Raw genomic sequence first — 144,179 nt, forward strand, 5'->3', positions numbered from 1 at the left:
TTGGCAGAAGAAACAGATGCTGGCAGAAGAAATGGATGAAGAAGCAGAGTGTGGTTTATCACACCTGAACACAGGAAGAATTAGGCTGAGGCTCATCTGTTTCTCTTTGGTTTGGACACTGTGCTATTGTCAGTTCTTTCTCCAGTATGTTGTTTATCTACGCTGAAAGAGAATGGTGAGATTTAGGTACAGCACTAAAATGTCATGAAATTTTGCATGAATATTCTGCATAAAGTGTGAATTGCTAGGTGACCATGATGCAGAAGGATAATTTGAATCAGCTGTGCTATAAGCTGGGCGTTGCCTCACTTCACATCCCAGTTCAGACGGTTGGATTGAGAACATCAGAAGGAGGTGCTGCTTCCTGTCACTGAGGTACAGCCTGGATCACGAGCTATGACAATCAGATTTTTCATCTAAATTACCTGATTGCAGCAGGTGCATTATGTGACAGGGAATATACCAAAGCCACATGGACTTGCTCATATGCATCAGATTTCATGACTGCCATGGAAGTACTTCTTTTATCCACACCATATGGCAGTTCAAGACACATTAAATAGCCTTTTTCTTCTGCCAGGATTGGCAAAAACCCTAATCCAACAGCAAATTTCTATACAAAATCAGCAGGCTCTAACAAAATGACACAGTCACAATTCGGCATGGTATCAAGTGATGGCATTATAGCCATCCATCTGCTGTACAGCAGGAAAAAAAAATGTCTTAAAGCAATAGCCACCATTCAAAATGACTTCCATTTTATTTTCTGTTAAACATGGATAAGTGGATAAATGTTTTTATCACAAATGAACTGCAATATATATATATATATATATATATACATATGCATTTGTGTGTGTTCAGTAAGTGAGGCAGAGTTTAAATGCCAGTGCAAGTAAGTCCAGATTCAGAAGAGTTGTGGAGAACATAATCCATGAACAGCTGACTGCCAAAATGCTAACCACATGGTAGCATCACGGTAGTAGCATCATAGGGTGCTAACAAGCACCAAGACATTTGTGTCAAAGTGACTGTTGATGTCTTCAGTTAAGGTTCAGAAATTCACAAGTTATATAAAATAAATTGATTTAAAGGTAATATTTTACCAAGGGATGTTGCACAGTTTTAATTGACCAAATCACTTATTCTGCTGAACTGGCTATATTTAATCACACATTTTTATTATTTTTATCATTTCAACAATAAAAGACTCTAAAATGTATTGTCTGTACTACGTTGGATGATTAGGCTGCCCATAACCCCTTTAGATTGGTGATGTTAGGAAAATACTACTACAGATTCATTTGGCAATGCTGAAACTTTTAAAGGTGGCTGCTTCCAAAGTCCTAAACTCCACTTTAGCTCCTGCCCTGGTTTCAGTGGTCTGGAGATTTTGATAGAAGTAAGCACAGCAGTTAAGGTTTCAGTAATCTCTGAAATAGCAAAATAGCACTGGTCATCAGCAGAGACTTATTTAGTGTGCCACTTTTTTTTTTTTTTATCAGATAATTTAAACAAAATCTTTTTGTGTCCATTTCTCTTTCTTTACAAAGGAGCAATGTGATACTGAAAGTTAAGTATTACAGGTTTCTGCAAAAATGGATTTATATGACACTTGATAAATGCCCGTATGTGTTCTAGATGTATTTTGTGTTTGCATCATGTTTTTTGCATTTTTATAATGCCATAGGGCCCTAAATAACTTGATATGTGCTCTTCTAAGAGTTTTCTAGGCCCAAGATGCATAACAGAAAACAAAATTTCATGTTATGTTGTCCCATAAATATTTCTATATAAAACAGAAAAAAGGCATTCAGAGTGTTTTCATGCCATTTGGCTTCCTGTCATATGTATATACTAAATTTAATAAGAATTTATGAAAAGTGGGCATGAGCTTAAATGTGCTATTTTCTCAAGAAATATGGGAAGGCCCCTGACATTTATAATCTGAAGTCTTGATTCATCAAAGAAAAATTTAACAAAAAGGGAGGCTAAGTATTGCTTGCTCTATGCATTTTTTTCCTTGGGAAGGAGATTTCTTACTGTAGCAAACTCCTTTTTGTTGCACTCAGTAGCATATAATGATCCAAAATACAAAAGATCACAACAGAAAAATATACTTAAAACAACTCTAAAAATGATTTAAGCATTGATTTTTTTATTCTCTTAACATAATGAAGTTTATTGGTTGAAGTCATTACTGTAGAACTCTTTTAAAATGATATGGAATTGTGGTAGAAGTCATTTAATGTAATAATATGACCCATCTTTTTCTGGGAGATCAGGCAAGATGAGCATCATGCTTACTTCTGACTTTAAAGACTCTCAGTGAATTGTTCTTACACAAAAAAGAGTTCTTTTGTAGATTATGGGTGCGGGAGTAATGTTAAACTCAGGATTAATGCTACTGAATGATAGCTGAATAATTGGAACAGTACTGAGTAGTGGACCATCCTTTGCATGGACCAAAAAGCAGTTACTTACCTAAACAATTGTGTAGCCAAATTCTCTCATTCCTCAGGAAGCTGCTCCCTTGTTCATCCACACACACGCAGCAATTTAAAAAATCCATACCGAGAAATGTAGTGTACACTCTGACAATGTAAAGCTATGGCTTCATGCCTGAATGCATCTGGAATAACAAGAAATTATTTTAGAAACTATCTACTTATTAATAACAATTACACTCATTCCAATAGCAGCAAATGCAAGTAACAATTGCCTATAATATTTCATTTTCAAAACATTCTTCTTACGCCAAGCCTTCAGTCTGATGTAAAAATCATTTCCCCAGCTTTGCATAATTTTAAACCTTGGTCTAACATCCCACCCATGTAAAAATGTTGTGAGTAATATAATACATTAAAAGTAATTTTGAAATGCTGTGTAAATCTATTAATTCAGTCATTTTTGTCTATTTTGTGGCACTAGAAAAATAAGAATGTTTTTACTGGATCCAGAGAATTCATGAAGATTGAACGATAGCTACAAAGAAATTTCTGTATTTTTCTTAATGGCGTTACACAATTCTGGAGGCTATCTTCAAATACGTTAAAATAACTACCCTCCTCAAAGCACCTTCTAGATTTCTAGTCACTGCAAGTGCTCACCATATAGTGGTAGAGATTATGCACCTCTATAATGCTTCTCACCCTGGGACACACGATAAGGTTCAGTTGGACTGGTATCAAGGGTTCATATTATCTGGCATGCCTTCAGTGATGTGAATTTAGTGAAAACCTGGAACTGGTTTGGATCTAAGATAGTAAAAGCTTCTCATAGATTTTATATTTAATAAGAATTCAAAGTACTGTTTTGGAGTTCCCATTCTGAAACATTTTTCAGGTTCATGTGAATCTGGCATGGAGTACTGCTACAGCTCAGTACAGGGGCCAGTCCTCTTTAATATCTTTATTGATGATCTGGATGAGGGGATCGAGTGCACCCTCAGTAAGTTTGCAGATGACACCAAATTAGGTGTGTGTGTCGATCTGCTCGAGGGTAGGAAAGCTCTGCAGGAGGATCTGGATAGGCTGCACCGATGGGCTGAGGCCAACTGCATGAAGTTCAACAAGGCCAAGTGCCGGGTCCTGCACCTGGGGCACAACAACCCCAAGCAGAGCTACAGGCTGGGAGAGGAGTGGCTGGAGAGCTGCCTGGCAGAGAAGGACCTGATAGTATTGGTGGATAGTCGGCTGAATATGAGCCAGCAGTGTGCTCAGGTGGCCAAGAAGGCCAACGGCATCCTGGCTTGTATCAGGAACAGTGTGACCAGCAGGGCTAGGGAGGTGATCGTCCCCCTGTACTCGGCTCTGGTGAGGCCGCACCTCGAGTACTGTGTTCAGTTTTGGGCCCCTCGCTACAAGAAGGACATGGAGGTGCTTGAGCGGGTGCAGAGAAGGGCGACGAAGCTGGTGAGGGGCCTGGAGAACAAGTCCTACGAGGAGCGGCTGAGGGAGCTGGGCTTGTTCAGCCTGGAGAAGAGGAGGCTCAGGGGCGACCTTATTGCTCTCTATAGGTACCTTAAAGGAGGCTGTAGCGAGGTGGGGGGTGGTCTGTTCTCCCACGTGCCTGGTGACAGGACGAGGGGGAATGGGCTAAAGTTTTGCCAGGGGAGGTTTAGGTTGGATATTAGGAGGAACTTCTCTACTGAAAGGGTTGTTAGGCACTGGAACAGGCTGCCCAGGGAAGTGGTGGAGTCACCATCCCTGGAAGTCTTTAAAAGATGTTTAGATGTAGAGCTTAGGGATATGGTTTAGTGGAGGACTGGGTAGTGTTAGGTCAGAGGTTGGACTAGGTGATCTTGGAGGTCTCTTCCAACCTAGACAATTCTGTGATTCTATGTGATAAACAAGTAGCCTGTTTTCTCTTTATAGTAGCAAACACATTCAATTATGAAATAATGAAGAGAACTATTGATACATTTTATATCAGCTTTGTCTTTGCATGCTTTCAGAGACTCCTTCCAGCCAACTGGACGTATGTGATCAGGTCAGATAGAACCAAACCCAGAAATGCTGTGTGCGCTCTCTCTCAAAATTTGTCCTTTAATGTTAACCCCAGACATGTGATGACCCAGAGGAAAATATTTGTCAGTTCCTAAGGATGATATGTAACTGCAGAGTTCTGCAGTTGAAGCTCTGCACAGGATTTGCAGCATGTTGCATTGCCAAAAACACACGATTGTTGCTGATGCCTTATTGCCCCTTCCGTTCTTGCTACACCTTCATTAGCTCTTACCTGCAGTGTCTGCTTTGCATAATCACAATGATTATCTAAATAACTGTGAGCATGCAAATCCCAGCACGGCGACTGGCTGCCCTCATTGCTAGTCGTTCAGAGTGCAAGGATTTGCACAGTAACTCTGGGCTTCTTTCTCAGTGACAGTATTGTAAATATTCCAGTTACCTCCTCTGGATACTAGAGGAATGCTTTTTCTTGTTGACATCTGAATTCAGGTTTGTCAAACTACTTTACACTGACATAAACAACTCATCAGGCAAGGCAAGGCAAGGCAAGGCAAAAAAAAAAAAAAAATTCATTATGCCCCTCCCCCCTAAAAAAGGAAAATCCGAAAAGTAAAAAGAGTTAGGGTTGGAGGGAGGTTATTGTGTCTTGAGTTTTTCTGCTTGCTTTCTTTTAAATAATGCGTGACTAATTTCTTTGTTTTCCAGTCCCTAATAGTGAAGAAGTCATTGATGCTCTTCTTTCAGGATTTGCTACCACATGTATGTTTTCATTTGTAATGTTTGGTGACTAGAGTGACTTGTGGAAAACAGACTCCACAATCAGTAAGATTGTAAAGTAGGTATGTTTATTCAGCGCTGGGCAGCACAGGGGGGTGGTCCCGCCAAAGTCGTGCGCACCTGACACAGCAACTTGCCTTAGTTATATGCAGTAAAGAGTTACATATGCATGGTTTCCCAATAGCCTATACATATTCATAACCTGTCCCCGCTTTGTATTAAAACTAATTCCAAGAAGTCATTTCCATAAACTCCTCCCATCTGCGCTTGCACAGTGTATTTTGGTGGTGGTCATCAGGGGTTGTGGGGATGAAGATTGATGACTCTTTCTCGTCACCAGTAGTTGACCTCTTCTCTTTGTGCAGACTCAGTTGCTCCTTGGCAGGACCAGTTTCTACAATTTTTTTAAGACAGGCTCACACTCTTATTAGGAAACTGACCTTGGTAAGGGGCCCGAGGCTTCTTGCTTTAGTTAATTTGCACAGTGCACCATAGTTAGCAAAGACACTAAGTAGCATCCCAATTTAATACTGTCAGCACTGTATCACTACTTGATAAGATTCTCCTAACTCCCTCTCTCAAGAGCACCTGTCTCTGTGTTCAGCACTGAAGTGCTAAAGATACAAAAACAGAGTTACCATTTAGAGAAGAGACTTGATCTATCAGGGAGAGAGGTGAAAGTCTGGGAGAAGGATCTTTGTTGGCATTTTCATTTAAAGTATGGTTTAGTTTCCAGTGTCATGATGATGACTGCAAGCTTTTTCCTTTGCTGTAATAACTAAGTTGTAGGCTAGCAAGGGTGGAACAGCATCCAGTAAGTTTTTTTACTGTGGACCAGATCTAGAAAGACGCTTAGTTTTCACATTAACTCTTTTAAATCAGGTTGCCTTCTCATCAAAAAATCAATTGCCTTCTCATTGTTTCCTGCTCTAAATCTAGCTGATAGCTATGGAACATGACCTACAGAGGTAGAGCTAGTCTCAACTCTAATGTTGCAGATGCTCAGGTTTGCCTCTAGGCTGAGTCCTGCATGTAGTTAGCAACTCTTTTATGTTCTCTATCTAAACGTTTCAATGGTTTATTCCTTTATGCCCATGTACTAAAAGATAAAAGGCAGACTTTTTAGCCATTCGGGGGTGTCTCTAAAAGAATTCAGGACATTTCTAATGTTCTGGAAGTTGCAAATTTCTGTTGAAGACTACAACATGAGGAAAATTCTGCTGAAATACTGGAAATGGCCTGTCTCTTCCTTTCAGTGCCAGGTTCCTTCCATGGCAGTTACAATCCGTGTTTTCCTTGCTGCCATTCAAAAGGCAAGAAAGGATGGCTCTGTGTCCTCAGAGGAGGGAGTGTAGGCTGAGGACGGGGTAGAGTTGTTTTCTAGGGGCAGCTTTTGTTTGCTGGTTGTGGCCTTTATTCCCCTTTACTTCGTATTTACTCTGTCATTTCCCTTTGCAGAATCTCTGAAGATTTTATCTGGAAAGCAAACAAATAGGCACCCAAACCTAATTTGCTTTGCAGGAGGCTGAACAGATGCAGTTGGGTTGGTAATAAAGGCCTGCCTCGGTTATGGGATGGCAGCACATTTGCAAACAAAGCCTACAGGGTTTTGAGGCTGGCTCACGCTCTGTAGATCTAGCCTCAAATCATAAGCCTGACAGCTCATCCTTAGTGAGTGTCTACGTGAGCTTGCTGCCCACAGTCCTGTGCATTATTCAGGTGCCAAAGCAACTCTAAGCCTCCCTGTCCTTCATAGAGGAGAAAATTCAGTCTACTAAACTGCATCCCAGGCTAGCGTCTCAGGTTGGTATCAGTGAGTAGGCCCTGACTTTACAGAGACAAAGTGTTAGGTTTCCATGACAAATAGAAAACAACCGGTCTCTCTTTGTTTAGTATTTTATTTTATTTTAATTTTGTTTCATTTCATTTTTCAGGAAGGCAGTATTATTCTAAAATGCCTTTTTAGCCTGTAGTTGAGGTTAGCCAAAGAGAACTCAATACGACTTCCATAATGCATGGGGCAGTGGCCTCCTGAGGGCATTGTTTCAAGCGCATCATTTTTCAAGAACTCCAGAACGCAAGTTATTGATATTTTAGAGATGCACAAAAGCTTGAAACTCTAACTATTTCATAGCTAATTTATTCCCTTGCTGCACGCTAGCCTAGCAACCACGCTGACTGAACTGGTGATATTTTTCACCATGGGTGAAGCTCAGCTTTAGGGAAGGGCCTGCTCTGAATGGCCTGCACTGAAGTGCACAGTGAGAGAAATCAAGCTGCAGTTTGTGGGAGCAAGACTTCTTTCCTGAAGCCTGCATTGGGCTTATGCTTTAACAGATGAAATAACAAATGCACTTTTTTTTGGAAACTAGGGAGAGTACAATAGGTTGAGAGGTATTTGGACTTGCTGAACTGTTTCTTTAAAAGAAAATCCTTCCCTCTCAGACCCCCTTCCATGTAGAACCTAAAGGCGTTTTTCTCCTTTTGAGCCAAAATACACAGTAATGCATTATTCAAACACTGAGGCTTGGGTAGAAAACAGAGAAACCTCATGAACACCTTTGGTTGGGTTTTTAGCTAGAATATAGGTGGTCTTATTTTTACATGACTTAAGTTACCATTTGTCTCCTTGTTCTGACTAATGTCTTCAACATTATAGGTGCTGTTAAGATCAGCATTATTCATGCTCATTATTTTCTGAATTATTTCCTTAACGGTCTCCACCTTTTCATAAATCCTGCACTCAATCTGTATAAAGTTCAGTCCAGTGGCCATTTCGCCATTCAGCATAGCCGAACAAATCTTTCTGGTGTTTTAGGTTAACCCTGTGGGATTATAGAGGGGACAAACCTAGAAAAACAATCTTGTATTTTGAGGGTTTGCTCTTTTTCTGGGCATCTTTTACCTTGATAATTTCTTTCTGCAACTCTACCACCCAAGGGGAGAAATAGAGCTGAAGTTTCTACATGAATTTGCAGTGTCAGCCATTAAATAACAGCTAGTTTGCAGGGTACTGCTCATCTTGTGTTCTTTTCCTGAGTGATGGCGTCTCCATACAGGTGTACAATGCTGTTCTTTGGACTGCTTTTAGACAGCTTTTAATTCACTGATCTCTGTGAATGTTAGAAAGTGTGTATTGTTATATTTTTAATAGAGTGTGGGAAGATGAGGCAGTGAAAAGCCTGTGTAAGAAAATAGGAATATAATTAAGAGTCAGTTTATGTAGTCCACCATATTTCTGCTGTCAATCCAGTAGTGCATTTATGGGACACATTGGCAGCAGCAGAGAATTATGGCATTATTCTTACTCTGGCCAGTTCTCTTACCACTTGTTTCAGTCACTTACAGAGACACGGATGGGATTCAGGTTTTGAATTTAATGATCCTTGACGGACAAATTCTCCCAAGATTTGTCTAAATATTGATTTTTACTTCACAATATCCCGTGATTCAGAATTCCACCACTTAATTGTTGGTTTTGTGAAAAACAAACAAACAAAGAAACACACACAACTTTTTAAAAATATGTTTTATTAAGTTCTTGGCTGAAAAGTTTAAAGGCCACTACACGATTCTTTTATGTGCAGAAATTGTGAGTAATCACTCACTATTTATACGGTTCTCATTATATAGTTGTGGGTGAATTTTTTTCCCCTCTCATTGGGTCTTTTCCAGAGTGATTCCTATTAATTTAATCTTTTTATGTGTGAAATATATTCAGTTTTCCAGTCATTCCCATGAATTTTCTCTGTTCCTTTCTCGAAAGAGTTTTGCTGTATCATTTTGAAATAGGTGAACAGAGGTTCTCATCAGCTGAGGGATTTTTCAGCACACTGAAATTATTTCTTCCATGTGAAATATTCTTATATAGGGAAGACTTTTTCATAAAATTTACATTTAGAAATACAATGGCTGTAAATTGAGGCCTGGTATAACTGGATGTACATTCAGCATTACCCCCTTTTGAGGGGTAATTTTATTATTTATCTTGGAAACCTAGCCATTAGGACCAAAAGTTTATATGCAGTTTCCTTGACCAGAACAAGACTGTTTACAGTGTGCAAAATTCACCATAAAAGTAGCTGGACAAGAAGGCTTTCAAAAAAAGGAACCTAAGGGAGCAGCATAACTAACACAAATTTTAAGGAAAAATATGAATTGTAGGTTACATTTTCATGCCACAGGAATGGTATCTTGTCTGTGGTGCGAGCACCTTTGTTCTCATACTCCCGTTCCAATCAGAATTAACTGCAGCTGCGACCAAAGGCACAACTGTCACTGTTCTTGGCCAATTTCTTACACTTCCTCCTGACATTTTATCAGTGATTTTTTTTGCTTTACTTGAAAAGATATTCTAATGAAGAAAAAGAAATTTTGAAAGCAGAATAAAAGAAATTTCTATTACAGATATACCAGACTTAATGATTTTCTAACAGTTGAATTTATTCATTGCTTGTATTCCACAGCTCTGTGCCTCTGGAAGTTGAAATGTAAAGATGTTGCTGATATGGGAACACTATTGCTGTTTCTTACTATCACTATGTATTACATTTATTTTAGAGCTTTTGACCACTTCTGTGATTTTATTTTTATCATGCCAGAAGTGTTGCTTGATTAGCTAGGTCTGTAACACAAATGAAACAGAGACAGGAGCAGCCTCAGCACCTCTCCCTGTTCTCTCCTCCACCATCCCAGCAGCTGGGCTGATCCAGTAGTCCTCTAACCCTGCTGAAGTGCCCTTCTCTAGTGTACTTCTGCTAACAAAACCCAAGAGCCTTAAGGAATCTTGATAATAATAAGCTGTCCTGCATGATTTTGTTATTAGAAGCTCGTTGAGCTAGATCACTCCAATAAAGCAGAAAAAGGTTTTGAGACACAAAGGGTAGATAAATGGCAATGAAGTCTGATAGCAGTTAGGCTTAGTTTCATTTGTATTCCTAAAGAACTATCCTCTGCAGTACACTTTTTGAGGGTCCGTTCTATGTCTCTGCACAGTCAAGTCTGTATGTTCTCACATCTATTGCAGCTTTATGGGGTGAAAGACTTGAGACTCTCTCAAGCTTCACATTATTACATACCATCCTGGTTCATTTCTGGGCATACTTATTGTTTCCCATTGCAAGCTGGATCCTTGCTAATCATCACACTCAGACTCTAGATACAGTGTCTTCCTCTGATAAAACAATGTCATTTGGGGGAAGATGAAATGGTAATTACAATCAGAGTTCAAGCTGGCAGGAGATGGAGTAAAAATTAAAAGTGCTAAATCTGTAGCATTTTGATTATCTGAGAAGTTCCCAAATTTTGCAGCAGAGCTGCATTTAAATATGTAGCAAAGTGGCTCCTTGTAAATCAAGTCATAATTGTTCAGCTCTAGGTTGCAGGAGCCGATTCCAATTTTCTACTTCTCTGCAGATGCTCGGCTTTGATTAAGAGCAGAGATATGAATAATGGGCTTCCCCCATTAAATACACAGTTAAGAGAAAAAAGAAACAACAAAGCCTTCAAGATGCATTGTACAAAGCTATGAGAGATGTAACATTTCTTTAAAATTGAGATTAAATTGCAGCCCTATATGATTTCACTTAAAAGTGTACAATAAGCCTAATGACTTTCTGTAATATTGATATCTACCTCAGGTAGTGTCTGGAGTATTCAGACATTACAATGGTCACTATAGAGTATTGGAGAATAATTTAGATTAAGCTACTTCAGAAGATATCGATGGAAGGTTTGTCAGTGAAAAGGGCAGATAAAAAGCATTTTACCAAGAAAATTGCCCATTAAATGGCATGTAAAATGTGTGATTTGTTAGAATCCAGGCTAGTGAACTTTGCCAGGATCTTTAATTTTTTACAAATGGAAATTAGCCACTTCTTATCACCGGCAAGTGTATTTTCTGTGCAGACCTGGCTATTGAGGAACTCCGGTGACAACACGGACCTGATTGTTGTGCTGGTTCGTGGTAAGTATGACTTACTTTCATTGATACCAAATGCATAGCTTCTAGTGGTTTTATAGTTTTGGTCTTCACTACTTGAAATTGCAGAGGTTTTGCCATGAATGATTGTGTCTACTTCAGAGAAATCTCAGAAGCATATTGTCTTTTGTTTCAGATGGGACAGCGTTGTGATAATGGTTAGAGAACTAGGAAGAGGCCTAGTTTGCTTAGATAGTGTAAGTTAAACATGTTTACAGACCTTTGAATACGCTTGCTTCTCGGATGCTTGTTCAACAAACTGTGATTAGTGTTAAAGTAAAAAAAAAAAAAAAAAAAAAAGTTAAGTGATGTGGAGAGGATAGCGGTGTGGTGAGTTTGCTGTGCTCTACAACCTGTCAGTGTAAATCCCACGCTGTGATCCTTAGTTTGCAAGTATTCTATTTATCAGAAAAATAAGCAATGTAGCAGCTGAATTGCCTGGAGGACTTTCTTTGCAGCAATTGGCCATGTGAGTTCCTTGGTAGACTGTATGTCTTCACTGAATACCAAACAGGATTCTTCTACAAGACACTATTTTAAGTCTTTTCTTTTCAAACAATAAATGGGAATTGGGTTGCATACAGTGTTGATCCAATCAGGTTTAGGTAATAATGCCTGAAATCAGATGACAACTCTCCCAGTGTATGCAGAGGTTTCATCTCTTCTGCATCTAAAACTACTGGCCAGCACAGTGCAAGTTTGTGTGAAATGTGCTGTCGGCACAGCCATGCCCTCTAGTCTGTGCCAGCCCTGCCCAGAGATGTGGCAGAGCTGTATGTAGTGGAAGACTCCAGAAAGGAGGAAAGAAGGTCTCAAGGGGGTTGAGTTTTGCAAGTTTTCCAAATGTTGATGTGTGGGTACTAATGCAGAAGAACAGCCCATCAGGAATCATTACTAGAAATGCAGCTTAATTTTAGTGACAGTTTTAATAGTGCAGGAGCAATGTGAATTAAAAAAAAAAATTAAAAAAAATTGCTTGTTCTAATCTCATGTATCAGCGTGAAAACTGATCACCTGGAGGACTCGCGGAGGGGGGATTGCCCAGTACGTACAGCATGACAGGTAGCCACGGATAATATAAGAAGCTTTTGCCTGCAGACAGAACACACTTGAGTAGGTGGAACAATGGTATGGCAAATCCTATGATCCTATGAAATGTTTGAAATAATTGATTTCTTTTCTTCTCTGTCCTTTTATTAAAACCAAGTGAAGAGTAGGGAATTCAGCTGCTTGATTCCCATTAAAGCCAACCAAGAATGTTTCACTACTCATAACATTACAGCGATTTGTAATTGATTTGATTGAGTTTAATTGATTTACCTCTTCTATGGGTAGACTTTAAAAGAAGTACCAGAATATGGCTGGGAAGCAAAAAAAAAAATAACAAGGAGCTTTGTGTAAATTGCCGGGTATTTTGCTGTAATGCTAGATATGTTTTTCTTTAAGGAAAAAGGATTATCTCTAATAATAAAATTTTACTTAAAAAGATGTCATAATTAAAAAATAGTAAGAGATTTTTCTATTTTTTTTTATATGGTCTTAACTGACATAGGAATTCTTAAAGATATGCTGTAAAAATTAGGGATTTCTTCAACATTGGAGCTGTGGAAACAAAACCTTAGATCTTACAGCCATGTTTTAAAAACAGGTTTATATGTTCAAGCAACATTGAATTGTTTATTACCTTTTAAATATTTTCCCTTGTGCCTTAGGTTTCAGCAAGTGTCATTAATAAAATCTTTTTTAAAATTTTTTTTAAAGTCTCTTTAAGCTCATTTAAATGACATGTTGTAGAAAGAGAGTCCAAAATATGTAGAATGAGATGTTCTTTGAAAAAGAAGGACACTACTAAAGAAAGCAAAGCAGGTAGCCCTTTACACAATTTTGGTTTTGGAGCTCTCTGAGTACAGTATGGAAAGCTACTAGAGTTGCAGAAGAAAACATTTAGTTTATGTCGTTGTACTCACCCATGAAATTTATATTCTCTATCTGATTTTTAATCTTTGCCAGTTTAGTTCAGGAAGCAATTTTTGAAGGAAATTTAAGCGTACAAATTTTTCACTTTTAATTCTTCCACCTACTAAAGTAGGTTGTGGTATGACTGCAAACAAAGATCCTCACTGGAAAGCCTTCCCACCAAAGAGAAGCTCTCCTGGTGCTGGTGGCCAGAACATCTTTCACTGCTGTCACAGCCAACCTTTCTCTGCCCTTTGGGGCAGTGAAGTTGTTACCACTCTGCAGCTTTCAGCTACGCCAAAGTCCAGCAGAGGAGGAACAAAGCAGCACCCACCTTGCTGCCTGAATTCTGTGCTGGTCCACTAGTGCCCATCCTCATCTAAGATAAACATGAACCTCAGCAAGGTCATGTCTTTAGAAAGTGTTCATGCAGTTCAGATTGGTAATTAACTAAATGCACGGTGAGTATTGAGGTTAATAGCATCAGATTTGAGAGCAAGACATTTTTAGTAGAGACCACGTCAGTTGTTTCTTCCCTTCACACTGGGTTTGCCCTGAGCATGCTAACCAACCTTATGGTATATTTCCCTGTGAAGAGTACCAATATACAGAACAGAGTTGTATTTTTCTTTGTAGGGTTTAGATCCTTGTGAAATGGAAGTCTCTGCTACTTACAAGTAGTATAGCAGGCAGCGGACTGCTCTGTATCTCATGTGAATAGGCACTTCTTTTGACATAATTGCACAATTCTTGTTAATTTACATTCTAATCAATCTAAGTTGGCCAAAACTGCAATTATAATCAATGTTCGTATCGACAGAGCAGAGTGATAATAAAGAACAGCAGATCTGCAAGAAGCATGTTTTGTTGTTCCTTTTTAACAGCTTGCAATAAGGAGGACTAGTCCCGTAGACTATCAGCTAGAGCCCAAATCTGGGAGTATCCCAACGGAAACACAAAGGAACAGACCTTGTTTTGTCACCTCTGAAAGAATATTCAAGCTGGCTTGGTTAAGCAGACCATCTTTGAAACATTCTGCCACTGTAGGCAACTTGCCCTTATCCTGACAGTTTTTGCAGTATCAGGTGTGGTCAGTTTTAACCGGAGTTACATTAAACGTTTGTTTCTCAGCGTTGCTGACAGTGGAGAGAACAGTTCCCTTTCAGGGTACAGGGAGTAGAAACCTCCCATACTCAGTATCCAGGATTTTTGGATTGGTATTGGTAGTATTAGCCTCTCTGTATTTGATGGCACATGGACTGTGGTGTGCTGCACCCTTCAGAATAAAGATACCTTTAGGGAACTGTGGCAGCTAACCTGGGGACACCATTTGGCCGCTTAGAGCTTGATCCTTGGTGTTAGAGGTTTGGAGGGGTGCAACAAAGTAGAAGAGAAGCACTCCTGTTCCCCTGAAATAGGGAAGCACCTCCGCCATCGGGTGCCTTGAACGAAGGATGTGGGAAGCATCAATAGCATAACAGTCCCCTTTCTGAGAATCGCCCTGAGAGCCTGGAAGTACTGATCTCTTTGTCTAAATAAATTTCAGTTTAAACATTATCCTTGTTAAATCTAGAGGCATTCTGCTCAGGAATTCTTTAAAATGCCATGTATCTGGTGCAATATAGCTGATGTATTGGGTGATATTTTTGATTCAGTAGGAGACATTTGAATCAGATGGTGAGTTTGATTTACTGTAGGAGATACCTATTTTGATAGATGATGCATCTTATTCAGTGTTCAGTAAGCAGTGATTCAACAGGGATGTGTCTGATTTGGTGAATGAAATATTGTATCTGATATTGATCAGTTTTTCCTGTAATATACACATTTATTTTAATAGTTGATGCATTTATATCAGTGTGAAGTGTATCAAATTCTTCATGTAACATTCTTCCGTCTGTTGGTGTGATTTATGGTTTTTGCAAGCAATAGATATATATTTCAATTAAAAGTAAAACATTCATTACTGTCTGCCGTGCCTTCACGGTATTCTAGAATGTCTCGGATGTGGCTCATGGAGGTGTTTGGAGTGGTTAGGTACTAAAGGAAGGTGCCTGCAGTGTGTGAACAAAAGCTTTTCTTTGATAAAACTAGTAGTAGTGCATTATTATTTGAGGGTAAAATGCCCTTCTGAAGAGCAATAGTTTCAGTTTATGCCTTCCCTAACACAAAGAAATTCTGTATGTGCCACAGATACTTAGAAGTATTAATAGTATGTGAATACTTCAGAAGCAGCAGCAGCCAGGGTTGCGTCCTACACACACAAATCCAATAAGATTTTTCTATCTACGTAAATAGGTGCAGGACTTAGGGTCAAAGATTTTCACTGTTAGGGCATTGCTACTCTGATTCTAGGAGTAACTTTGTTCCTTTCTGATCCAGGAACAAGGTGATTTATAGAGCTTGTGATGACCTCTAATCTCTACCTGATCAAGTAGCCACACAATGCAATTTGGTGCATCTTTTCAATAAAGGGCAAAGTAAAATAGGTTTTGGCTGGCACCAAATTACCCTTATTTTAAGTGTTTAAATTTTACAGGACTAAAGGTCATTTCCCTGGATGTGTTTTGTAACATTTATTACCATGCTATGAAAACAATCATACTAGGTTCAGTCCTGCTGGACCTTTTATATGTTGCTACTTTTATTTAATATAAAACAATTGCTACAAGAAGAAAACTGAGATAAAAGGATGAAATGTATTAACCCACGTTCAGGCTGATATTGGATTTATGTACAAGCATAATAAACAGAAATTGAAAGCCGGAATTCTGTGAAAGAAATCATGTGAAAGTATAAGAAATATTAAAAGCTGGTACCTGCCCAGTGCAGGTGACTGGGGCTGGTGTGCAGGCCTGCCTGTCTATTTCACTGCCCGGTCCTCTCTGTGGGGTGAGCATTGCTTTGGAGCTCTGGAGATTGGAGCTGTTCTGCTTATGCTTCTCACACGGTGCTGCAGGAGGGCTCCTGGACATGTGCTTCGGGCCTTAGGTCCCCGACCTGTAAAACGTGGCAGGTAAAGCTCGGCTATTTTGTAAAAGTGCTTCTGGAACTCCTGATGGAGGGTTTACTGCTTTAACGTTCAAAAAATGCCCTAAGCTGGGAGAAAAAGGATGAAGAGATCAGATGTATTATTTTATGTTACCTAATTCTGATACATATCTATGTATTTGACTTCACTTTTTAATGTGACTAACACTATACCAGTTAAACCTACAGTGTGAGGTAGTCTCTACTGGCTCAGAGGAGGTGAGATCAGCCAGCTGCCCTCACCTCAGGGGTGCCTGCAGGAAATGTGGGGCAGTGGCAAAACAGCCCATCTCCTGCCTCCTGCGGGTGTAGCTTCAGGCTGGGCCAGCTCTCCCTCCAGGAACCACATCTGGTTTTCCCCCGGAGTACTCTGCATCCAACCCCTGCTCTCTCCTGAGAAAGCTGCCTGCTTTGGAAAAGGGAAGAACTAAGACGTGTAGGGCAGGCGGTCTCACTTGAGTTTGGGAAACAGGATTCTTCTTCACGGTGCATTTCTCTCTATATGTGCTAAAGAGGCATAAAACAATAGAATAGCTGCTGGGAGTCATTCCTGATGCAAATAAGCACTGCTCTGAGGTATTACAGCAAGAAGGCAGTCTGAAACCTCAGCAAGGTTTCTCCACAGTTGGATTTGCTCCTTACAATACTTCTTCTTCTCCTCGGGAAAAGTCCTGGGCCAGATTCTCCTCCAGACTCTGGGTGGGCCTTGGACAAGTACATCCGTACAACACAGAAAGCATCATGTAATATTAAATAGTAATAGCTATCTAATTGACTTTTCATCAGAAACATAACTGACTTGTTACTTTTTTTTTTTTTCCTCCTCTTAAAAAGGAGCAGGACATTGTGTAATTTTTCAGTGTTTGTGTGCCCACAGAAAAGTTTTATTTCCAGCTCTTATAAAACTGTCACAGCTTCAACAGTTGTGAGTGTGAATATTTAATTGTATTGAACCTCATAAGATTTTATGTTAAATGATACTGAAAGGCAATAAAATTAAAAAAAAAAAAATAAAAAAAGAGCATTAGTTTCCACAAAAGGCAAACAAAAAACAAACAAAAAGCTTTCAGAAATGTTTATGTACAGGGAGACATCCACAGATAAACACCAGTACCACAAGTACCCAAACCTGTAAAAAGTTGTCATTTCACTTTCTTATTTAGCAGCCAGACTATTAAATTGCCTGGGTTGTTTAATGGACATTGCACAGTTGGGCTGTTGGGAATTAAGTATAATAACAAACATGTGGCCTTTTAAATTTTTTCTGACTTGTTACACCGTGGAACACTGCATTATGCCATATCACATTGGTGTGATAGGCAAGTGAAACAAGACAGTTCATGCTAATGAACAGGAAAACACAGCAGTTTGCTTGTTACCAAATTCACTTAGAGTATTTCAGGGCATTTGGAAGTATTATGGGAGAGACAGTTATTGCTGAGAAGAGCTATAATGAAATTAGGAAAGTGAAAACTGTATGTTTGCTTCTGTTTCTACCTAAGCACGAAATGTGCAGATCTCTTACTGGAGATATGTATCTTCTGCCTGCCTTAAAACAAATAGTGTGCCATGAGATCACTCAACTAGGGTACAGGAAGCAGATCCAAATATTAATTGGATGTACATTTACATTTATTCTCAGCATAGTTTGTTTCAGAGAAGCATTTGACTCTATAGCCTTTATATCCAAGGCATGCTTGTGTATTGTATGTGAATATAAAGAGAGAAAACTAACTGCAAATTTATCCCAACTGTATCACAAAACGAGTACTTTGGAAACCACAAAGGAAAACAGGTTTTCGATATTGTAAAAATTTCCCTGCTGTCTGTTGCCAGTGAACTTCAGTTCATCTAACTGCCCAAGCATGCCCTGTGCAATTTGAATGTCTGCTGGATATTGCTGTACACGTGATTTTTTTGTGATTTCTAGATTGTTTGTTCTTCCTTTTCAGGCACACCCAAATTATGTAGGCCAGGGAGCCTTCGTTGGTTTTCATAAAATCGATCTCTGTTGTCTCAAAGTAGAAGCTGTTTTCAAAACTTTTAATATAGCAGGGACAGCTGGAAGTGCCCTGAGGTCATACCTGTCTTTGCTGTGATCTGCCCCTTGCCCATCAGTTCCTTGAAGTGGAACAGTTTTCACTATGCAGTAGTTGAGCTGGTCAATTCAGGAGAGTGAAGGCAGTCAGCACCATACAGAAACCAATTTTTACCTCCTATTAAACTCTGAACACAAAAGGCAAGAAGTGCAGACAATCTTGTCATCTTCCTTGTCTTGCTCGGTGCTGCCCACCTAGCTACCTACAGTGGAGTTCAGGACTCTATTCAAACTATTTATTACCCTGCTGTGCTTTCTTATTGTTGAACTTTATGAGGGCTGGGAACACTGCAGAGTATGGGTGAGGAAATTTAAGCCAGAGACTTGCAAGTTGCCAGCATCTGAAAGGGAGCAGGATGGAGAGTCTTCCCCTCCAAAGGTGGTGGGCATGGCAGGGGTTCCTAAGAGCTCTGTAAAAATGACACCACTAAAATGTTTTGTTGGTAGATGAGGACCCAGAAATATTGTCCAAGAATAATAGAGATAGAAGTCCCATCTATTATCTGGGCGAAAATGAAATTTCCAAATGCCTATTCAAAGTCCTGTTAGACACTTGAGATGCACACAGTATTTTCTACAGAGTTCTGAATTGCTTTTAAAACGAAAAGGTTTGGATTGACCTCATACGTAGGCGATAAAACATGAACAGTGTCATTTTCACTTTGTGAAAATTATTCTGTAGGAATGTGGTAAGAGTTTTTGCTTATGCAGTGAATTAAGAAGACTACCCCAGTTCTGTTATTAAAAATGTCGCTCTTTATAAGGTCATTTGGCATTTCTGAAACTGTTTCAAGTATGCTCCTGAGCAATATAATGAATAACTATCAGACAGCATTTGGGCAGTATAACATATTAGAAAGACTAGGTAAGGCTCCTTAAGATAATTATTGCCTTGATAATATGACAGACTTGTAAGAAACTTTACAAAAATTCCTTTTCTTCACATTATAATACTTTTTTTCCTTTAAAATATTGAAAATTGTCTACGTCATTGAAAGCATCTTTCTTCATGATTGGGCATAAAGATATTATTTACTTCAAGGCTGCCATGATCTTTCTGGTTATTTTTACATTTTAAAAAGATATCTTCTCCGCTTTCAGGGAACAGTGTGTTTCAATCACGGTTTCTTCTTCTTGCTTACTGCTTAATACTTCAGACTGGCAGCATTTGAACTTCTCTCTTCATTGACCTCTGACAACTTCGTTTAGACCTTTAAATATGTTTGTATTAGTTAGAAACAATTTGTAGCTCTTAATACTGCAGATAGAATCACATGGATCCAACATGTCAGCTCAGAGTCTCACAGAAGCCCCCTCTGTCCTTCTCCACTCCAAGGCACAGTTGTCTGCTTTGAAACCTGCAAGCTTCACCTGGACTTCACCTTCCTGAGGTCGATGTTTACCCATGCCAGAAAGTGTTGTCGATATGTTATATAAAGGTCTGTCCCTGTAGTTTTATTGTTCTCATAAGATACACGTGTTACATGTATTAAGTCCATTTTCTAACCGAAGAAAATAAGGCAAGAGAGGTTGAATTTGAAAACTGTATTCTTAAAAACACACCAATGTCATTGTACAACCATTGTAGCTGCACACATACTGTATTTTCTAGAAACCAATTATATGTATTAGATTCTGTTTCCATGTACATTTGAACATTTGATGTAGGCATTTGTATACTGCAAAAGCAGTTGTGCACAGCTGAGCAGAAATCATCCCCAGTGAGTTCTGCAAGGTCATACAGCAAATGAATATCAAAACTGAACCTGGATACCCTGTCTCTCCGCTGCTGTATATCTTTTATTAAGTAGAAAATATACTGTTATAAGAAAGTTTCTCTGAGGTGATATTGCCTGTTGAGTTTAAACAGGTTTTCCAATCTTTTAGTGACACTTTTTCTATTGTTCTGATATGAAAAAGATCACTATGAACTGCGCAGCAGTGTCATTTCTAAAAGATGGGTATATACAGCAGCAGCACACATACTTTAATAATAAAAACCTTATTACTACAGCAAAAATGTTGTTTCAGCTCTTTTTCTGTGTAGCAGAACAGTGGCACCCAGTGGCCACTCATGCTAAAATCCTAGCCAATAATACTTTACAAATCTGAACGGCAGTGCAAAGAAAAATGAAATGAAAAAGAAATTTGCGCTTTTAAGTTGTTCTTACATGCCTCTAAATATTAAACAAACAAACGAAAACCATAAATGTCCTGACAAGTTTCAAGGAACTTTGATGTTCTTTAATGCATAAATCTATGTTAACGCCAGAATACATACCTAGGCTTATAGGTATGCACATAAGAATTCCATTGTTAAGTTACTAAAAGTAAGCTAACTTTTTTTGTATGTTAAAAACAAATGTTTTTGCCATTGGTTTTCAGTTGTGAAGAGAAATGATATCCCTATAATGATGATTTCACTGTAGTATCTTTCATTTTTTTATATGTATTTCTACAGTATGCAGTTATTACAGAGATTGAGGAAAATCTGAAGAACTCTTCCCAAAAGAAACTGGACCATATTTTTTCCCTGCATTTCATATGCATGTTAGATTTTAACACGAATAAGGACTTTTTGCATCTATACAATTTATCTCCAATAATGCCATTTGAAAAAAACTTTGCATGTTAAGTACACATAATCAAAATGTGAACAAGAGGATAATTCAGAAATACTTGCTTCCTAGACTAGTAGCAAGAGGAAGCTTTGACTTCGGACAATTGTTGAAAACCCTTTAAAATTTCAGACAGTCCAGTTTTGTGTGAAGCATCTGATGCCCCTTCATCAAGGTGGGTACTTTCCCCACCACAACTCAATTACATTTTTATTCATGAGGCTATGATGCACTAGTTGTATTTCTGAAATGTAGATAGGATTGTTTGGTTTCTATGTTCCCTTCTGCATCAGCGCTGCAGGTTTGGACTGAAGCAGCAGTAGGTTAATCTGAAGGGTCTCCTTCATCCTCTTCTCTCATGTCTCGAATGTAGTATTTAACAGGCTGCTAAATGAATGTCCTGATCTTTAGCCTGTTTGGTGAATTTCTGAGCTACCTTACTGCATTGTGTATTTTTCTGAAGTAATACATTGCATCATTAAGAGGAGCGCTAAATAAGCTAGTGTTGCCATACTCACCTCTTTCCTGTGAAAATGAAAGTCACTGCCACAGATGCTGACAACTTCCAAAAACTTGTGTGCAAGTATGTCTAGGAAACGCTTGATTGCAAAAATAGTAGGAGGAAGGATAAACTTAAATCATTTGCAAGTCATAGATCTTTTTGGCTAAACTGTCTCAAATGTTTTATTCACATTCCCTTCTCTCTCCGTTATAGCCATCAATGTTACGGATATAGAATCTGTACCAAAAGATATGGTTTTGTAGTTCCTATGATGAATGGATCTTCAAGTGAAATTCTGTATAAATACATGTAGATGGCATAGACCTACCTATCAGCTCTTCAGTGTTGTATTGAAATGAGCCCAGTACTTGGCATATTGCACTGGGCAGGAGGACAGGTAGGGTTTAAGATTAAAGGACTAGATTACTGTACGATTAGACTCTCTTATTGTGGCATGAGTTCTCATTCCTCTTCTCTCTCTGTGTGCAGTTCCATTTAAGACCAAGGAAGTGGTTTCTGTGAGAAGTGTTTACATTATTCTATGAACAAACTAGGTTTTAACATTGAACATGCTCCACCAACATCCCTGGTATTTTTTTGTATTTTTTTTTTAAGATATCCATCTATCTCAACATAAAATCTCTTCCAGTTTATGAGTGTTACTTGCAGTCAATATGAGTAAAAAGTGTAAGTAACTTTCATGTCTACCTAAAGATATCACGCAGTCAGGGTATTCCAGATAATGCACAGACATGCATTTGGGCCATATTTATGGCCAGAAAATCCAGCATCTACCTGTTCTATGATCTGAACCTGAAAGACGTTGTAAATAAAACATCTAAGTTTTACATCAGTAAAAGGATATCATGTATTAAAGACAGAGCTATTCTTTCTAGCTTTTAAAATATTTCTAATTTAAAGCAAGTTTAACAAGCTAAGTTCACTTTCTTTTGTGTTGGAAGCAAAGCCAATTTGATGTTTGAATTGATAATGGCTTCTTGGCTGGCAAACTCATATCTTATGTTGAATTATTCTACATCAGACAATAAAAATGATTTGAAGGAGAACTCAGAAATAAAAATATAAAGGCTTTAAATATGGCATGTTTAACGTCCCATGAGTCAACAAAATTACTTTGTGGTTTAGGCTGATTTTATATTATTAATAGGACTGTACGACAAGCTCCTATAAATCCCTTATTCCATTGGTAATACCTTTTTCTTAGTGCAAACATAGAAAATGTGCATATAGTAGAGGATGATAATAATTGTGAAATTAAGATCTAAAAACGTGTAAAACCTCCAAGTATTCCAGGTCTGATAGGAACATCCAGCTCCTGTGTGAGTAATTGCAGGGTGGTGTGCTTTCTGCATGCATCCCGTTCTTGGCTTGGAATCCTTCTACTTCTCTTACAGCTGAAAAGAGTTAAATGTCTGAGGGGTAAAGAAAGGGGAATTGTAATGAACGGCTCATAAAGAACAGAGTCACAAGATGGATTAAAAAGAAATGCCACTAATAATCCTTTTCCAGGTTGGGAGGAAGCAAATTTAGACTTTACCCCCTTTGTTGAAAGGAGCTCTTTTAGTGCAAAGGTCTGAAGTGTTATTAGGGCGATGTAAGTGAACGATGTTGCCTTTCAGTCACCTTCTCAGGAGTTTTTTTCTGGAGCAGTCACTTTCTTGTAGATGTTGCGTGCTCTCAGTTTGTTCGACATAGAAGGCATACAAACTCATAGAATCACAGAACGGTTTGGGTGGGAGGGGACCTTAAAGATCATCAAGTTCCACCCATTGCCATAAGCAGGGATGCCACCCATTAGAGGTGATTTCAAGGCTTTGGATGGCCAGGCATAGGAAATCAAGAAGTGAGGAGAGAGGTTGGTGTGTTGTGGTATGCACAGCAGTGTTTGTGTAAGGGGAAAATGGGAGAAGATTGTGCTTGTCCTTTCAAAATGAGTTGCGGGTGCCAGAAGGCTTGTTTGTTCCTGCAGCAGCCGAGACCCCAGCCAGAGGCAGTGAGTGGTGCAGAGGAAGGGAAGAGACGTGCTGCACCTCCTTGCCCAGAGTAAGGAAGAATGAAGCTGCCCCCGCTGCTGAGCATGTGGCAGCTCCTCGAGGACAAGTGCCTGTTGGATGTCCCCAGGGAAATGAGTCTCCATAGCCTAGGGCTGAGGACTTTGGGCATAACACTTGTAAGAACATGTTCAGGCAGTTGTGACACGAAGCAAATCCAAGCTCAGGAAGGAAAATTTGAGGTTATATAAAGAATATATTACAGCGTAGCATAGACATCCTAGAGCATGGGCAGGAGTTTGAGTGGAACAGAGAGTTAAATGAAAGGGGAATAGTTGAAAGATACAGATGAGATGTTTAACACATTGACAGAAAAGGGAAAGTATGAAGCCCCTCAAGACTGGAGGATTCACCTCAGAAGGAGAAGATTGACAGACCTTTGAGAAACAACCTCAAAGAAGGGCTTGAACTTGTACTTTGTTTTCTTGGAGGCTGGCTACCTGGGAAGAGGATGGAGTTTTCAATGTGTCTGGGGAACTGAGCTAATTAATGAGGTGAGGCAAAGGTTCAAACATCCTGAATATAGCGAGGAAAAGAGAAAGGCATGAACTCCAGAGAAAACACGGTCATGCCATCTGTAAGGCATAAACTCTCTTTAGATTATTACATGACTCTGGGATGTGTTATGATTTTTTTACAAATACAACTCAATTTGCAAGCCTACAAATGAAAGGCATTAGGAACAATAAAAAGAAGGTGCAGAAAACTTCCTTTCAGTATATATACTGAAGTAAACACTGCTTGCACTGTCAGAAGCCTCTGAGAAGGAGATGTGTATTTCTAAATACTCTGTCGCAGAGGTCATAACCCACCTTTTCATTAGCAGCTCACAGATCACATTGCACACCCATGTGGGAACCCTTGTAGATGATTTAGTAGATTAAGCACTGTTGATCTTTTGTTCTCATTTTTGTAAGCTGTAAGCCTTTATTCTCCTCATCCTTCTCAAAAAAACTGAAACATTAAGTGAATTCATCTATGAATCCTTTAGGCCTTTCCCTCCCATGAAGTGTAAGAACTAAGCAGTTAACGTTTGTAAAGCATACAATAGAAATTTTAAGAGCCTTCGGATGCACATGCAGCTCTGCAGAAGCTGCGTGCACGGAGTTGAACTTCACTGGAAATGTTTTTTGTTTGCTGCATTTTCAAGTCGGCAGCAATACGGTGATCTGGCTTAGGCTGCGGGCTCCTCTCCTGTGGCAGCACAAGATAGTGAAGACTGGAGAGGGCAGCAGCAGGAGGTGAGCTCTGGAAAGTTTATCATTAGACTTAAAACCTGTGCTTAAAAATACTGGCTTGTGTGGCCAAGGTCAACAAAATGAATTGCTCTTTCATTTTGTCTTCTTAAGGCTTTTTCTTTGTTAAGAAGAGGACAGGAGAAAGAACCTTGTGAACAGAGGTCCCCTGATACATCCGCTGGTTGCCGTGAGGGATGATGGATCTGGCTGTGGCTGACCACAAGAACTGTGCTCAGACTCGCTCCACAGCTCCCTCTCTGCACCCTGCAGGACCACTGCAGTGCCCTGCCTACACTTACTCCCCCTTACACTGTCAGCAGGATAGCTCAGTGCCCAGTCAACCCCGTGGGGAGGCAGGAGAACAAGCTGCCCCTGCCCTCCACACACGGCCGGGCCACCAGCATCCTCCCAGCTGCACCCAGGAGAACTGGAGCAGCCCTGCACTGGAGCTAGCTCCTATCCTCCTGATAGGCTGAACTTCTCTGGGTTCTTGGGGAGAATCAATAGATGTCGATACAGGTTGTTTTTTTTAAATCCTAAAGGTCAGCCCTGGGCATGTTATCTTATGGAAATAACTAGTGAAAAAATTGCAGCTGGTGTTGATTTACTGACTACAGCTATCCACAAGGTGTGGTGCTTGTGTTTTCTTTTGTGATTGAATGCTGAGAAAGACTCTTGTTTACATTTCTGCAAATTAAGAGGATGGTGCCTTTGCAAGGAGGTGGTTTTCTCCCAGATGACTCAGACGATGCAATATCTGCAGCAACTAAATCTCACTGCTAAGCCTCTCTTATTATTCATGGCATGTCCATTGAAAATGATTTCTTGCCTGGCTGCAAGTCAAGGCACTGGATCATTATCATCATGTTTTTCCCTACATCAACCTTTTCTCATCTTATGCAAGTCCAAGCTAATTTAGATAAGGTCAAGATCTGGGCCACTCCTTAAAAGTTTTTAACATGGCTTTTGCTTCAGGTTGTTCCATCTCATTCTTGAAACATCTTTTGTAGTATCCCCAAGGCAGAGCTGGAAGAGAAGGTTAGTGGATAATTCAGTAGTTAAGCTATCCTCCAATATTTGATATGCCTCCAAGGCATTAAATTTTCACTTGTATCTGTTAAATTGCTGGGAGCTTTCTTCAGTGGTTAATTATCTTTATGAAATATGTGGGGTTTGCAGCCATGCAGAACTCTGAAAAATCCTCATAACTTTGAAATTGTATAGGTGGACAAATAAATGGTAGAGATCTTTGCAAAGTGTGTATGTATATACATATGCGTGTGTGTACAGATAAATATATGTGTACATACAAGTGTGTTTCCCCAGAGAGTGAAAATGAAAACAAATGGAAAGGTTATTTAACCCTTCTTATGGATGTGACTTGAACTCCAGTCATTCCTCCCCCCATGTAGCTGTGAATGCAGGAGTCCTCTCAGAATATTTCTTCTCATGTTTAGTGTGAAGAGCAAAGCAGGAACAAGATTTTTAAAGGATTTTTTTTTTTTTTTCTGAGACATTTTCTGAAAAAAGATAATCCATCTTAAAACATGTTGACTTGCAAACTCTCCATGCCTCTGGCAGATCTGAAGAATGCTGCAGCAACTAAAGAGCCACCAGATGAAGTTCCTTCCCCCAGCAATATCCCGGGGAATTTTATACCATTGGTAGTGGGCTTTGTGGACTGTTTTCAGTGACCAACTAAGTGCAAAGGATAGTGCAAACACAGTACAAGGGACAGAAGCAGCCGTCCTTGCTTTATGGCATGAGGGAGGGAGCAATTACCACGTATATTTTTTCCTTTAAATCACAGCTTGCAAGCAGCATGAGTGTTCTCTGTGCCTATTCCTCTCCCGAGTGCACTGAGACATCCCAGCTTTTTTCGGTAGCTCAGCAGACGATTACTTCTGGGTATTTACCAGGTTAAATTCTTTTTAAATATATTAGTCAAAGTCTCTTAAAAAACACATATATTTCAGCAGACTGATTGAAATCTTTTTTGTTGCACTTTCTGATTGTATCTTAGAGGAAAATGAAAGTATCTTATTCACGTAGCCACTTAGCATTTTCCATTCCATTATAACAGTGCTAGCATTATTCATACCACCACTGTGATACAGAATAAAATCAATATGATTTTAATTACTAGTGGCCTGTGCCTCTGTTATCTAAGACTGCCACTGCACATCTGGTGGACCTCAGGCAAATTTAGGTGTCACTGAATTAAGTTTGGCTTTTATTTGTAATAAAGGTTTTCACATCCTAGGAAGGCAAGCTGTGCTGCGTTTTGTAGAGCTGTTTATGTGCTGCTGTATCGATAAGTGATGTGATTGTTTGAGATTTCTTTGAAAGGAATCTGTACTGAAAGGCTACATTGTGATGCATATGAAGAGGGGCCAAAAAAAGCGATGGTGTGCACTCATAATTCTCAAACACGCTGAGTCAAGCCTGGTGGAAGTAACAACCAGCAGGCAGAGCCAGCATCTGAAACACTTGGGACCAGCGTGCTGTTTCTCAGGGAGCAGGTTGCATTTTGTTTGTCTGCAATCAGCTTTAATGATGCACTTCTTTCTCTTCTCTGACTCCTTAATTACTGCAGCAGGGCTGGGCTGGGCCACCAAGGCCAGCGGAGTGAGTAGAGGGGAACTGAGAGAGTCAGTACTTCTGACCAAACACTTTCCAGCTTAAGGCAAAGACAGGCACTAATAAAGGGACAATGTACTAGGCTTCCTGCCACTGTACCTCCAGTCCTATACATTGCAAAGCTGAGCAATGGCTGAGCAAGCAAGATTATCCATACTTCAGTGTGTTGGGTGATGATTGTGTGGATATTCTATTCAGCACATCTGAGAATTGCTGAATTTCTGCTTTTTTCCATTTTGTAAATCAGAAAAGTCTTACCCTAAATCCAGTCTTTGCCAAATGCTTTTCTTTTTAGTTCAAAGAACTACATGGAGTTAATTTGCTCTCCTCGTGCCCCTCCTGTTCATGATCATTCGCATGGTTCTGTTCTGCTAGTAAGTTCCTCGGGGGAGAAAAGGGAAAGGCATGCACTTCAAAGTTTTATGAGGGTGCACTCTCAGAAGCTTAATTTTAAATTTAGACTTGAAGGTGTGCATGTAACAATTGCTGTCCTTCATTTCTGTTCAGAGGAAAGGAGAAATACTATGCAGCCATCTAACTTGGGAGTATTAAGCATGCTAAGAAACTTCAGAATCTGGCTAAACTTGGGGGGCAAACAGCTTTAAAAGGGAATATGCCTGAGGCCACAACAAACTGCTTCAGGTTATTCTATGAGAAAAAAAAAAAAAAAAAAAAAAAAGAGAGAATCGTATGAATTAGTTGCAAATTGTTTGTGTTTGGCTGCTTAATTCTGAACATTTTTCTTCAATTTCACTATTTGTCTTATAAGCTGCTACATGTTTTAGTGAGGAAATCTGTGGATTCAGCTTCCAAATATATGACCTCAACAGTGAAAATTATTGCAGATTTACATTACAAGGCTATTAATTGAAAGGATTGACCATTGTTACTTTCATCCTGAGGCTGCAAGTGTCTCTCTAGCAATTGGAAATAGCGAGAGTTAAGCTTGCCAAGAGTTCCTTGTGAAGCAGATGGAGAGGCAACTGGCAGTCTTGCTGAAATCTTGTTGGCTAATCCTTCTGAGTATCCATAAAGCTCCCAGAGTTACCTCTCAAATTAACTTGATCACTGCACTATATGAAAATATTCTTCCATCCTGTCAATGGCTGTTGCAGTTTTGTGCCCTTCCTGTTCCCCAAATAGACAGCTAAACTCTCAATTATCTCTTCATGTGCTTAAGAATGATTACAGTCCTGGAGAACTTAAGATGGGAATTCAGTAGATGTGTACATCTTCTTTTCTTATAGGCTTTTAATTTAATTTTATTTTTTTAACTGACATTCAAAAGATAACCAAAATGTGAAAATGATGTGTGTGCAAACTTGTAACTACTGCGTAAAATAGAATTTATATATGGCTCCGTGCACTGAAGGATGGAAAAGGCAAATGTTAGCTTGTGAACAAGGCTTGTTTGCAGAATGCAGAGAAGGAAGCAGCCACGGACTCTGCTGGCATTCTCAGATGTGCAACATGATCCTAAAGCTGATTGTAAGATTCTGCTATCAGTCTTTCTTTTCTTACTGCCTGTGGGTTCAGAATATCAATCACAAGCTGCGTATGCTTCAGCTGGTCCTGTTTGTTCCCACTGTGACCTTACAGTAAATGCATCGTTTTTTCATTTATTTTTAAGAACAGATGAAAGTATGCTGGGACTTACTTCCCTATCCACACAAACTAAATCAATATTTCAGACACATTTGGTGGTACCAATTAACTGTTCCCCATCAGAAGTAATGATGTTTGTTTTCAAAGTTACCACAGCATCCGTTCTGTTCGTTTCGTATTCTCTCCAGTATGTAACCCAAACCAGGAGAACCAAAAGTTTATTTAATTGACACTTCTTCCTTTGGAGTTGCAAGAGAAGTGTGTATGTACAGGAAGCACACTGTGAACTGAGTTGATAAGGGAGTGTAAAGTCATTGATGTTCTTCCTCCTGCTGCCACTATGTGGTACTAAGTATTCAGACCCGTGTCTGTGTGTCACCTCAATTATTAAAAGCTTCTCAGTCCAGAAAGCCGGTGTGTGGCCTTGGTATGCATGGAGCCCCCTCAGAACCAAGACAAGCCACAGCTAGTCGAACAGTGCGGCCTTTGGGGACTGTGGCACTCACAAAAGGCTCAGAGGGAAGGCAGCTTCCTTCTTCAGGGTGAGCAGGCGCTGGAAACACTAAACGAGGTGTTACAGCCAGAGGTAAGCAGGAAATTTCAGACCTGCCTGGAGAACAGCAGTGGCCAAGGCCTGCAGGCAGCATTGAAAGGACAGCCTCAAGCTCTGCATATTGTGGGATTCACCGCTGCCTTCTTCACTGCAAACTGCGGGCCAGGTCATTGCACGTTGCAGGAAGGACAGATAGTGCAAGGAACCCCTTTTCTCCAGCTGTATATACAAAAGAATAAGCCAGGAATTATTGGCATCAGAGAGAAAATGCAGCTGGCATCTTTTGCAGATCTATTCTTTTGGTGTGGAATTGTATTCCTCAGTGTTAAGGTTTTATAGATAAGACTTGGTGAAAAAAACAAGGTGATAAATTCTCAGAGAAGAGCATGTGCTAGATACAAGAGTATGGGCAGTCTATATAGATGTATAGGTAGTAGTCAAAATTATAAAGTAGTATTCTACAGTGATATTCTCCTCCAGACATTTTTGTAACGAAAGAACTATTTTGGACTAAATCAAAATTTGTTGAAAAATCATTAATTTATTGAAAACATTTTAGAACAGGAAATTTATTCATTAAAAAGCTATTTTTGACCTGAGGCCATTTGGCAGGGGAATAGTGGACAGAAAGATTTCGCTTCTATACAGAAAATAAAAAATACTCATGGAAAGAAATACCATTCATTCTGTGAAAGTAGGTGAGAGATTTCTTGTCAACCTAAGATAAAAAGAGAACTGAGCAAACGTGGCTTAATAAAGAAGCTATTTTCTTAAAAATGTGTTCAAGATGAAAATATTGATAAATGCAAGTACTTTCAAATTACTTTCAAGTTAGTTAAAAAATGTAAGTTTTGAATGAATATGATGAAATTTTTATGGATATCAGATAATACCCTTTACAGGTCCCCTTTTAAAATAAATTACATGAAAATTCTTGGCATTTCCTGAAAATTTGTCCCCCAAACTGATTTTATCTTGACTAAAAGCAGGGCTTTTTTAGTTATGTTATTATATAACAAATGAATTCCTATATAGGAAACCATATATAAAAGAAGGCCTTTTTCCCCTCCATACTGCTAAGAGAAACCAGGAACAGCTGTGTAGTTGGTTGCACTGGTGCACTCCCATCCTTTCCCCACTGTATTTCTTTGTCTGTTATCTCTATACCTTCACATTTGCTCAAGTCTTCTCTGGCTTGAAGCTACTGAGCTCCAAATTTCAGCGTGAGCAGTGCTCTGAGTCCTTCTGCTGGGATTTTTCTTTGAGGGACTCTTGAATAACAGAGGGAGAGTAGGGCAAATCAATTCTGACAGCGTCAACACTAATTTATTGCAAAAGAGCTGCGGACAAGTACAGGGACAACACGATGCTATGTGGAACTGCCTCATCAGAGTCCTGCAGCCTCTGTCATTCTGAAGAGGTGCTCTGGGATGGCACTGCCTGCCCAGGACATGCTGTATTTCTGTGCCCCACGCCCTGCAACAGTACTACGTTTCGATCCTGGCTAGCCCACGCCAAGTGCCTAAGGTGTGTGCATGTCATGACTTTTGTTTGTAGGCTGCGTTCTGTCTAAATTCATTGGCAAAATGGAAACCTTTCTCATCTGATATTTATTCCTGCAACTGTGACCACAGAGAAGCATCGTGCTATATGCGGGCAAATTGATCGCTTAGAATGGAGGCAATTTCCTGTTTTCAAGAACATAGAATGAGATTAGGAGAGAAAAAAAAAAAAAACAAACACACAAATTCAGTAAATTCACTAAAGAGATTATTGAACTGGAGTCTGACGAGCTTGAAAATGTATTTCCTGATTGTCCCACTTTATAACTTTCCAATATTAATTAGCTAGGGCTGACCTGGTGGAAGTTTTTCTGTACGATGTACTTGGCACTTTCCTTCTTTAGACAGAAGATACAAATATTGACAAATGGAAATTCATATGCAAATATGCATACAGGTCAAATATTTTTCTTGTGAAGAAAATAAAACTATATACTCAAGATATACCAGGTCCATTAAGTGTTGTAAGTTTTTCTGAATTTGAGCAAGTCTGTGTATTTATGCTGCTAAACCACAACTGTGGCTTTGTCTCTGGCATGTAGACATATGCATTTTCTATTAAAGGCCTGAAGCATCTTGAGAATTTGGGCTCCCCGTAAGAGAGGCATCTGTGTGGTTTGAATGTGAATTCTCAAAGCCTTTACATTTGTGATAGAAGTAACTTTGTACACCACCACCACATGGAATCTAGTTCCTTTGTAGGCTCTGTTGTCAAACAGTGGCGTCTTGAAATCCTAGAATGGTTTGGATTTCATCACATAATTCCAACCCCCTGCCACAGGCAGAGACAACTCTCACTAGACCAGGCAGATATTTCAAGACAGTTTGCAAATCAAGCATTTCTTTGTGTTTAATAATGTCAAGCGAAATACATCACATCCATTTTTCACAAAGTAAAACAGAAAAATATACTGCATATTGCATGCAAATTCTCTCCTACATAATATATCCAATATATCATGAAGCATAGTTAAAACTGCATTATTCTTTTCTCCATGCTTTGATCAACCCCAGATCAGCCTGCACCAATTCATGTTCGAGAGGCAGGAGACCTTTTCTCCTTTTCTCCATTAACACCAGTGACAGGACCTGCGGGAACGGGGTTAAGCTGAGGCAGGGGAAATTTAGGCTTGACATCAGGAGGGGCTTCTTCACAGAGAGGGTGGTTGCACACTGGAACAGGCTCCCCAGGGAAGTGGTCACTGCACCGAGCCTGTCTGAATTTAAGAAGAGATTGGACTGTGCACTTAGTCACATGGTCTGAACTTTTGGGTAGACCTGTGCGATGTCAAGAGTTGGACTTGATGATCCTTAAGGGTCCCTTCCAACTCAGGATATTCTATGATTCTATGATTCTATGTACAGTGAATCTGTTCTGCTATTGAAGCTTGGCTAAAATAGACCAGGTAATTTGTTACCTGACTTGTCATGGAGTTCCCATGGCCATTAGCCTTATCTTCTCATTTACTGGGTTCCAGTTTCCCAAGACCATTGGGAGCATTGCTTCAGATGGCAACAGTTGAGAAGGCTCGAGCCTTTCTACCTGAGATGACCCTGTAGTAGCTGTGGTCTACAGAGATTCCCTTGAGATCAAAGCAGGCTGCTCAAAAAAGTGTCTCTCACACAGCTTGTACTTGGCTTCAGCTTTCCTTCCTAGGTATCTGTGGGGCTTTTTGCAGCTGCAGAAGCTTTGTGCTGTCTTGCCTGCAGCAATCTCAGAACAGCAGGTGCTTCTGGTGTGGGCTTTTCAGCTGGTGCTGACCTCTGCTGCTATGGTCCTGAGTTAGCTAGCTTAAACCCAGTTTACAGCTAAATATAAACTACAGCAGTAGATTTTAAATACATTATACACTTTCCAGCAGTTTCTGATGATTACAGCATGCTGCAAATGGGATGAGCCCTGAGCCTAAGTGGGCTGGGAAGCTTTCTATCTTTCTGGCTAGCTGTTTTCTCTCCTGCGGTATGTGAGGGTTCTCCTGTGGTGCCGGATTGCTCTTAGATTTATAGCAAATGGTAACTCTCTCAAAAAATTACCTCAGAATGCTTTTTTTTTTTTTTTAAATTTACTTTGGAATATGGGAAGCATTGTATCTCTTCTGCAGATGTGGACTTCTGTGTTATCCTGTACCTTTCATTTTCAACCTTCAGTTTGCAACAGTGAAGTGATGGAGATTTAACCTGTGTCTTGAGAAGGTCTGAAACTATTCATTGAATAATTAATACATTTCCTTATATACCTAAAATGCTAAAAGTCCTTTGGTGCTAGGGTCTATTCCCTGTGTTTCCTTAAAAATTGCTGAGTAATTCAGTGTTAAGCTTTGACTGCTGAAACATCACTGCCATACTCTACCCAGTTACTCTCTCACAGATACTCAGGAACCTGTGACAGATCAGAGTAAGTGTTTAACACCATCTTCAGGTTTCACTGACTGGTGGGTAGTTGAGTCTAAGGGAAATGTGTTTAGTGAACAACCTGAGAACAGAGGACTACTATTTCAATTATGTTTACTTAGTTAGTCCCACAAAAAGTCAAAGTACTGTCAAGCCCCCACATAGACATAGCTTGTGAGCTTGCCTGGTAGGATTTCTGTCTGTCACACAGCTGTCAGTGTGTTTGTTAGGCTTGTTTCAAAGAAAGAGCTCTAAATGCAGGAAGAAAACCACACCACTGGATTTGTTCGGTTTAAGAGGCTGGTTGCCTTCTTATTAGCTACCAGTTTCACTGCTGAAATACCATCACTTCAATCTCAAGATTTTTTTTTTCCTAGTGGCAATTTTTTGTTACCATTAGTGCTGCAGTTGTCCTCGCTGGGAGTGTTTAACAGTGAAAAAATGCACATCTAAAATTGTTGGAATTTAAATGAAAGGTATGACCATCAGAAAATAATGTAATCAGGAAGATCTTTCACATTCAAGTCCTTTCATGGACAAACAGTGCTGAGTGCCAAATAGTATTTCAGTGTTTGGGTTAAATTCACAGAGTCATAGAATCAGTCAGGTTGGAAAAGACCTCGAAGATCATCTAGTCTAAGCCTGAAGTCCAACCTTCGGCTCATGATGGCTGAATAATGCAGTACCTCAGTGAATTTCAGCGCAAATGGTTAATTTGCCAGATGAATAGTAAACATCTTGAAAGTTGCTTATAAATTTATTTTAGGTATTTATAGCTATCATGCATCATTAAGGAAACATCTGGATGGATACACGTCTGTCTTTATATACTGTGTTACAGGACCTTCCTATACGTTATAAAGGATATAACACTGGTAGGCATTCATGGCTGCTGTGTACATGGGAAGCATGGGAAACTGTCCCACCTGGAGAGATGGATGACCCCCCAAAATGTAAATGTGGTACAATGCTGTTTTTTTCAGTTATTAGCAAAGGCACGCAGAGTCACTCCATTCAATTCACTTGTCTCAAATGGGGAGTCACTTCCAAGAGGCGACCCAAAGCAGTGATATAAAACCATACAGAAGCTGCTCAGTCACAACAGAGCATGGCCAGGGGCAGCCTCCCCCTTTTACGAAGAACAGTCCTGCCAGACTCCAGTCTGTGTTGGCCTCCACACCCGCTGAGGGAAGGGCATTTTGAACTCTGAGTTACTCAGCTCTGCGCAGGATTAAAGACTCCAGCTTCCGCTTATTTAAATACATGCTCAAACTTTCTTCTGTACCTTAAATTAGATTATCAAAATGGAATTAACTTTGAGAACACCAAAATTTAATGTGAAATAGAACTCATTTTCTTGCCTGCCTTAGTTATGAGAAAAAGACCCCACTGCTTTTTATACTTTTATGCCAAGTGCCCAATGCAAAGAAAAAAAAATATAGCAAAAATTAAGAGCTTCCCTTTGCTGGACTCCCTAGTAGTGTTCTAACTTTGAACAGATTGGTATCCACAGCTCCAACGTCAAACCCCAAAAGAAAGTAGCTTTGTGTGATAGTTTTATTATATGTTTTTAAACTACATGCAATGAGAGAAGTGATGATTTAGTGGTTCTGCAGTACTTTACTGACTCTAGTTCAGATTATAACACACTGCTAACCCCTATTTCTCACCTGTAACTCCAACCTATAAATTATAAACATGCTGGCACAATCGTTACATTTTTATTTTTTTATAGTTCTCAATTTACAACTCTGGCCGTCCTTGAGCTAGTTCTTTGTATTTGTTACAGTCTCCTGAGGGAGGATTCATTGACTAGTGACTCCACATTTTAGCTCAGAGAAAATTCAGTCTCATTTTGGTGTCTTCAATTTTTCACAAGGCCTTACTGTTCCTCATTGATTATGGACTGAGGATTAATTATGCTGTCATTTAATGTATTTACATGCTTGGACAATGTATTGACTCACTTATTTTAGTATGATCAGCATTTTTGCTTGGTATGGGGCATGTTTGTTTTATTAATGGCTGCAGAGCAACATGTTGCCATTAGAATGAATGGAAGTGATCAGATAAGTAAAGATGTATTTATTCTCTCAATAAATCTATGAAGATAATTTTCTCTTACTATACTGAGAACTGAAATGCCTACATCTTTTGCCTTGAAAGCATCAGAAGAATTAGTATTTCAACCTATTCTATCATAGGTTGCTTTACACAGGTCAGTGCATTGGCCAGTCAAATGTGATATTATCTGGATCTGCTTTTTCAATACATGACAATAGAAGTGTGATGAAATATGGGAAATGCGTGGTATGGATTCTTATTTTAAGTAGTTGGATATTTCTGTGCATTCATGTTGCAGAACTTTAGTGATAGAACAATAGGTGGATGTTAAATATATAATTCAAAATACTTCTCAAATAAATACAAAAAGGGAAAGTAAGTTTTAAAATATCTAAGATTTAGACATTTTGGTATAATGAAACTACTGTTAGTCCTGAGCCTAACCACCCACTTCTCTAGGAAACCCACATAAAATGTAAAGGAGAGGACATCCCAGGAGGTTCTCTCTTTATCATTTTTTCAGGTAGTACCTTCAGACAGGACAGCATCATTATTGTGGGTTCCTCCACTTGCTTCACCAAAGGATGGTGTAAAGTATTAGCCCCAGGTCATTAGGAGAAGGCTTGAAAGCCAATGCCCCTTGCAGGAAAGACCTGTGCTGTACTACCAGGCCAGTTCCCCAGCTCTATACTCAAATGCATGTACATTTAGACAGTGTACTCCTGTGGAAAAACAGCTGGTGTCCATGATGAAATGTCACTGAGGTATCACCTGACCCTGCGATATATTGCTACTTAAAATTACACAGAGGCTACTGGGAGCTATCTGGCCTCCAAGCTGAGTTGGTGATGTAGAGTCTGAACTTTTGTCCCTCTCTGTCCTTCCCAGCACTCCCCCTTTTGGACCTCTGGACTTTTGAGATCCCACAGAAGGGGAATTCAGCTACAGGAAAAGTATGAACGTATGAGCAAGGTCTTCTTATTGGTAATGAGCAGTGTATGGAGGGTGAAGTTATGTTAGAGGTCAGGAGGAGGCACAACTTATTGCAGAAAGCCTGCAATGCACCACAAACATTTTTTCCTGAATTGGGTATTTCATTGTTCCTTCTTGGGCACTGTGGCAGATGTTCCTGAGTGTTTAAATCCATTGTAGCCATAAATCCCAGACTAAAAGAAACCCTAATCCCTCTTGGTTTACCTAGTAAAGGATGAGGTTATTACAGTGATAGGAGGAAGCATCCCAGATGAACAAAGCAATCCGAAACATTTCCAGGTCTGTGACATACATGTATAGAAACAGAAAGGCTTTGAAGATTATTCTTCCACTCTTTTGCACAGGAGCAAGGCAGTGTTTTCAGCTGAATGTATGGTTTATTTTCTCAGAATGTTGTGTCAGATGCCAGTTGTGTAAGATCTGTGAATGTTACACATGTAATGTTTTACACAGAACCCCAGCCACTTAGTAAGAGAAACTACAGAAGACTCCATTAAGCATATGCAAAGTCGGGTTATTTTCAATCTGTTCCACTTCTGAAAATAGTGTACTTTATGCTGGGTGTGTTCTGAATTACCTGGTGTAGTTGTTTCTACACATAATCTCACTTTCATAGTATTTGATACAGGTACTCCAAATTAAATCTCTATTCTCATACAAGTTTTCTTAAATATTTTGCTTACTCTAGGACTGCATTTTACAATTAGAAATTACATGTGATTATAAATGATATATATCAGCTGATTGTCTCCCACAGATAAACAGATACCTGGTGAGAGGCTTTGGACTGCATGGTTGTGCATGAATCATGGTACACACGCTGGCTGTTACCTCACCCGTGGAGGAATTAGACAAGTGTAGATCTTTTGATCTCGTGAACTTCTTACTCTTTGCTCTGAATAAGCCTCTGTGTCTCTCCCTGTCTGTGAACGAGGGAGTTTTTCTAGGATGTAAGGCTGATGTCAAGGCACATACTGCCATGTCAGAGCGGTAGTTAATATTAGTGTTAGTTTGGTGTTCTTAGGGGTTACATGTCTGTTAACAACTCAGTAGTTCGTATCTGAAGATGTCACATCTGAGACCTTTGTATTGTGTTTGGTACCACACTTTCTGTGTGTAGAGTAGCTCCTTAGCTTTAGCACAGTGGGTGGACTTGAAGCAGTGTGACTGTGAGCTGTATGGCGCGGCACTCCAGCTGTACTTACCTTTCTACGAAGTCTGAGATTCTTCTGTAGTCACTGATCTCATGCCTAGGCCACAACATCTGGTGATGCTACTGATGGAACATCTCTTGCTTGCTAGTCTTATGCCAGTAGATGCATCTCAGGTCAGTTTTCAGAAAAATTAAATTGCTGTCCTTTCTGTCAAAGCAGGAGTTTGTGTGATGCTTTTGACTGTACTTGATAGGTTTAGTTTGTTGTGCTGACATTAGGGTACAGGCTTTTTACATGACAAAATTAGGAATTACAGTGTTCTGTGTTTATGCACGCCACTGACCTTTATGAGATTACCGTCTCTCTACTTTGTTGCATGACTTTTCTGAGAGCTACGGGGCTTTTGACGTCTCTGTCTTATCAGTTCTTTCATAGTAATTAGGTATCAAGGTTCAAGTTCCTTTTTAATGTCATTTCCTTAGTGACTTTAGGATACTGGGATATAATATCCAAGCAATAGGTTCAGTGTGAATTACTGCCCTGTCCCACCTGTTGCTGCATGTATACGAAAGCAGAAAACCAAGATGTCATTAATACGATGGGCTGATGTGAGGGTGAGTGCTGCGTGAGTCTGAATGCTCAGTGCCTCCTGCCTGACTTACATGAATGCACAACTGTGTGTGAGGTCAGTGTTACAGTAAACATGAAATATTGGGTGGTGCTAGTTTTATGTAGTTTCTGGGTTAGACCTAATCTGTGATCACACCAGTCATTGAAAGGAGAAATTACTGAAAGGAGGTTGTCGGATGAACTGCAAGAACAATTCTTCAAATTTCTAGTGACAGCGCTGTCATTGAATAGGGAGGAATTCTGTGTGTGTACGTAACCTTAAGGAAACGTTATTGTCTTACCAAGAATGATAATATCTAGATAAAATAGTTCAGAGCAATATGATACCTTAAGTAATTCATGACAAAAATTTGAAAACATGTTTGACCCAAAAGAAGAAATGCGTATTCCAAGGCGAGACCTGAGAAAGGAGGAGGTGCAATCACTGTGAGTAACAAGAGGGAAACCCAGCTACAATGGGTGCCTTAGAAGGCTGGGAGCAAGGTGAGAACGGGAAAAGGATACAGATCTTTGTGTAGGAAAAGCAAAGGAGAACCACAGGAAGACAACTGTAGCATTCTGAAAGCTTTTTCCACACAGTAGGATTAGCTCCATGCCGCTCGCTGAACAAGAGCCATGCATTGACTGCATGACAAAAGCAGTCTGTGGTTATTCACTGTCTCATGTTTTTCAGTCATTCATTCTTTTTAAAAATTTTTTAGCACTTTTGCCCCTTTACCGGCTCACATTATTTTACTTATCATGTGTGTCCTAAGGGATTTTTAAGGAGGATTGAGAACTGCATTTGTGTCAGATGGAGCCTGAATGCTAATTACCAGCCTGACAGAGTATAATAACAATAGAAGAGCATCAGTGAAGGAAAAAAGGAGCAGAATATACAATTATTTTATAAAAGAGTTTCTTTCCTTGAGGGAAAAATCAGCACATTTACCATCTGTGACAAAGGAGATGTTGAACTGTATAAGTGAATTACCCATAGCTCTGTGTCCATGTGCGTATGGAAGAAGATGAACTTGAAATGACATTAAGCAATTTTGTTATTGCAAGAAAAGACTAGAAAAGGTACTGAAGTGCAAAGCTGCATTTCCCTCTCTTTCAAAAGCCTAATTCAGGTTGATAAATGAAACATGATGTAAAACAGAAATACTATATAGAATTCTATGGAAATGTTTATTATACTGCACAAAGCTTTCATTTTTCTTCGTGCCATGTTCTAGAAGGAAGCTTACAGTATGTTGAAAGGAAAAGTTGTGTCAGTATTAATGATATGTTTAGAAGGCATTTATTCACGTACAACAAAGGATATTCTAGCAATAATAAAGGATGGCTCCCAGCAGCAAAACATTCTTACTGTAAAACAAGCGTATTTTTTAAAATTTTTCTCTCAGCTAACTTGATAATATGTACTGATATCTGGTTTTCAGTTTTCACTGAAGTTGCATTAGAAAATTAGGTGATGTGACATTCCACAAATTGAATTCTAGATATCCTCAGCTAACTGGTTTCAAGCACAAGGGAAGGCTTCTTACCTTTGTGCTCTTTGTGTAAGTTGATAAGAAATGGTCTTTCACAAACTTCTGTCTTAAGTCCTGTATAATCATGTGTTATCAAATGACAGCTGAATCTGGACCTTTCACCTATGATATTCCTCAGCTTGCCAGAGAAAATAATATGATCCATTGGATATCTGAATTGGATGCCAGGAATCGGAGCACAGAAATATCTGGCACAGGCTGTGGAAAGCTGTTACGGTTAGGCTCTACAGCGGATGAAAAAAGAACTTTTCTCAGGAGGCTTCCAATGGGGAACGTCACTGACAGTGCATTTCTGTGATCCTGCATCCTGTTGATGTTCTCAGGCCATAGATAACAGCTGCACCATGATTGTTGTACTAAGTACACATTTGTAATCCCAGTAAATAAAGCAGACAAAAAGGAGTCTAATTTAGAAGAAACATGGAACACAGAGAAATTAATGTTTGAAGTTGAAGATGGTGTCTGATGTAGAAGAACATGTAGCCAGATGGTCTAACTACCAGTCCTGTGAGCAAACCATGTTAAAACAAAGTGGGAGAGTTGGAGACAACCATATATATAAGAAGTAACAGATGGAATTTCTGTCTATCAAAGGAGGAATATACTCTAGTACATTAATACTGACTCTGGATAGGCTGCACCGATGGGCTGAGGTCAACTGCATGAAGTTTAACAAGGCCAAGTGCCGGGTCCTGCACCTGGGGCGCAATAACCCCAAGCAGAGCTACAGGCTGGGAGAGGAGTGGTTGGAGAGCTGCCAGGCAGAGAAGGACCTGGGAGTGATGGTTGACAGTCGGCTGAATATGAGCCAGCAGTGTGCTCAGGTGGCCAAGAAGGCCAACGGCATCCTGGCTTGTATTAGGAACAGCGTGACCAGCAGGGCTAGGGAGGTGATCGTCCCCCTGTACTCAGCTCTGGTGAGGCCGCACCTCGAGTACTGTGTTCAGTTTTGGGCCTCTCGCTACAAGAAGGACATGGAGGTGCTTGAGCGGGTGCAGAGAAGGGCGACGAAGCTGGTGAGGGGCCTGGAGAACAAGTCCTCCGAGGAGCGGCTGAGGGAGCTGGGCTTGTTCAGCCTGGAGAAGAGGAGGCTCAGGGGTGACCTTATCGCTCTTTTTAGGTACCTCAAGGGAGGCTGTAGCGAGGTGGGGGTTGGCCTGTTCTCCCACGTGCCTGGTGACAGGACGAGGGGGAATGGGCTTAAGTTGAGCCAGGGGAGTTTTAGGTTAGATGTTAGGAAGAACTTCTTCACTGAAAGGGTTGTGAGGCACTGGAACAGGCTGCCCAGGGAAGTGGTGGAGTCACCATCCCTGGAAGTCTTCAAAAGACGTTTAGATGTAGAACTTAGGGATATGGTTTAGTGGAGGGCTGTTAGCGTTAGGTTGGAGGTTGGACTCGATGACCTTGAGGTCTCTTCCAACCTAGGAAATTCTGTGATTCTGTGATTTTTCATATACCATGTAGAAATAGAATTACATAAAATAGCATATATGCATTCACTTGAGTTACTGTGCTATTTTCTGTTCTTCAAGAAGGACATCAGCAGAATTTTCCTGTATTCCTTGCAATAATTTCAGTAGGTGGCAGACCTTAACCTTTAACAAGAGCTTTGATTTTAGGAATAGGAAAATGCTGTAATCACCAGTTCACCACATAGTGGTGTCCATGCAAAAATATGTTGATTCTGACTACAGGGATCATGCTGTCACATTGAACGTGGTGGTCGGTTGTCAAGTGCTTAGCGTTATAAAGCTTTCATTTGGCTGATGGTTACTTATCCTCTTCTCACATAGGTGTTTATAAGGAAATTTTCTATGCATGTTACTAAACTATTGAGAATTTTAACCTAGTTAAAGACTAACAACTAGGAAAGGCCAATCTTTTGAACACAGCAGAAATACAGAGAGTGTATATGATGTTGTCATGATACTAAATTACTGTACATTGCAGCATTGAAGGACCATTATATAATAACACTAGAGAGAGACCAGTTGATAAAAACCATGCAAGTCAGCAGTCACTCATCATTAACTGTTTTAATACTGAGTCAAGTGGTTTAATTATGTATCAAATATTTTAATGATGTAGTTTATTTTTTAGTGCGTATTTTCTTGCAGTTTGTTGTCAGGGAGAATGAAGGTATATTATTTGTCTCCCTGCACTTCATTCTGCAGTCAAAGTTTGACAGTAACAGTACTTGCACAATTTCAATGACAAAAATGTAAATAATATATGTACTTGCTACATCTGTGGCAGATATGTGACAGGCTGGCATACCAGGAATGAAGTACTTAAAATATTTTTGCTTAGAAAGGACAAGCATTACATAGGCTGAAGTTACCAGCATAGCCAGAGACAACTGGTGAGACCTTGACTGTAAGTTGATGGAAAAACTCTCATTGGCTACACAAAATGCAGAATTTTATCAATTTATGTTAGAAATACACATAACCAGATTCCTTCTTTATCATGGAACAAACAAAACTATGCATTGTAGCATCAAGCCTCAGTGGTCAAATCTGTCTTGTGTTAGAACTTTTCCCTCCTCTTTCATTTTGTCAAAAAATGTCCCTTCTAAACTGTAACTTCAGTTTAGTGCTTTCTTTCGCTTTCTAGGAGAAATAAAGAACTATGTCGAGCATTGTTCAAATAGATAAGTCTTCAGTCAGATGTCATATAATAAGAAAGCTATTTTGCTTTAGCTATATTAGTCAATTTTACGAGTTCTAAGAACATGTGCCTTTATTGCAGATTTTGACAAAAACTATATACGAGTATAGCAGTTTGCAGGGATTTCAGATAGTTGTATTGACCAAATTACAGCACTGTGTAGGAAACCCCATGCCCAAAGTCATTTGCAGCTAAATGTAACAAACCACTAATGCCATGAGCCACACCATGTATTGGTAACAAGTACAAACAGACTACAGACTGTAGTCAGAAAGACAGAATTGTGCCGTGCTTCATAAGGCTCTCCAGTAGTTGAAAAGCAGGCAGTATAATACAAGTTGGGCTAAAGTTGGACAATTAATCCAAATGAGTAGCTTAAACTCCAGACCTACGTCACTTTGAAATACATGTGGCTTCTCAAAGTTGCTGTCCCTCTGTGTCCTTCAGAAATGATAATTCCTTTATGCATTGCAGCATAGCACCATATGTTACAGCAGGGAAGGCTAGTATGCTACTGAAAATACAAGTTGCTTTTCTATTAGGCAATGATCCTATTGAAATTAGCATTCATTTCAGAAATTAAAGAGCAGATTGTGAATTCTGCCAGATTTCTTCAATATAAAGGTATTCATCAATATAGTGCCCTGACAAACACCACACATCCTTAGGATGAAATTGCAAAATGGCTCTGCCTAGGCAGAGGCAGCTGGTTTCTGTGTGAGCTTCCAAAATGAAATGCCCATTTTTCCAAGCGCTCATGTATGGCTTGTAGGATCTAGGCTATCAAAACAGGTACCTTATCTTGAACATACATGGTTGACAGTTGGCTGTACCTTTTACAAGCAAGTGCTTGTGCTGCAGCTTTCAAGTTTTTCTGTTATTTTTCCATCACAGATTATCATTAATTTCTATTACAGCTTACCTTGTTATTTCCTGCCAAGCGCCTGATGGCAAAAAGCTCTTACATAAAGATGCTGCTTTTGATTAAAAAAAAATTAATAATAATAATATATGTAACGGTGTGCTCTGAAGATGTGACCATCAGTGAGCACATAAATGCTTCTGGTAGATGTTGTGAGGCTCCTTAATTTGGGGATTGGCTCTTATTAAAAATGATAGGTGTGCCAAATTCACTGTTCTCCACTAACTGGAAATGGTGATTGGTGTAACATCTACTACACTTGTTACAAAACTGCACTGAGAAACTCAGCAGACAGTTATTCTCTTCATCTTCTTTTCACCAACTTTCATAAGTCACCTCTAAACCAAAGGGGGGGAGAGTTTTTGTGAAAGTTTGTACTGTTGTTTTTTTTTTTTTTTCTTTTGTTCTAGCTTGCCAGTGTTTTATGAATTTTATGAATCCACATATTTTCTTGATGGAGAGAAAAAAAACACAACACCAAAGTACAAGTAATAATATTAGCAATGGAACTAGTACTAAAAAGTAAAGCCAGTATTCCAGTATTCCAGTAGCAAATTAAATGAAAAAAAAGCTTTCCGTAATTAAAAGACAAAATATCCTTTCATCCTTAGCACATTAAGCTCTCATACTTTCTTGCTGCATTACATTTTATATGCACATAAATAACTTTTAAAGAAAATTATTTGGTTTACAAAATCATGCAGTATAAGTTAGAAAAATAGATGTTACTCATGCAAGTGAGGTTCATCTGTCATGTTCTTCAATATTTATACAACCTTTAATTGCATAACAAATAGGATTATCGTGTATTATTAATATATCAAAATTACATAACACCATCTGATTCCCACATGCCATGGCCTTTTTCCATACAGTCTCATGGTGTGCTTGAGAATAGAGAGGCAAAATTAATAATTATATAGAGTATTGTAGATCTTAAATTAAAGCTGTTTAATTTTTGGTATTTAAAATACGGTAACTGACTTCAAGCTTAAGGTAATATTTTGAGAAACACACTGCCTACCTCTCCCTCCTCAAGTTTGCAACCCATCTCAGTCACTTCATATGGTGCAAGCGAGCCCCAGACTTACACCAGCTTCATACTAAGGGTTTACCCTTGTCATATGTCAGGAGGTCTCTTGAATTTCTTAAAACCAAACAGTGACACCTAGCAGTATGCCAGATTTCCTGTCCCCATTGCCTTGTGTCTGAACAAGGCCACAGTGGTTCGTGTCCTTGTGCAGCAGGGCTCACACTCTCCAGTAACTGAAGTGCTTGGGGTTAGCATGTGGCAGGAGCTGTGGGTGTGAGCAGTTCGACTCATTCTCAAATAATCTGTCTAGTCTGTCGATGAAAGATCCTGCGACATGTTTTTAAGAGTAGCAGTTAGCTCTGCTTCATCCTGGCTGGCATGTTCACAAGCTCCTCGGGGTGCTGTTACAGTCTAATATTGTTAAAAGCTTTGAAACCTCTCAAGCAGAACCCCCACTGGAGCCATGGGGAATTCTTCATGGCCAGCACTTGCAGGATCATGCCCATGAATGTAAAGCATTTTAGGATTCCCCGGGAAGAAACCATAACCCTCAGAAGGGTTTCACATTAATATTCAAAAACCATACGTATGGTTGCAGTTTACAAAATATTTCAGGTGAAATATAAATGGAAAAAAGTTGTTTTTCCTTTTTTTTTTTTTTTTTTTTTGATTGGATGTACAGTTAATAAGCAAAATCCTTTCTGATCCTGGACAGATCCTGTTAGCCTTGTGCAGCAGTGGGCAGAATGCCTGAGGCAGTGATGGAAGTGCTGGGTGCAGGCTGGGTGCGCTGTAGCCAACTCCTCGCACTCCTCCCTTCCCAGAAGAGCAGAAGAGCAGCAGATACTTGGCAGCCCCGAACTTCCCTGTCCAGATTCTGGTTAGTGGCCAAAGAGTAACAACACACCTAAGTCAGGCAGGCACAGATACTCTAAGACTGCTTAGCCTCTTCTTGATCGTAAGCAGTCTGAGTACAAAGCATACCCCGTAGCAGAGCATCTTAGTCAAAGGCCTGTGGGCAGTGCAAAGACTAATAAAAGAAGTAAGGGTACCCTGAGTGAGCACACTTGTCATTTGTGATACACCTAACTGCAGGGAAGTGGAATAAGTTTCTTTATCCCATTAAAAAATGTTTTAATGATTATTTCTAACCTTCATGTCTCTAGTTGCCTTCAACTGTCTGAGTGAATTCCAGCTGACTCAAATATTTCTGCAACTTCAGAAAGCTGGAGCTGATGTAGAAACCATTGCATTTTCCTCAGAGTAGCTGCAAGATCTTCAATTCCCATGCTATGTAGGATCCAGTGGCTTTGAAACAAATACATCACCTTGAGAACCTCTCCCTGCCATGGCCAAAGATAAGTAACATACCTGCTTCAGTGACACCACCTGAATGTTTTCAGTAAAGTCTTTGTTTTCCTAGTTAAGAATGAAAAATGTACCTGAAGAGTCATAAACTCTCTTCTTGTATTATCAAGCATCACTTTGTGCTAGTGGAGGCAGGTTTGCCTTTTAGTACACCAGCAGCCTCATCTGTAAAGTGTTGTGATAATATTTACTCTCTTTTCAAGGGCATTTTGAGAGTTAGTTGGTACTTTGAGGAAGCAGTTTGAGAGTTTGCATTTACTGCCAGCAGTATCTATAATGCACAAAACAATATAGAAATGGAAACATTTGGATTTTTTTTCCTCATTTGCGGGGAACTATTTCTGCTTTTCAGCTGATAAATGACTTATAAGCTAACTAACATAAATCCCTGCAAATACATGCCATTTATGGTCTTAAATACATGCAGAGTTTTGTCATCCTAAAGATAAATACACCACTTGAAAAGGGAGCATCCCAATCACATCTGACCTGTTATATAGATAAAGTCAATGGTGTCTGCAATTACTGTGAGATCTATCAATTCAAACCAATCTGTTCTTAAAGACAAATCATGCATAAACTCAAGCTAAGTAGTGGTCTCCTATGATTCTGGTTCATGCTGTGCTGACAAACCCTCATAAAAGCAGATAAACTGTATCAAGAACTAATTAAGAACAGGGTTTTATGCCTCCTTTGCATGAAATTAAGTAACAGTATTCTGGGAAGAACTAAAGGAACAAAATCCAGTGTATTTTTTCTTATTCATACACAAGACTTGAAATAATGTCTCAGATTTTTCGGAGGCTTCAGTTATTGTATGTAACTCTGGGGTGTGAATCCCAAAAGTGAGCCATACGCAGCAGGAAATGAAGATTTCTTATTTCACCAAGTTATTTTGGCTGATTAATTCAGGGTGGGACTGTTTAGAAAAATAAGCCTATATTATTCTTTATGGAATTAAGAATAAAATCATTGGCTTCCCTTATTAACATGTTTATTTCATTTTGTTTATTTTTCAGTAGACACACCTTGTTCATGCTTTAGGTAACAATATAGTACCTGATCATTTACTTGAGTAACCGTCATAGCAAAACAACAAACACAGATTGGAAAATACCTGTGTATTAATCTACTACTTGATGCCTCTAATGGATTAGACTTTGTTCCAGGTATATAGGGTTCTGTCATTCCTCCAAGTCATTTGTAGGTAAAGTACTTTATAAACACAGAATGATACCTGGATTTAAAATTTGCATAGTTCCAGTAATTATATTGATTTAAACCAGTTGAATGTGTCTCAATATTTGAGGACTTTCTCCTCTACACTTGCCTAACAACAAAAGAATTATCTTAAATATGAATTTGTAGGAATATTGCCATATTCACTGAAAGTAGTTGTCAGAAGATGTTCAAAGAGTGTATGAAAGGCTGTGGTTAAAATTAGCTTTGATCAGAATCAAATCTCCATCTAATTAATGTAATGATGTATATTACATGATAGTGAATGTTAATCTTTTGTGAAGACAAGGTAAAACAATAACAGTGTTTTTTTCCATTTCTAGAACTCGCACTCTGAAGATCAAAACTTAGGCATAACAATATCCTCATGTACTAATGCCATGCCTATTTACAGAACTGAAAGAAGAGTCACATGAACTATTATTGCTAGGGTGGCTTTGCATTCACAGTGAGGCTTCAAGAAAGTAGCTAAATCACCTTCCATAGAAACGTTTTTATTTTTTCCACTGGTTTCTATTGTAATGCATTTCTCAAAAGATTCAATATGTTTTTCTTCTTTATGCTGAGCTTTAAAAAATATTTTCCAACTTATTTTCACTTGAAATAAATATTTGTCTTCTGTCATGGAATATTGTTTCCTGCAAAGAAAAGCCGCTGTCTTCTTTCTGCTTTTACGCCCTCTGTCTCTTTTTGACATTTATCTAAAATGACTCCAGTGTGTCCTACAGATTTAAGACTGACAGTATGTGGGAAAGACAGTGGTCTCAGAGTAGTTTGGCTTTACTCCCAGTGGAGAAATAGAAAGTGGTAGCAGTTCTGAAACAGCACATTTTTACTGCAGACACCCGTAACCTCAGCCTGCTGAGAACAAGGGAACAGGGGAACTACCTTGAAAAGGATAATTCTGTATGAAACTCTTTGTTGAAAAGGGTTAGTTGTCAACTACAAGATTTCAGTGAGATTCATTAGACTAGGAATTCAAAGCCTCTGAATCATTCCAGCCTGAAGAACATGTGTGGAAGATGTCTTTCCAGTGGTTCCCATTTTTAATTTTCATTCAAACAAATTTTCATTCATTAATGTTTGAATCTCTACTTTTTATAGAAAAGTCATCGAAGACTGAAGTATTGAGTTGTCACTAGAGCTTCAATAAAATTGAGGACAGGTTTCTTTCTAGATAGGTTTTAAATATGTTTTTCAGAAATATTTTTTTTTTAATAATTTGTTTTGAGAAATTCATCTGAAGATTGGTGTCTCTTTTACCATTACCAAAGTTCTCATGAACATGTAGCACTTTTCTTGAATGTTCCTTATAGCTCAGAAGCATTTTTTTCAGATTGGCATCTGAAATTCAAATATATATCTATGCACAACTTTAAAATGATTAGTCATATAATTTGACTGGTGTTTTTCTTGTTCCCTGACTGGTATGACTGTTCACAGAAGGCTAAATTTAAACGATCTCTTCCTGAGATGAAAATATATTTTCTCTGAACATCTGTGCCTGTAAACGAAATGCTCATGAGAAGTGACTATAAATGCCCTATTCAGATATGCATTTCAAATGTGGCTAAGTCTAGTTCAGTTGAAGATCTGAACCAGAATTTGGGTCTTTCCTCTTTTGGCTGTATTTATTCAATTTCAATAGATCCTAGTAATAACTTCTGTACCGAGCTGCCTCAGTTTCTGGTGCATACGTAAAGCCAGTGAGAAGGTTTCACAGCAGCTGGAGAAGGCTGGTGGTAAGACACTCCTATAGGCAGAAATAGACACCGATAACAAAAAATAGTTGAAGGAACAGGTGATGATTTCCTATTTAATGATCTTCACACAAAAAAATTTGGATTACCTGTGACTGGGTCAATGTATCATTTGTTAAATGATACATTTAACAAATCTATCATTTAACAATGAAGGCTTTAACAAAGGCTCCTAAACCTGCAGAATATGTGACATAGTGATGCCGTATGAATTTCTGTGCACAGGGACCCAGGGATCATTTTCCATTGCAGGGGAGAAAAATGTAGAGGAGAAAATGCTGATTACCTTATTTGGCAAATTCAGAGGAGTTGCCAGTCTTCTGAAATTCAAAATGACTGTTTCAGTACTCAGAGGCTGATATCTTTAGGTATACAAAGGGAAATAAGGTAGAATGCTTTTTATAAATGTCAATAGCCCAAAGTTGTTCAGGTAGAAACCACCTGAAATATTCCTGAAATAGTTTTGCAGTGTAAGCAGCTCTCTAGTCTAGCTACAATTGCTTTGCGATCTTTCTAGAGGCAATCACCAAATAAAATAGGAATACGTTGATAATGAAAAAGGTGGTATCATATATGTTTCTTTCTCACAAAGAATTTAGTAGTAATAGAAATGTATTAGAGTTTTCCACAATAGTATTGTAATTTTTTTCAATAGGGAAATTAGTGGTGCCATTTTTCATGTTACGTATTTATTACCTTTTTATTAACTATTCTGGAAACTGTGCAGTCTTTCACAAACACACATGCACACACACATCCTTCTAACATTTGTAGTCTGATGTGAAAATGCACAGGGCATTTAGCGTAACTGGTGGGATGAAGCTCCGTTTTAAGGGTGTGTTCATTGTTTTCTGAAAATCCAGGGCACAACAGTGTCTTACATTGAACAAGGAGAACCAGAGGCATCCTGAATCACTGCTAAGGAAAAAGACGGCACAGCTCCAATTTTCCAGCAGATGTAACAGCAGCTTGGAGTTGTAAAAATGTCTTGCAAGATTTTACACACTTTATTGATACACAGAATATGTTTGTACTGCAAACTTACAGGCAGTAATAAAAGATGCTGAATGTTCTTTATTTGTTTATTTTAATGTGTTCATGAAGTTGACCTTTGTTATCTTTCATAACTAGGGGCCTGGGACGGTTGTTATTAAATACAGCTGGACTTTTAAATATTGGTATACTTTCATGTTTTCAAAAGTACCATTTAAAAGGCCTTCTACGAGATGATTTACCTGGTCTGCAGTAGTTGTGTTTAAGTTTAGATTTCAGTTAGGTGCAAATTTATTGAATGGTTTCATCTTTTCCAACGTCTAGTTAATGTTTTGATCCCTTGTGAAGCTGATTTTCTTGGATTAGAGCATTTCCTAAAATCCCTCAAATGTCTTTTATCTTTCCACCTTTTTGGTGACAGCTCTAATGTTAATGCAGCAATGGAAGATTAAGTTATTTATAGATATATACATATGTTTATATTTTTTTCTTTATGCATTGCAAAGGAGTTCTACTCTGCTGATCAAAACTATTTTACAAGGGTTTTTCGAATGCATCGAACCACCTATCTTTTTAATAGGACTCAAGATATTGACCTGGGTTTAACCAGCTGCAGAATACTCCTTCTATTGCAAAGGGCACATATAAGAAGGTTCCATGTTTGTTACCAGCCAGATGTGAAGTTCAGTATGATCTCTCTTATAATGATAAGATAGCAGGCATAATTTACTTTTTGAAGTCCTTAAGTATTCCTGAAAATGTTCCCTCTACTTGCCTGTTGGATAAAATACTTGGTGCATTCTAGCTTTTTAGGCAGACAGGCATTTTAACCACCACCAAGTTGTGATAGTCATGGTTGCTTGACAAAACGGAAAAGTAGTGCCATGTTTCAGCTCCATCTCTAAAGATACATTTTTTCCCTTTATTTTTTTTTCTTTTGCTTTCATCTGAATTTTTCTTTCATTTTGGATGGACTTCAGAATCTTCCAAAAGGTGTATATTCTGGAAATATTCACCAATATTACATACATTGCCAAACAACTGGATTAAAGAAAACTACTGAGATGGTAGTTCATCAATTTGAAAGTAATGGTTTTCTGCTCAGTAAGTGCTACTTACGGCATATATGTCAACTTTGTACGCATATTTGTTTTATGTTCGTCTACTAAATACCATCTACCACTACCTGTAGCAATGATATATTTGTTAGTGAAAATTAAAAGCTGCAAAGTGTATGCACATATCTGACACATTGCTGGATGCAGAAGGAGATGCTGGTCCTCAAAAATAATGAATTCTCTTTAAAAAGTTAGGCACAATAAAAGTAAGTGGTGTACAAAAATTAAATAAATAAGTCTCTTCCCAGTTTTGTGCTGCCTTTCACATTCTTCTTAATCCTTGACATCATCCCCTTGACATCATCCATAACTCGCTTCTTTAGCTACTTTAACTGTGCTTTAACTGTGTGTGTGTGAGATAATTAATATGTAAGTGAATGTAAATTTGAATAAATGTGGAAGTGAATACATTTATGTGTATAAACATGCAAAAATACAGTCCTGTTGCTTACATTGTTCTTAAAATCCAAATCTGAAGCACTGAGCTTTGAGCACAGATGCTGTTTTCAGTAAGATAGTACTTGTCTATTTGAATGTCATGGCAGATGTTTTACCTCGAGGTTAATATCTGACTTGCTTTAAATTCATGTGGGAAATCTGAAAGTTCCATTTCCTATCTCAAAAATCAATAGAAACTTAATCAGAGCTGCTAAAAACAAGTCCCAGTTCTTCTGTAACAGAGAAAGTAAACAAGATACAAAATTAAAAGTGACAGAATATTTTACATGAAGGACATGAAGTATACCACCAACTAAGCTTCAGCTGTACACAGTGTGTGTCTTTCAAGTTGAGGTTTGACTAAAGAAAGCTCCATCTGTTTTGTGTGGGTTTTTTTCTTTTTTTTTCCTATACCAAGGCACTATAGTGTATTTATGATATTCTTCACATTTTAGTGTAATCTAAACACTTTTTTTTCTACAGACTTGAGCTTTACATCAGACAGCTTGTATGGTTATCTGTAAGGGGTTTTTTTTGGTCGGAGTTTGTGCATTTCATAAAGAATTCTCATATATGGTTGTTATTCACATGCGTATCTTGAATGCTTTACTTGGTCTTCCTGCTCCTTTTTTTCCTGGGCTTCATATAGGTGATGTCATGTCTTGTTTTCTAGTCTAAGCTGATTATTTCTGTGTTGTTTTTTTTTTTTTTTCCATCTTCTTTCATCTGGAAACTCTAATGCTAGAAGCAAGTGTTGTTTGATATTATTTGTGCTGAATCTGAGAGGATGCTGGAGGTATAATTTAATCTCAAGCACTATGGAAAATTAAGACCACTGTGTTCAGTTTTTATTATCTACTCAAACAGCTGATCATTAAGACATTTTGATCACTACATTCTGCAGCTGGATTCAGTTGGGGTACAAGGAGTTAAAATCATATTCCAGAAGCAAACTTGACTATTACATCAAGTAAGATTTCACAGGTAAATAATTGAAGTAAAGGAAATAGTGTAAACCGTTGAAGAAACGAAAGTAAAAACAAAATAAGGATTCTTGTTAACACCATCCTTTGTCCTTGTTTTTAGAATTTCAGCAAGTGCAGATAAATTTTGATAGTCACTGTAGTATTTTCTAAAGTAGCCAAACAATTGTAGAACTGCTAACGCGTATTTCTGTGTAGTTGAGCCTACTGAAGTTTAATGTTTATTTATTAACCTACATGGTCTCTACCACTGGAGGGTAATACCGTATTTGTCAGCCAACAGAGAGAAAATAAGGTTGGGCAGGGCATAGCTAAGCAGCAAGTAGGAAGAAAATCATGAAAAGATGCTCAATGCAGATAGCTACAAAATGTATATGGTGATAAGGTCTGGAATACTCACAGGGCAAGACATTACTTTAGCACAGTGGACTTCTCCATTTTCTCTGAGGTCTCAAAGCCTTATTTATTTTTCTATCACATTTCTTCAGCAGACCAATGTATTTCCAGTTTGTGGATTGTGCAAGCAAAGTGAAACAAAAAAGGGGAGCAAAGGGAGAAGCACAACAACTGCATCAGGCTTTCTGTATTTGATTCACTGATCATTAGTGAATGATCTGATGACTTGAGAAGTCTTTCAACAGCTGCACTTGTTTCTTCTATTTTAGAGAAGTCTTGATAGTCTTGGTAGAAAGTGATACTCTTAAAATTGTTGTGGATTTGAATGTTCAGTTCAAGCAAAGGAAGCCAGTCATCATACTGGCAGGAAAAACATCACCACAAGCCTCCTATTCCTAAGTGTGTACATTCATCACTGAGAGAGCTTTCCTTGCTTCAGCCTCATTGACTGGAGGTGTACTAGATGGAATTAGGGATCTGTTTGAACAGCTTACCAGTGAAACTTTCTTCATGTAAATCTACCCTTAAATAGCTCTACATGTAGTCAATAAATCTGGAGTTCATATCAACATCTGAAATCACCATGACTGTACAAATGATTATCTTTGTTCTACTGGTGGAGTTTTTCTGTGGACACTACACACACATGGCGGCACATAGTGGTAGAAATATTGTTCTGATCCCAGTCTTTTATTCTGTTGCTTGCATCACAAGGAAAAGTTTTTTTGTTTTGTGTTGCTTTGTTTTGTTTTTCCACTTTGACCTTCTGAAATTCCTCTTCTCCTTTTGGCTTGATTTTTGAAGAGAAATATAGCACCTAGGGTGAGCCTATACTAAATCTTGTGTTGCTGCCTCATCTCAGAAAGACATCTTAGTTTTCCTTGGCCAGTGGAAGCAAGGAAAAGGGCAAGTTTATCACAAACATCACAGGGGAAAGAAAGAAAAAAGGCTTATGTGGGCTTGGGAAAAGTGATGTGCAAGCTGGGGCTAACAGGCAGGAGCAGAAGTTCTGTGTGGTAGAGTTGGATCATGGCTGTCTTCTAAAAAAACAATGTTGCAAGCAGAGATAGATTTGCTGTCTACTTGCATGTAAAAGAAATTGCATGTTGAATGAATAACCTGGAACAGAGCTCAGAGAGAGCCCAGCTAGAGGAAGAAACTCCAGTTCCATGCTAACATAAAGCAGAATTGTGTTTCTGAGGATATTTCTGCTCCACAGAGGCACTAATTCTTTAAGAAGAAGCTAAATCAGGTGTATACAAGAAGAAAAAGTCAAAGGAGGGAGTGGTACTCAGATGGGTGTGAGAGTGAACACTTGTTTCTGTTTTGTGGAACCTGCAGTTCAGGTACTCCAGGTACCTCCTCACTGGGTGGTAGCTGAACAAAGTCATGATTAACAGAGGAACTGCCTTTTGACAAATCTGTTATATTTTAACAACTTCTTCAGTATAGAATTTTATTAAAGTACTCGTTGCATTTTAGCAACATTAATTGACCATTACTGATGAAAAGAAAGAATAACAAACACACCTATAAAGCCTTCCCAAATTCATATTTTTTTTGTGATAGACAAAGGGAATAACAGAAAATATGTTTGTCCATTGTGATGGCAGAGAGCCAGGAAAGGCTTGAAGTCACTTTGGCCAACCAGCAACTGGTAGCATGGCCTTTGGAGGCCTGCAGATCCCCTGGTGCCAAATTTGGGGAAGTAGCTACATCCTATCTTCACAACGTGTGTTGTTTATTTTTGGTTGTTCTCTGTGTTTATCACAAATCCAGTGAATTTGCTTCCGTAGTCTATCCCCCAAGCTGTAAGGCTTAAAAATGCTTCTGTTTTAGGAACAGCCAAGTGTGTTTGACTTGTTTTTTGAGATTTGTGAGGAAAAATGTCCTCATTGCTCTGCAACAACCAAAATGTTGGCATTATTGCCACTGTTTTCATCAACAGTCCAAAGCAGAGCATCATACAAGCCTCTATGAAGAAAACTAACTCCGTGCCAATCAAAACCATGACAACAACTCATCTCAACCTAGAATAAGCAGGTAAAATAAATCAGATGGTAAAATATATCATCCCTTTATGCTCCCTGCCCATTCATCAGAAGAGAAGCTATGGTCACTCAGCTTATCAGTAGATGTCTACACAGACTGCATCTGCTTCAAATGATGAGGGCTGGTAGGCTTTAATTTGTAGAGGCAAAATTGTTGATGGTGGGAACCTGATATCCAACCTGTATGTATTTCTGAGTTGGCTGGTTGATTTTCAGTTTGGACTACCTTTACTCTAGTGTCATATATTGAAATCCCAGCTGCAGCTGGAGTCCATCCTCCCATTGGTGCTCTGCGATCAGGCTGAAGCACAGCCAGAGCTCAGTCAGTGGGAGGCCTGGAATACCGGCTTCAAAAGACTATTTCAGATCCAAACTAAAGTACTAGCATTGGTGCTCCCATTGTCGATTGTGTTCCTGGAGGAATGTCCAGAGACTTATTTCAAACAAGCCTCCTTAAATAGTCAAACATGCATATCTCAAGGTTGTGAGGGGAGAGAGAGGCATGGAAAGAAGAAATGGAGCACCTCATGCAGGGGACTGGTGACACAGCTGAATTCCAGCGGGCACCTTCAGGATCAGTGCTGCTGCTTCAAAAAAAAACCCGCGTAGGTGGATTCAGAACCATGAAGATTTACTTGTTTGAATGTATGCTTTAAACCATTTGTATGATTAAAACAAAGAGTTTGACTTAATTTGTGTCAGATTAAAAAATCCAAAGAAGCCAGGAAAGAGCTTAGTTTGTCAAGTGGGTTTTGTTTTAAAAATAGAAACATTGTCATTGCTATCTTTCTTCTTAAAAACCTCAGAAATTTTAATGAGTATACGAATTAGTAGAGTGAAAAAAGCTGTTAGCATTCTTGTCTCATGACTTAATTTAAAAAGTTCTTTTGCTTTCTTTAAAGTTAAATTTAAGAAAACAGAGCATTAATATGTTAATTAATAAGAAATTCAATAGAGATCTAGAAAGTAAGTAGTTAGACTACTTTTTTCTTTAGTAACTTCGAAGCTCATTAAATGTTCCTAGGAACACATATGCATAGGAAAGAAGTACAGAGAAATCTTCTTAAGATGAGCTTGTGAAGAAACCTGTCTTAAGAGACATTGGTATTCTCAAATGTATTGAGTCTCCTCTTCTTAGAAAATCACATTAATTAAAGAAGTGATTTTGTTTAGTCCTTTGAGTTAATACTTGAGACAGTTCTCTTTGGGTCCTAGAGCTGAGGGGAATATTGACTTTTAGATCAGTGGCTGAGCTAAAAACTTCTTTTAAATAAACACATATTAGTCCGAGATATTTTGCCTTTTTTTTTTTTTCCTTTCACATCAAAATAAATTGCTCAAAAGTGGGCTTGAAATTTCTTGTATAGAGATAATTTTATTGACTGAGTAAAGCTTTCATTTTCTTCTCTTTGTTTTTAAAAAATAAATACATTTAATATTGTAAAAAGTTTCATAGCCAGTCTTTGAAACATTATTTTTTTTTGAAACGTATTTCCAAAAGCACCACTTTCATTTCCTGTACCCTCCCCAAAAGGGAAATATATCTGGATTTCAGCACAGACTTTAGAGTCTGCATTGAGATGAAGCTCTGTTTTTTATGTGTGACAAACTCTTGACCAAAAAATCAGCTTCATTGATTCTGTGCCAAAGAAGAGCTGTGTTCTTGTTCAGTGTCACAACTGTGTGTCTTCCTGCCTTCCCAGGGACTCCTATAAATACCTGGATCAGTGGTAGGCCATAATATGGCTTTGAAACCACAACAATGCTATCATTTTTGTGCATCTCTTTTCTGCCTTTCTACTTTTTTTGCGATCACATCTGACTGTACACATTCAGTCTCTGAAAAGAAGTACCCTTCCTGGGTCCCAGGCTCAGCACGTAACAACACCTGGATTCTGGTGGGGTCCTGGAGGTCAGGGTGACCCCAATCTTCTTCATCCTCTCTGGTAATTGTTCCCTCTGGTAATATCGGATGCTGAAGTCAGTCCACAGTCACAACTGTGGTCACATCTCGGGTTGCTATGCTATTTCCAGTCCATCTCCATGTCGCACGAGCTGGAGCAGCTGTTCTCTCTATTACTAGCTCTGTTGCCCATGGCATTTGCTAGAAAATCCTGTCTTCTGAAAACATGATTTTCTTGCAGAAGTAAGTACAAGGCCGGCCCTTGACACCAATCATGACAGTGGAGGCTTTCAGAGAGGGCTTATGCATTGTTCAGACCTCTTTTGCTAGCAATTACTGGTAATGTGAATTATTTTACTGTGGTTATGAATGTGTAACTTTTGGAAGAATGGGATGTTAAAAGCTCCTTTAGGTCACTGCAGTCACTTCGGGCACATTGAACTCCCCGTTATGTAAGGACACACAAAAGCAGAACAGGCTCCCTACAGCGATCTGTCGTCCTTGTCTTCTCCTGTGAAGTATGTGAAAGGTTTGTCTATTTTATGACGAGAGCGTGAGCAAGCTGTCCTTTTCTAAGAACACGAAGCTACTGTGCGCAAAGTGGGAAAATACATTGGAAATGTTAACACTGTGTTAGCTGCCTCTTCTCTATCCACTCAGAACCTAGATGAAGTTTGCTGTATTTATATAATCCCTTACAGATATTTATCGACGCTACAAAGTGTTTCAAGGAAATGTTTCCACGCAGGCTGACAAGGTTTCAATTTATAAAGAGCACAAGAAGATAGACTGCTCTCTGGTGTTTACCCAAACCTACTATTTTGGTATAAAAACTCTGTCTTAAGGGGATGAATAGGGCTGAGGACAAGTTTGAATCTTGTTTGGCTCACTAGTGGTAACTGAGAAAAATGGAACAATTTGGGAGAAAGCTGCCTGCTACTGCACGAGAGTCCAAAATTAGACTGTGCAGAGAACAGGAGGAAAAGAGGTAAAAAATAGGGATTCAGGGGAGAAATGAACCATCTCTTCACCCCCACTGGGTGATATACCAGTCAAATACCGGGATCAGGGTCAGCAATTGGAAGCGATTCTGTCAGTGAACAGGAGAAAATAGCAGAACAGAGAGTGCTATTTCTGAACCTTCATCTGTTGTTCCCATCCATAGCTCCTTAAGTAACTGTTTTTACTTTCAAGGAAGTTTTGTTTTTGTTTTTCTTTTTTTTTTTAAAGTGTAAATAAAATAAGATTTGGATGTACTAAGTAATATTCAGGTCTATTAAACTGAGTTCTGATTACTCAGCTTAGTTAAGATCTTAAAGCTAGGAATTGATGTTTTATTTTAAATGGAACAAAGTTCCTTTTAAAATTCCTGCCCCCCAACCAAAAAAAAACCAACAAAACCCAAAACCACAAAACAAAGAAACAAAACCAACCACAAGCAAACAACAAAAAACTCTGTTTATTTTGGAGCCTTTCTCTTCAATAGTTTCAATCCACTTGCTAGTTACAAAGCTGTTTTAAGTTAATAGGCTGTTTGCCAAGTGTGTATTCATACTCTTCAGTATTGGCTTCTCTTACACTGATCTTTTCTGTTTTACTTCTAGTCATCTTTTCATTGAGTTTTTACCTTTCTCTCCTGTACCATGCAGCTGCTGTTCCCTTGTTATTATAATAATGATAGTCAAGTTTATTTAAGATTGAATTTTTCCTGCTGGAATAGAAATGATCAGAACTGTGCAGAGTATTTCAAATGAGATCATGCGTATCTTGCTTTATCCCTACTGTAAGTACCTTTTGAAAGCACATTTCTTGCCACAGCTACCTTGTTCACAGTTACCTTTTGATTAACTAAGACACCTGTATCTTATGTCCCTGACCTTTTTCTTTTTTAATGAAAAATCTACGTGGATAGATTTTTAAAATGAATATTTAGAAAATGTCTATTACCTTTGTTAGTTCCTCCACACAGGAACAGAGATCTTATTGTCTGAATAAGATTGTCTGTTAGCGCATTTTGCTTAAAATACTTGGTATTCATCTCCGTTTGCTTCCTGTTCCGAACGTTTGCAATTCTGTCAAGCACTGTGTCATACTCAGTCAAACTTCCTTGACTCTCAACATTGATGATTTCTGTAGCCATGTACAATTCACACAAACTGCTCATTACTGAGACTGTAATTAGCCACCTCAATCACATGGGACACTGGGTGACACACAGACAATTAACAAATAGTGAATGATGAATAGTTGAAGCAAAACTTGAAAGTAGTATGGCAGGAGAAATGAATGCTTCATTGGCTGTGACCTATGCTGAGTACCTGTCTTTCTAGGACAGTCGTAAGAGAAATAATGTTGTGTTTTCTGAGCTCAGATGAATTACTTCAGGAAGTGAGGCTGTTTCAACTTCTCAGTAAATGCTTAAAATTTGATTTATGTCACACTTCCATCAATCATATTTTGCTGTAACCTTACGGGTTTCAGAAAAGCTATTTTAGGCTTATTCTACTGTAAATGATACCAGTGTTGTGTCTGAAATACGGAATTCTTATGAACTTCACAGATTAGTGTTTCTGGCCTGGGACAGAACTGTGATGTAGCTTGTAAATACCAGTGTCTGACAAATCAAGATCTCAAAAAGGAATGAGTTTTGCTGGCAGAGTTTCTGTCTTTTCTTCTCCCAAAGGGTGATTAGTGTAACATGCAAAATGTTTCCAATTAAACTTGCAAAAAGAAATAAAAAAAAAAAAAAAGAAAAAAAAAAAAAAAAGGACAAATACCAGCTTTTCATAGAAACTTGCTCCTAAAGATTCAGATGGTAATGTTTAGAAATATTGCAGGTGTATCTGGCTGCTTGATAAGATGACAGTAAAACCACCTGTGAGCACAGACCTTGGATCTCTTGGATCTAAAGTCTAAAAGCTACAGAAAAACACAGGCTCATTTAAGCTTGGATATATCCTGATCTGCACCTGCCTTGGTCTGACATGATGATTTTTGTCTCTGTCAGTTGAACACCTATGGTACAAGGCAGAGCAAAAATCTGAACCCCTCTATGTGCAACTGCTGGGTTTCCTTTTGCAGAGTGGAGGAGAATGAAAGGAAACTGGTCGTCATCCTTTGTGTGTTAGGATCTCCGGTAAGACCTTTGCTCATGTATAAAGCAAACCCAAATGACATTTTGCTGTTCTTGTTGTCCTCTATTTTGAGACAGTAGTTTCATTCGAATCAACATCATCTGTTGAAGGGGATATACTATTTGTGTAAAATTAGTAAAGCCCAGGAAGATGTTCACATGAAATTCCTGTGAACTAAATCTGTTCTGTGCTGACATCATCTAACTGTTAGCTGACAGTTGTATTTTTAGTATTTTTTTCTTCCTTTTTTTTTTTTTTCTTTACCAAATACCCAAACTGGTAATGAATAAATAAAATAATATGAAGATCATGGGCAACATTAAACCCATTTAATTACAACATGCCTAAGTGACCTACCTATAAATTTGTTTTCTATAAAAGGGACATAACATAAATAAAAATCCTTTCAGATTTACCTTTCATCAGAAAGCTGAGCTATATAGATTAAGTCTTTGTTTTGTAAACCTATACTTATTTGATAAAAAAATAAATAAAACAGAATTATTAGGTAATGATAATATAGTGTACCAGCTATACTTAAGTATTTGATTTTGACAACAGGTGGAGAAAAACTAACACAAACGAGAGTTTTTAAAAACATTGCAAAGACGGCACCAAGGCAGATTTTCAGAAATATGTAATAGTAAAAATCTCTTCTTTTGGACTCATTTTTACATGGTGCTGCATTGTGTTGTGTAAAGATTAGACTGTTACTGTTGCTGACCTAAAGCCTTTTAAAGAATTTAAAGAACTCTGTATCTTGTGGAACAGTTTCCAATATTTAGCTGCACTTTTTCCACCTGTAAATATATTACAGTAAATATATCTGACTACATTTCAAACTGCATGTAGATATACAAGAACACAAACACATACATAGGAACACAAACCAGGGCTTTATACTCCTCTTGTCTTACCTTTGCACTGTGTTGTCATAGTTAAAAGATGGAAAAGTTGAAGAAAAAGTCTGTACTAAATTCTCTGGTCTGTTTGTAATATGCTTGGCTTTAACCATTTCCCTCTGGGACTGAAGACATGCAGAAGTAACAGCTAGCCTTAGTTTTCAGAAGACTGACTTTTGTTGTGTTTACAAACAACTGACTGTAAGCAAATTGGGTGGGGTGTGAGAGGAAAATAGGCTACACCACAGCAACTTCAGGCTCTTTGCATTTGAAAATTCAGTTTCTGAAAGAGAGAGGGTCTGCTTTCTGAGAAATGTTCCAGGCACTGCCTTGTTTAAACAGAAGTTACCGGGAGTGTGCAGTGTTACCCTTCCACTCAAAATGGGTGCTCAGTGCTGTCTGGGACGGTTCTAGGGGTGCATTCTGTGATTCCCAGTTCCCCAAGTGGTTCTCTCAATAGGCAGAAACAAATCAGGAAAAAAATCTAACATGAAGAACAAAAGCAAACAGAAAATAATCACATAGCTGAGGGCAGCTCTTTCATGGGCCCAGCAAGAGCTCTCTCTGTCCGTGTAACTCCAGGTAACTTGCCATAGCTCCAGACTGCATTATAAATTCAAAATTTTTAAGATAGCAATTTTAACTGCCTGGTGTCACCTTTGTTTTCATTCCAACTTTGTTTGATGTGGACATGTGGACATGTGGGCATGTCCACATGTTTGATGTGGACATGTGGACTCTGCACAAAGTGCAGAGTGTCGTTGGGGTTATTGACTTCAGCTATGAGACTTGAGTTATGCTCGTGGTCATGTACCTCGCCAGTCTGTGGCCAGAAAGGCTGAACCTCCTGGAGTTCAGTCCTTGGTTAGTAATACTTACTTGCCGATTATTATTTTTTTTGGTTTGTTTTAATATGTTCTGTAATCTCCTTAAGACCAAAAGAGATCGTTCTTGTTAATCAATACTTAAAATGAGCTTTTGATACTGAATATCATTGGTAGGTGCAACTCTAATACAATTATAACTGGTAGAGCTAGCTTAAATATAGACATTTTACTCTCTCTCTCTTTCTCTCTCTTTTTTTTTTTTTTTAATCAACACAGGACAAAATTTTACCCCAAAATGTTGATTCTTATTTGGTTTCCTATTTGAACACTGGACATTTGGACAGCTAGTCTAAATAAAGCTTGGATTTTCAAAAAGGACATGGTTGTTTTTTTGTTTTTTTTTTTTTTTTCAGTCTCTAAATTGATGTTGCTGTTCTAAAGAAAGACTGTCCAAATCTAATGAAATAACAGCCCTCGGGGGGAAGCAAAATCTTTGTCTTCTTCAATGGAGATTATAAAGTGTTGAAGTTACTTTGTTCCTAGATAACATTGCTGAGGACAATGAGGTACCTTGTCCCTTCCTAGGGCTTTCAAGGAACTGTGATGGTACAAATAATAACAAATCAAAATCGCAGCTTATATTAAAACACAAACCAAAAATGAACAGTCTCACAATAGGTGCCTATCAGATTGCTGTACCTTTGCTACAGAACTAACTCTGACAGGATATGGAGGAGGAGGGTAAAAATGAAAAGAAGGTGAGCTCTTTCCTGCAGAAAGTGGGCGATCACAGGGAACAGACCTGAAATCAGAGAGACAGGCGGATAATGTTCATTTCTCCCACATGGCCATATTTTTTTTTTTGGAACAAAACGCAAGAAGTAAAAACAAAAAACACTACAGAAAAGCCATATCGCATTTGGAAGGAAACACTTCATGGTAGTACCACAGGACTGTATTCTTAAAGGTTCTTCATTTTCAAATGTTGAAGCTGAAAGATGAACCTTTACAAGAGTTTTCATGACATCGAGCAAGACCTTTGCATCCATTTTGAAATCATGTAAGCTTTTTGTGGCAGTTAAACGGAGTCAAATACTGCTAAATGCATTAACCAACCCTATACTGAATGCTGAATATTCATTTTTCTGATCACTGGTATTTGCCAAACAATTCTTGTTGAAAATGGATGCTAAAGGTTTTACTTCATTTGCAGTACAACCAACTGCAAAAGAGACAGCATAGACTGTATTTCCTAACTTTCTAGCAAGGTTACTTTCTTTTGTAGCTTCAGTTCTGCTTGTTTACAGCCTTTTCAAGAACATGAGAGTCCTGTTCCAGGTGTAGCAGGAAACATAATTGTAAGAAAATGCAACTGTGATGCAATACAACTGTGTAAAAATGCAAGGAGTCTTCCCAGATACACCCACTGATCTGTGCAGTGTCCACACTTAGCCCATCTGAGTACTTCTGGTGACATCCAGCCTGGCTGATATTCTCCTGATAGCCTACTGACAGCTAAACTTGGCCCTTCTTGGGCAAGACTTCATCTGTTGGGGAGGAGGGTCTCTTTGTGATGTACTGTATATAACTGTATATAAAAGGTGGACAATTTAAATGTAATTTGGCAAGTATTCTTCATGTGATATGCTTTCAAGTAGTTGGAATCTGGTTTGAGCAAGGCTGAGATTAGCCATTGGCCTGGTTATAGGGTTAGAAGGCACATGCTTGGAGCTCGGAGATAAAACATTAGCTGATACTTCTGTTACGGTGAAAATATTCCTCTGCTGCTGAGCACGAAGCCCTGATCTGGCTCTCTGAAGGAACAGAAAGCTTCATTTGGAAGTCCAAGTGCAATGCTGGTGTTAGGTGAAGGTTTTGTGGAAGAGAACACGTAGGGTACATGCAGTAAAAGACACCATTAGGTGGTTGTGTGTTTGGATATACTGTGCTTCTAATGACATCAGTCTTCAGAAGAGAAGTTGCAATAAATCTGTTACACCTTAGATCCCAGTTACAGGGGGAAATCTAAAATTTACTGGAGTATATGAAAGCACCTAGTCTAAATTAAGAGAGATCCATTCCATCCACCAATTCCACTAACAGGTTTAAGGCCTTGACTTTGCATAGTAACAAGATTATAGAAATGCCTGAAGGACAATTCTGGTGTAAAACCAAGTGTCCCCAAGTGATTTAAAGTTGAAAAAAAAAAAGATCCTTTCATCTTATTATTAATTGTATAATTAATGCATCCTGTGTACTGATAACAATAATGCCATGTAATTAATTTTTAAGAATTAAAACCTTGCCTTTATCCGGTCTCATGGTCCACTTTCATGTTTATAGCTGTGAATATAAATCCTCTTATCTAATTATAACATGGCTGGTTTCATTGTTCAAAAGGAACCGTTTTTTATTATTTATTATTTTATTATGTTATATTTTATTTTATTATATTAATTATGTGCTTTTCTATATTCTTTAAAGAGACCAAAGAACATAACATTTTATGGTTTTGATAAGGTGTGATATTTCATTTGTTTTCTGTGTCTGTTTTTGTCTTCCATGATTACCCATTCTGTTTACAAAAAGGCTCAATTAGCATTTGAATAGCAAGCCAGAGAGCAGACAGGTTGAGAATTCTTATAGAACTAATTTGGCAGGCCTTCTCATCCCCCCCACCTCTCTCTCTCTCACAGCTTTTTCTTTCTCTCTAATCAAGCTGCAGTTATTAAAGCCAGAATAAAAGAACTGATTTTCCATTACATTGATGCATGCTGAACAGTGCCTTGCTTTGCTTTTTCTTTCAGCTATGCTAATTGGACTCAAAGGAAATATTTAGTTTATAATAGCAAATGAAGAATTCATTAAATTCTAGCAAGGAAAAAAAGTCAAGCAATGGAACTGGACATTATTTTTTTAACACATCCTCCCTTTCAAGGTACTTATCTTAATACTTACTTACAAATAGCAACAATATTATTTAATTTTCAAACCTAATTACTTGGGGAAAAGAAAATTTAGAATCTGGGAAAGGAGGGGGAGATTTCTTTACAGCAGCGGATCTGCAAATTCAAAAATCAGAGTGGGCAGTTAACTTCCATACAGTAACACATGAGCTCCTAAACAAAAACAAAAACAAAAACAAAGCTGTACTGCCATGTCTCCAGTTTCTGTCTTACTGCCCCTGAGGTAAATCAGGAGTGACTGCATTGAAATCAAAAGAGTTACATTGACAAGAAAAGTCTGCAAAGCCTGAAATCGCACAAGAACAATGTTTTACACTAGATTCCCAGAATTTTTGCCTCTGGTCATAGCTGTATGTCTCAAGAATTGTCTGGCTCTGATTCCTGACACACTCAGATACAGAAAATGGGGGAAACTGATTCAGTATCTTGTGATTTTTATTGTTGATCTTGTGATTTGACAATGGAAATAAAGCTTCTCAATATGAAATACTATTTAAACTTGAGATTCTCACACAAAACAAAAAGAAAGCCTTCTTGATTATGAAAAAATTCTGTCTAAAGCAAGGGTTCCAAAGTCCCAGTCTTAAGAAATCCCATGTTTTTAGGCTAGTTCAGTAAACATTTGGAAGAATGTCTAGGTTATTGGCTGAAGTGGGGTTTTAAAGTGGCTTGTGACTTCTAGGAATTGGCAGAGAGAGGTGTGTCTGTTTTTTTTTTTTTTTCTTCCAAATGCAATTTAGACAAGATAATTTCTAGGAAACTGGGTAGCTGAGAGTCTGCATTATCAGGCAGTGGCTTTATGCTGCTGTGCTGTGACTGCTTCATTAGAGGCAGACCTAAATTATGTGGGTGTCAGAGCAGCCAGAATCATCTTCAAGATCTGAAATACCAGGTTGTTTCTGTGGCTCCACAGAACTAAGCAGACCATCCTCACTGATCTGTTGATTCATTGGTGTGTTACAGGCTATACAAATTGAAGTGCTTTTACAGACAATGTATTATCTGAATCATGCCTGGATAAACCACAGATCTTCTGTAATTCTCCCAAGAACTCCTCCCAAGACTACTTTGATTCTGTGAAAACCTGAGGTTTGCTGACAGAAGTTCCAGTCACAGCAGCTGACATTGCAGGCTGCTGGAGCACAGGCAGGCGGTGTGCATTGCTCAGAGAGCTGGATTTACTCTTAAGCAATGGAAAGCCCTATGTCTACCAATTTTCAGCAAATTTGCGCCTTTTGCTTGCGTACCCTAACAGCATAGCTACATCTCAAATCTACCTGTTCACATGGAATGTGAAAGGTCATTTGGCACAAGGCTCTGCTTTGCATGCAGAGAAGTGCCTTCCACACAGGCATTAGTCTTTGTTCTGGGAGCAGTGTGTGCAGTAAATAGTAATGAATTGCAAAACTAAATGAAGTGTGTGCAACATAACTTTGAAATGTCCACCATTATTCTCTCTCTCTCCCCCCCCCCCCCCCACCACACACACACATTTTTGTGTATTATTTAACCAGCAGGCATTCCTTCCCTTAATGCACTCATCTTGGGTTCAGTTCCTAATGCAGTCCTGCTCATGCCGAGGAAATAGGTGCTGCAGGTACTTAGCACTCATAAAACAACGTTTGCTCCATTTAGGCAGCTAAGTTGCAGACACCCAAATTGTGATCACTGCCTCCGAAAAGGATTTGTTTTTTCTTATGGAAGCACTTCTCTGAGGGGTACAGTTTGTCTGGTACCATATGAACAAGTACCTCACAGGGACTGAAGATAGGCCCACATCCCCTTGCTTAAACACGACCTTTTTTCTGTGTATTGAAATCTGAGACAGAGAGATATTTAAGCACCTTGCTGAAGGTTTGTTTGTTAGTTTGTGGTGTGGTTCAGAATCGAAGATCTCTTCAGTTCTGAGCAGAAGCTGGGTTGTTAGCATGGCAGTACCAGCACTTGACAGCTGAAATCAATAAAGGCTGAGTATTCTCGTGTCGCTGCTGTGTGCGATGTGAGCCAAGGACTGAAAGGTCTCTGTGCTTGTGATACAACGTTGCTATACATGAGGAGTCAGTCGCTCCCTCTGCTAGGCAAGCGTCTGTGTCATCTTTACAGCCATCATCAGTGGGGTTATTGCAGCAGAACTACTACAGTATGGTGGTTAAATCATTGAAAAACTAATACCTTGCTGTTCCCAGCACATCACCATGACACTATAATAACCAAAAAAAGGGGAAGGGGTTTGTGGACAACTGGCCTAAACCCCTGGTATCTGCAGAATACTAAAAACACCAATGGACGCCTGAAGTTGAGGAGTTTTTGAGCCTGGGTACTCGTTATTTGTTTTATTTTTCAAGCATCTGGCTTGAACTTACCTGCTTGTGAACTCCTTTTCAGGAGACTCAGTTATTTCAGATCCTCAGTGCCAGCCTGGCATTAGTTCAGAAACATGGATGCAAGGGGGTTGGGAGTGCATCGCAGCCTCCGTGGCATCTGGCTTAGCTCCTGCACACCTCACTGCCTGGAGTTGCTGGTAACTGGGCACACTGATGCAATCACCACGTTTCACTACCTAGAAGAGAGTGAAGGAAGTGCCTTTATCTGCCTGCCAGTTGTTTTATGTGGTGGTTTGTCCCTTGTCAGTGATGTGCCATTGCTCTTTTTCCAGCTTGAATCTTTACATTGATACCTTTCATTAATTACCCAGGAACAGATCAAAGCTTGAATTGTTGTCTAGATGAGTGCAGGCAAATCCTAGCCACGATGAGACAGTTTAGCCTGGGCAGATCTAAATGGGCTGCCAAAATCCCCTTGTCAAAAAGACTGCATTAATAAGCCTTATTGCATTAAAAGGGGGGAATGAGAGTTGCTCACTCCTGCCTGTGACCTGTGGTGCAGTGGCCGCGAGGCCAGCAGCCCCTCTGGCTGTGCTGCAGCTGTGTGGGACGGGGACGGGGGCTGCAGCACTGGGGCTCATCCTGCCACCCTCTATGAGCAAAGGGCCCTGCCTGCCTCCTGCTCCCCTCTGCTGCACTCGCTCAGTTTTCCTTTGTGCTCTTCTGCTCTGATTTCTCAGCTCACTGCGTTCTTTCACTGACCCTTTCTCCTTTTCCCCCGCGTCTCTTTTTGCTCTCCGGCTTTCCTGCGGCTCCCTGAGCTCCTGGCACCTTTCTGGTTTGGGCTGCTTTCTGTGTCCCTGCAGCAGGGGCACCAGCACATCCACATCATACCCACGGCTTATCCCCAGCCCCTCGTGTCCTCCGCATCATGCTGCTGCTGTGTGTGCTCCTCACCCTGCGCACACTGCAGGTGGTGTGCGGCAGCTGAGGCCAGAATCAGCGCCTTGCCAGAGAGGGATGCTGGACGGTAATTAAGATGAATAGGAAACTGTTAGGTGTCTCCATAAGGAAATATTCCCACTCTTCTCATTTCCTAAAATACTTGTCTGTGAGTCACCAAGAACCAATCACACCAATTAAAATGCCGTTAAGATTTACATGGATGCAACTTAAATTTATTTAAAATGAAAGTGTGGTTAGGTAAATCTTATACCACTTATTTTATTATCATATTCTGTATGATTAAACCATAATACACACATGAAATCAGAATGTAGATTATATATTTTTATATTATGTTTACAGATAAAATAATGCCTTTACAGAACTGATCCCAATCCAGCTTTAATTTAGATGATTTTCTTCTTATTTTTAATGTTAAAATGCAGATTTTTAACCTGACAACATTTTATTTTTGTCCAGTTTCAGAAGCAGGTGACAGAAAACCTGGCAGTTTAATACAAATGGGTTCATTTAGGATACATAAGTGGTGTGTTACTGCTGAACATAACAAGCTGCTTGCAAGCAGTGCTGTAGTCTGTGTGAGCTCCAGCACAAGCTATAAACCAGCTTGTTTATGGCTAAAGTATAGCTGTGTAATAAGGTCACTGGTCTACCCTTTGGGATTGGGGTTGTGAACCCTTTTAAATCAGAGCAGGAAAGGAATAAATCCACCTGCAAAACAATTTTCAGCTATTGTACTCTAGGGAGGAGCTTAATCCCACAGGACGAAATTTTAAAAAGTATTTTAGGATCCTAAAAATAGTCTATGCTATTGTGAAATGTCTCTTAGCACCACTGTAGGCACCTGAATAACCTTCAAAGACTGGTCATGAAGAAGAGACCTGTGCCCTTGTGGCACAGCAGCTGGAATCCAGCTGTCTGAAATGGCAGTTGAGCACTAAATCTTATCACAGACACCAAAATCTCCCGAGGCTACTATTTGTGACTGGTGTTTCCTGCATTATCTTACAGAGGAAGTTGTTTTAAACAGGTACATAATTTTTACTACTGCACTTTGCTGTCTCCCCCATTGCACAGCTGAATATGCAGAATATTACTCCAGTTAACAATGATGCCACCAGCCGGTCTTCCTGTGCAGGAGGTACGCTGCTTACATTTTAAGCCCAAGAATTGATTTGTATTGCTTTGAATCACTTGCAGGGTAACCATGATGATAATCAGAGCAGTCTGTATTTCTCCAAAAATGCATACAAATTTTGACTATTTTTATTTATAGTGTGAAAATGATACATTTTTTAAGCTGTTTTCTAAACAAGGGGCATATTTGCACACTCAGGATGAAAACAAAAACAAATAAACAAAATGAAGTCTTCCCAGATATATTTTTATGAATTTGTTCATAAACAACAACTAGAATAATGATTTAGGTAAATGACAAATCCGTCCCAGCATTTATCAACAACTCAGACCAAACTCTGATTGGCAGCTGAAAATATGGAAGTCCATTTTCTCATTATCAGTCATTTCTCACTGCTCTGCTTTCACCTACAAACTGCAAGATGTCTTAAAAATTCCTGCCCTTAAAAAATGTGGAATTCCTCTCTTCATTTCTTCTCTCTTGAATACTGGAAACAGCTGGAAAAATCATGGCAGGCTGTGCTCCTGTAGGAATTTTATGGTGGTTTCAGTTCATGAATTGCAGTATTATTAAAAATCACAGCAGTCAGATAGAAATACCCGTACTATAAACAACCTTTGAGGAGTGATGGAAGGCTTCCTTCCATCATTAGATAAGGGCTCTGTTTTTCATATCTAGTCACATCTAATTATCATCTTGACAACAGTAGTTCCTTAGTAGTCTGTTGTTAATTAGCTTGAACTTTTCAGGGCTGTGGTAGGACTGAGAGAGGGAGGCTTAGGCTGTAAATATGGAACCCAAATTTTGGAATCATTTTCTTATTCAAATGCAGCTGATAAACAACTAGAGTTAGATCAGTTCAAAGTCTGAACATGCAGGAAGGAGATGTTAAATTGAGAAAAAACATGGACTGTTTATCATTCTTGTTGTTATGAAATACAGAATAGAAGGGAAGGAGGAATCCTTCTGTAGCAGTTCTCAAGATACAGACTAAAATATTCAAAATTTAGGGGGGAAGGTGCAGTCAAACATATGTTGTAATGTGATCTCCAGATTAATTTTGCTGAACAATTGAAATTTGTGTTCAATAGAAAGCAGTTTTTCAAAATAAAAGATCCTCTTTCTGCAGTGGGATAAATGCAAGCAGCGCTACACAGATAGGTGAATATGCTGAATCTGACAGGAGATCTTGCACTTGTAAAGTTACTCCAATGCATTTTAGAGTGACAGCTTTCATCGTGAAACATCCATCGTGACATCTCATGCATTTGGTTAATTTTTCTGCTATTGATTTTAAGGCAGTTAATTGCAGTGGTAAAATTCAGTATGTGAAAATGGTGGCACTGCTGTGAGCTCCATAATTAAGTCCTAAAGTTCATTACTGAACTTTCCTTTCTCATACGTGAGGGATATATGGATATATAGTGCAATCCTTTGCACATACAGCTCATCTACCAACATTCAGCAAAACAAGACACCAGATATTTCAGTTATCTAACAACAAAGTGTGCTTTAGTTAAATAAGATTGCAAGTAAGTTTCATTTCCATCAAGTCTTCTGTAGCCTGGGAGGTTTTCTGATCGCTTATACAAAAATGCTGATTAATGATCATCATTTACAAATAAATGTTTTGCCTTCAGTGCCAGTGGGAAAAATGCTAATATTTATTGCTTTCCAGCAAAAGGTTTTCAGCAGGTCTGTCAGCATAACTAAAAATGCTTTACAGTGTTAAAGAAGATTAAGCCGACAGCAAGGCATTTTCTGTTGTCACATGAACAACCTTACATGAGGTTTATTTGTTGAGTCGAGTGAAAATTAATTACATATATCAAAAGAAAAAAGTGTTGATTTAATTTGAAGATTTGTTTACTTTTATTGGAACAGCCTAAAAGCTCTTTTCAAGATTAAGTATTTTAATTAAGTGAATTTATAAATTAAAGGGATTCAGGGTCATTTTCTAAGACAGAGTTGTTACAACTTTAGAATAACTATTATTAAAGTGTGTAATTAAGTGACAATTAATTATCAATCCCAAAGCTGACTGTATCGCATAAATTTCAATATTGTTTGCTGAAGAGAAACACCACTGAAATAGTACAGGCAATACTCATTATTTTAAAATTTGTGTTCTCTTGAAGACTGTGGAAAGGAAAGGAGTTATTTTCAAGTTTAATGCAAGCATAGCTTCAGCTACTCCTGCGAAACTGACAGATGGTAATTTATTAATATTCAATGGAATATAATAGAATAGATAAAAGCTAGCAAAAGTTTGTTATAGCAGTTTCTCCTCCAGCAGTGGGTAAAAAAATGATGCTGGCATTTTATCATGAGCATAGGAGGTTTATATGATATTGTTCTAAATAAATTAACTTTTCTGTCACAGAATGAGAAAACAGAATTATTTCTGGCTCTAATTCGGTGTTCTTCAGATAGAAATTCCCAGCTGCACAGACCTATATTGAATTTGTTTCAGATATCTCCTAACTCAGGCCTCTGCGTCCCAGTGTGTCTGAGCCAGCGCTGCGTTGCGGTGTCGCCTGCAGGCAGCTGAGCACCATGCAGCTGCTGGCTCACTTCCTGCACTGCAGGGACAGGGAAGAGAATCAGGGGAAAAAAGGGAAAAACTTGTGGGTTGAGATAAGGACAGTTTAATAGGACAGAAAAGGAAAGGAAAGGAAAGCAATGATAACAATTATGATAAAGGAATATACAAAGCAAGTGATGGAACACACAGTTGCTCACCACCCACTGACCAATGCCTCCCTGGGCACGCCCCCAGCCATTACTGCCAGAAAGGCACCCCGTGGTGCGGGATGTCCCTGAGGCCACCCTGGGCCAGCTGTCCTGGTCCTATCCCCTCCCTGCTCTTGGAGCACCCCGGCCTCCTCGCTGTCAGGCAGCATGAGGAGCTGCCGCAGCCTTGGCTCTGGGGAACACTGCTCTGTGACAACTGAAACATCCATGTGTTATCAGCATTATGTTTCTCCTAAATCCAAAACATGACGTCGTACCAGCTACTAGGAAGAAAATGAACTCCATCCCAGCTGAAAACAGAACACCCTACTACAGAAAAAATGTGCAGCCCAGACTTAGACTACTACAGTAAAATCCAGGTTAAGATGAGGCTGTGCTTTCACTGCCTTAGACATAAGTCACGTTCCTTCACTCTGTCCAGACCACTGACCCTGAAATTCTTTCCTCACAGCTCTTTTAAGGCTGATGAAATGCATGGTGCCTCCCCACCCCAGCCTGTGCTGTATTTTGGTGGTTGTGGCCCTTTGCTGTGAAGAGAGAAATGTGAATTTTGAATCCCTTCAGGCAGAACAAAAAACTGTACCAGAATCTCCCTATTGTGGGTAACTTACATAAAAATGAGAGGAGATGAGCCTCTAGGCTGTTCTTTAACTGTCTTAAAGAAAGAAAGATCTGTGCTCAGCTGTGAGGTAGAAGCATCTCTCTTCTACATAGGGCTTGCAGAGACAGTTTCTGAATACACAGTGGTATGGTATCATCAGCTTAAGAGAAGAAGTACAGATGTAGCCAGTTACTGTGGTCCAAGTTAGTCTCATTTTTTCAAGTTTAACTTTGGGTGACTTGCTCAGTGTTCGGATTGTCCTGAATTCCATTCTGAGGAGCTGAATGATGATCCCAGGCACTGTAAAATGTAGAGAGGGAGAAATTTAGATTTCAGTCTGGACACCAGACACCTAAAAATCTCAGTGCACTTTGAATTCTTTCTTCGTAAATTGATATCACAAAAATTGCCTGCATCTGAGGTGTTGTGAGAGTAAAGATAGGGAAAGATTATGAGATGCTGAGGTATTAGAGTAATGGAGGCCACGGAGGGACCACAGATTGATGTATATTCTGAAAGAAATACCTAAAGGAGCCTGGGGATAACCCAGCTCCATTCAATCTCAAGAAGGAAAAGAAATAAGAGCTGTAATACAAAGCTGTAAATAACAGAATTGCAATAGTCATATTCTTTTGTCCTCTAGGCCCTCCATATACTAGTACCATTGTTTGCTTATACAAGGCAGAGTTTTTTCTCATGCTGTCAAGTTTGATGGTATCTACTTCAGTAAACTTCACAGGCTACTCACTGAGTTAAGTATATGGTGAAGAGCCAGAGAAAAAGAGGTCAACATGAAGTCAGCAACCATTTTACATCATCCATCTCCCAGAAAGGGAGAAAAAATACAGGAAAAATGCAGAGCAAATCTAACATAAAATGAGATGATGCAAATCATCTACAAAATGTATAGATAGCCTGAAATAATCCTTTAGGTTATGTTATTTATTAATGGCAATGTGCTACTAAAAAAAAAAAAAAAAAGAGGAAAACATAGCCTTTTTTTGACTCAAGTGAATGGTCAGAAATACATTGTGCATTGTTGTGGTTAGGAAAAACTACCAATAGAATTGGATGTCTTGCAGTCTTTTAAATCAGAATAGGCTTATTTGGAAATTATATATACAAACCAACTGTCTGGAAAAATTTTTCGTGAGTCCAGCTGCAAGCCTTTTTCAGCTGCCAGCAGCCCCAGGTTGCCATGACCCAAACCTTCATCCTCACATGTGCTGGCTGGCTGTGCCTCCTTCCACCCTCTCCCTCCTGCTGGGTACCTTGCCCTCCTTCTATCTTCACAGGATCTCCAGCTGTCTGAAATAGGGAAGTATTTTGCATTCCCTCAGCAAGGGGAGGAGAGGGAATGAGCAGTTTCAATGTAATTTACAAACAAGAGTGCCCATTCACTATTTTTGCACCTGACTGCAACACCTCCTAGAGCCCATGAGGTGTGACGACTCTCAGTCCTGTCTCCTCTGCCACAGGAACTAGTCGTTCTGTAGCATTCTGTTATATTTGTCTCTTGGCATTAATTACACTCATTCAAATTCTTTCACATTGGAGGAGTTCTGGAGAATGAAAATCCTAATGGCTGTCATGCTACAAGACTAAAGGATGCCCTTGCATCAGCATTTAAAACTGTGATTGCTCTGTTCTTCCCAAGCCCAGTATGGTTTCTATTATCTCAGTTATGATTTAAAAATGTCCAGTAGCTAAACACTACCTATTATGCCCAGCTGCTTAGGATGAGTGATTTGGTAACACCATTCTTATTGTTCCTTCTGTCTGCAGTGTAGTTTTCTCATTTTGCTAAATCGTAAGTGCTGATGAATTTTGAATATATAAAATGAAAAAAATATATATGAAAAAACATTCCAGATTTTTCTTTATCTCTTATTTCCTTTTTTTCTGACCATAAAGATTTTCAAGATAAATGAGAGGAATTGTATTATATATGATGATATTTTAACACTCCAACTAGTAAACTGTATTTTGTAACAGATGGGAGGGGGGAAAGAACAGATTAAAGTTCAGAGGTTTCCATGGTAAACACACGTATTAATTATCTTCAAACACCACGTGTATCAAGAACACAGGGGAAGTATGGAGAGAGGAATGTTTATTACTAATTTTATTAATTGTATAGATAATCAGAAGGTTAGAGGTTGGAGTGTGGAGCAGAGTGAGAAAAAACTAAGGGATGACTGCTTCTACAAAGGTATGTTCCCAATTACAGATCAAACGAAAGAGAGTGGTTATGGTGAAATAACCAGTTGGCAGAATTTTAGAGAAAGGACGGTGATATTTTAGCATTAAATTTGTTCCTTGGGCTTCAGAATAGGGGTATGACATAGGATTCTGCAGAGGAAAGGGTGAGCAATCGTTTTTAGGTTTGCCCTTTTAAAATATACCGAGCTCCCTTTTCAATATAGATTCATAATGGGAACTTCTCTTAGCTTCTCCTATATGAAGATTTACAAAGACAAATGAGACAGGAAATTAAAGGATTGAAAAGAAAGCCAAGGTAAGTTACTTACTGAATTCATATTGGAGGGAAGAATAAGAGTCAAGTGGGAAAGATGGGTACTTCCCCAACTTCTCCATTGCTATCACAAACTTTTTAATCTGCAAAGATAATAGAGGAATCTCATTTTCCTCAGGCACATTTTCTGGCATTCAGTTTAGAATAGTACTCTTAACGAATTCCACTTCTGCTTACGGTTCATGAGAAAATGACAGAGTCATGATTTAATTAGACAGTGGTTGCAGCAAATATACATCAATATAAGTGAAGCTCTTTTCTAAACAGGTATGTTTTCTGAGCAGAGTCGGGGTAGGTTTGAGAGAAGATGCTGAGGATTTCTTTTCTTCATTCAAATTAAGAAATAATTCAGATAATAAAGGGAAGACTCAATATAAAATCTCCAGAAGAGTTTGGCTGCTTTATGCCTTTGTTGCTTATAAAATGTCTCTCAAATTCCCAAGTTCTTAACTGAAGCAGAAAGACAAATTCTGTAATACTGAGACTTCTTGTACAGTGCTAAGCCTGTGTTGCTCTCTGCATACTATACAGATCCTCCTAATGCATTTGCAGCATATTATGATGGTAGGGGCCCATCTACTTCTGCATGTTGTGTTGCTGTAGGTACATAATTTTAGGTGAACTATTTCCATACTATGATTCATGCTAGGATTTCATAGTCTCTGGATTTTTAGTGTCTGAGACAAAATGTTTATAAAACATACCTTAGTGTTGACTGAAGTACAGTAGCTCTATGCCAGAATACAGTACTGAGATTATCGTAGCATAGTTTCTAGAACAACATGATTTTATTAGGATCCCATGCATAAAAAGGATCCCATGCATTGCTTTATCCCATGATAAAGCAATGTTTTCAGCTCTTATGGTTGAATATAACATTTTGACAACATGTATCAAATGCAATTAAATATAATTGATAAAGTCTTATCAGCTTGCACAATATCTGCTTGAGCAAAGGAAAAGTTATTTGATCTCATAGTCACCCTCAGGACAGTCCAGCCTCCTGCTGCACATCAAAGGGCTCTCCATACCTCTGCTCCCATCCTCTATTGCTTGGAGGGCAGTTCTCTCTGCTTTTGCCTGGGTGGATACGGATTGTTAGTTTTCAGCACAATTCAGGGGAACACTCACTATGCCTGGATATCCTATCATTGTGGTTTTGTTTGTTCTTTAAAAAAAAGCCGTGTCACACACATCTAGTGACTTCCAGATATGCTGAAAGTAATGCACTAAAGCATATCTTTAGGCCTAACCTTTTTAATCCAGAATTTTGTTTGAGAGATATTACACTCCCTCTAATCACAGTTGGGAGTTAGAAAAGCTTTTAACTATGTAGTCCATGAAGCTAATTGCAGTCGAGAGTCCTCACTTCAGCATTTCTCCAAACTCTCTTAAATATCTTTTATGCTATCCAGCATACAATTTCAGTAAGACAAATGCAGTCTGGAAATACTGTTTAATATGTTTCCTTGATGAGGTGAGCTATTTAGCCAAACAACATCTTTCCTCATATTTAAAACCATGGTCAGCTGCTTCCTGTTAGATTGGTGCTGAATATAGTTGGAACTTGTGTATGCACTTTAGGAACTAAGCAAAATAAAATGTTATAGTCATTTTCTGAGGTTGCAGATTCCCTCATTTGTTTTGTGCTTACAGAACGAGCGTCCATAAAAGCTTTTATTACATTATTACTTATGTGTGTACTTCAGTGGAGAAGTTCTGTGTCTGATGGCTTCTGACATTAAAATTAGTGGTGTGAACTTCCTATATCCCTCCCAAGTGTTTCAGGTGATGGACCACTAGACATTTCGCCACAATCAGGCAAGCTTTAATTTCTTTAACTGATATTGCCATCCATACTGTCAATTGAGGTCGTGTGTTTTGTGATTTGAAATACTGATTCATTAGCAGCTAGACAAACAACTAATTTCATATAGGTCATTGAGCAGCTATCCAGCAGTAAATGTCAGTACATTATTATTTACATGTTATAAAACAACCTCTGTAAGTTACTGTTGCATATGTAAATTCAGAAAGAAATGATCAAGATAAAGTATTAATATTCAAGTGTTTAAGATTCTTTTTTTTTTTTTTTATGTGAGCATGGAAATAAAATATATATACAAATACATTTATTTTTATCCCTTAAAAAAACCATAAATATATATTTGTTTGCCAGATTTTTACCAGAGAATTATGTGATTTTTTCTTTTAACTGTGCTCAAGTCTGCTGAAAATCTGTTAACATTTAAAACAGTGACGATATGTGAGAATCTTCAAGAAAAAGCAAAAACAAACCAAAACAAAGAAAGACTTTACTTTCCTCAAGTAAAACAGTGGCTAGTGTATTTTTTTTTCTTTTCTTCTCCCTCTCTGGTCTTTTAAATGTCAGCACATACTCATCAAAATAGGATAAATAAAATGTTATTGTGCCTACAGTGAGAGGTGTTTTCATGTGAAAAACCACAGCTGTCACACCTTCTTCTTAAGCGTACTTTAGTAAGTGCACTCTGGGAGTCTCCAAGGTGACACCAAAAGCTTTTTAAATAGAGAATTAAAAATGTGTCATCATGTTGGATATTTCTCTCTCTGAGCACAAATGAAAAATCGTTGTAAAGTCCCTTGGAAAGTAATTCATTTTCCTTCATAGGCTATGTCCTAAAAGTTGAAATAATGTGCACAATTTCAAGCAGTGTTTTACCATTGTCCTTGCTATGCTGCAACCAGAAGTTGTCATTGTTGTCTTGAAAACAAACATAAATCATTGCCAATTTTAACAGCTTGTCTGCATGTATACAGATGTATATCATTTGTATGCATACATGTATTCATACATATGAACCTCTCAAAAGGAAAATGTTTGTGGTGGAAGTAGTGTAGTGTATGGCCATGCATAGTTTATTCTGTGTGCTGTATAGATGATGTTATCCTACATGAGCATTTTAAAGGACTTTTAATATACTAGTAGGTGTGTATAAAGCTGGTTACTAAATCAGCTGGATTCTAGGAAGTCCTAGTTTATTGTAGCTTGAATTGTTGCTTGTTGTTTATAGTAATGATTGGCTTTGCTCTTCTAACATAGAAAGAAATAGCTCAACATTCAGTTCAAAGTGATTTCCTTCAAATATTTCTGTTTAAAAATAATGAAGTGCTCACTGGCTTGGAGATGTCCCACAGTAATACCTCACTACAATGAACTATGAAAAGTAGTAACTCAATGTAAGCTGTAATCACTGTGTTCTGCAGTAAGATTAACACTCAGAGCATGATATAAAGTAGATTTATCTATACATATAGTATGTCTGTAAAGTACTTGCCAAAGTTTTTTAATGTACACTGTCCTTGTTCAGAAGTCACAGTTGGTTGAGCCAAGGTTCTTTTGTTTGATTCCTCTCTTTTTTCTTCCTTTTTTAAAAATCCTCAACGCTGTGACATATTTTAAACTATCCCCTTCTTTGGGAACTGTGAGTAGTTGAGGAGTTCTTTCTTGGGGGAGCCTGTAGCAGGGCTCTAAAAATGTGATGGTTCCAGTAAGGTACGAGCTCCTTGGCAATCCAGTTCACCAGATTCAAGTTGTCCATGTAGGAACAGTACAATTACAGTGTGAGATTAATAACTTGTAAGAATGGCTCCTCATTTTTACAGGTCCTCTAATTCATCTGATATCCATTTTAGTAGGATTCAGTCTTTTTTTTCCTCCTTTTTTGAGGGTGTGGAGTACTTTGTGTTCTTGATTCCACCATGCTTTTGTTTACAAGGAACATCTCCATGGTTAGTGCAAGTCTTAATGGATTTGGAAGCTTTCTTGAGGACCTGTCTAAATTAAAAAATTTCAGCTTCCAAAGCTGGCTTTTCCCCAACAGGCTCCTGTAGTTAAAATTCTGAGGGCATCTACCTTCAGAATTTCTTTCTATGCCTTTTTTATTTGAAAGCTAACATCTCGGTCTGTACTAGTACTTGCTGTTTGTTGAAAGACTATATGAGTTTATTCTCACTTCTTTTGTTATCCATTACCTGCAAACAACAAGAAATTGCACTCACTGCTTCCCCTTTAACTTCTGCTATTCAATTCTAATGAATATACCACCCACCCAAACCACACACTTTCAAAGAACGAGGATCATAGCAAAAGCAGAAAAATAACCTTTTATTTATTTCTCTTCCTTATCTCTGAATGAAGAGGAAATAGCAAGGTGCATCTAGTAATATGGAATAAAAAAAATCTTCAAAAATATCTGCAATGAAGAAAAAAAGATTAAACTTTCTATTTATTGTCAAAGGTACTTTAGGGAAGTTTGATAGCCCTTTTACAATTTATATTATAAAAAGCCATTGATCAAAAATTTACAAACAACTTTTACTCTAGGAGTTCTGCTCCTTTATGCTTTTTTTTTTTTACCCGTACACTTTAACAAATTCGTCTTGATTTTGTGGCAATGAACTTAAATCAAAGGTAAAAGATCAGTCGCATTTACTGTAGAACTGAAAGTTTCTGTATTAGGAGCGCTGGCTGGACTTGACTAGACCACCTCCAGAAGGGGATCTCTTCTGAAATAAGATGAAAAGTCAGACTACTTGCTCTTTCATGTGTCAAGGGGGGTAAAATTCTAGTGAACTGTACAGTAACTGTCTATTCCCTACTGTGTACTAAGATTAAAATATCATTTTGACTGTGATCGTTACCAATCTGAAACTTCAATAGTTGTTCCTTAGAACTAAAGATGCATTCATCTCTCATGCCACACAACATCCAGCTCTTTTTCTGTTACTTTTAAAAAGATCGCTTACAAAACCTGATGGGAGAAAAGTGTGTATTGGTTTGGATAAAACTGTATTTTGCATGTCTCTAATCAACATTTTGCAGGAACTCAGGTTTGTGAAGAAAGAAATATTTTAAACTGTTAATGGAGAAGTTTTTTTGCAAGACCTATACATACTTAATGTAACACAGAAGAGAAAGATGAGTAGTAAAGGAGATGGAACTGATCCACAAATTGTGCTGTTTGGGATGAATAGATTCTATTAAAAACAACAAACAAAAGATAGAATGTGTTTTCTCAAAAAGTAAGGAGTATCAGGCTGGATTTTGTGGTGTCTTGAAACAAATTCAGATATTCACACAATTGAGGTGAAAAGGGTATCACTGTTGATTGCTAGTTTATGTAACTTGATACACTCATTAGTTGGGTCAGAATAAATGCAATAAAGGTGCAAAGCAACACAGACTCTACCTCTTCTTTGTTTAAAATGAAGTGTCCCTATATTCCATTTAACATAGAGTGTAAACATTGTTTAGTACATTAGTCTAAATAGGTAAGTGAATTTTCTGAAATGCCTTCTTATATGTTAGAGAGTCATTTACATAACAAAAAAAATTTGAGACAAAATGAGGTCACTGTTGCAATAACCAACAAAGGATATCCCACTAATACCTGAGCTGAACTCATCTGATCAGGGCTGCTGGTGTTAATCAGCAGTCTTCATAAACTAATTCCATCTCGAGTGTTTGTAATTTCTATTTACAGGATAACACCATTCTCTACAAGTTGAATATGGCTTTTTGATATTCATAGATTTTTTTTTTAAATGTCACTGAAATTATCTCAGAGGAGCAGATCTGACAGGTCAATCACTGCAGATGGCAAGTGCTTTGTTAATTATACAGAAATTTAGAAACAATTGTAGAATGTCTTGCCTCAGGAGGAATTTCTTTCTTGCTCTGTTTGAGAGTAGATTTCCTCTACTGAATTAATTTTGTGTTTTGTGAAGATAACAATCTCTCTGCTGCATTGTAGGAATAACTCCTTGCTCCTTGTTCAAATATGCAACTGTAAATAAGCAGAGGATATTGCAAATAAACAATGCCATTCTTTTTAAATAATGCAATGTGTGTAATTAGGACGATGCAATTACAACAGTATACAGCTCTCAGTGTAACAATTAGTTTTTCAGTAAAATGTAATTTGTTCCAATGTAAATGTTTTCACTCAATTCAGAAGATTCCCTTGAGTTGTTACAATAATAAGCCTATTTCTACAAATCTATGCAGTTGCACTGTATGTTCCAACACACAAATCAAAGAGGACAGCTACATTATAATAAGCTACGGGAATTATAAAGTCAGAGCAAAATGATATCAGTACTATTTTCTGAGGGGAAAATATATCCGAATATCTTCTTTCCATTTCCATTTTAATCCCAGAGATGTCGAAAGCATTTTGCCAGTTTGTTTCAAATATACTTGAAAAAATATAAACATTTCCTTGTGCTACTGTTGCTGTGTTACCCTGTCCTCCAGGTGATGATATCTGACTACTTTCCAAGCTTTTCATTTTTGTTCTTAAAGATAAAGAAGTGCTATTATTGTCATCGTACAGATGAGTTGCACAGAGCAAAAGCGATCTGCTTTAGATTTCATCAGAAATTTGTTATGAAACAGGATTTCAAATCCAGCCCTATTGTCTTGCCCATCAGCATCCTATGTCAGAATTCCCCTCCCTTGTCACTCTTTCAAAGCAGGTAGGCAACATTGTGTGCTGTGGGGAAGCACAACTATTGCTCACAGTAAGCGAGCAATAATTTTGGTGACATTTATTAAAAAAAAAAAAATCCCTACTTACTCCATAGCAGTAAAAAAAGAAGTCTTTAGAGCATCTGGGCATATATCATTACCACACCTTACCACATGGGTGGAAAGCATCAGGTAGTTTGATTTTTCTTGTGGTTCTCTCACAGATTTGTATTTACTAATATCTTTCCAGGGCTAATGCTAAATAAAGGGTGACATTTTTGTGGCAATAAACAAATGCAATTTTAGTTCAGCTGAGTAAATAATACTGAAAATTTCTGAAAGGTATAACAGAAAGGATGAATGTAGTTACTCTGGATGGATGGATGGATGGATGGATGGGAGTGCTCAGCGTATTCTTGGACAAGTGAATCGTCTGGCTTTGAATTTAAAATTCATTTTTCATCTTTGTACTAAAGTTTGCAAAATTGGGGTGGTTTTCTTTGCCAAGCTGTCCCATTGTTATTACAGAGGCTGCAGGTTGATCTGATTCTGAGCCTGCAGTTATTGGTTACTTGTAAATCTTGCGGTGTATTCAATGAACAATTTTATAAGAACACCCAGCAGTAGTAATGTGCAATGATTATGGGGCTAGGTGCTGCGATGAGCATTGTCTGCTTTGGTTAAGTCATTGCTAATGAAACATCACAGCTGATTAAACTGGCAGAAAGAGCAGTACCTATGAACAGGCTCCTTCTCATTGGATCTTCACATCTTTTCATTTCTGTTTCTTAAAATGCAAAATACCAGTAGGACAAACAAAAATATTCGTTTAATTAAAAATCATGCTAGAAATCACATATTATGATTGGTGACATGTTCAAGAGAGACTGTCTTAATTGCATGTACGTCACCACATTCCTTCCTCTGAATTCCAATGAGGTAAAGAGTAGGAAGAAGGTGCAGGAAAAAAGTACTGCAGGCCCTCCAAGAGTGGGATGAAATTGAATTGATACTTACATTCATCGTGTAACCATACTTGTGCCTCTTCTTGAATAACAGTAATGGTGATCAAAGCAGAAATGATCTTTGGGCTTGGTGCTTTCAAACTGCTCACTAATCACTGTAATTCAGAAGAAAATAGGGACAAAACTACCCCAACAAACACCACAATCATTGCACTCTGAGTAAAAGGGACTCTCACCAAATAAAGCTGAAGCAAGGTAAAGATTGCTCTATTACACAGTATGTCAAAGTTAAATACAGGTCTAAAATCCATTCAAAAATTTAGGAGAGTCAGTTCCCAACCCTGTGGTGAGCAGACACAGCTGCTTTGTTAAGCAAGCATCCCTTCCCAGAGCCTACCATGGCATCGCTGCTGCTGACAGCAGTCTGCTTCCTATTAGGCCTGTTTTAACCTGGGCTCTGCCAGCTCTGGTACTGTTATAAATGAGGTCTCAACTCAAACTTAATTTTGTAATATTTATAAAACAAATATTTCTAAAAGGTATAAAAGCTATAAAAGGTATAAAAGGCAAGTAAACAGCGCCGGGTGTGCAGGGAGTCTACGCTCCACCAACATGCACACACGAACATCAAACATTCTAAACATATAGAACATGGCTTTTACATACTAAACTCGAATACACCTAAACATATGTAAAATCAGAAAAGGTAACAAACAGTCCTTTACATTCCGTGACATAACAGTCTCCATTTTCCATTCCTTTTGAACAATACGTGTATGTCTTGCTTTAAGTTGTCAAGCAACTCAGCCTTCAGGCCTTATGTATCCCATTCTTCCCAGATCACAGAAAAGCATATCCATCTCCTTTTCAAGGCCAATAGGCCTGGGTCAAAAGGCACGTTCGGGTCATCAGGGGGCATAACAGCAAAAGCCTTCGATGGCTGTAGCAGCAGAGGGGCCCACGGCGTAGCAGTCGGATCAGTAAAGGAGCCTGCAACTCCCTCACTATCTGGCAAGCCACACGTTTGTGATTGTGGCTCCACACGGCTCTTTAAGGCCTCAGAGACTGCTCGCCAGGTGACGAGCAATCCCACTGCAACCTTGTCATTTTTAGGAGCAGAGTCCCACACCTTGACCTCAGTTTGGTCCCATATTTCAGGCTCATGGATTGTCCAATTGTTAATAAGGAGAATAAGCTGTAAGGTTAGCAGGACAGTCTTTGTTCCTAAGGACGTATGATTCCCCATAATGTGCAACTGCTGACCGGCGAGAGGCAGTTGTGTGCACGGGTCCGCTTCTCTCAGCTCGAGCTTCTCTCCAGCTCCAGTGCGCCCGTTTTCAGTGACTTTCTGTAGGAGCTTCTCTGAGGAGTTTGCTGAGTTTGGCCGAACATATCTTCCTGAGGCAATCAAAGTGCCTGTTCCCATCCTGGTCTCCATTCTGCCAGCCTGTTCCTCTTCACTTCTTTTTCCTGCTTCTTTATTGATGTAACTTCATCGTGCTGCCCTTCTCTCCACAGCAGTTCTTTTCCAAACTACTTTTCATTGGTCAGACAACTTTGAATATAAAAACAACAGCAAACACCCAGAAACTTCCATGCCTTAATGTCTGGAGAACAAGAAACCCCAGACTGCATGGAGTCTCCTGAATCACCCTTCTTTGTTCCCTCTAAACTCTTTTATATTCCTGATGGCCTGGTCGTTAAAGAGTCTAATGTTATCTCAACCACGGGGTTTTCCAACCCCCATGGCCACATTCCCAAATCTCCCCCTTCTTTATTAATATCAACCATTTTCTCGGCACGAATTACCACTCCATATATAACAGTACTGAGGTAGCATTTGATGTGAGCAAATGCCACTCTAAACAAGTCCTGTGCACCTGGAGGAACTTGTGGCTCTTCTCTTCAGTACCTTTTTTTTTCTGTTTATGCATAGAAATGAACCTGCTTTCAGACATGGAGCTGAACAGTAGCCAGGTGCTTTATAACTGTGTTAGCCCAAAGCTCTCATGAGAAATATTTTTTCCTGGAAAATAAATTATAACATTGCTAAGTGGTGCCTGACAAAGCTAAACAGGAGCCATGCTGCTCTATTGCAAATTCATCTGCAGTCTCTCGGTAGAAAGACAAATAAAAGCACTTCATCAAAATCAGTCAGAGAAGCACAGGAATACTCATAGGAGACCGCTAAACTCTAAATACCAATCAATTTTGCCAACTTTTTTGTCCAACTTGCAAGTCCCCTTAAGCACTGTCGTCTCAGCCTGCCAGAAAAGGCTGCCTGATGTGCTGCAGCAGCAGAGAGCAGAGCGGCAGCCGAAGGCCCCTCTCTGACAGCCGGAACCGGCCTGTGCGCGGTGTGCCGGCCTCCAACTTGCTGAAGTCACTGGGTGGGCTCTACCGGCAGGAAGGCTTTGGAACTGGGCCTCGGGCTTGGAAACCTTCTGCTCTGCTTGAGAATTGGGCTCATGATGTCTTTCTACCGATTTAAAGATCAAAGCCGAATTTCCTTAAGTGGTATATTCTTTATTGCAGCGCTGGATGCACGGGGGATCCTTCCGCCTATCGTGCATGTTTGAAGTGACAAACTATCTCGTATTTATACAGTGAAACAATGAATATTAAATTAGCACCTATACATATTCATTACCTAACCCCGCCTACCCTCGCTTCGTATGCTAATTAGCTTATCTGTCCTTGTGCTTGAGCAAAGCCTTCCAAGAATTGTGGGCCAGGGTCTCCAGGATGTGGGCAGTGGTCTTTGGGAGGAAGGCCGTAGGTCTTCCTCGTTCCAGGCTGTAAAAATGCTGAGTTGTCTTTCGGTTTAACTGGGGGTCGGCGGATAACAGGATGTCTCAGTTAACAGGACATAACAGACAGTTGACTCAAGTTATCTCAAGTCTCAGCCTGACTGAGTGTTAACGGATAATGGGGTGTTTTCAAATAACAAAATGCTTAAACGTAACAGAAGGTCTATGGATAACAAGATGTTGTTTACTTTGTCCTTGCTAACTTTTAATCACAAGTTCCATTCTATCCTAAAGTAAGTTTATACAATATCATTTCACAAGTTTTATTCTATCCTAAAGTAAGTTTATACAATATCAATCCACAAGCTTTATTCTATCCTAAAGTGAGTTTATACTATATCACTACTGTATCGGCTATTTTTCAATGACTCGAGAACAGTGGCCAGTAGGCATTTAAGCTGCATATATTGAGAGTGCAGTGAGCAGCCTTTAGACTTTGTCCTTGAAATCAAAGTTGCTGAAATATAAAATACTGAGGGGTTGTCGTCAGCACATTTGCACTGATCCTTTCTCCTGCCCAGATACCAAAGTTGTGTTATGGCTGGTGGGACAGCAGAGGCAGTGAGGTGCTGGTTTCCCACTCCTGCTGCCCTTGTCCTGCCATTCCTCTCAGTCAAACTACAAAGCAGTTCTGAGAGAAGCAGAACTTACAGTTCAGCCTTGTCATCCATTTTTTTGAAGCTGAAGTTTTGTCTTCAGTGGTACAATATTTACATTTGCCAAGTCAGAAATGTATTTTAAAGTTTTGTTTAAACAATGTCGGGTTCTGTATACACAGCATAATGGACAGAGATAAAAACTGCTTTTCCATTGCACCTCCCTTCCCCATATGTCAGGGTGTCAGCCTGAATCATTGTTTTGCCTTTAATAAAAAGCAAAGGGAACTCATCAAATGGGCTATGAAGCAGAGCACAGTATAGTACAAGGTCTAACTCAACTCTGAATTGTTTTCCAGGGTTGTCCTCTTTTTTTTTTTTCTTTCTTTCTTTTTTTTTTCTATATCCCTTTTTTCTCCTTACTACTTTACTGATGCCATCCTTTACTCCCAAGCCTTTTCCTGCGTGCTTCTTCCCTTAACCTCCATGTTTACCTTCTTAACCAGTCTCTGTCACCTTGCTTGTGTCACCATCACACTAGATAGATTTTTCTCCTGTGCTCCCATTTTGTGGTTTCATTTTAGCTCTTATTCAGTAGATTTACTTATTTATTTATCTATTTATCTATTTATTTCCAGAACTGGGGATCAACTTGAGCTCCATATTTGTCTTCTGGGAGAAGTCTTAAATCTAGATTTCCTTGGAACAAATCTGATGTTGCTTTTGGATACAGTTTGCTTAGATCAGCAAAACGAAGTCAACAGTAGTTATGACCTGCTCTCTATTGTTTTCAGAGTTTTCAAATCTTAAGTTGTTTTTGAATATTCTGCAAAGCACATTTGTAAGAAGAGGCTTGTGATTTTGGTGTGCCAACAGAAGTGCCTAAAGATGAGGGGAGCAGGAGAGAAGTCTGAAGAATTGAAGTATTTACCTACAGAGCTCTGTAATCCACAGTTTTTGCACTTGCTTTTAAGGTGTGTGGGGAGAGATGTCTTATTCACATACAAATGTGTTTTGGTAAGAAAACCAACGCAAAAGCAGTCACTGCAAAACAACAGCGTTTCTGTTTTGTTGGGCTTATAAAAGGCAAAGTGTTGGGGTCAATGTTCTGCTGTTGCATCATCAAGAATGCATCGCAATTCTCTGTTGTTTTATATAATAAAACTTCTGTTGATATAAAGTACAGCTGTTGATTTAAATGTTGATATAAATTCTGTTGATATAAAGTACAGCTGTCTATAAAATTACAATAAAAAATGTTTAATTTTTTTGTCACCATTAAATAATAAACCGAACAGCTAATTCAATTTAGAAATAAGCTCTTAGTAGAAACAAAGCCTTGGTAGTACTCGAAGGTCTGGTTTTAAGCTGTGGTGTCTTTATTCCTTTGAGTCTTACTTCAGGTGAATCACCTGTTCCTGGATTCTCAGCAGTAGAAAAGTAGAGGAAAATGAATCAGTAGTCTTACTGCAGAACAGTGGCCTAATCACATCTGACACCAATTAGCATCCTTGCTGATTGTCCTTATCAGGACATGGTTGAAGCCTGAATTTTATGTCTCAACAGTGCAGTGGCCGCTGGGTATATGGCCAAGGACAAAAAAGGATGTTCAAAAACAGCAGCTTCAAACTTGTCCCTGAAATGGGCCTGACTGTGTTTTTTCTTTCACCGTACTTCCAGCTGAGCCACGTTCAACACCACCAATTCAGCCTCATCTGTTTTCAGTAGTGAGTAATTTCTGAGAAAGTGGTGAAGTGTGAATCCGTGTCACTCAGAACTGGGCATTAATCTTCACATCAAATATGCTTGCTAGGGTTAGTCATTGAAAATGACTAAGGAATTGCTCTTTGTAAATCACTGGATATTTCTGCCCTGCTTTTGTCTTACAAGCTATTGAAAGTATTCTTGCGGAAAAGATCTGTGATTTTCAAAATGTATTTAGTTAGCAAAAATATGTACTGTTCCTATAAGTTTCACAAATATATCAGGGCTTAGGATGAACTGTGTAAGACAGAAGAAGTTATTTTAAGTATGTCATTACTATTTAAAAATGTTTTTGTGAATTTTCATTTTCCTGCAATTCACGAGGCGGAAGCTGCTATTCTGACAGATGATCTACTGAGCTTTTTTCAAGTGCAGCTGACTTAAAACCCAACAACTTCTTGGTGTGTCCTACCTTCTGAGGTCTTAAAACATGTCATTGTACTGAAATGATGTCAAGAGATGCATATTGCTTAATTACAGAGAAACGTTTTAACAAAAGGGGAAAAAAAGAGCTGCCTTCTTCAGCTCTTAATTGTTCCTGCCAATTCTCCACTACCATCTGTCTTAAACAGCCATTTTTTTGTTCAGCTAAAATATGGGTGTAACGCTGCTTCCAAAATATCACAATAGATTCTGTGTCCCCTCTGTACTGCATTTTCATGGAGATAACTGCAGAGGTATGCAAATCCTGCTCAAGGTTGCCAGTAGCTTTGTCAGTCTTCCGTGTTAAGAAGAAAAGCTCATCTGCTAGAATGACTCATGACAACCTTATCTTTGATCACCGGGACAATTTTCAAATTAGGTATGTCCTCCATTCCATTAGGTATGTTCCTGGGGAGTTTCAGATCTCCAAAGATGTACAGTGGGATTTTGAAACTCAAATAGTTCTGTTCTTGGACCAGTCATTGGAGAATGTGGGAGAAGGTCATTCCTCTTGATTTGTCTCAATTTCCTCTTAATGATGATATTTCCTTCAGTGTTTTTTGATTGCATCATTTTTTAGATGATTAGCTGGTGCACAACAACCCTAAAATTCAGGATACCTAGTCTATATTTTAAAGAACCAGCCTGGTTCTTCGTTAAGATCTGTGAAGACACAAATTCCACATCTCAGGTTAGTTCAGTCCTTACTAGGAACATTTTTTTTTCCCATTTCTTGTTAAAGTTGACAACGATTCTATACTTTCCTTGCTCTATAGCTCAACTTGTGAGTAAGTAAGAGTTTCACCAGTACATTCTCCCTTTAGGGGAGGGACACATCAGGCACAAGTGCAGCTGGCTTGAAACCAGAGAGATCTCTTGACCTGTCTTAGCTGATCAGGGATAGCTAAATGAAAATGTCAGCTTAAAAGAAATGAGTGACACGTAGAAAACACAACCCAGGTACATCTGGGACACAATTTTGAAATGTAGCCAATCAAAAATGACTGAAGTTTGTTCCTGCTTGCTGACTACAGGCAGTCTTCAGGGAAATAAGTCACATCTAGTCTTTCAATTAGTAGGACAAACTGTGCAGATGTCACACCAAACAAATTCAGCCGCATTTCAGAAGAGGTCAGTAGAGTAAAAGAAATCAGTGTGTCTGTGGTCTAACAAAAAGCCTATGCACTTCTGTTCAAGCTGGGGTCATTACCAAACTAACAAGTTCTGCCTAAGATTGCTGAGACGGCTTTGAAAAGAAAGCTTTACTGTCCTCAGTGGAGGCTGAAGTTCTCCATCCATTCATCAAGTACAATACCTGGCAGCAACAGAACAAAAATTCCTATTTTAAGCTTTCTCATCCTTGCAGTGTCCAAATTCATGCATGTATAAATGGGCAGTTCATGCAGCATCCTTCAGCAGTCATGGGCTTCAGCAGTACAAGGATCCAGTGCCTGGACGGATATGTGCATTTGTCTGCTAGAAAGCACACCCATATTTGCCAATAACTGGCGCAAATTCTAGTTATCACTAAGATGGTTTTGAAGTCAAACTGATGCATAAAAATGAAATGATTGCCGTCATATTTTTCTGAGTGTAGCAGTTTGAACATTTGCTGTAAATTGTATTTGTTACAGACAAATCTTTTGGCAGAGACTCTAAGTTTAGATGGACTGGCTAAACAACTTGTGAAACAAATGGTTTTCAGTCTGCATTTTGCAAATTATTTTGATTATTCAATATCATTGCGTGATTAGTGAATTGCATAGTTTTATTATTTCTGTTCTCTGATTGGACTTACTTATTCAGGGGAATAGGTAACTCATACTGTTGGTTTTCAATATATGTGTATTGTACCAGTATTACCTTTTACAGATAGAACTGTAGATTTCTGCTTGCAAAGGTATTGTGTGGTATCTAACAATTCAAGCAAATTATTCTTTATAAGTACTGTTGAAAATTTAGTTACTAATCAATGCGAACAGATAAAATGCAAATTTTGGAACAAATATACATGTGCATATGTGCGCGTACACCCATTCTTATCCCTAGATGCAGAATCTGATTAGTAAATCAAGCTGCTAACATACTATTATTATAAAAAAAAAATAGCGTTTCCATATAATTAGGCAGCAGTAAGTCAGTTGTAAAACCTGGCTTTTATTTTTATCTTCTGTGAAGTTTGCAATGAAATAGCAAAGATCAAATAAATCTATAGAAGCTGATGATATATATCCTTATAATTTATCTACAAAATGCTTGAGATAAGGAAGACATCAAAGAAACAAAACAAAACAAAACAAAACAAAAATGAATAAGCTGCAGAAAAAGTGTTCTTTAAATAAAAGCAAATTTCTGGAGTTTCATTTTGGAAGAATTGAGAAAAAAAAATATATTTTTTTTCCCCAGAATTTTTCTACCTGTCAGTCTTGATCCATATCATTCTGTTTGAGCGATTATTTGAACTGCAGCAAATGACTCTGCCTGCCAAATCTTGCTTGAAATGGCAGTTGTGATGCTTTGCCTGAGCTCGCTGCCTGCATATGACGAAGGCAAAACGGGGTATGCATTTGTCCTTCAGACGGTGAGGTTCATAGACCTATGGAGTTTAGGGTTTGTATTCCAAATTACACTTTTGAGGTGCAAGCATAAGCACACATGTAGGATTTGGTAACTTCCACGGCTGCAGTGTTACCTGCAGCTGTCTCAGGAGGGTTCAGCAGCAAGGACTTCGATGATCCCGTCATGGGTCAGGTCTTCAGCTAATTGTGAAAACCAAACAGGGGCATACATGAAATGTTGCATACCTAGCAGCCTTGATAACCAGGATCACAGACTAATTAGTGGGGTTAATGAGAGAATCAAAACAAAAAGAAACTGGTATGTATAAAGGATTTTTTATTTGGATACAAACAAAATTATGCTTCTCTCTGGCATGCTTGTACTCACGGATTGTATAAGCACCATGGCAACTTGGTACCCAGGCCTTGCTGCAGATGAATGGGTCACCAGGTCTGTGTCATAAGATCTGGTGGGCCAGGCCATGACCAAATGGCTTGAGTTTGGAGTTAGCACTGCAGTCCTCATGCAGCACCTTCTAGCTCATTGTTTAATACCAAAAGGTGAATTATAAAATAGCAACAAGGGAGGGAATGGGATGGGAAGGACTCATGGCTGTTTTGTTTGTAATGGGAAATGTCAATACGTAGATTTGGCCGGTACATTAGTCCTTACTCTGATGTGTGTGTGAAGGTAGATGGGAAAAAGCTGATGGGAGGCAGAGTATGGATGCATTAAAAAAGGAAGGAACAGTGTGGATGACAGGAAAACTGAGATGGAAAAAAAAAATAAGGGAGTGGGAGACACAACCAGTTTAAACTGAGAGCATCACATTATTGGTCTGTCTTCACATTTTTTCTTTTATGATGAAGGGAAAATACTTTCTCATTCTGCAGAACAGGATCTCATTTCATAAACAAATTGATTGACGTGGTGGATGTCAAAAGCTGGGGAACTGAGGTGTTCATGGCTAATACTAAGATCCTAAAACTCAAAACTCTCTAAGCTTAAATATGTAAGCTCATTATGCTAAGAGGAATATCAGGGGGAGAAAAGGTAATTTTCCATGTAAAATTCAACATTATCATTTACTTCATTGTTCTATGTGATTTGATTTCAAAAAGGATAGACATACGAGCTTACTTGTTTAGGAAAATAGCAGAAGCCTTTCTGAAGTCTTCAAAAAATAGAGAAAGTCACTGATAATGTTATACTTTTTTCATACACATGAAGTTTATCTGCAAATACATGTATCCAATAACAGGACAAGCCACAGTTCATTCTTAACCTTAGTAAAGATTTCCTGCCATGCTAACTAAATAAAGGGGGCATCCCAAACTTGTTTCTGGAGATTTTAAATGAAGTAGAACATAGGACGGATACATCACTGAACATCACAGTCAGTGATGGATTTTTAAATCAGGAATAAAGAAAGTCCTCCTGAAAGAAGAATTTCCTCCAAGTATAAACATCAAAGAACTTTTAATAAAAGTATGACATATGACAATCTCCCTTGTGAAAGGAGAAGCCAGATTGAAAGTCTCTGTTTCCCTTACCTGATAAGCAGTCTCAATGACTTTTCAATGGGCAGGGAAGTTTCATACAGGAATGACATTTAAAAGAATTCTAACTAAACTATTAGAGGCCCCTATTTTCTGGGAAAAGAAAAAAAAGAAAAAAAAAAGTTTGATTTAGTGATTAAGTGCTTAATGTTATAAAACTGGAGAATGCAGTCCAAATACAGAATGAGGAGCAATGTCTTGCATCTTAAATGTGCTTATACATTTTTGAATTCTGAGGCTAAACTAGAACAGGCAGTGATGTAAATAACTTTTTTTGTTGTTTTGTTTGCTTTGAAAAATAGCTTGCAAATATCTTGTTTCATTGGAGATCACTTAGTAGTAACTTTATATTTAAATATGCAAATATAGTTTTAGGACATTTTTATGTCATCTTCCTTTCTTTAAACAACACAGTAAATTAAATCAAAATTCATAAGCAGTTTTGGTTCAGTCAGAATTGCCATTCGGTTCACCTGTGTTGCCATTCAGGATATAAACCACTTCAAAATAAATGAAAACATCTTTAATCCTCATCTCATTGGAAGGCTGGTTGGTCGATGGTGATCACCTATTCGCATGCGCTGCAATAGGTGCATGGGGTAGTTCACAAGTCATGCCCAGAACCCTGCTAAGGTTACTGGCACTGGTCCTGGAACTTCTTGTAGTAAAATATAGAATACAAAACAATAGTTTTCAGTTAACTTTTTGCTGTGGCCAAAGCATTGCCAAACACATTTGTCTGAAATCAGAGCAGTTTTTTTTGGTGGGCACACATTAGCCTCTGTTAGCTGCATGTGGAAAGGCATTGGTCTCAAATTTGCTTCTTGAAGAGATGTAAAAGAAACTTAAAGAGGAAAATAGAGTTTAAAAATTATTTTCTCTCAATATGATGAGCGAGTGCTATAAGAATAGTTGAACTGTTAACTTCCCAGTTGCACACAGATTTTTTTCTGTCTTCGTGCAACGCTTGACATGAGAACAAAAGAGGCCTTAACTCTTGTGAAGCCATAGAAAGGTGATTGCTTTTCTTTTAGTTGTCATGGAGAATATTTTCTGAATGGCTATAATGTTAATTCTATTTCTAGGATGAAATCAACTGTATTTAAGATTTAAGGTGAGGCAAACAGTGAGGTGACAGCTGAATGAATAATTTCCACAAATAATTTAATTTCGTTTACTTTGTTTTCTGTTTATACTTCCAAATGTGAATGGATGCAGAATCCTCACATATAATTGGTTTGAATTTTCTATGGATTTCTTCAGCAAGTAATTTTTTTTGCTTGCTGATTATTGAGAATATTGCAGTTGGTAGCTTAGTGTGATTAATTACATTACATATCCCCCCCCTTTTTTTTCCAATTCAGTGACATATACAAATAACCAAAATAGTGTAAATTAAGTATGTGGCAAACAAATATAGTTGCACTTGTAAATTAGCTTACTGCAACTAATTTAGCTTAATCTTAATTTTCTGTATGGTCCAATTGGAAAACAAAACACAACCAGCAAAACCACTGGAACTGTATACGTGGCTGTGCTCATGCAGATTGCTTTCTGGCAATATTACCCAAGTGAGATTGACTAAGAGAAAATCACAAGTGCTATGAATTCCTCGTTTCTCATTCTTATTCTAAACATAATATCAAACATATTTATTTCATAAATTTAAGGATGACAGTTTTTTTTGATAACTTATGATCAGTCACACCACACAGAATGAGTATTATAGACATATTTCCCATATTTCCAAAAACAAGGGAAAGGAGTCTTGTGATTGTACAAGAGCAGAGTTAAAACTCAACAGAGGAGAATCGGTATCTTTGAAATTAAAAAAAATATATATATCTATGATGAAATGACAAATCTAATGGGCAAGAACTGAGGCAGAGAGAGAAATAGTAGTGAAATAGGTTCATGGCCATGCTTGTCTTTCTGGGGCAGAAGCAGCAAATGATCTCATAACAGATTGTATCCTTTTCACTGATGGCAGTATGGTTACTTGTTTATTTTAGGTATCCCCCCAGGAAAGAGTAATATAAAGCATGTAGTTGCAAATTTTACATCTCAATTTGTAAACAGCATGAAATCACACTGACGGCAGTGTGTAACGCTGATCAGATTTGATACTGCCATGCTGGCTTTCCTACAGTGGTGCCAGCTATGAAAGTGGTCATCATTTCTCAGTTTTTGGTTTTTGTTTTTCTTAACCCTGATTGCTACACCTAGAGCTTCAGCATCATTCACACTTAAAATTTCTTACGCATTCCCTTCTATTGCTCCTTTTCACTTGCATACCAGTTTTTCTAATTGGAGGCAAACATTTCTTCCAAGGCTAACTTTTTTTCCTCAGTAGGGTTAGAAAAACATCTATTTGATTTTTTGAGTGCAGGAAGAACAGGGCAGTGGAACCTTTCACTCCAATTTAAAATGAAACAATCTGGAACTACAGCAGCTGAAGCAGAACTCCACCAAGAAGGCACTGCAAGCTGAGTGAAGATCTAAGAGTTCAGTTAAATATCATATTTCTGAGTTTTCTGAGCCTTGCAAATATATGTGTATGTATAGCTGGAGTCAGTATGACATTTGAAAATAACATGCACAGTTAGAGTCAGTATGGCATTTGAAAATAATGTGTTTTTCACTAATCAACCTTTGAAGAAAAACAGCAAAGTGAAAAAGAAGAGCCATGGGTCCAGTGGAGGAGAGGTTCTGGCAGGTGCATACAAAGTTGTGAAAAGACTGTTCTATATCATGAGGGTCACAGGTTGAGGAATCTGCCTATGAATCATACCCGTGTTCTTATTATGTCTTGCAACCCTCTTATTTTGTGCTGCCTTATACTAAGGAAGAGGAGACAGATACTTTCAAAGACAAATCTGTGGCTACAGTTGAGTACAGAAAAAGGTTGCTTCCCTCCACTTGTTTCTGCCCTGTAGTGAATGCTAGTGGATACTACTAGTGGATACTGTCAGATCTGATGTAATTTGTTAAACTGAGCCCGACAAAAAGACTTGTGTTTAAAAAAAAAAATAAAAATCCTCTACTATTAATTCTTCTTTAAACTGGCTTTTGTCACTTTCTTTTCATTGACTTGGAGGAGATGGAGATGATAGAGTGCCCTCTCAAGTTTCTAGGTGGCACCAAAATGGGGGGACTGGTAGATAATGCTTGAGGACAGGTTTATGATGCAGATGGACCTAAACAGGCTGGAGGAATGGGCAGCCGAGACCTCAGGGAATTTAGCAAGGACAATGCCACATGCATCACCTGGGAAGGAAGAGCCCTTTGCCATCAATCCAAGCAGGAGAACAGCTGTGCAGAACCAGCCCCAGGGCTGCCAGCAGGCAGCATGGTGAGCACCAGGCAGCCTTGTGCCCTGGCAGCAGAAGGGGCCAGTACCATCCTGGGCTGTAGGAGCAGGGGCACAGCCAGAGGTCAAGGGAAGTGATTGTGCTCCTCTGCTGAGAGCTCATTAGGCCACTCAGAATCCTGACTACCATTTTGGGTTCTCTCAGTAGAGGAAAGGTGGTGATAAACTAGGTAAGTTCATCAGAGGGCTGGAGCACTTGCCCTGCAAGGAAGGGCTGAGGGAGCTGGGAGAAAATAGAGCTTCGGGGGGGGGGACCAGGTAGCAGCCTGGTGGTACCTGTGAGGAGATCATCAGGAATATGTCATCTTCACAGTGGTGTAATGGGAGACAATGAGGATGGTCAGGCACGGGAACAGGTTAGGTTATGCTGCAGAGGTTCTGTAGTCTCTGTCCTTGGGAGGTTATTAGGAGGAGACTGAATAAACACTGAGCAACCTGGTCTGACCTCAGAGCTGCCCCAGCATTAAGCAAGAGGTTGGACTAGAAACTTCCTAAGGTCCCTTCCAGCCTGAAATATCTTGCCATCCTCTGATTTTGACCACGTAGGGGCACAAAACTCATCAGTCTAACTGACCTGAAACTAGAGCAGGGTATTTGAGTGCAAGTGAAACTATTAAGGGCTTTTTTCTTAACACCAGTGATTAGCCATAAAATCATCTAATAATCTCATTTGAAGAGTCTACTTAGAGAATTCTGGTGTTGAACAACTGAGAAAATTTCAGACACTTTAGGCAGAATATCATGTTATGTTATGCTTAACATGGTCTTAAATCAATTCAATTATTGAATTCTGGTACGACAAGTATAAGTTGATGTAATAGACAGAAATACGACCATTCAGGATGAATTCTGCATTGTAGGGGGATTTTGAGTTGTGTATGTTCCATGTAAATAACAATATATCTCATGCAGACACAAGAAGATAGGGTAAATAAAACCTGCTTACCAGTCCAAAGACAAGCTTGCTGACTAAGCAGGGTGCTCTTACAGTGCATCCATCCAGTGCTCTCTTAGAGTATTAAAATGCACATTGGAAATTAACCTAATTTGAAAACCTCCAGAAAAGCTATCTTATGAGTGGCACAACTGTTGTTTTCCTGGGACAGAGCCTAAATAGTTGAACAGCCTGTAACAGAAGTATTTAAAAAAATTGCTGAATGATATACCCAGTTGAAAAAAAAAAATAAAATGGAGGTGGTCTGTGGTGACTACTCCCTTACTAATGGTGGACACTTGACTAAACCTACAGTTTTATGTTACACTGAGTACCAAAAAGCACCACATGATTCATTGCCCTGATGCTCCTGTAATATAACAAGTGTTTCTGGTCTGCTTTTGATGGTTGCATGCACACAGATTTGAAAACAAGACATTTCACCAGTAAAAGCAACATCAGCACTTACTAGATGTGGGAAAAGTGTTTCTCCATTATTCCTCCTTCTTTTGCCCATATGTCAAAATCATATTTAATTACAGTGAGAACAACTGTTCTCCTATATCTTTCTTTGATAGGAGAATTTCTTGAGGCTACAGAGTAAAAGGTAAAACACTCTTCGAACTACATAGTGAACCTAATCATTTACACACCTTGTAGCTGTTATTAAATAAAGCAGCGGAGTACAAAGGCATGGAGAGATCCTCTGCTGAAAAAACTTGATTGGTTGCTTTATCTTGTGCCAGAATGAATATGACTTCAGCATATTTAACAGTGTTAACAAATCTTTTCTAAAAAGCAAATGCCAACCTTGAATTTACAGTTCAGTCTTTAACCTCCAATCATATCTGGGATAACAGCATACTTTACGATTTCTTCTCCGGTCCCAGATAAGTAATAATTGTTACTAGAATCGTTAAACAAGTTAATGCATTTAACTTCATTATAGTAGTTCTTGTTAGTCAGGCACGTTGTGCCATTATCAGACCTTTTACATCAGTAGAAACAATTGATAAATCTGTAATAATTCTGTGTCCCAAAGATTGGATAATGATCGCTTGTAATTCTGTGACATGACACACACAAAGTACTTCTTTTCAGTGTGTAATTTCTCATTTCAGAGAACGTTAACCAGACTCAGAAAAAAACGCTTTTGTACAATCTGTTCAGTGGAATGTAAATGAACATAGGGAACAGTTTCTTAATAAATGAGCCACCATTGTGATTATTTTCAGTAACATTTGCTGTACTTAATGGTACCATCCATCTAAGGATTTCTACATTTATCCTGTTTATAGGATGGTTAAAACCTTTATGGAGGAATCATTAATTTCCTTGCAAATGTCACTGACTTTGAATGCTTTGATCATTCCAAGATTGGCCCAGCCCCTGTCATCAGGAGTCTCTGATGGGTTCAGGCTAATTTGCTTTGTACATCAAAGGCATAAAAGGACCACTCCGAGTCTCAGTCTTTTGGGCTACACTTTTGAAGTCTCCTGAATACACATGAGCCATATTGTTACAGGAGAATGAAAAGCAGAGGACCATTGTGCATATGGCGGACAGTTTGCTTCTGAATTTATGTTGCCTTTCATCAAAGACATGGGCTGCTTCTGGAATGTCCCCATGGGCAAAGTTATTGGGCCAAAACTATAATGATACTCATCAATATTAAAAAAGGAACAAATCTCTCAGACATCCTAGTATAGGATAATTAGAATTGTATCCTGTGTTCCACAAGGTGACATGATAGATATAACTGCAAAGTTGACATTTTTTACTTGTTGAAACATCTGTGAAGAAAAGGGGCAGATCACACAGCTGAGAAGAGTCAACCACTTCATCTCAGGGTTTTGTGTACAGGTTTCCCATCTTTTTTTTTTTTCCTCTTTTCAATTTAACTATATTTGTATTTTTCAAGTATGCATGGAGCAAGAAATTACAAACAAAATCCTATTTCATAACATTTGTAATAATAGCAAACTTTATCTGAAGGATGAACTACATGTATAACCCTCTTTGAACTGTCTGCTTTTTTTTTTTTTTTTCCTGCAAACCAACCTAATAATTAGATACAGTTTTGCTTTAGATTCATGAGGTATTTATTAAAAGGTTAAAAATAATCTTAATTTTTCAAGCATTACTAGGTATATTTTTCCCATACTTGTAATCATATTCATAAAACAAGTTTATGAACTATATTCATAAAACAAGGATCTCAGTCAAGGTTTTCAAAACTGATGTTTAAAATTAGCATCTTGAATACGTATTTTAACTCCTAATGGGCATTTTGGTTCTTTTTCTAGAATTGCTGAGCATTTTTCCTTAAAGACGAATTCAATATTTACTAAATATTCCATTATTAAACAAGAACTGGAATGGAATGGAGTGGAATGGAATGGAATGGAGTGGAACAGAACAGAATAGAACAGTACAGTTGGAAGGGACCTTCAAATGTCACCTAATCCAACTGCCTGACCTCTTCAGGTCTAACCAAAAGTTACAGCATATTAACAACAGCATTGTCCAAATGCCTCCTGAACACTGACAGGCAGGGGGCATCAACCACCTCGCTAGGACAGGGATGGTTGATACACCATTATGATGTATGGTTGATATGCCATTAGGCAATAATAGTAAGATTATTCTAGGCTTCACAATAGTGATAATGATCCGTGAAGGAGAAACATAAATTGCAGCAAAGTAAACCAGAAGAGCTCCATATCCATAGAGTCTGTAGAAGGCTGAAAGCTTCTGGTGAAAATGGACAAGGATCTTATAAAGCTGCATGGCTGAGAAAGGGTGTAATGTTTGTTTAGATGCATGGAGACATCAAGTCACAGATAGGTGAGGCTTTCTTTTACATGCTACAGATTGCAATTGGGATGCTCTACAATTAGTTTAAAAATTAAATTCAGTTTAACTCCAATATTGTGCGTGGGCTATTTAGCAGTCTTTAGAGAAAGAAAGAACAAAACAAGGTAGAAGATTACTGAAAATGGTTAAAAGGAGTTAATAAGTTAACTCATTAGAGTTAATGAAATGAAAGTGAGAAACAAAGCACTCTGTGAAGGTAAAATTAAGGGAAGGGAATAATCTGCAGAGACAGACGTTGGATGCCTCACCATTTGGGACCTCTGCAGCTAGTTTCAGCTGGTCTATTCCATATGACTATTGTATTCAATGCTATTATTATAGTTCCCTGAGACCCTGTTTGATAGCTTACATTTCTAGGCATAGTACAAACAGAGACAATCATAGGTACCTGTTATCATGAGGAATTTATACTTCATATAAAATAAACAAAACTCTAGAAGGACGGGAGGGAAGGGGTGAAAGAGGGAGAGAGGGAGGGAGGGAGGGAGGGAGGGAGGAAGGAAGGAAGGAAGGAAGGAAGGAAGGAAGGGAGGAAGGAAGGAAGGAAGGAAGGAAGGAAGGAATGTAAGGCAGAAGGAGAGGATGTGATGCAGAGGGATTTGTACATGTGAAAAGTATACCTGGCAAGAGCATTTGGTCTAACTTCTTTCACTGTTGCCCCAAGCGTGTAGCTGAGAACCATCTTGTACCAGTATGGGGGTGGATGAAGTTACCTTTTTGGCTGTTGCCAGCTCTCAATACTGCATTATTTTCACGTAGTACTCTCCAAATTACAATAGAAGCCATGGAGAGAGCAATTACATGTTGTTTTTTTTCCACATTAACTAAAGTCTTCTCAACCAGAGCACAGATGGCCCTCCACCAGTCTCCTAACAGGGCTCTACATACTGCAGTCCCATGGGCCAAAACATATGCTGCTTGAAAAGACAGTTTTCAAAAGGGGCACATGCATTACAGAATCACAGAATCACAGAATCACAGAATTTCTAGGTTGGAAGAGACCTCAAGATCATCGAGTCCAACCTCTGACCTAACGCTAGCAGTCCCCACTAAACCATATCCCTAAGCTCTACATCTAAACGTCTTTTGAAGACTTCCAGGGATGGTGACTCCACCACTTCCCTGGGCAGCCTGTTCCAATGCCTCACAACCCTTTCAGTAAAGAAGTTCTTCCTAACATCTAACGTAAAACTCCCCTGGCTCAACTTAAGCCCATTCCCCCTCGTCCTGTCACCAGGCACGTGGGAGAACAGACCAACCCCCACCTCACTACAGCCTCCCTTGAGGTACCTGTAGAGAGCGATAAGGTCGCCCCTGAGCCTCCTCTTCTCCAGGCTGAACAAGCCCAGCTCCCTCAGCCGCTCCTCGTAGGACTTGTTCTCCAGGCCCCTCATCAGCTTCGTCGCCCTTCTCTCGACTCACTCAAGCACCTCGATGTCCTTCTTGTAGCGAGGGGCCCAAAACTGAACACAGTACTCGAGGTGCGGCCTCACCAGAGCTGAGTACAGGGGGACGATCACCTCCCTAGCCCTGCTGGTCACACTGTTCCTGATACAAGCCAGGATGCCGTTGGCCTTCTTGGCCACGTGAGCACACTGCTGGCTCATATTCAGCCGACTATCCACCAATACTCCCAGGTCCTTCTCTGCCTGGCAGCTCTCCAACCACTCCTCTCCCAGCCTGTAGCTCTGCTTGGGGTTATTGCGCCCCAGGTGCAGGACCCGGCACTTGGCCTTGAACTTCATGCAGTTGACCTCAGCCCATCGGTGCAGCCTATCCAGATCCTCCTGCAGAGCTTTCCTACCCTCAAGCAGATCGACACACACACCTAACTTGGTGTCATCTGCGAACTTACTGAGGGTGCACTCGATGCCCTCGTCCAGATCATCGATAAAGATATTAAAGAGGACTGGCCCCAGCACCGAGCCCTGGGGGACGCCACTAGTGACTGGCCTCCAACTGGACTTGGCTCCATTCACCACGACCCTTTGGGCCCGGCTATCCAGCCAGTTTCTAACCCAACGAAGCGTGCGCCAGTCCAAGCCAAGAGCAGCCAGTTTCTTGAGGAGAATGCTGTGGGAGACGGTGTCAAAAGCCTTGCTGAAGTCAAGGTAGACCACATCCACAGCCTTTCCCTCGTCCACCCAGTACGTCACTGTGTCATAGACGGAGATCAGGTTCATCAAGCAGGACCTGCCTTTCATAAACCCATGCTGACTGGGCCTGATCGCCTGCTTGCCCTGCAAGTGCTGCGTGATGACTCTCAGGAGGATCTGCTCCATGAGCTTCCCTGGCACTGAGGTCAAACTGACAGGCCTGTAGTTTCCCGGGTCTGCCCTCCGGCCCTTCTTGTAGATGGGCGTCACATTTGATAGCCGCCAGTCAACTGGGACCTCCCCCGATTGCCAGGACTGCTGATAAATGATGGACAGTGGCTTGGCCAGCTCCTCTGCTAGTTCTCTCAGTACCCTTGGGTGGATCCCATCCGGCCCCATCGACTTGTGCACATCTAAGTTCCGTAGTAGGTCACCAACCAGTTCCTCATGGATAGTGAGGGCCACATCCTGCTCCCCATCCCCTTCCACCAGCTCAGGGTACTGAGTATCCAGAGAACAACCGGTATTGCCGCTAAAGACTGAGGCAAAGGAAGGCATTGAGCACCTCCGCCTTTTCCTCATCTCTTGTAACTAAGTTTCCCCCCGCATCCAGTAAAGGATGGAGATTCTCCTTAGTCCTCCTTTTTGTGTTGATGTATTTATAGAAACGTTTTTTGTTATCTTTAACGGCAGTAGCCAGATTGAGCTCCAGATGAGCTTTGGCCTTCCTAATTTTGTCCCTGCACAGCCTCGCTACATCCTTAAAGTCCTCCCTAGTGGCCTGCCCACTTTTCCAAAGCTTATAAACCCTCTTTTTCCTCCTAAGATCAAGTCACAATTCTCTGTTGAGCCAGGCAGGTCTTCTTCCCCGCCAGCTCGTCTTTGGGCACGTGGGGACAGACCGTTCCTGCGCCATTAAGATTTCCCTCTTGAAGAGCGCCCAGCCTTCCTGGACCCCTCTGCCCTTCAGAACCACATCCCAAGGGACTCTGCCAACCAGTGTCCTGAGCAGCTCAAAGTCAGCCCTCCGGAAGTCCAATACAGCGGTTTTACTGGTCCCCTTCCTGGCCTCGCCAAGAATAGTGAACTCCACCATTTCGTGGTCACTTTGCCCAAGACAGCTCCCGACAATCACATCCTCCACCAGTCCTTCTCTGTGAAGAGAAGGTCTAGCGGGGCACCACCCCTGGTAGGTTCACTAACCAGCTGCATCAGGAAGCTATCTTCCACGCTCTCCAGAAACCTCCTAGACTGCTTTCTCTGGGCTGTGTTGTGCTTCCAGGATATGTCAGGGAAGTTGAAGTCCCCCACGAGTACAAGAGCTGACAATTTTGCAACTTCTGTCAGCTGCCTGTAGAGTTCCTCATCCGTCTCCTCATCCTGGTTCGGCGGTCTATAGCAGACCCCGACCAGGACACTAGCCTTGTTGTCCCTGCCGATCCTAACCCAAAGGGACTCGACCTTGTCATTCCCAGCTTAAGTTCTACAACTTCGAAAGACTCTCTAATATAGAGAGCCACACCATCACCCCTTCTGTGCTGCCTGTCCCTTCTAAAGAGCTTATAGCCAGGCATTGCAGCACTCCGGTCATGAGACTGGTCCCACCACGTCTCCGTGATGGCAACCACGTCTCCGTGATGGCAACCAAGTCGTAGCCTGCCTGCTGCACGATGGCTTCCAGCTCCTCCTGTTTGTTACCCATGCTGCGTGCATTGGTGTAGATGCACTTCAGCTGGGCCATTGCCTTATCCTCCGGCCTTGCCATCATTCCCCCTGGCTCAGCCCCAACAATCCTAGCCTCAGCCCCATCCCCCTTCCTACCTAGTTTAAAGCCCTCTCAATGAGCCCTGCCAGCTCCTGGCCCAGGATCCTTTTTCCCCTAAAAGATAGGGACCCGTCTGCGGCCATCAGGCCAGGTGCTGAGTAAAGTGCCCCATGATCAAAAAACCCATGATTTCTGTGTTGGCACCAGCCCCGGAGCCACGTGTTTAATTAGATTGTAGTAGCTCTCTGGAGTGCCAATACATGTGTTGGATGCTTCATAATAGAGAATTTTTAGGACAATTTACTTTCTTTGTCAAGATTTAAAGAGAGCTTACTGCCACTGTTCAGTGGCATAGTGCTCTAAATACTGCAGGTGTTTCGGTAATTTTAAGTGCAGTACCTGCCTCTCCCACGTAAACCTTGAACCTCTCTGAATGTCCTTTACCCTCTCACACTATAACAGCTTGAACAGTTGAATGGAGTATATTTTAACTGACTTTTTTTTTTTCTTTTTTTAATTTGTCAACAAAAGGTCATATTACCTCTGTGTAATCTCCCTCTTGTACACATCAGTTGAGGGCTGAGTCAAAGGACATGTATGCACACACATAGGTACACAAGAAGCTTTTATGCCTGATTTCTTTCAAAAATCTATGAGCATCCAGTGCTAGAAATATGGTGGGTTGCTATTATGGCAGAAAACAGATGTATGCATCCACAAAACTGCTACTAAAAAGTGAACACACTCAAAGCAAAATTATTACCCTTCCACAACCCAAAAGAGGTTTGTTCCTAAGCGTCACAGAGACATCAGAAAATCTCTCTGAAATAAGGATTGGGAACCTGCTTTTCAGTCCTTCAACCTTTCATCTGTAAATATATCTAAAGAAGGTAAGTGCAGGAAGGTGTTAATATTATGAGAGAAAATATGCCTCCAAGTGTTATATTTGGGTAGGCACCTTTTATTGTGTCATGTCACAGCTGAGGTCATACAATGATGCTTACAGAGTTCTGTCTTGTGAGAGGGAAATGGCTTCTCTTCACAGATAATTTAAATACTTGGCCTGCTTACATAGGTGATTTCCATCATTAATGGGGTGAGGGTTGGTTTTTTTTGTGTGTGATCTCTACAGGATGAAAAATGTTGTGAAGCTGTGGGAAATTTCTGGCACAGATGCATTTAGATAGTGAGAGTTGTTCTGGACTGTTTAAAGGAAGACATTTTTTGATTGTTTCCATGATGATTGGATGCATCATTAACCCCTTTATTGTTGACATCCTACAGAGACCTGATATGTAGTCTTAATTATTTTAAAAGACACTTCTTTGTTACTTAGCTGGTGATTAAAAGTAAATTAAAAGATGGCAATGGCAGACTATTGTTGTTCATTAGCAGATCTAAAATCCTAATCATCTAGTAAGGGACTAATTTTCACTTAATTTTTGAAACAATAAGTACACTGGTGTAGAAATTATTTGTGCAGCTTCTATCAGTTAATTAACCAAATCACTAGAGAGGGAGAGTGTGAGAGTGATTATTTTCTGTTAATCGAACTGAGAAATCTAAAGTAGGACTCCCAGTCAAAGCTCTTAATAATATTCCTTATATCAATAAGATGGGTTTGAACTTGAAGTGCTAAACAGTGTTGAGGATTCTAGCAGGGAAGAATGGGAAGGGCAAATGCAAGAGCAAGGAGACCAAACACTCATTCATATTTTTGCAGAGACAAAAGATAAATTATGCTGCAGGAGGCAGTGATGGAGCATACAAGAATCCAGCCATAAATTGCACAGCTACTGAAAAAAAAGAAAGAATTATTAAACCTGGTTAAAAACTTCCCTTTCACAGAAGTTTGTGGAGTTTAGCAAAAAGCAAGACCTCAAATTAATTGATTCAAATAACATTCCAGTTCTCGACACGAACTGTAGATAGTGTTTATAATCCCCTTTTTCCTTCATTTTCAGGCTTTCATCTGGCAGATTGTGGTTCATGTGCTGAACTGCAACAGCTATTGTTGAGGTCGAAGTCCTGCACCTCTCTCACATTTCCAGAGTACCTGCCAGGTGGGACTGAGCATCATAGATGGCCTTATCTCCTCCATGAAGGAGCAAGTAGTATTGCAGAAGTGATAGCATAACAACATAACCAAAATCAGGTTTTAATTTAAAGACCAACACTTTTTAAAGTTTGATTAAAGTACTTCAGCACTGATATAATATATGCAAATTTTAAGAAGAACAAAGGCAAAACACACATGTTAGGAAAAATTGTATTGGCAGACATTCTACTGGTCCACCTGAGAAAAAAATTCTATATACACACAGGTAACAAGGAAAAAAAGGGTCTCACGTCTATTCAATTTTTAAATAGGATAGCTATAAAAAAGGATGTTTAGTTGCAAAGGAGGAAGAAAATACTGGACAGTGTGAGATGTATGCTTCTGTGTCTGTCACAACGATTCTAGACCTTTAAGTGTAGCCCCCTAAGTAGATTCATTAAGTCCTTTCTCAACCCATACAAAAAGTTGTGTGACCTGGCAATTGAAACAACTTTCTATCTCAGTTTACACATGATACAAGTTTGTATTTTTAATATTTTGAAGTCAAATGCAGAAATATTTTTTGTGCACTTAGGACTAAACACAGTGCAATTGGGTGGGGTTTTACTCATGGTTAGTGAGTGAGTTAGTGAGTTAGCAATCTTATACCAAGGAGGATAAAGGCCATTTCTGAGCTCTGTATCTTCCCTCTTCCTATTTGTGACTGTTCCTTTGCTGACAATCTGTTTCTGTTTCTTCTGTGGTTCTGGCTTACTACTACTGCCTGCAGCAGATTGCTAGAAAGTTGCTAAAAAAAAAAAAAATCAATCAAAACAGGCAGAAATGCAGTTTGATAGTGTTGGCCCAGCTCTGCTGCTGTAGATGTGCTGACTGCCTTTTTTTCTTTTTTTAAATTAAAAAAAAAAAAAAAAAGTAAAAAGAAGTATAAAAGCTAAAATAAACTGAGAACTTTATCTGGAGTAATGAAAAGAAATGCCTAGTATGTTCCTCCCTTGTGCATAATTCCCTAGATCATGCTGATGTTGGTGGTTTGAGTTACAAGTACAGTATTGCGTGTTCCACATTATTGTCTAATAACTAGGTACATTCAGTTTCATGTCATTTCATCCTCATAATTCTCATGGATAATGATTTGTTGGCCTTTGTACATTGTGTAGGTTAAAGTTTGTATATGTATATTTATTTTTATTTTAATATGTCTTCTTACTGGATCGCATTTTTGCATTTTTTTCTTACATATATCAGAAATTAATGGGAAGATTTGTTAGAGAAACAAATACTGATTATATTAACTTTGGCTTCATTCTTACACTTCTGGAGGATCTTTAAATGTCGACAGATTTCCTTTCCTTTCTAGTCACAGACAGTATATTTGTTTTTATTTATAGAGGGTATTTGAGAGAATTGATTACTGCCCAGCTTTAGATGAGTTTTATGTAAAAGTAACCAGCTGAGTCAGTAAGGAAAAAAATGACCAGATGGCAACCTCAGTATGGGATAGAGATAAATGTGAATCTGAAATGAGGAATGTCCCAAATAATGAGGGTCATTTGAGAGTAAGATGGTGTGTGCACTTTGTGGCCATGAATAATGCATTCATGTACATACTTCAGTAATCATGATGCATGAGTTCTCCACAGACATTATCACAAGACCAGTTTTACATGGGCATCAAGTGCTTTAGGTTCCTTAATTATTCAGAATATGTAGCTGAGAGAGGAAAAATGTTTGAATTTTGTATTACTGCTTTTAGTCTTGGTGTCTAAGAAGGGGAAGAGTGAATTGGGGAAAAAATCTTTTATGACCTTCCCAGGCACAGCTCTCATGGCAGAGGCTGTTCTCTCAATTCCTCTTCTTCTTTCTACCTGTGTATATGGCAAACTCAACAGCTCTGCAAATGAGCAAAGTCAGATTCAAGTTGGTAAGACTATAGCATCCCACCTTGCAGAAACTGTGAAAATCAGTCTGTCCCACCTGTGATTCACTGTGTGAAAAGTTACATGTGGAATTGGCACTGGGGACTCGCTCTCTAAAAGGACAAATCACAGCAGTTTCCCTTGTGTAGTTACTGAGTTATTTTCCCCAGAAATGAAACCAAGGAAAAGATGCTACTCCCCCTCTTTTCAATTCCTAGCCCTGGTAACAGGGAAAGGTGTTGAAACACAAGGCAGCTAAATCGATGGGAAGGAAATGCTGGTTCTATCAAAGTGATTTGCCAGGGGAGATTTGCTGCAACATGAATGCTGCTTAGAGCTCAGTTTGTAAGGTTGTTGATTCTGCAGAAATTTTAGGTACAAGCCTTTACTGATTGTGCCTCTTATGCTAGCTTAAGCCAAATACGGAACATTCAGGCCCTCCTGGTAACAGAAATCAAGCAGTTGCCAACTTTGCTACTTGAAATAACTGTCTCAGAGGCACCTTTGCCCTGACAGTCCCCTGTGATGCTCTGTGCTCTTCTCTGTCTTTCCTTCTTTCTAGACAGTTGCAGAAGCAATTGTATTGCTCTCTTTTCTTAGGATGTGCTCAGTACAAGTGTAGGAGCGGTGATTGGTAGAATCCTTTGTAAACTGAGCAACTTACTTGTAACCCATCAAAAATGAATGTTCTTCTCTTGCTAGAAAGGCTCATTCCCAAAGACCTTCCCTAAATGAATGTCTCCTCCTTCTCTAAGATAGGCAGAGACTAGCACAGTAGCAGCATGCTCCAACCAGGACTGCTCATAATCATGTTTTTGTACAAATTAAAAATAAATCTTGTAGTAATAGTAACTTCTAACCTGTCATATCTCTTCCCCCAATTTTTCTCTATTTCCAGTAAGCCCAATATTTGAATCAGCTGCATTGTGGAGTTCAGCTGTGGTTATTTCCATTGTTCTCAGATCAAAAATCTTTATTTTTGCTAGTGGGCTTTACAGGTAATTATGGAAGAGCTCTATTTAACTCTTTTTTTTCTGAGGTTTGAGACCACAGTGTGGGATTTGCACCGCGTGCTTCAGCACCCACATCTAATTAAGCACATACTATCCCAGAATGTTTCTTTTGCAGAGCTGCTTGTTCATCTGGTACTTCTGCAAAAATACAGTTGGAGCACATAATGTAATGTTACCACTGCTCAAGAGGTGAGGTACAAGACTTTAAAAAGGGAGCGCAGATTACAGCCCATCTGTTAAGGCAGAGAATTTAGTTAAGAGAATAAATTCGTGAGCTGGATGACCAAAATCACAGCCATCCAAATACTAACACCACCACCTGGGTGGTCAGGGATCATGGCTTCTTCTGGTGCATTTTCTTTCTCTCCTTACTCCAAGCAAAACAAAGACTTCAGCCTGCATCCCATACTGGAAATACTTCCTGCTTAGCTGAGCCACAAGTAGGTACTTCTTTAGCTATATAAGGGCTGGTCCATTAGCCTTCTTTGCTGAATTTTCAAAATATATTAGCTAGAAATAAAGAACAATTGTCAAAGCAAGGAACCCAAACCACAGGAAAAAAAGTATTCAGACCAATTTCATATAAATTATTTGAAAACAAACAAACAAACAAAAAACATAGCAATAACTTGTAGTTATTTTTCTGCCTAAATTTCCACAACATTCCTGATCCTTGCTTGGACTGTAGATGTTGAGCACTGAGGAGTTCAAGATATTTTAGTTTCTTCACAGAACCCTGCATAAAGTTTCATTTGGAACAGAAATCTGTCAAACATGCAGTTTGCCTTTGTCCAACGTGCACATTTATTTTTTTTTCCACCCCTCAGCTGTAAGACAACTTCTGCAGGTGTCCGAGTCCTGGCTTAGTAATAACACTTTAAAGAACCACTGGTTCTTTGAAGCATCTTTGTTGGTAGTGTTACACAACTGGTTTTGAACTTCAGGATGAGAAGGGAAACAGAAGACAGACAATTCATAGATTCAAAACGAAATTCACTCTGATATAGGGTCATGTCTCCTTACCAGCTCCCACCCTTCCTCAAAATGATTTGAAGATTCAAAGCACTGAATATAGCACTAAGAAACGCTGAATATCTTTGCTAATTCTCTTTCTTCATATATATGCATTTATATGTTAGAGAAGCTTTTCTTGGCATATGTTTGGTAAGCTTGGTCCCATCCAGGTGAAACTTAGTACATTTCAGGATACTGAGGAGTTCTGCATGTGGTGCTGGACAATGAAAGTATTTGCCTTTTTTGAGGATCCAGGTCTGTGTTCCTCTTGGTGTTGCAATGTGTTCACGTTTATCACTGGACAAGCTCTAACAAGAAAAAACGCAGTCACTTGCAAGGCAAGTTTACGTAATGGAATACAGTTATGAAAGTTGAAGAAGAAATTTCAACGTTAACATTATAGTAAGTCACACCAACTGCATTAGCTGCTCTAAACCCCAGCTAAACGGCAGGACTGGCTAATTACCTTCTGCAGCCTCCCCTTTGTTTGGCTCAGCACTGAGTTACAGCTTCCCTGGTCTGACCATTAGCCTGTCCGTTAAACTGTGTGAGGGTTAAATATGGAACTGGCTCACCGAAGCTGCTGTAGGGAACTTCTTTTTTTTTCTAGCACAATAGAGTATGGTGTTTTTTTCCCCTTCTCTTATGCCTTTCAATTCCTGAGACTGAGTATTGGGACATTATATATTAAAGTGGCAGTTACAGCATTTCCTCTCATTTTCTGTATGGTCATTTTATTACCTTTTCTGTTGAGTCCTTTAACACTTTCTTGGCTTTAGAAAGACTACTTACTAGGCGAAAGACTACTTTGTCCTGTTGCAGCCTTTTGAAGACAAAATTCCGTAAAGCTTTGTATCTTAAATCAGAGGAAATATTAAATCTATGCTCTGCTTAATAGATTCCTTTTCTTTTTCTTTGAACACCATGTAGAAACAAAACAGATGGTAAAACTAGAAACAGGATGTTTCTCTTGGGTAATACTTCAATTCAAATTCACTGTTAATTTTAGGGTCCCCTGTGATGATCCCATCTTTTTTAGAGTACAAGGACAAGTTATCCTTAGAAATAATAGCAGGAAAATTACAAAGAGTCTAAGAGGAAAAATTTCTCTGTGCATTTTATTTAAAGCCTGTTGGATTTGTGCCATGGGGAATATGTTGCAACTGGAATTTTAAAAAGCCTGGATCATTTCAGGATACTAGCAGTTCTTACTAAAATAACAGTAATAAAATTTCATGGTTGAGAGCCTACACACATCACAAAAGGACTGAGGAAAACATTTCTCTCTTATCTACACAATAGAATAATTATCTTAGTGAATTGGTAGGGATGTATCTTCCTCATACAGGACAACAGGTAGCAGACTGTTGGCTGAGGTGGGACTGAAGACACCAGCGGCTGGTCTGACACAGCTGTGTTTGCACTCTTTCGCAGATGCAGCAGCATATTTCAGGGAGTCAGATTTCCAGTGCTGATACTTTACTCTTATCCCTTTTCCAGTATCAGGAGAACAACTGAATTGAAATTCCAGGCCTTTTACTTTCTTTGTGAAGCTCTCAGTAAAATTTATCCCCAGCTTTGACTGCCTCCTGAGCACCCTAATCTGAAGTCACTTGGGGTACCAGGAGCTCTAAGATCTGTCCTGCTCTACTGCTCTGGAAAACCCAGGACTTCATCCAGCTGCCAGTCAGCAGCGAGCAGGAGCACTGCAGGAACACTGAGTACAGCAAGCTGCAGGTGGGGCACTCTCCTGTGCAGGCCTGAGAGCACTGCGTAAAACGTGCTGAAGATAGAATCATCTGAGATAAGCAGTGCTTTGCAAGAAAATAGCACTTCAGAGAGAAAGCTCCCACATTGAACCTACCTGGCATCTGCCTTAAAGTATTTCTGAGCACTCACTGCCTTATCCATGGATTCTGTACAGTGGAGAAGGACATGAGGACCTCAGGCTTTCAGGAACATCAATTAATAAGAAAGTCCCATCTGACTGCTTAGGCAATACTCTTAGGTATTCCAGAGGAGAATATTTTTTTGTTATGGCTGGAGGTGTAAATAAACAAGTAAATCTGCTATATTCCCTAATTAAATTCTCTAGATAACATGCAGTTAAATCAAGGAAGCTGTATAACGGATATAACAACATTTGTATGAAAACAAAAACAAACAAACAAACAAAAAACACAAACCAACCAACCAAACAAAAACCATTTTCCTTACATACCTGAGGTTTATTTCCACCTTACATTATGTATTTTTTTCCCCTTCTTTTAATTTCTTTGATTTCATAAAATGCAGTTCACCCAGACAAAATATACCAAACCCATGTATGCACACACAGCTTTGCCACTTCGTCCTGAATATGCCACCTGGCACGTAACCCCTCGCAGTGCACTTCCCAGGGTGTGCCACAGCCTCTCGCATCTCTTTTGACTGCTGTCATTCTTCATGTTGGTTCCAGGCGTCATCCTGCCAGCTGTCCCACTGCTGGTCGCATTTGTGAGGCTAAAAAGCAATTGAGCTGTTGAACACTTTATGAATGAGTATAAACTTAGACTTGATGGCACTTGCAAGAGAATTCAAAGGACAAGGAAGACTTTGTTCGAGCACTGACATGTCTTCAAAAGGGCAGCAAAGCAATTTTCCCTCCCTGTAATCCCATCAACCCAAACCAATCAAACTAGAACTATAAAACAAAAACATGCCTGAAATAAATGTTCCAAGTCTTACATACAGATTTTTATTTGCTTTTAATTCAAAAGCATGCTTTCAGTTAAGGATGTCTTTGTTGTTGTTGTTTTACATTTTTAGGACCTATCTTTGGATAGTCTAGTGTTATTGTACAGTAATTGAGATGAATCCCAAGGGGAGGACATATTAATGATTTTAAGGTTAATGATATCTTTAGTCTATTGGGCTGTGTCAGACTGCTACAATGATTTTCCCCTGCAGCGATGGAACACATCCTTCATGCTAAGGACCAAACTCCCAGTCCTTTACTGCTTCTGTTAATACTGACAGGTAGAAAAGGGTTTGTTTGAGATCATGCTGAGCTGCTATGGGAGATGGAGATGAGTGTTTGAACCAAGATATATATCACATAAGGATGGTTCCCATAATAATATTAGAGGAAAAGGAAACTTTAAAAATTCGCATATTGACCCTCTTTTATACTGTACATTATAGAGACAAGCTTCTGTTTCAGAAGGATAATGAGAAATATAGTGTGATTAATTTTTCATCAGAATGCGTTTTTTGAAAGTGTGAACTGGCTTTTTTATATATATAAAAACTGTCATGTCTTCATTTTCCTTTTATCTTCATTCTTAACCTTCTTAACACAATACGAAAGTAATAAAAGGACTTTCTAATTTAAAATTAAAAAGAGGTGTCATACTTTAGAGGGTAAAAACCTAGTAAGTTTGGTTGACTAAGATAAATTTGTATCAGCCTATATTAAGTGCTAATGACACACATCACTAGAGGCCTTCAGGCATCTAAATCCCTTTGATATAGCTATTCATGTATCTTTCAAGTACTGGGCATGGATCTCATTAGAGTAAGTGATGCCATGCAAATAGTGGTTAATTGTTTGTTATTGAGTGCATTCTTTATTCCCAAAAGCTCAGGGTTATTCAGACAATTAGGTTTTAATACAAACTTTTCACTAGGCTCAATAACGAACCTGTCAATTTGTGATGTGGTACATTTCTTCCTCCTCTCATTCTGGCTGTTTGTTGGCTGTAAAGGAAAACTTCAGCCTTTCTAACTGCAGCTGAATTTCCTTCAATTTCCCTGAATCTCTAAAATGTTTAACATTTCCCTCACCATAAGCTCATCATGGTTTTCATTTCAGTGAATTTAAAGCAGATGTCAATAGCAATTCAAAGATTTATAATTGATCGCTGTCAACATAAATCTAAAGAGACTATAAAATCTCCTTTGTTTTGGCAATTCCTTGGTTTTGAGAGTGTTCGAACAGCTGATAGTATAATGAAGTGAGCAGTTTTACTCTGCTGTGGATCTCCTGACATCAGTCACAGATATTACGCAGAAGAGTCGAGCTGCCTATAGTGGTTTAAGCTTTGGACTGTGAGCCTTGCAGCTCTGTGACATGGTGCTTTTTCCAATCACCAGCCCTGGGTACAGATGACAAAATAGTAAAGCAGCTTGTTACAGTTGCTCCTTAAAAAAAAAAAAAAAAAAAAAAAAAAAAAAAAAAAAAAAAGCAAAAACTGTAGTCTTTCACTGTTAAGACCATATAAAAAACTTTGCTACCTCTTTATCAGCAACTTCCTGTGATTTTAATGATTTAACTAAATAGAACATTTGCCAAACTTATCCAAAATATATGGGTTATGAAATAAGCTATTTGGTTCCTTTGAAGGGCTGTACAGTTATTAGAGTGCTGAGGAGAGGGGATAAATAAACTGATAAAAGTAAAGATGGTGATTTCCCTTGGAGGCTGAAGTTGGTCAGGTTTAAATTTGCAAGCAAATGTGCAAGGTTCTCTTCACTAAACCCCTCAGGAATAGGAATCTGCAGCTTTCACATAACTATTTTGTCACGTCAGAGTAGATGTTAGGAAGACTGACTGAACACAATGCATGTGTCCTCTCAGATAATCCATCTATCTGTCATTTCAGTTAGAGTTTGGATGGCTGACTTTTGACTGTTATACAGGTCTGATGTCAACTTGTAAAGAACCACACAGAGGAATAGCCCTTGTTCTTCCACGTAGCAATTGTCAGCCACCCGTCTGGTGGGGTGCTTGAAGCCACAGTGCTTCTTTCACTCCTGAGACAGCAAAGAGTTTGTTATGAGGTTTGTAAATTATATTACAAGCTTTAACTCCCCTAGTCATGACTAATAATGCAACCTGATTGTTATTCTGACACAGCTTTCTGCTGCTGGAGTGAGCCTGGTCTCTCAGGCCCCAGGCAATGTGGGATGACATCTGAAAAGATGCAGCCAGACCAGGCTGCAGGGCGCTTCGGCTCAACTCGCTGAGTGATCTATGAGTGGGACGGCCATGGCAGCTGCACTGGGAGCTATCCATCCGTCTTTTCACCCAGTGATAGTGAGCAGATATAATGGCTATATCTGTGAAAAGAAGCAGTGAGGACATTACAGAAGACAGAGTGAGGAGGCCGTGGGCCTTTGTCTAGATGTCTTGGGATTTATTCTACTAAGGGGAAATGAATACTTTTGTGATGAGTGGTATAAAAATACAGTACATTGAAGGTTAAAAAAGCAAGCAGCTTTCTAATGATTGCTGAAAGCACCACTGAAATTCCTGAGATGCAGATAGATCCCAAAACAAAATCAAGTGAAATGTCTTGATGTCAAAGGAGTTGCAAATTTTTGCCTAAAATTTACATGTGGCTATAATAAGGAGTCTTTTATTTTTATCTAGGATCAGATAATAATTCTCACTAGCCTATCCAGCAGACTGCTAGCCAGCATGTGTTTCTACCTTCACCCCACCCTCCAGCCATTATCTTTTCCATTTAAAAATCATTTTGGCATCCTCTAGGAGGCATGCTCACTGGAAAAATTCAACATAAATAATGAATGTACAGTCTCATTGTACAGTTTACCATAATGGGGGATCTCTCTGGGTCTTATCCACAAATTATTTGACCTTTTGACTTAATAAAAATGTCTCTCTCTCTCTCTCTCTCTTTTTTTTTTTTGTCATGTATTTAGTACTAATCGAGATAGATGGGACAACAACACAGCAAACAAAGTATTAGTCTAATATTTCTCAATGACTGGGTATCTCATTTTGTTGTGCACATTATTAATTGACAAGATCAGTCTTAGTAAGACTTTGCACTGCAGTTAATAATTAATGCAATATGGTTGAATATGTTTCTGGAGAAGTAATACAATAACTTCATATATATTATTTTGAAAGCCTTGTCTATGAAAAATTTGGGCAGAATTATGGTCTTCATGGATGTAAAGACGCACTAAGTATATGCTTCAGGATTCTCACTGTTCAGAGCTCTGTCCTACAGACTGCATGAGACCAGTGTTGCAGTAAAGGGAAAAATTACAGAAGTATCACTGATTTTTCATGCATTCCTAGGGTTTACATGAATGCATTGGGTTAAATTTGGATGTAATTATTTACCAATTTAAGATCTGTATCTCCACCCTCAAATCTGTATTGTAAGATACATTCAGCAAATGGTGGTCTGATGAGTGGCCCAGGAATTTTAAACAGTCCTTTTAAAAAAGGGGCTGCAGGTGTGAAGGAAATTGCCAAAGAAAGTAGCTAAAAGGGGGTGGGGGAGAAAGTAAGTAATAGATAGTGAGGGGGTGAGAGATACATGACCCCAAACAAAGCACAGTTTCTGTTGTATTTCCACTAGGACATATGCTTACAGCTGGGCAGCTGTTCACGTTGCTTTATTACTCTGTTGTAGCAGGGCTGATAACTGCAGGAGAGCCTTCCCTTGTCCAGCCCTGCCTTTTCTTCTTGCCTATTGCACTGACATAAGCCGGTGTGTAGGTGTCTGCATAGAGATAGCACAGACAAGATGAGCCTGATGTTGGCTTGGAAGAGGCTGATGACATAACCAAAAGAAACCAAGACATAACCAGAAGTGATGACATACATGCACATGTAATCAAAATTTTGGCTAAATCCACTAAATCCATCGCCATTTTGATGAAGGTAACCTGCTTTCCAGAGGTCATGTGAGCAATAATGAACATCCTCAGTTTTGTTAACTGCTTTGCAACCATCTGAAGTTATAAACATGGAGACAGTTAACAACGTTGTTCAGATTTTCTGCAGTTTTTATAACATTAACTGAAGGATTGAGTCACATTATTTTCATTAAAATAATTCCTGAATAATAAATTGATTTTTTCAGTAAAATGCTATTTTTTGTTGAAAAGTGTTTCTGGAGGGTTTTTTACAAATAATTTAACATGGGAGACACTTGGAAGCTATATTGCTGTGGTGAGGAATTTTTTCACATACTTCCTTTTCCTATGGGAAGAAAGGTAAAAGCAGAGCTGTTTCAAAACATCCTACTTTTTCTATCCCACTTTAATAGCAGGTATTCTAAAGTTTGTTTTTAATAGAAAGCCACGAATTAGGAAGTTTTTAATATTATTGAATGAAAAATTCCAAGGTTACTTAATTGAAGGCATTTTAAATCTTGTAGTTAATATCACAGGAACCAGAAAAAACACTAACCTTTGTAGTTCATTTAACACAGTAATTTCATGCCTTCATTCTTTTCTGTGGAGTCAGCAAGGCTACTTATCCTATGGTAAATTAAGCTATACTTTCCTGTGATGCCAGCTGCAACAAAGATGGAGAGAACTTCATCATATACACTGAAGTAATCTGATCTGGGGTAAAATTTTTGTGGACTTGTTTTTATGAAAAAGCAAAAAAAAAAAAGCCTTTTAAATGCAGGCAACTGAATAACTTGAATATCTAAACAAAAATAATGCCTTTCAAATGAAGAGTAAGATTTATTTTGGCTTGTTTCATTAACTATGGCTAATGAGCTATTTCTGGTCAGTCCCCTAGTGCAGCTTTCTTGTGTGGTAATGAAAGTACCTTAATTCAAGGAAATGTAGCAAAAGAAAGTCTACACATTTTACTAGTCTGGGAAAACAAAACAAAACAAAAGCACAGCTATTTCTGTCTTATATTAATTTCCCCATGCATTCTCTCAATTTTTGAAGTTACAGTTTTAATACTACAATTTTTTATTGTTTTACTTTATACAAATTATTTTCCCATATCTGTGAACAATTGTGACTGAAAAGAGTAAGAAAGAAATTTGCTCAGCACAAGTAATTACTTTAAATTTAGTGCTATGAAACTGAATAAAAAGGAATTTTAGTATCACTGGATCTTAATAACTGCATATTTACTGTGTATTATTGTAGTAACTGTGCACTTTTGAAATGTTCTCCCATGGACCAAAATCCGTGTCCTATTACCTGAATTAAAATTAAGTTGGACAAAGTGTAAGATGATTAAAAAGGGCTTTTTGCATATGATAGTTTTGTGTTTCCAGGCACAAAATTAATATAGTCATGCACTTTTGTAGCTGAGGTCCTAAAATACATATATCAACAATTAGTCAGTGCAGAGGTTGCTATGGTAGTTGTGCAAAATTGTAATAGCAAAGGTCATGGCTGAGAGAGGGATGAGAAATCATGTGTTAGAGTTGATATTAAAGTAATGAAGCCTGGAACATATAAACAATAAAAAAAAAAGTCATTTCCATTTTTTAAAATGTATTTTTGTTTAATGTAATCAGGTTCTTTCATATGCACACTCAAATGTTCTGTTCTATTCTGGTCTGGCCTGGTCTGGTCTATTCTATTCTATTCTATTCTATTCTATTCTATTCTATTCTATTCTATTCTATTCTATTCTATTCTATTCTATTCTATTCTATTCAAGTTTTTCTTCTGGGTTTTAATCAAAAATATGATGAAGACCTGAAGGAGCATCATGAAGTAGTTCAGCATTGTACAGAGCTGCTGAGACAACTTTGTTAATAGTGAAACTTGGCAACTTTGAAGGCTTATCATTTAACTTGGAACATTCCTTACTTCAGTGTGAAGAAACAGTTACATCACTAGTTCTGCCACAGCTAGCTCCAACCCAACACTTGTCAAAGGCTTAGGCTTCAGGTGTTTCTTCCTTTGGACACTGCTGTGTTTGTTGTCAAGGAGAAGTCATTACCAGTTCAGTTGTTCCCTCATTTTACCCTGTTTAATTTTTGCAGCACTAAATAGCTGACATAGGTGCAAGCTGTAGGTCTCATTGACTTGCTTCAACATTTGCCATACTAGTTTAAAAATCACGGCATTTGAATATACATGTGTTGTGAATTAAAAGTGTGCCTCGGGTTTTTAGTGGCTTTTAGGATTTTTGAAAGTACTGCTCCCTGTTTATTGCAAATTTGAGGGACTTGCTAATACTCGTGGTCCTGGAAAGCTCGGCTGCAGCAGGGTCTTTGATTTTAAATGTTCAAGGAAAAGAGCAGAGCGGTGAGAGCCAGTCCAGACAATAGAAACAGGCATGATCAGGGAAAATGTGATCTCTCAGAAAAGATTAACAGAACTGGGCTTGTTTAGACTGAAAAATACAGCTGACATGAGAGAGGATACCAGTCTTAAAAGGAATACAGGTTATCACAAAAAGGAAGGTAATAAATTGTTCCCCATGTCCATTGCAGATCAGGTTAGGGGATAGGACAGTAAGTAATGTGATTCTTTTTCAGTGAGGGAGCTTTAGATTGGACAGCAGGAAAGAAAAGCAACCAAAACCCACTTTTCTAACTGCAATAGTAGTTAAGCACTTATATATGTCATCCTGGGAGGCTGCAGACTTTTTCTCATACTGGAGATTTGCAAGAACAGATTAAGGAAACAGCTGTCAGAAATCATTTTGATATAGCTTATCCTGCCTTGTTGAGGGAGATGGAGTTTATGACCACCCAAGGTTTTGAGGTATCTTCCTGCTCTATATAGAAACCTTGATGAATATTTTTCATTTATTTTTTCCATAGCAAAAAAATATTTCCTTCAATGAACATTGCTCTTGAATTTATGTTTTCCTGGCATATGTGGCTATAGGGGTGTATATATACATAGCCAAATGTATTGTATTGTCTCCATTGTTAAAATTATTAAATTACTATTCAAGTTATTACCTCTTTCTCTCTCTGCTTAACATTATACTAATCCCATCTTTCCTTTCTGGTATGGGCTCTGAGAACTGGGGAGCAAGAATCAAAATGGTAAATGTTAACCCTTTGTCCCTTCATCAGCTGTAACTGCTTTGCAAAATAGGGTCTTGGTTGCGTTATGCAGATAATATGCAAGAAATAAAGTAGATTTTAAATTCTAACTCAAGTAAAAAATTACAGTCAGACATAGTCTTACTATTTGCTGATGACACCAAACTTGGAGGAGTTGTGGACTCGAATGAGGGTGGAAAGGTCTTGCAGAGGGATCTGGATAGGTTGGAGAGCTGGGCAATCACCAACCGCATGAAGTTCAATAAGAGCAAGTGCCGGGTCCTGCACCTGGGACGGGGAAACCCTGGCTGCACGTACAGACTGGGCGATGAGACGCTGGAGAGCAGCCTAGAAGAGAAGGATCTGGGGGTCGTGGTAGACAGCAAGTTGAATATGAGCCAGCTGTGTGCCCTGGCAGCCAGGAGGGCCAACCGTGTCCTGGGGTGCATCAAGCACGGCATCGCTAGTAGCTCAAGGGAGGTGATTGTCCCGCTCTACTCTGCGCTGGTGCAGCCTCACCTCGAGTACTGTGTGCAGTTCTGGGCACCACAGTACAAAAAGGACATGAAACTGTTGGAGAGTGTCCAGAGGAGGGCTACAAAGATGGAGAAAGGCCTGGAGGGGAAGACGTACGAAGAACGGCTGAGGTCACTGGGCCTGTTCAGCCTGGAGAAGATGAGGCTGAGGGGAGACCTCATCACAGTCTACAACTTCCTCGTAAGGGGGTGTCGAGAGGCAGGAGACCTTTTCTCCATTAACACCAGTGACAGGACCCGTGGGAACGGGGTTAAGCTGAGGCAGGGGAAATTTAGGCTGGACATCAGGAGGGGGTTCTTCACAGAGAGGGTGGTTGCACACTGGAACAGGCTCTCCAGGGAAGTGGTCACTGCACCGAGCCTGTCTGAATTTAAGAAGAGATTGGACTGTGCACTTAGTCACATGGTCTGAACTTTTGGGTAGACCTGTGCGGTGTCAAGAGTTGGACTTGATGATCCTTAAGGGTCCCTTCCAACTCAGGATATTCTATGATTCTATGATTCTGTGATTCTATTTAGCAGATGTGTCAGCCTGTGTGTGACACAAGTTCCAATTTTCACTTTGTGTTTTGTAATCAATAATCACTGTGTGTCTTTCCCTTTGGAATTCAGTAAAAATAAGATACAAAACCTAAGTATTCTAACACTGCCCATGCTTTCTGTAGCTTAGAAATGGCAAGCCATCATCACTGGAAATTGCAGCAAACTGTCAAGTTTTATGCAGAACCTTAATGCTGTGTATTTGTATCTACAAACTGCCTAAGATTTAAAAGAACATAAAAATACATCTCCAAGTGGCTACATAGAAAATAGAGGAATGAACACCACCAGTGGTAATGCTGAAATAAATAGATCACAGCGTTATGAAAAAGCTGTCATTACACTAAAAACAGTTCTAAAATTTTCCAATTTTCTTGCAATAACTGCAAATCACTAGAGTAAGTGGCATCACAGTTCTTGGCTCTGGGTACTCAGGGAATGCCTGTACCAAGTGTACACTGTTTTATGTGTTGCACTGCTTTCTGCTTCCTCTAGTCATGGTTGGAGCAATGCAGAACTATGCTGGTGGTGTAAGTGCTTATGCTACAAGTCTGAAAAGTAACCCAGCTGGGCTACTGTTTCTGTCAAACTGACAATAAAAGAGTTTCCTGAGATCCTGTTAGAGGGATGGTAGACTACTGTTTAGACAGTCCAGACCAAGTGTCAGATCTGGTTCCTTAAGTCTGGCTCAGTAAATGACTCACTTTTGAAAATCTAGTACCGTGACTCTCATGTCAGCACAGGAAAATTTCCAGGTTTCTTTTACTGAAAATATCTTTTAAATTGTTATTTTTAAATATAACTTTAGTCCACCTGGTAGCCTTCTCTAATTTTGGTTAAGTACTTGTTTCATTCAGACAGGCAAAGGAACAGTGTTTAATCTATGTGTCAGATTTTCTGGAGTCTCTTCCTTCTCTACCGTTTCGACCTATTGATTTTCAAATATTTTCTAGGGAAGTCAGTAATAATTTTCAAGTGTTTAAATGTCTTGTTCTCTAGAATATCTTTCCCAAAACAATACAAAACATTTAAAATAATTTCCAAAATTGCAAGGTTCCAATGTTTTATTGGTGCATATTTTGTAAATGTGTAGCAGAGGAGCACAAATTATCCTTGAAATTCTTTTACAAGTAATTAGAACTTTACTTACACAGCTATGGAGAAAGTATTTCGTGTGTGGCTGGAAAAATGTCGATGAAGGAACTAGTAAAGTTAGTGATATTAATGCAGACGCGTTTCCTTTCTGGCACATGGCATTTCCAAGGGATTCAAAGTATCTTTCCAACCTAAACCCTTTTGGGTGGAAAATTTTAAAAGCAAACGATTTGCAAAATGTTTGTTTGGATTTAGTAGTTTTATAACCACATTTCTGTTTCTTTTCTCTGCATGGTATTTATATTCCAAAATATTTATTACTTTTCCTGGAATGAAAGCTTATTTTCATCTTCTATTACAGCATCACGTTTATGCAGAATTGCAATGTTAAAAATAACAGTTGGGGAAAGAAGCTTCTAGCCAAAGATGAGTCCCAGCTCAGCTCCTATATATATACTTTTTTTTTCAGTTAACTTTTTCAGATGTTAATTCGGGATTTCTTCCTCACTGCATAATAGAGACTTTATAACTGATGGGTAATTCCTACTTGCTTACTAAACAATACTAAATTTTAAATCTCCATTCGACTCATCTGTGAGAGAGACTTTGAGTACTTATCTTCTCTTAATTTCATCTTGGTGTATGGCCCAATTATGTCTTTTATGTGGTAATAGTATATAGATGCGTTGTATGTACTTGTATATTGAGTGGCATTAATAACTATTCCATCTTAATAAGAAGGAGAAAATGCTACTGAGTAGGTACTATTCGCCTACATAATACGGTGTCTTGGAGAATGAGATCATAATTATCATGATATATTCAATATGGGACCTAAGATTCTGCTTTGCACATTTGGATTTGAAGACTGAGAAACCTTTTCTTGAAACGGCAGCAGGGGACTTCTTCCATGATTACTCTATGAAATGTTATATGCTTAGAAATTGAGAATGAATATATGTGCACACACATATACACACAGAGCGGGAATAAATTGACTTAGAGAGCATGCTGGCCTTATATACTAACTTTGTTCTTTTTATACGTGATTCCAGCTCTCCTTCTTTTCACAGCTTTAATGAAATGGGAACCTAATGAAAAATGTTTGCAGTCCTGATTATAGAGCACTGAGTAGTAGCAGCGCTGAACACATGCACATATGAATCACAGCTCAAATGGATCTTTGATTGCTCATGTGGGTTTATACAGGTTATGATTTGTGATATCAGGGAGGACCAGAAATCATTTTCAATACATTACATTACAACGCAGTTCAAATCTGCTGTGGAAAAACAAGTCAAGTGTTCTGCTAGCCCGTTGCTGTCTCCATTATCATGGAATGCTTTAGGAGGTTCCTTTTATTCGTACCATTTGTGTGGTTTAATTTAAAAGTAATCTCAAGTATTTAACTTGCTCCCTTCATTTTAAAAGAATATTTCTTAAAAACAGAGAATTCAGTAACTGGCTGGAGACACAAACATAGTATAAATAAGCTCCATTATTGCAGGTCTGATGATTTCTGATTTAAATAGTTTTTTATTAAATATGAAATGTCCAAATTACCTAGGCATTGTTGGTTGCATGATAAACCATTTTACAGTTCTTATTCTTCAGTATCTTATCTCCTAGCTGCAGGATGTTTGTTGATAATGCTGCCTTCATATTAGACAAGCAGACTATAATTTGATTTTTCTGTTTGCTGTGTTGTGCAGAACAGTACTTTAAAACTCTTTCATGTTTTGTGCTCTGACAAAGTCTATTACTTTTATTTGATGGTACATTGGAAAGCCTCAACATTAATACTGTGGATTTTTGTCTGTTCCTTCCTGCCTGCCTGCCTGCCTTCCAGCCTTCCTGCCTTCCAGCCTTCCTGCCTTCCAGCCTTCCTTCCTATCTTCCTTTCTTCCTTCCTTAATTTTCTTTCCCTCTCTTTCTCTCTCTTTCTCTTCCTTTCTTTTTATTTCTTTCTGCCTTTCTGTCTCTCTTTGTCTTTTTTTGCCTTGGAACTTTTCCTTTGCAGCCAGTTTGATGTATTAACATTGTGTAAGCCTCACAGCCACACACATGCCAAATGAAGATCACGATATCTTACGCCACTTGAGCTTCAGGATGACACCAGATCAGAAAGAGTGACATAGATGGTTTCCAGTATGAGAAAGTAGGCAGAAGCAAATCAAGAGTTGTTAGTCCTCTTGTTTTCATAGGTTCTGATGGTATGAATTTGTAAGTCAAGATAAGTATAGTCTTTAATGTCTTTCAAGTTCACAAAATATTGTGAAGGATTTCTTTTTAATGTTTTCAGTGCCAGACTAAAATAATTGAGTAAATATTGAATATTGTTGTTCTCATCACAGATGATCGAAAAAAACAACCACCCAAACCCAAAACAAACATGTTTTCCAGTTAGTGGCTCCAAAGATAATGAGTTAGTGTCCAATTTAAATGGGACCGATATTTCTTAATTACTAGATGTTGCACAGCTTCATAGCCTACATGTTTATAATGATATCTCAGTTCAGAAGGTAACTATGAAACTATTTTCTGTTGCTTATGATCTTAACAGCTGTTTTTCATAGTGGGTTTCATATTTGTCAGGATATGTCAGACTGTATCTAAGTTTTTTGAGGGGATTGTCTTAGTGAGTTTGATTCCATTCCATCAAAGCAAAAGCTGTTTTCAAATCATTTTGGTAGGTGTATTCATTACAGATGCATTTTCATCAGCTTAGAATAAACTATACTGCTGGAAGACAGATGAGTGGTGTGTATTTTAACTTTCTATTATCACCATTCTTCCACTAGTGGTGCAAAACACAATTTTTAGGGTCAATATCAATACCCAAATAGCACCAGTCTTATTCTACAGCTGGGTGGATGACTCCTTGACATCCCGGCCTGTACTGAATTCTTTGTACTGAATGCCTTCAAAAATGAGAGGAAGCATGGCATCTACCTCCAGCATTGGAAACGCTCCCAGAGTGTAACCTGATGGGGCAAAAGGATGAGCTATCTGATTTTCTGAGTGTGGCGGGTTATGGTAATGGTGCTTGTCTACTACCTGTGTTATAGTATGGCAGAGATTTCAGGCCCACCTCGTTTCCTAATCTACATATGCTGTATTGGGCATATACAAGTAGCTGCCCCATCTGTAGTCATGTTTATTTGTTTTAGAGAATTCAGCTGGCATTAATTTACAAAAATGAGGAAGGGTTGCCATCTACAATTATTAATTAGCATGCACATCTGCTGAGAAGGTGTTTCCATAAGCCTGTCTGAAGTACTTTATTGTTGTTTTTTTCATTTGAGGGGGATCAATGCTAATTTTCAGTGTTTACCAGCAATCATAGATGACTTGCAGTTAAAAAGCCATCAGCTCTGTCACATTTTTCAGTGAACAGAATCCCTTTCCAGATGGCCCTTCATTTGGATAATGGACAGCCTAAGGGGATAAAAATGTCACCTGTTGTAGCTAGTCAACAATATTAATAAAAACAGAAGAATAGGCCATTCATAAAATGGGCAACAGACCAAAAATAACCTGTGAATTGCATAGTGAGTGTTTTTGGTAGCAATCTTGCTTTAAGAATTCACAGACATCTTCAAATCTGGTCATTACTGCCTTTGCACTAGCTGTTATTTTGCTGTTTAACCATGAATGAATCTAATTTTTCTTAATGCATTTCCTGACAAATGAGAAAATAAAGGAATGAGTTGTGATTATGATTATAAAAGAACCATGATTACAAATAGGTAAATAATAGATTTCTTGGCTTGTTGTCTTTTGCAGAAAATAATATTGGAAGGTGCTTCAGGTTTAATGGAACATTGAGATCTAATTAGAAATGAAATCACTGATATGATTGAAACACTACTTATAACATGAAATATGGTATTCCATTGTGAGTCTGAACAGCGTTGAAAGGTGATGTAAAATATTTTTGTGCACTGTCAAATATCACTTAAAAATACAGGTTGTGTCAAGCTAGTTTTGCCTATGTCATCCACCGTGGCAAGAAGGGATGAGGGTTTCTGAGTTCTCTGTCCATTTTCAGCACATTTTATGTAAAATAACCATTCTTTTTCTCCCACACGCTCTTATTTATGCTTTGCATGAAAGCAGGAGTTAGTTTGTTCGTAATCCATCTCTTCTTTCAAACCTGAACGCACTCACTGACAAATAGGTGATGTACACACAGGAAAATAATGAAGTGACGGCTTTGCAAAACTCTCCTCTTGAAAGAATACACTGGAAAAACGGAAGGAACTGTGTCCTTTTTAAATATATTTTTTAAATTTTTTAATCCTTATATAATACATACATATACATATATAATGTATACATACATTATATACATAAAAATGTATATAATATATAATACATTCGTATGTATTTATAGTTTCATAGAAATGTAGATGTTGGTTCCCCATGTTCCCATCCAGAGACCTCTAAGGTTACTATGTTTGGTATGAGGGTTGTATGAGTGTTGTTTTTTTCATCTGCTCAGTAATTCATTCAGATGAGGCATAACATTTTGGACTAAGTTACTCGACCAGATTACACAGAAGGAAGAAGAAGTCCCATCTTTCCACAGCAGTAACCCTGATTTCCAAGGGATAACCTTCTGAAAAACAAACAAACAAACAAACAAACAAACAACATATTTCAGTGAATTGTTGGTCTTCATTTTTAACTAACATTTTTAACAAGAAATAGATCTTGAATGCATAATGATCCTACAGAATCAGTTTCAACTCACAAGCACAGGATGTTTTTAAAATGAAAAATATTACTCATGCTGTTCAAGGTATTATTACTAATTACTCATGGCCTTCAAGGGACTCATGCTGGGTACTCGACTTCATCCCTTTTAAAGGAGCTAAATTCGATATCCTAAATATACATTTACTTTTAAAAGATCATACCAGAGACTTCAGAAAACATGTATAAGATATACATGTAAAGTGTAGAGTGATGAAACCTAGAGAGTTATGCTGTGTTGTCCTAGAGTACCTAAATGAATGTAGTGCATCTATCAGTAATAGTGCCTACAGCTGCCAATGCTTCTTGTGTAATACATTATACATTTTTAAAGAAAGTTAAAGCACAGTGATTGAAAGTCTTCTTTGCAGACTGACAAGTGCTGAACATCTTGTGTAGAGATAACCCTCCAGCCATGTGGAGAAGAAGGGATTTTTTCTTGATATTTAATGACCCCTGGTTAATGTAAGCACTGCTTATGGGCTTAAGTGAGATCAGTAATTAGCTTTTTGTAGGTAGGAGGTAGATTGAGATAATGTAAGCTCTAAGTGGTAACTGAAAAAACAGGGTGGAAATCCTCAGAGCAGTGGAAATTGTTTGAAGCAATGTTTCTGAAGAGGAGAAGAAAACCTGTGAGTTCCTGATGGACTTATTTTGGAGTCATACACAACAATAATTGTGTTGCAGCTTCCTTTTTATGGCTACATATTGATTGAGCTTTATCAAGGAACCTCCTTTTACTTTTCTCATTGTTTTTCCATTTACTGTTTAAACTTCGTGTAGATTAGGCATGGTAGAACCATTTCTTTTCTGATAGCAGATGAGCATTAAAATACAAATATATGTCAGCTTTAAAATCTGATTAAAAAACAAACAAACAAACAAAAAACACACACACACCAAAACACTACTAAAATTAACTATTTTTATTGCAACAACCTGACAAATCAATTCCCCTCTTTGCTTCTTCTGTGCTGCCTGTAGCCAGGCAAGCAGAGAGGGCCATCTCCCACAGGACTTGCAGCTTGAAAGTCCAGTCAGTTCTTCAGGTTCCTCATTGGGATTAGTTCTATTTATTCTTCATATGAAGTTCTATCCAAAAACCTTATATATCCTATCATTACAAGGTCCAAAGAAAAACATGTTTGTCATCTTGTATTACCTTTTAGCTTCACATTAAACACCAAGCAAGTACTAGTAGAAGAGCACCTGAGTAATTATTTGCTCATTTGTAATAGGAACACTTACTGAGATTCTGCAGTTGTATATAAGAAAGTATGTGAGAAATTTGTTTGTTTGTTTCAAATGAGAGAATAACTAAATTTCTGTTTGCTCTCTCTGGAAATAGTGAATAGAATCTTCAACTTTAAATTTATTATAGGGAATTCAGTGGAAATATAAATCCAGAAAATTTAAAAGAAAGTCACATAGTATACAAATTTCTAGAGAATCTCTTATACTATAAGTCTACATGATTCAGGCAGAGGTTTAGTCAGACCAACTATTATTTTTTTTTATTTGCATGACAGAGAATGTGTCTGTCAAAAGATCAAATACTTGGACATTTTTCCTGAAATACTATGTCAAGTGAAAGGTCCTGTATCAAATATTCTGCTCAATGCTGTGGTTTTGCCCATTGTTCTGAGTATCTGCCTCGTTTATGTCTGATATATAATAACATGATAGATGAAATTTGGATCTCATTAGCTGAGTGCCAAAGCACCAGACATCTTCTCCAAGATAGGGTTTCTTTCTGTATGTATCCACAAAACCAATGCTATTTCCAAAGAGGCTATCCTCACATTTACTGTTACTGTTCAATATCTAGCAATATTTTAATGTTGGGTTAGCAATGAGAATCCATAAAATATTCAGAAAGATACACTGAGTTAAAAATTCTACTCCATCCCTCCAGCATTTCCCTGGAGCTTAGGTGTGCATTTGCTGCACAGATGGTGCAGCAGCAATATCACACAGTGCTGTCAGATCCCTGATATACGTGGTGCAACACCAAGAGTGCAAGATAAATGAAAGCCTGAGCTTCACGTTTCCCAGTGTTTTAGGGATTAATTCTACTCTTTATTGATCCACCAGTGCCTCCTGGAAAACTTCAAAAAAATCTCTCTATGAGAATATAATACTACATCTGTGTTATACAGGAGGGTGTCTTAGTTTTCTTTAATCACTTTTCATTACTATTGACATCTCTTTGAATTTATGTGGTATTTTTTATCCTGAGGAGTTCATCAGCCATGGAGTCTCATTCCATCAGATATCATAGCCATGGTTAGTGAGGACAGAAGCTTCCACAACTTCTCTCTGCTATCAGTGAGCCACAGCTCACATGCTTGATTTTGTACAGCCTCATATAATCTTCAAATTATTTTTTTTTTTTTGTAGTTGTCCATATGCTTGGAAGCTTATATATATTTATTTTGTCTGCATATGTGTTACAGATAAATGTTAATCATTTGGCATACAGTATACTGCACCATGGCTAATACAGACACATTGAATGACTACAATTAACAGGCTAAGCTTTGCACTTTTCCAATGCAGTAATGTTTAAGAGCTATCTGAGTCTTTCCTGCAGTATAAAATGGACTTGGGGCCTCCTCATATATCTGCTCAGCCTATTTTAGGACAGTCTGTTCAGTGCTCATATTTTATTCTTATAGTAGTTTCTAAAAGCATCTCTGCATATTTGTGGTGAGGGACCGTCACCTTACAAGAGAATATGAAGTTAAATCGACAAAGAGAAGAAAAAGAATTTACTTTCTTTATTGTACCAGGAAAAAACAGAGTTGCAGAAAAATGGCTGATTTGTTACACTATGAATCTATAGCTGGTCTAAAAAAAAGATTCCTTTTTTGCAGAGAACAAAACCTTAAGTCAGTGCTTCTTTGCTTTGATGAGTATATATATATATATACATATATATATATACACACACACAAATATTCATGTAGTGGTGTCACCCTGAAAACATGACAAACTGTTACCAAATGATTACAGAGGTAAGGCAGCCAAAGCTGAGGTTAGAAACAGGCCATCTCAGGTCAGAACTTCACGCCATCTCTTGCACGTTTTAAAAACTGCATATCACATTCTGCTTCTATTAGAAAATGAAACATCTAATTACAGCAGGTTATCAGAGGTGATGTCAAGGCACATAAACCAAATTAAAATAAAAGTTTTCCTAGTGCCAGATGCTGGAAATAGTAAAATAGTTATCATTCTCATGGGCTGGTGCTCAGCCAGCAGTCACAAAAATCTGAATTATACTTAGTGCATGTTATGGGTTCAGTGTTGTTTTGCTAGAAAGGAAAATGAGATTCTTCAAGATTTCAGTGAAAATGTGATTCTGCAGTATTTCCTGCCTAATGTAGTACAATACCACATATATTTGTGATGTGTAGCATTCCCCAATTTATTACTGGAGGGTAGTGTTCAAGATGCCAGAACAGCATGATAACAGATACGGTGACCAAGTTAGAAATAAAGCAGAAGTTGGTGGATCAAATGTATACTGACTTTGTAGCAGTGAGAAAGAGGGTTCCACTGGATCAATGCTGGACTGTGTTGGAGTTGTGGTACAGGACTTTTTTTGGGCAATCATTCTGTTAATTTAAGGTCATTGGTCCGGAGAAACTACAAGAAGCTGAACAGGTATAAAATACATTATTTTATATCACCTGTTCTCTTTCTTTATTGTGTATTGAAAATTTTAAAATGTGCCTAGTCTCCTATCAAATAGGACCAGGTTAAAAGAAATTCCACAACTTAAGACTCAAAAAAACACAAAATGCTGGTACAGTAATTTTCAGACAGTGAGGAACCAAATAGTCTTTGGCTTTTGTCTTAAATAATTTTAATTCTGGTTTTACCCTTTTTATAATTAATGGGGATTATGCATGAAACATACAGTTGGTTTTGTAGCAGTTTTAATTTGGATCACACTTGATTAAATGCTACTTGTATGTCATACAACAGAGTGGTTTTCATCTCAGAAGAAAAGGTCCAAACTTCTGCCCATTTTGTTTACCAGCATTTTCATGATGCCAACAGGTGATGGGGAGGCTTATTTCCATGACTTTGAAGTCCAAAAGCAAAACTATGACCCTTAAATAGCTACAAAGCAAACACATGAAGTCCTCAGAGAGGCAACTGGGGGTAACAATTGCTGTATCTATCCCAAGTTAAACCATCCTCCCCTTCAGTTAAAGTAAAGAAATAAAATGGCTATTGAAAGATCAACACACACATGGAATCCTTAAATTAACATGCTCAGAATGGCAGTGATCTAGTCTATGCTTCATCTTCTCATAGACCTTTTCCTGCATATCATGTAGCTAGCAGTTTGAAAGAGTTTATCATGAAAATCCAGTGTGCATATGGGAATGATGCTTCAGACAGGCATGAAAGAAAATAAAATGACAATTTGTGCATGAGCTCATAATTATGTACAATGTTTATTTTTATCTAAAGATATCAAAGATGTTTTCATATCTGAACTTTTTCTGTTTTATTCAAGTTAGCTTTAGCAAAACAAAATGATTATGAAGCCCATTAATCTTCATTTTTCACACTGTGATTCATTTTACAGAACTGGAAGATACAGAAATGGAACCATCCCCCTCTTTGTCTGCCACTATGATATTGAAATGTAATGCAGATTGAAAATTAAATACAATAGCTAAGATAGTGGTTCTAATAACCCGGTAATTTATAAATAAATAGACTTAGATTGATGGAAGAGGAAAAAATCTGATTCCAAAATAACACAAGATAGTGTAATACTTGTATACAAAGGTCTTATGTTGGCTAGGATTTTCTAAAGCTTTACACTTGTTTCTCAAATCTCTTTAAATGTATGTGAATTAGAACTGATACTTTCTGTATAGTCTTATATCTTAGGTTGTAAACAGCAGGCTGTAAACTGTTGTAGATTGTATTTGTAGCAGTATTTCTTAACATCCTTTGTATAGCTATACAAGAACGGCAAGACAATAGAGAATTTGGCTCAGTATATTGAATAAATGTACTCTTTTCTTAACTCAATATATAAATTCCATGAAATCCATACTCTTATCCAATAATACCATAAAATCACAGAATATCCAAGTTGGAAGGGAGCAAAAGGATCATCAAGTCCAACTTCAGTGTCCACACAGAACCACCCAAAAATCAGGCCATGTGTCTGAGAGCATTGTCCAAATGCTTCTTGAACTCAGCAGGCTCAGGTCTGTGACCACTGCACACCCAGCTCTCCCCTGTCCCAGCTCCTTGCCATTCCCTCGGGTCCTGTCGCTGTCCCCAGAGAGCAGAGCTCAGCGCCTGTCCCCCCGCTCCCCTGTGAGGGAGCTGCAGGCTGCCATGAGGCCTCCCCTCAGCCTGCTCTGGGCTGGGATGGGCTGAACAAACCAAGGGACTTCAGCCACTCCTCATATGTCTTGCCCTCTAGACCCTTTTCCGTCTTTGTTGCCCTCTTTTGGACACTCTAACAGTTTTATATCTTTCTTATACTGTGGTACGCAAAACTGCCCACAATACTTGAGGTGAGGCCGCACCAGTGCAGAGCAGAGCAGGACAGTCCCATCCCTTGACCAGATAGCAATGCTGTGCCTGATGCACCCCAGGATAAGGTTGGCCGTCCTGTCTGCCAAGGCATACTGCTGGCTCATGTTCAGCTTGCTGTTGATCAAAACCCCCAACCAGGGTTGCCCCTTCCCAGGTGCAGAATCTGGCACTTGCTCTTGTTAAACTTCATATTGTTGGTGATTGTCCAGCTCTCTAATCTGTCCAGATCTCACTGCAAGGCCTCACCACCCTTGATGGAGTCAGCAGCTCCAGCCAGTTGGGTATTGTTTGCAAACTTGCTCAAAAGCCCTTTAAGTCTTTCATACAAACTGTTTATGAAAACATTGAAGAGGACTGATCCTAAAATGGAGCCCCAGGGAACCCCACTAGTGACAGGTTGCCAGCCTGATGTAACCCCATTTACAAGAATCCTCTGCGCCTGATCCATCAGCCAATTGTTCACCCATCTTACTATGCTTTTATCTAACTGTATTCTGGTCATTTTGTCCAGAAGGATACTGTGAGAGGGTATCAGAAGCTTTACTGAAATCCAGGAAGATTAACCTCCTGGTTTCCTTTGGTCAACTAGCTGGGTGATATTTTCATAGAAGGAAATTAAGTCTGTTAGACATAACCTTCCCCTAGTGAACCCATTTTGACTCTTAACAATGACCACGTTGTCCTTTACATGTCTTTTAGTAAGTCCCAGAATAACTTCCGTAATTTTACCAGGCGCTGAAGTGAGACTGACAGGCCTGTAATTGCCAGGATCTTCTTTCTTGCCCCTGTTTAATATAAAATTAAATGTTGTGATATTTTATGAAGAATTTTTGTATTCTGTTTTGCTTTGCTAGTATGAATTATTATCTTTGAAAATAACAAAAGAATATTACTTCCATTTTTACAGCAGGAGAAAAGGAATGATTTTCCACTTTGGAAAGGTTTGTGTTTTGCAGTGGGTGTAGAATAGCTGGTTAGGATTCAGAAAATCACTGGTTCAGAAATAACCTGAGTGCGTACCTTCATGTAACTGAATAAGGTTTTTTTTTGCATCTTTTAACTTGTATTTTTAATGTAATGTTTCTGTATCCCATCTGTGTGCCCACCAGCCCTCCCCCAAAAACAAGCAGACAAACCAGCCCTGCTTGCTTTTGTCAAAATTCAGATCAAATTATTTAAAAACATCAATTTAATTTTATTGGTAGAAATTTATTTTTATTGGTAGAAAACTAGATCAAGGTATATTTTAAATTTGGTATTTTCGCAATTAAGTTCATAATCTTGTCATAAAATTTCGGGCTATTAGGAAAATCAGGTGATTTTTTGAAGTATTATTAAAAAAAAAATAAACTGGGGGATGGACCATGAACTTTTGACATGCTTTTATTATCTGTTAGCAATTACTGGATGTATTCAATAGGAACTTTGCATCTTGTGTTTTGACTAGGAAAGCATTAACATACTTAACTCATGTGAGAGCCTGTAAGACCTTTGGATATGTCAAAAGCTTTTCAAATTGGCTCTGCTGCTGGCAGTTAGCAAAGGTGGATCGGAATCATGTCTGAGTGCCTCTGTTTCTTACTTTCAGAGAGATCCCAGAGGAAAGTCCTGGGTAATTGCTCACTCACTCTGAGAGCTTTCTCTTCATTATAGAATAAATAAATGAATAAAAGTGAAAGAGGAAATTGCACCATTTGCTAAGTAGACCAGGCACTACTTCATAATTGTTCAGCAGAGAAGAAGGTGAACCAAATCCTGTGCCTAAACTATGCAAGCACAAGACAAGAAAATAAGGAAGCTTCTGTATCTGTGATGTAGGCAACAGTTCTTCACCTATGTGCTCTTCCCCTTTGTAGAGTCATTTCATTGATCAACTTGAAAAAAAGGCTAGAACAGAACAGGCTTTTATCTAAACTATGAGCTACACTTCATAATACATATGAACTACATATATACACAGAATTAATCATCTGCTACAGTTCTCTTTTTGTAAATTAGTACGTATGAGAGGTGCTTATCTGTGAATTTTATTCTGAAAGAGATGTAAGGAATGTATAAATGCCAGCTGAGATGGACACACACTGCCTAAATCTAATGGTAATTTTATTTCACCATTAATTTTTGTTTCTTAATTTACTTAGTTTACTCTAGCAGTGTATGATAGAGTAGCAGGGACCAATGCATTCCATAAAGGGGTGTTTTGGCCATTCTGAAAAGTAGAGTACCAAAAGAGAGGCCACCCATGTAATGAAGACCCCAGGCAGCATCAGAGGAAAATGCTGAGGTAGAATTAATGTACCATTTGCTGTCTGGGAAAGGGAAAATCACAGGATACTACTCCTGTTCTTTTTAAGACTGTGTCAGGTGCCTTGTTGTGAAGTAGATGTGGCAGGGTGACTCAAGGATCTCCTTTCAAGCCAATCAGGATAAGTTTGGGAAGAGAGAGCAGCATCTAATTTGCTGCCTTCCTAATAAAAAGATGTGAAAGAGAAGAGCAATTGTCTGCTGGGCTGACAGAGGAACAGGCAAGAGAACTCTACAGGTGCACAGGAGTGTAGAAAAAACGTCATGTTCACAGTGTTGCCTGACAGCAGAAACAAGGGTATTGGACCAAAGATTTTGTAGTGGACAAGGTTGAATGGAAACATTTTAAAAGTCAGCTAGATAAGCCCACTCAAGGCTACAGCCTGCTTCATGATCTGTGATGCAAATAGACACTTTGCTTCACTATTCGTTTGGATTAGAATAGCAGGGTTGAACTGAGTTTGAAGTCTGTTTTGTTTCAGGCCCCTTAGTGTTCTGTTATTTTAAAATTTATTTCTCAGCTTTCTTCTTATAACATTTACAACTACTAGATTTATGATTTGAACATGGAGGGAAAGAATCATACTATTTTTTCCCAGTGTTAGACTAGACAGCATGCTAATCAGTAAGTTTCACTGACAGGCTGTTTCCTGAAATTGCTGGGGTTCTGTGCTGATCTAGGAATCTAATCTCACCTGAAGATTAAAGCCTAAACAAATCAGTAACAGTCAGCGTAGAAACAAGAATACTTCTTTATTTGCACAGTGATCATTGAATAGTATGTTGGTACCAGGATGACACTGGATAAAAGGGACATTTAAGATACCTCATTGAGGATTTGGATGAAATAATAACAGGACATTCGGTTAAAATACTCATGCTTTTCTGCCATCTCTCCAACATCTTTCTACTTTTGGCAGTATATCATTTGTAATGATTTGTCAGTTTCCCCTTTTCTGATGTCTCAGATATCTCTGACTGAAGTATGTAAATTAAAATAAAAACAGATGCAGAACAGTCGTACAGAATAGAGGGAAGGCAAAATTACAAGTAGCTGCAAAGATTTTGAATGTTACTGTCTTGTAAATGGAGCTTACTAGAACTGGAGGGATGGAAAGTATGGGAATTCCATTAACTGCTTCAGTTTAGTCAACCATTGTAACATAACGCATTACTACTTTGTTTTGCCAGTGCTGCTCTATAGGTGGAATCTTCTGACTTTCTGAGTACAACCAGATGGAGGTCTTTGCTCATACTCATCCATTGCAGGAAGCCTTCCTAAGTTTCACATTTACCATCCTGTTTCATGCAGAATCTAATCCTTGGAAGCAGAATAAAATCTGAAATTTTACACAATTTACACAAAATTTTGTGAGTACTGTAAGAAAAAATAGGTAGTATTTCTGCTTTGGTTTTGCCAGTAATATTCACTAATTCATATTTTTAAATATAGTATCTTGCATGAAATTATACTGCTCTGTGGGGAATACACTCTTGACAGAAATATGGTGTTATTATTCAGCACACAACACTTAAAAATATGACTATAACTAGTGCCCAAACAGTAACAGTGGTAGTATTTTTATGTGTCCATATAGTGAGTTTTTTTTCTTAAAATATATTATGGCACTCCTAATGTATTTCAGCTTGAAATCTCAAACTATTATTACCTGTATTATATCCAGTCACGTAACAATCCTAAAGCATTATTAGTTCTCAATGATGTGAAGTCAACTGCTTATATAAACGGCCTGTTATATATTGTACAAAGAAAACAACATCCTAACAGTTGTTTCTGATGGAGTACAAGACATTAAAATGCTACTAGATGATATCCCAGCTTGGGTTTAAAGAATTAATGAAGAACAAATGTTCTAACTGACATGTAAGCATGAAATTCTCTCTGTGGGTTGACCTTCATTCTTCTGCAGTTAGTTAATGAGGATTTTCTTTGTTATCTTTCTTGCTGAAGAACCTCAGGGCCTTGTATCATTATTGAATGAACACAATGTCACCTCAGCTGGCAGAAATGTTTTGTCTTTTGTCACGAAAAGAAGTTTCCTCATGTCAGCTGGTGAAAGCACAACACAGAAACAAGCAATTGAGACCAGACATTTCAATTCAGCTAAGTCAGCCCAGTGGAGATGTTTAACCTGCTGCAGTTGTTCTGATCAGAATATTTAGGCTTCATTACTGTACGATTCCTGCATCTTCTTCTGAAGTTTGCAAGCATTGTTACAAATTAATGATAAACAAAAGCATTTTATCTGGAGAACTGCTCACAATATTCCCCTTTTAACAATTATTTACCGTTTGTTGCAGAACAGTGTGTGTTTTTTTTTGTTGTTGTTTTTTTTTTTTTTTTAAAGAGCAGCTTAACAGCTGCTTTTCATCTGATTCAAAACAACAAGTAACTATCAGTGGATCTTGTAAGGTGGGGATCACAGAATCACAGAATTGAAGGGGTTGGAAGGGACCTCAAAAGATCATCGGGTCCAACCCCCCTGCCAAAAGCAGGTTTCTTAGAGCAGGCTGCCCAGGTAGGCATCCAGATGGGCCTTGAATATCTCCAGAGAAGGAGACTCCACAACCTCCCTGGGCAGCGTGTTCCAGTGCTCCGTCACCCTCACTGTGACGGAGTCACATCTGCTCAGTGTACTGGAGCTGTTACTTTGAGCTTTCCTGTGTGCTCTATCATATTAGGCAGAGCTATATAGTGGGTGGAATGACGATTGCAAGTTTCGCCCAATGTGAGCCTATTAATTGGGGTTTCCCCCAAATACTCATACAGTTTCTCCATTGCTCAGTATACCCATGTTCATCCTACGTGGCAGAAAAGACAAAGAAAAATAAAATAGAGTGAACCTTCTGTTCACTTCACAAACAACATGTCTGTACTTAAAAAATGGCACCGGGAAGGGGAAAGAAGACATTAGTTAAAAACAGTGTAAGAAAATGTTATTCATGAATTTTTCATCTAGGTTTATTACATGCAAGATAGCTGCTGTGGGACCTGATCATTGACACAGTGAGGATCTCTGAAAGAAGTACCAGATGTGCAGATAGCAAGATGTTACTGTGAAGAAGAATATCCCATTATAGTCCATATCATGAGGTAATGAGCAACAGCAAATGAAATCTGAAATTATTTGATGCTTTCAGAGGTTTTGCCATGTTGCACTTTGCCTTATAGTCACTTCCCCTTTTTTTGAGGTAAGAAAACTTGTCCCAGAATTAGAAAAACAAATTACCTTGAATCTCATTTGTTATTAATGTATAGTGGAAGGGAAGGGCATTTGTGAGGGTTTGTTATCCCAGTATTCAGCTTATCCTCAATTCCGTAAATGGCATTTTTGAGTTGACAGGCACATATGTTTTGTTAAAGTCATTAAAATAATGTTGTATTAAATACTTATCTAACGTAAGTCAAGTACAACTGTGTTACCTTCTGGTTATTAGGATACATATGTCTAATATACATTCATTTTGGAGTCCCTTAGGGGACAGCCTTGTTATTAATACAGCAGAGAACAGCTGAATGAGCATATGGTTTATTAAGACATGCTTATATTAATTATATGTGGATACTATTCAAAAGGGTCACTGGTCTATAACTGAAAGACCATAGTGATCACTATTTTGAACCTCAGAGCTCAATGGGATTACTCTTGATCTGATCTGTTTGTCTTTGACTGGAAAAAATCATTAGATTTGTGTCTTATGTTGAAAATTAATGAAACACTTAAGAGTTGACTGCCATAAAAAACAATTAATTAATATGCAAAATTGAATGAAATTTTGAAGACATCGTGAAATTGCACATCAGAAGGTCTAGAGCTCACGTGTCTGTACAATTTGTTATGCAGCAATCTGAACCATGATGAGACCTAACATACATAATAAAGCAGAACGCTAATTGCAGTTCAAAATTTAAAAAACATTAAAGTCATGTCTGCATAGCTTCCAATCGTCATATTGCTCAACTGATTTGTTTATTGAATATAGCAATTCCCCCTCTGTTGCTTAACACCAGTTAACACTTAAAATGATCTTTTATATTTAAGGCTGTTTTTCATTCCAGGAGCTGATGCAGTACACACGGTGTCCTGCAATGCACCATTTCAACTTTCAGTGGAGTGGCAGGCAGAAGACTGTATGAGCCTGAAAATAAAATTTATATGGATTTAAGCTTTGAGAAGACCCAGTGCAGGAGAAGCTTGGGACTGTTCAGTTTTATATTTCTTCCTCTAATTTTAAAGCCCTGATTCCAGAAAAGGTGCAGTCAATGTCTAAAACCTAAAATCACACAAGCCGTGTCTGCATTACTCAACTTATGACAAGTTTAGCGTTTCTGTGATACTGCAGAAACAGAAAAGCTGCATTTTGCCTTTTCTGTTACTTGGCTCCTTAGTTCGTGGCTGGTTTGTTGCACAGTATACAGCTTCAGAAAAAAAAAAAAAAAAAAAAAAAAAAAAGGCACTGTGAGAAAAGAGTTTTTCATTAATATTTCGAACTGTGAATACAAAAAGAATGACATACTGGATACTTTATTGTGTTAGCAGAATCTGAAAATCTAAAAATATGACTTAGGCCCTAGAACTCTGAAAGTAAAACAGTACTGTAAATACAGTCACTTAATATTTTTTTCTACAATTTATTTTTATTTACATTTGAAGAAAACTCAGGTGTACTTCTCAGTATTTGTTCAAAAATGTTAGGGGAGGGTCTGTTCATAAGCTCCATTTGAAGCCCTATACTCATGTAGTCAGTCATGTGGCATTGAAGCATGAATATAAACTCTGCTGTGAGATATGTCAGAACAAAAGTATTTACAAATGTACAGAAGTAAAAGCGATGTAAATACTTCTGTATTTCTGTTTAATTACTAGCTAAAAGTCTTCCTGGAATGTTCAGTGCCTGCATGGCAGGTAGTCAGGAAGGCAGCATGGCCCTGGGGTTTTCTGCTGGGGGCAATGCCCTTTGTGCTACTTCCCAAGGCCTCCATTTCGCAGCTGTAAACAGAGATGGCACAGACCCTCTGTATATGTTTTGAACCTAACATAAAGATTATGGGCTTTTGACTTGGAGGGTTTCATAGTTATCAAAAAAACACTGAAGCATTTTAAATCTCTCCAATCTCTTTTGAGAAGTATTTTCAGGAAATCTAAACCCTAAAGCAACAATGAAACATAATTCCAATTTACAAATACATAGTTCTTCTCAAAAGTGGTCAAGTTCAACTATAAGTTTATACAGAAAACAGAAATCTGCAATAGTGTTTTATTGTACTATTTCAGAGATGACAAGAAAAACTAAAACAACTCTTCTTTTGGCTGGGAAACAAACAAGCCGCAGGTGTCTGAGGGGAGGAACAACAAGCAGTGTTTTATTAGTGTGAAACAGCAGGTGCTCAGACTTAAGCTGTACAGTTCTTTATATAACTGTTTGGAAGCAAGTCAACAAATGTGTTTTTATCTTCAGGTGATAAAAGATCAAGCCTGGGTCACTTTTACCTCTCTTCTCAAAACATGAGGGTAATAGCAAGAGAGCAGGCCTGGCTCTTGGGTTCTAGCTATGGCTGCTGCCCCTTAGTTTGGTGCTGGGGCCAGCCCTGGCCTGTGTTGTGCCTCTCCTTGCTCCAGGCCTGGTCTCTTCTGGGCTCTTCAGAGCTGTGGCTTGTGTCTGAAATGCTTCATCACTGGTAAGATATCTGTTTGAGAAGGACATCAACTGAAACGTTGGCTTGGCTTTGCTGATCTGGGTAGATAATGCACCTCCGGGGTTAACATGGGGCTGTTTGGGGCCTTTGTGGGGGAGGGAGTTTACTGCACCTCACAGCACAGGCAATGTCGCTGTGGCACCAGCAGTGTTTAAGAGACAGCATGACTGAAATGGTAAGTTTAAATGTGTCTTTAGTATTGCCTGGCTTATTTGTGGGAATGATTAATAGCAGAAAAAAAAAAATGTTGGGGGATGATAAGTTGATGATAAGGAGCAAATCACAGAAGAGAGAGAACATTCTCCTTGCAGCCAAATAGAAATCCCCCCAAACCCAGAGAAAATGCTGTGGTGACCCCAGTGTGCTCATCCACACTGCTGTAGGTTGGTACTGCTCTGCTAGCCCTAGGCAGGCACTGTTTTCTCCTCTGGGCTCCTTTTCTTTCCTGAAACTGGGTGCTGAGAGGGTGGTAGTGACCCTCAGGCCTGGCTACTCATCACAGCCTGTAAGGTGCTGTGCTTCAAGTCTTTGTTCTTGGTTCTTGTGTAGTCTAAGTGATCAGCTTACATACAGCTTTTTTCCTTTTTTTTTTTTCTTTTTTTTTTCTCCCCTTTAAAACCAGAGACGCATTTTACAGTGAGGATAGTCTTTAGAACTACGAAGAAGCTGTAGGAGTTATAAAGACATGTTTTCTATAGTTTCCTATTTTAGCACGTAGTTTCTTAAAACTAAACTTAGCAGCTGATCTAATTTATTTATTTGATTCTTTTAGTAAGAGAACATTAATACATTAATTATTAAGGAGAATATAGTAAAGTATTTTCTGGTCTTACAAAGTATTCCCCTGATTTTAATAATTCCCTTTTAGGGGAGGAACAAAAGGTGTTCTATTTCTATATGTATTTGTGATATAGATCTGTGTGAACTTCCTTGATGTGTCCAATTCTTTCATCCGCTACTTGTAAGCGACAAACAGACGCAATGATGGAGGGTATTTATAACTCACATGGTCAGAGACAATAGTTCATTGCTGGTATTAAGAGAATCTCTTTTTTCCCCTCAATGCAGCAGATAAAGCAGCTGCTTTTGTGGGGATAACCACAGCCAGAATGCAGTTTGTCCCATTTGAAATGGAGCTGTGGGTAAGAATAGGTTCCTTCCCTCAGGCTGGTATGGGATGACTTAAGGTTTGCCTGTATGAAAACACATCTTGCTTCGAATGGTGTAGGGCAGAGGAAGGTGGTAATGATAACCCTCTAAAATTCCTATACAAGTGTGATCTCTCACATAGCCTGTGGAAGTGTAAGATATAATAATCAAAAGCTTTATGTCAGTAGGATCCTTGAGATCCTTGGTAGGGAATTTTTTAAAAGGAAAATTTACTAAGTTTTTATCCCTTTCAAGCTAAGCTTTTAGTGATGTTGACTGTAATAGTTTGGGTATAAAATAAGGGAATTATTCAGAAAAGCAGTAGTCATAAACCACTTCTGGTGAGCCAGAATGGTTCTTTATTGGTACAGTGTAGTCAAGAGAAAATATGGAGACCTAGTTTATTCAGTTCAAGGAGGCATCTGTTAGTTTTACTGGAAGATGCAAACAGATTTGAAGAATGTTTGGCCATTAAGACTGAATACATATCTCAAACTTCAGATTTGGAACTCTTGGGCTTCTATTTGTGAAGTTTTTTCCTAAACTAATTAGTAAACACTGCTGGTGTTTTGACATATATTAAGCATCCTGGAGGTTGGAAAACAAAGCTTCAAGATGATGCTGTGGTTGGCAAAGAACTGAAATATTCTGACACTTTTAATCTGAAAATACTTGAAATGTAACAAGCTGAGTATTTGAAAATTGACACAGTTCCACAAAGTTTTAATAGCAAAAGAGCCAGGTGTTGTACTTTAATCACACTAGAAGTAGCAGCTGATGCATAGTGCAACAGCAATAATTTGGAGCTAGAAGCTTACAAATAATCTAGCTACAAATTATATTGTCAAGGGAATCCAAATACTTTGTAATATATTCTAATACATATTAATTTCAGAGCCCTATAGGGGACAGTCTTGTTATTAATACACAGAGGAACAGATGTGATAGCATATGGTTTACCAACTTGTATTTATGTTAATTCTATGTAAATAGGATTTTAATAAGGTAACATTAGTCTATAGCTTCAGTTTCATAACATCTTTATTCTTAAAAGATGATAATGGGATCATCTAAACAGGGGTCTAGGGTCATCAAAAAGGTTAGTTAAAAGAGTTTCTTTTAAGTAAGACGTTTAAGTGGGTAAAATTTTTGAACCTTTTTTATCACCTCAAAAACAAAACAACTTAGAGCTTCAGTGGCAAAACTAAATTGGAATTATTTTATTTACTAACACTTCTTTAAAAACAAACAAAAAAACAACTGCCTGACATCTACTTTTGATGATCTTAAATCCTCATCTATTCTATGTTGATTGTTTGCAAGTTCAACTTCCATGTAGCTGCCTTGGAGAAGCTTGCAAAAGTTCAGAGCATCCTAGAAAATTTCCGGTAGTGCCTTAGCTCTGATGTCTATTGAGATTGCTATGCAACCCACCTGCTGTCCTCAGTTGGAAAAGCTGTGAATGCAGTTGTGAGTCGGTTTGGGCTTCTCAGAAGCTTTCACCAGGGCAAATTTTTTAAATTGTCCTCCCAGGTGCTGCTAGGAGCCATTGCATCACAGTCTCTGATGAGAACAGAGTAAGCATTCCTGCAAGCAGATAATGAAATTCAAGTGCTCATCAGCTCTGTTGCTTCAAAGAACTTTGGAAAACTTTGTATGCTATTAAGGAATTCCTCTCCTAAACATTTGAATCAAACTTCCAAAGTACACTAGTTCACTTCAACAGTATTTTCTTTGTGATCACTGAAATTTTCTTCCACCAGCTTCACTAGCCTTAAGGTTACATTACTTGTAACTTTTTATTAATAATTGAAGAACTGTGCATAGAAGTACAATTTAGTTCTCTCTCCTGTAGTTAAAAACATGGCTTTTTCTTGTTTCAAGGAAAGATATGTAAATTTTTTTTAAAGAATTTCTAATGTACAGAGCTGTAGGTTTTCTTTTTCTTTGTTTTGTTTGGGGTAGATGGAGAGTGTCTAAACAACTTTCATAAGCTCAAATAACAATAAAATTTATAAAGGAGTATAGCAAAACTTTTTATAGGTATGTCAGAAATAGTTCAATCTTCAAGTTTAGTCTTCATTTTATTTCTTACAAGAGAATTAAGGAATATGATTATAATACCCTGTATCAGTTGTCCACTTATGTTTTAAGTGAACCAATAGTAGGGTTTTGAATTGTAGCTGTTGGGAAAAACACTGATAGAAACAAACCTTTAATGGATCTGCTGTTGAGAACTTAGAATAGTTCTCCCTTTCTGTTCTCTTCCTCCCTAAGAATTGCGTGTATTGTAGCACTCAGAAATTGACTCCCCCACCAGGTTTAAGTTCTGTGTTGGGTTACTGGAGATGCTGTACAAGTGCTATGCTTCTGGCCATCTCTCCTGACTCGACATGCAGCAAGACCATATGGAACTCCCAGTGAAGGGGGGTAAGTGCTGCCTTGATTGGAGTGGTTAGCTGTGTATCTGCAGCAGATGTGTGCGTTCCTGACTGTGCCAGTTGCTTTCTAGCTTAGGAAAAAACTTTGTCTGGTAAAGATCAGTCCATCATGCTGGAGGGCTCTTGTCTTGCACTGGAATTTTCATTGACTGCTCTGGGGCTTTGAAATGGTGCTAATAGGATTTGTAGCGTCTTGCATATGTATATACTACTTTTGGTCACAGAGATGGCAGGTGCACAAGCCTTGGTTGCATGGTATGCTTTTGTTACTTAGTACAAGTGTTTCTAAAGCAAATGGCCTTTTGGCAACTGTTGATGGCCTTACACAAAACCAGATTCAGTTCCATTCAATCTATTCATTAATGTCTTTACCACGTAATGATGATTGTTCTAATGGTTCACTTTATTTTTGTAAAGCTCTGCTACTATGATCTTGTAAGCAGTAGCACATAGTAATCTGTGTGAGAACGTTTGGAAACAGCAATTAAGCATTTGGATAACAGATTATGGATACAGCACTTTAGGGAGACAATTAAAATATTTTGATTTTTATTCCCTAGTTAAATACTTTTCACACTGTTTCAGCTGAAACAAAACAATCCCCAGATTTGTATTATTTTGCTTTGTCTGCTTTGATAATAAACTATGTACCAAGTGGCCAGCAAGCAGCATTTCCTCTCTTCCTGTGAGCTATGTCTTTTGCTCACAGTGAGAAACACTGGAGATTCATAATCCATCCAAAGTGAAACGACAGGTTGTGTCATCATCAGCAGAGGGATATCAGATCCTATATCTTTACCTGACAAGAGGTGGCAATTTAATCTGACAGGCTTTCTGCCAATGAGGACAGCTTTAGGAGTTCAACTGCCTTGGCAAAGATTTGACATGTCATTGAGGGATGTTGTGCAGAAGCTTGACAATAAACTGGAACTTTCAGTGCATTTTAGGATTGCTGTAAGAATTTATTAGAAATCACTCAAATTATTTTATTCCTCCAGAAATGTGTTTTCTCTGCTGATATGTGATGTTTAATGTGTAGTGCACGTTTAAAAACTTGTTTTCTGATGTTGTAGAACAAATCTATTATAATGCACATAAAAAGTCAAGGAATTCAATTAAATGCATGTAAAATAAACTATGTCCACTTGT

Source organism: Aythya fuligula, chromosome 14 (assembly GCF_009819795.1).
Source record: "Aythya fuligula isolate bAytFul2 chromosome 14, bAytFul2.pri, whole genome shotgun sequence".
Lineage (NCBI taxonomy): Eukaryota > Metazoa > Chordata > Aves > Anseriformes > Anatidae > Aythya > Aythya fuligula.